General features: G+C 49.2%; 2 protein-coding genes and 4 long non-coding RNA genes across 10 annotated transcripts in view; all 6 read right to left on the bottom strand.

The window, feature by feature from the left end:
- Nucleotides 1-57,380: 57,380 nt before the first annotated feature.
- LOC140629661 (melanoma antigen preferentially expressed in tumors-like) lies at nt 57,381-69,663 on the bottom strand. 3 transcript variants are annotated; one of them, XR_012027488.1, is made up of 4 exons: nt 69,608-69,663; nt 69,127-69,247; nt 64,663-64,962; nt 57,381-64,245 (listed from the first exon to the last, which is right to left on the bottom strand). XR_012027488.1 is itself a non-coding variant. In XM_072819183.1 (3 exons), exons 1-3 carry the CDS (start codon nt 68,136-68,138, stop codon nt 64,089-64,091), a joined length of 489 nt encoding a protein of 162 aa, XP_072675284.1. In that variant the 5' UTR covers nt 68,139-68,164; the 3' UTR covers nt 57,381-64,088. The 3 variants fall into 3 exon arrangements, 1 of the variants encoding a protein (XP_072675284.1); XR_012027487.1 differs by lacking the exons at nt 69,127-69,247; nt 69,608-69,663 and adding an exon at nt 68,107-68,164 and having other exon boundaries at nt 57,381-60,588; nt 60,883-64,245; XM_072819183.1 differs by lacking the exons at nt 69,127-69,247; nt 69,608-69,663 and adding an exon at nt 68,107-68,164.
- A 12,360-nt stretch (nt 69,664-82,023) lies between these two features.
- On the bottom strand, nt 82,024-88,169 carry LOC140629657 (uncharacterized). Its single transcript, XR_012027484.1, has 3 exons — nt 88,062-88,169; nt 82,523-82,628; nt 82,024-82,128 (listed from the first exon to the last, which is right to left on the bottom strand). It is a non-coding gene; the product is annotated as an uncharacterized lncRNA (long non-coding RNA).
- Nucleotides 88,170-88,775: 606 nt separating this feature from the next.
- Nucleotides 88,776-99,038, bottom strand: LOC140629663 (uncharacterized). 2 transcript variants are annotated; one of them, XR_012027489.1, is made up of 4 exons: nt 98,641-99,038; nt 97,820-97,924; nt 96,790-96,897; nt 88,776-88,879 (listed from the first exon to the last, which is right to left on the bottom strand). It is a non-coding gene; the product is annotated as an uncharacterized lncRNA (long non-coding RNA). The 2 variants fall into 2 exon arrangements; XR_012027490.1 differs by lacking the exon at nt 88,776-88,879 and adding an exon at nt 89,700-89,968.
- Nucleotides 99,039-101,533: 2,495 nt separating this feature from the next.
- On the bottom strand, nt 101,534-118,605 carry LOC140629662 (nebulin-like). 2 transcript variants are annotated; one of them, XM_072819186.1, is made up of 10 exons: nt 117,938-118,605; nt 116,276-116,380; nt 115,379-115,713; nt 112,269-112,466; nt 109,867-109,974; nt 107,034-107,138; nt 106,838-106,946; nt 105,052-105,363; nt 104,742-104,948; nt 101,534-101,706 (listed from the first exon to the last, which is right to left on the bottom strand). In XM_072819186.1, the coding sequence occupies exons 4-7, from the start codon at nt 112,407-112,409 to the stop codon at nt 106,899-106,901; spliced, it is 402 nt and encodes a 133-aa protein (XP_072675287.1). In that variant the 5' UTR covers nt 112,410-112,466; nt 115,379-115,713; nt 116,276-116,380; nt 117,938-118,605; the 3' UTR covers nt 101,534-101,706; nt 104,742-104,948; nt 105,052-105,363; nt 106,838-106,898. The 2 variants fall into 2 exon arrangements, with proteins under 2 accessions (XP_072675287.1, XP_072675285.1); XM_072819184.1 differs by having other exon boundaries at nt 107,034-107,134.
- Nucleotides 118,606-119,231: 626 nt separating this feature from the next.
- On the bottom strand, nt 119,232-123,919 carry LOC140629658 (uncharacterized). The gene is made up of 5 exons (XR_012027485.1): nt 123,870-123,919; nt 123,377-123,475; nt 122,196-122,307; nt 119,441-119,545; nt 119,232-119,340 (listed from the first exon to the last, which is right to left on the bottom strand). It is a non-coding gene; the product is annotated as an uncharacterized lncRNA (long non-coding RNA).
- Nucleotides 123,920-139,877: 15,958 nt separating this feature from the next.
- Nucleotides 139,878-143,481, bottom strand: part of LOC140629660 (uncharacterized) — a 21,058-nt gene continuing 17,454 nt past the window's right edge. Inside the window, exons 6-7 of the long non-coding RNA XR_012027486.1 lie at nt 142,750-142,962; nt 139,878-141,255 (exon numbers count right to left, since the gene is read on the bottom strand). This is a non-coding gene — a long non-coding RNA (uncharacterized lncRNA). The remainder of the gene's footprint in view (nt 141,256-142,749; nt 142,963-143,481) is intronic.

Below are 143,481 nucleotides of genomic sequence, written 5' to 3'. Positions count from 1 at the left end.
AATACTGCTATGGCTCCATCCTCCTCCTCCTGGTCCTACCTCCTGGTCACCCGACCACTGACCCTGGGTTTAGGTGGACGTTTACATGACAGAAACCTGGCACCGGGGAATGTCCACCACTGATTGTCAACCACTGGGTTGCCAGGCCCTCATCAATTTCTCCATCCCCAATTGCCAGTCAATTCCTGTATCCACATCTGATCCTAGAATCTCTTCCACCTATGATCAAGACCCATCCTACCTGCCAAAACTACCCGGTTGAAATCCACGGATGCTGCCCTTATCGCTACTGGAATATTCATCGCCTTGGCCACTTGTGCCGGGACCCTTTCGCCGGCACCTTTGCAACCAGTGACCCATGAGGCCCTTCTACACAACACACAGTAACTATGGCCTAACTATTCTGGACCCTTGGGATTCCCACTGGGCGACGGGGGTAACCGCAAAATTGTACCGCTGCCCCTTTTCCTCCTACCCTACCGTCTTCTCTCCCCGCATCTACACGACATACACACGTGCGGCTCTCACTTCCACCAATCCAACCCGACCGAAGGAACCAGACTCCCACCATACGTGCACAGGAGCAACTTCTCCAAACCCACCTACAGGCTACCCCAGCTCAGGCCCGGGGCGGGGCCCCTTCTCCTAGATGAAACTTAGCCAACAAGGCACTTACTTCCCTCTCCAGCCTTTCAGGCATGGGCAATCTGTCCCACTGTTTTATCTGTGCCGCCTGGGGCAAAGCCCCCCTCTTCCCTGGTGGCCGTTCCCCTCCCGAACGCATTGAACTGCGCCAACCTCACACCCGCACCTCCAGGGCATTGCATTCTCCCTCTCTCCTGGACAATGCCTTATTCACGGACCCTCTCAACCACCACTTCCCTTTGTCTTACTCCACCCTTAGGTCTTCCCTGCGTGTAGTCACCCTGTCAAATGTTACCTCTCATCACGCCCCGATCCGTGGTCTCTCTTGGCGCAACGGGCAGCCTTTCTGAATCTCTAGGTACCTCTGCCTCTCTCCTCTGTCTGCCTGTCTCCCTGGTTCCGCGACGAACTCTCTCTAGTCGGGCAGAAGTAGCCCTCCTGGCCAGCGTCCCGGAGAAGCACAAACGAGTGATCTTTCTCCCACTACTTATCGGGGTCTCCCCGGCTTCAACCCTGGTGGCCGCCCAAGGACACGTCACTGGCGAGACAGGACCCAGGTAGGAAACCTGAACCATACCTTACTTACCCAGACCCCATAGAAAGGCAGAAGCGCTTATCGCCCCGTACCGCTTCCTCCAGTCACATGCCCCAATGCCTATCAGCCCGTACAGACACGAGCCCTTAGCACTCCCCCTTCAAAAGCCGGCTTCCCCGGCTCTGCTCCCTCTCGGGGCCTGGGAACCTCGCCCCAGATGCGCCCACTGAAAGCCTCTTTTGACCCACCTTTGCCTGGCCTCTCTAGTTCATTTGCCTACCAGTCGCATGAAACCTGAGATTTGGTGCCGAAACCCGGGAGGAGTTCGAGGCCCCGCTCTGGAGGGAGCCCCTCTCCTCTCACCACCAGGACCTGAACTGAACCCCACGCCTCGAGTCGCCGGGTAGGCGCCCCCTGATTCCGTGCCCCTGTCCCGCTGGTCCTGCCGGAAGCCGCGGCCGCGCCAGGGCAACTCCACAGAGCCAGCGGGTGGCTCTCCGGTGCTCCCTGGGGATCAGGAGACGTCCTCATCCTTAGGGCCACCTCTGTTTCTCTGGTGACCCTGGGCTGCAAACGGGGACGCCTGTCTTCAGTCTCCGGGTTACCCGGTGCGAATCATGGAACTGCCCAATCCCAATGTGACCCCGAAACTCCGACGGGTTGTCTACTGTCCAATTTCAAAACCCGGGGCCGGGATCCCTGGGTGGCGCAGCGGTCTGGCGCCTGCCTTTGACCCAGGGTCCGATCCTGGAGACCCGGCACCGAATCCCACGTCAGGCTCCCGGTGCATGTGCTTGTGTCTCTGCCCCCCACCCCCTCTCTCTCTGTGTGTGACTATCATAAATAAATAAAAACTTAAAAAAAAAGAAAAGAAAGAAAACCCGGGGCCTTTCCCAGGACCTGAAAAGGCGCCGCCTCAGCCTCATTCATTTCTCTACGGTGGCCCGGCCCCAATATTACCTGGACAATCAGTCTCCACGGCCCCTGAGGGTACTTCTGACTACCAAATTCTCACGGCCCAGGACAATCTCTAGACCTCAGGGCAAGCGGACCAAGGTCCCAGACATGCAGGCTTTCTGGGACCTCCGCTCTCGCCCCTCTCTCTGCTCCCAATGTTCCACCACCCAGGTCCTTTCGGCGCGGGAGCCGCTCCCTCCGCCCCCTCCACCCATTCCCTCAGCTCCAAGAGCCCCCGAATCCTTTCCCCCTTCCCCTGTCTCAGGGTCCCCTGACACCCTGGCCCGAACACCTACTAGGGGAACGCCAGCCCTGCCCCCTGCCCCCTTCTCCTCCTCCTGCCTCCCAACCACACACCTCCTTACCCGTTTCTGACCCCCAACCTTCACCCCCCTACCTCCCCTCCGATCCAGGTGCACAAGATCCCACAAGGTCTCGCCTCCCCTGACCTGGCCGGCCCCCTGCGACAGGTGGTGGGAGCTGAAGGGATTGTTCGGGTCCACGCTTTCTCCCTTCAGGACCTTTCCCACATGGAAAAGGGGGCTGGGCTCTTACTCTGCTAACCCGGGACTGCAGCCAAGAATTCAGTATTTGGCCCAGGCAGAGGGCTTGCTTGACTTGGCAGGATTTGCATGTGCTGCAGACCACCCCCCTTCCACCAGAGGACAGGGAGCGAATGCAGGCTGCCGCCCGACAACACGCCGGCCGGGTCCGTTTCACCGACGGGGCTGTGCCAATCGGTGCTCGGGCGGTTCCCGCCGAGGATCCCGCACGCCCTTAGCAGACGGGCCGGGAGGGGGGGGGCCGCCGCCGCCGCCGCCGCCGCCGCCGCCGCCGCCCCACGTCCACTGTCTCCACGCTGGCACGCGGGCGGTCTCTAACAGGGCTGTCTGTCAACTACGCTAGGGTCCGGCAAGTCGCTCAGAACCCAGATGAGAAGCCTGCTCTTTGCCTTCAGAGGCTCGCTGAGGCTGTAACCCAGTACCCTCGCCTGGACCCTGCCTCCCCGGCCCCGTCCAGGGCTACTGTGGTGGCGACGCATTTTCTCTCTCAGTCCTCCCCGATACCTGGAAAAAAAAATTCAAGAAGGCCGAAGAGGGTCCCCAAACTCCCATTCCCGACCTGCCGACCATGGCATTGAACGTCTTGAACACCCGAGTCGAAGAGCGGCTGAACCGCAGGGGCAGGCCAGACTGCAGCTGCAGGTGCAGGTGCAACTCCACACCCCAGCCTCGCTGGCAGCCCTGCGGCCGGCGGGCTCCGGGAGGCACACAGAGGGGCACCCCACCGCATCCCGCCTGGGGCTTGCGTCAGACGCGGCACCGAGGGACACCGGGCCCGTCAATGTCCCAGGATCACGGAGCCGACGCGGCCAGGCCCGCGATGTCGAGTGACGGGCCACTGGAAATCCGCCTGCCCTGGTCTCGGGGCATCCTCGGCGCCTCCACACGGAGGCAACCCTGAGCCGCAAAGTCCAACCTTCCGACTACTCGGACTGGACCACGACTCGCGGGGCCCAGACTCGGACACCCCCTAACCCAGGCCGAGCCTGGGGTGTGGGACCCAGGGAATTTCACAAAAATCCCCTGCCCCTGGACAAGCGGAGCAGGACTAACTCCATTTTCTGCTGCACCCGCCACCTCCTGCTATGACCCCCACAGGACCTGCTTATTGCTTAAGGCGCTGCCCCACCCTAGTCAAGCCACTGAGCACACCCTTACCCGAAATCAGATCATAAAAATGTAACCCCCGCTTGTGCCCCCCAACACTGCGCGCCAATTCTGACCAGAGTGATAGGCCAGTTCAAACGGTCACCATAGGTAGGGTAAACTGGGAGTCAACTGGCCCCCAGTTGCGGGCGGACTCACATGACTGTGCAACCTTCTGTGTGTGTTACAATCCCGTGGGCCACTGGCCCCCGGAAAGCTGCTACGCCTCTGAGCCCCGGGGTCCAAGTCCCTGCTCCGCCGTGTCGGGTATACTTGGACCCAAGCTCAAGCTTGTAAAGAAACCCTCGTGTGTTTGCATCGGTGTCGGCTCCTGGGGGCTTTCTCGGATTTGCTACCTGGGGCACAACGTGGGGTCCTGCTCCCGGGAGCGGGGAAGTCCGTCTCTTTCCTGCTGGACACGGGGCGACTGGCTCCATTCTGCCTTCCACTCGGGTGCCGGGTTCCCCTCTCCAGTGGTGGTGGTGGGGGGAACTGATGGCACCTCCATCTACTCCACGGACGGGCTCCCCTCTCACCCTCCTTCCTTAGAACTCCTTCCTGCCCGGCTCCTCTCCTCGGCCGGGAGATCCTACACAAACTCAAGGCCACCGTTCGTCTTTCTCCCTCACCCACTGCCTCTGCTCACCTCGTCTTACCCTTCATTTCTCCTGATCCCTCCACTCCACGCCCCCCGTCTCCCTCTACCCCTTAACCCCCAAGTCTGGGACACCTCTAAACCAATGGTGGCCACTCACCACCCCCCAGTCAAAACCCACTTAAAAGATCAAACCCCCCCGCCTCCTCTCCTTCTCAGCCCCAATTCTCCATTTCGGAAACTCACCGACGGGGACTTAAACCTAGTACAGACCGACTTGGCCAGCACGGCCTCCTTATCCCCAACAGCTCCCCGAGCATCACCCCCATTCTCCCTGCCAGGAAACCTTCTGGAGCCTATCGCCTAGTACAAGGTTGAAGACTCATCAACGAGGCTGCTAGCCCTCTCCACCCGCTGGTGCCCAACCCATACGCCCCACTTCCTACTGTTCCCTCCACCGCTACTCACTTCTCACGCTTAGGCCTCAAAGACGCCTTCTTGATTCACTGCTCCTCCACACCCACATTCATACGTTCTCTTGGCCTTCCCATGGGAAGACCCCGACACACATACCTCAGGACAACTGGCCTGGACGGTCCTGCCTCAGGGACTCCAAGGATAGTCCCCATCTCTTTGGCCAGGCCCTTTCTAGACATCTCCAACAAGGCTCTTTCACACAGAGCACACTCCTCCAAGAAGTCGATGACCTTCCCCTTTGTAGGCCCTCCCGACCTTCCTCACAGGAAGACACTGCTCTCCTCCTCAGCTTCCTTGGTTCTAAAGGGTACCCGGTCACTCCCTCCAAAGCGCAACTTTGCACCCCCACGGTTACCTAGCTGGGTATATCCTTAACCCCTACACCTCGAAAACACTCACTGGAGACCGCCTCCGCCTACCACAACGCCAGCATCTCCGGCCTCCCCTCTCCCCGCCAGAACGCCGACAACCTTCTCTCTTTCTTGGCTCTCGTGGGTTTCCTCTGGTACTGGATTCCTGACTTCGCTCTCCTGGCACGACCCCTCCACAGGGCAGCCAAACCAACCCCACGGGGGCCACGGACAGACCCCTCCCCTGTCAAACACCTTCTCTGCAAACGGGAAGACTGCCTTACTCTGGGACCCGTTTCAGCTCTTCCAGATCCCCCAAAACCTCCCTACTTATTGACTGATGAACGTTCCCGCTCGGCCCCTCGCCTCCTGGTACAGCCAACAGGACCAACGGAGCGGACACGGGCGTACCTCTCACAACAGCTAGATGTCGCCGCTCAGGGCTGGCAACCATGTCTCAGAGCCCTGGCTGGGGCCGCCTCCCTGACAAAGGAGGCCCTTACACTCACTCTACAAGGCCCCTCACCGTTTTCTCCTCTCACCGCCTGGGACACAGATCTACTGAGCCAGAAATCTGTTTCTCATCTGGACCCCGCTAGACTCCAACTTGATCTTCTCCTCTTCATCGAAAACCCGGACATCTACCACCCACCAACCTCTCGTCTAAATCCTGCTCCCCTCCTGCGGGTGGGTACTCCCCCCGCGACTCACTCAGAACCCTCCCATTCCTGCCCTCAACTCCTGCACGAGCTGACTCCTCCACGTCGGGACTTTCCTATCAAGCCCTCCCGAAGCCTGACCGAATGAATCCTCTTTGTGGATGGTAGTTCTCTCATCGCCCCGGACGGCCAGAGAGAGACACGCGGCCTACGCCGTACTTGCTTACCCTCGATGCCGTCCTGGAGGCGGCTGCCCTCCCCCTCGGGACACCACATACACTGCCTCCAAATACACCTCCCTCATCACACACACACATTCTGTCCTCTGGCAAGAGCGAGGGTGTCTTACCACCAAGGGTACCACCCAGAATCAATGGGCACCTCATTTCACAACTACTGGAGACCCTCAGCCCAGACCCTCAGACCCCCCAACCTCACTCAAGTAGCCACTGTCCACTGTCGTGGACCGACCCTCCGAGGACCTGGTGTCCCGAGGCAACAACAAAGCCGACTCTCCACTGCCCGACCCACTGCCTTAGACCCCCACCAGCTCCCCTCCTCTTCCTCCACACACCACAGTCCCCCTCTTACACACACCAGGAAACTCAGACAGACACCCAAAAGGATGGGAGGAATCGCCAGGGACAAAGGCCGCATCTTCATTCCAAAGAAACTCGCTCTTCCAGACCCTTCAGCCCCCATGATCGTTTCAGACATACGGCAGTCCCTACACGTCGGGCCCAAGGCCTTACACCAGTTCCTACAACCCCTTTTCCACCCTCCACATGTGCCACAGGTTACCGGAGAGGCGCCGAAGTCTTGCAAACCCTGCTCCACGGTCAACGCTCGAGGGGGAATTCGCAGGCCCGGCGGGGCCCAATCCCCAGCTCTGCGCACACCAACCTGGCGAGGACTGGCAGCCTGACTTTTCCCACGTGCCACGCCATAAATCCTTTCCCTACCTGTTAGCCTCAGTGGACACCTTTACACGGTGGATAGGGGCTTTCTCCATACCTCGGGACACTGCGGAGGCGGCGGCCACCATAGCCCTCCAACACATCATTCCGAGGTTCGGCCTCCCGCGGACCCTACCATCTGACAACGGCCCGGCCTCATCTCCAGCATCACCCAGCAAGTCTCCGAGAGCCTAAATATTACCTGGAAACCCCATATCCCATACCAACCCCAGTCTTCGGGTAAGGGAGAGCGGGCCGACGGCCTTCTCGAGGGACGTCTCACCAAACTGCCCTTGAAGCCCGCCCGTCCTGGCCACCCTCCTCCCGCTGGCTTTAACAAGGCTCAGAGCTTCCCCTAGAGGGCCGTGAGCTCCAAGTCCCTTTCAGCTTCTCGTGGGCGGCCCTTCCTGCTCACTCAAAATCTTCCCGTCACCGCCTCCTCTGCTCCTATCTTGCCTACCTTACCTAACTCTTCTAAGAGCCCTCCTGCGGGCCCATGCGACTCAGTCAGCCCGACTCCAGGGGAACCCACAGCAGATACTCCCCAAGCCCTGGCCCCAGGGGATAGCGTCCTGCTACAAGAACTATACCCAAAAACCTTACAGCCTAAGTGCACCGGTCCCGATACGGTGGCCCTTACGACCCCCACGGCCGCCAAACTCCTAGCACACCACCCGCGGGGTACACAGCTCTAAGTGAAAGCGAGGCCCCTCACGACACGGATGCGCAGGACCACCTTTGGGACCTACTCCAATACTGCTATGGCTCCATCCTCCTCCTCCTGGTCCTACCTCCTGGTCACCCGACCACTGACCCTGGGTTTAGGTGGACGTTTACATGACAGAAACCTGGCACCGGGGAATGTCCACCACTGATTGTCAACCACTGGGTTGCCAGGCCCTCATCAATTTCTCCATCCCCAATTGCCAGTCAATTCCTGTATCCACATCTGATCCTAGAATCTCTTCCACCTATGATCAAGACCCATCCTACCTGCCAAAACTACCCGGTTGAAATCCACGGATGCTGCCCTTATCGCTACTGGAATATTCATCGCCTTGGCCACTTGTGCCGGGACCCTTTCGCCGGCACCTTTGCAACCAGTGACCCATGAGGCCCTTCTACACAACACACAGTAACTATGGCCTAACTATTCTGGACCCTTGGGATTCCCACTGGGCGACGGGGGTAACCGCAAAATTGTACCGCTGCCCCTTTTCCTCCTACCCTACCGTCTTCTCTCCCCGCATCTACACGACATACACACGTGCGGCTCTCACTTCCACCAATCCAACCCGACCGAAGGAACCAGACTCCCACCATACGTGCACAGGAGCAACTTCTCCAAACCCACCTACAGGCTACCCCAGCTCAGGCCCGGGGCGGGGCCCCTTCTCCTAGATGAAACTTAGCCAACAAGGCACTTACTTCCCTCTCCAGCCTTTCAGGCATGGGCAATCTGTCCCACTGTTTTATCTGTGCCGCCTGGGGCAAAGCCCCCCTCTTCCCTGGTGGCCGTTCCCCTCCCGAACGCATTGAACTGCGCCAACCTCACACCCGCACCTCCAGGGCATTGCATTCTCCCTCTCTCCTGGACAATGCCTTATTCACGGACCCTCTCAACCACCACTTCCCTTTGTCTTACTCCACCCTTAGGTCTTCCCTGCGTGTAGTCACCCTGTCAAATGTTACCTCTCATCACGCCCCGATCCGTGGTCTCTCTTGGCGCAACGGGCAGCCTTTCTGAATCTCTAGGTACCTCTGCCTCTCTCCTCTGTCTGCCTGTCTCCCTGGTTCCGCGACGAACTCTCTCTAGTCGGGCAGAAGTAGCCCTCCTGGCCAGCGTCCCGGAGAAGCACAAACGAGTGATCTTTCTCCCACTACTTATCGGGGTCTCCCCGGCTTCAACCCTGGTGGCCGCCCAAGGACACGTCACTGGCGAGACAGGACCCAGGTAGGAAACCTGAACCATACCTTACTTACCCAGACCCCATAGAAAGGCAGAAGCGCTTATCGCCCCGTACCGCTTCCTCCAGTCACATGCCCCAATGCCTATCAGCCCGTACAGACACGAGCCCTTAGCACTCCCCCTTCAAAAGCCGGCTTCCCCGGCTCTGCTCCCTCTCGGGGCCTGGGAACCTCGCCCCAGATGCGCCCACTGAAAGCCTCTTTTGACCCACCTTTGCCTGGCCTCTCTAGTTCATTTGCCTACCAGTCGCATGAAACCTGAGATTTGGTGCCGAAACCCGGGAGGAGTTCGAGGCCCCGCTCTGGAGGGAGCCCCTCTCCTCTCACCACCAGGACCTGAACTGAACCCCACGCCTCGAGTCGCCGGGTAGGCGCCCCCTGATTCCGTGCCCCTGTCCCGCTGGTCCTGCCGGAAGCCGCGGCCGCGCCAGGGCAACTCCACAGAGCCAGCGGGTGGCTCTCCGGTGCTCCCTGGGGATCAGGAGACGTCCTCATCCTTAGGGCCACCTCTGTTTCTCTGGTGACCCTGGGCTGCAAACGGGGACGCCTGTCTTCAGTCTCCGGGTTACCCGGTGCGAATCATGGAACTGCCCAATCCCAATGTGACCCCGAAACTCCGACGGGTTGTCTACTGTCCAATTTCAAAACCCGGGGCCGGGATCCCTGGGTGGCGCAGCGGTCTGGCGCCTGCCTTTGACCCAGGGTCCGATCCTGGAGACCCGGCACCGAATCCCACGTCAGGCTCCCGGTGCATGTGCTTGTGTCTCTGCCCCCCACCCCCTCTCTCTCTGTGTGTGACTATCATAAATAAATAAAAACTTAAAAAAAAAGAAAAGAAAGAAAACCCGGGGCCTTTCCCAGGACCTGAAAAGGCGCCGCCTCAGCCTCATTCATTTCTCTACGGTGGCCCGGCCCCAATATTACCTGGACAATCAGTCTCCACGGCCCCTGAGGGTACTTCTGACTACCAAATTCTCACGGCCCAGGACAATCTCTAGACCTCAGGGCAAGCGGACCAAGGTCCCAGACATGCAGGCTTTCTGGGACCTCCGCTCTCGCCCCTCTCTCTGCTCCCAATGTTCCACCACCCAGGTCCTTTCGGCGCGGGAGCCGCTCCCTCCGCCCCCTCCACCCATTCCCTCAGCTCCAAGAGCCCCCGAATCCTTTCCCCCTTCCCCTGTCTCAGGGTCCCCTGACACCCTGGCCCGAACACCTACTAGGGGAACGCCAGCCCTGCCCCCTGCCCCCTTCTCCTCCTCCTGCCTCCCAACCACACACCTCCTTACCCGTTTCTGACCCCCAACCTTCACCCCCCTACCTCCCCTCCGATCCAGGTGCACAAGATCCCACAAGGTCTCGCCTCCCCTGACCTGGCCGGCCCCCTGCGACAGGTGGTGGGAGCTGAAGGGATTGTTCGGGTCCACGCTTTCTCCCTTCAGGACCTTTCCCACATGGAAAAGGGGGCTGGGCTCTTACTCTGCTAACCCGGGACTGCAGCCAAGAATTCAGTATTTGGCCCAGGCAGAGGGCTTGCTTGACTTGGCAGGATTTGCATGTGCTGCAGACCACCCCCCTTCCACCAGAGGACAGGGAGCGAATGCAGGCTGCCGCCCGACAACACGCCGGCCGGGTCCGTTTCACCGACGGGGCTGTGCCAATCGGTGCTCGGGCGGTTCCCGCCGAGGATCCCGCACGCCCTTAGCAGACGGGCCGGGAGGGGGGGGGCCGCCGCCGCCGCCGCCGCCGCCGCCGCCGCCGCCGCCCCACGTCCACTGTCTCCACGCTGGCACGCGGGCGGTCTCTAACAGGGCTGTCTGTCAACTACGCTAGGGTCCGGCAAGTCGCTCAGAACCCAGATGAGAAGCCTGCTCTTTGCCTTCAGAGGCTCGCTGAGGCTGTAACCCAGTACCCTCGCCTGGACCCTGCCTCCCCGGCCCCGTCCAGGGCTACTGTGGTGGCGACGCATTTTCTCTCTCAGTCCTCCCCGATACCTGGAAAAAAAAATTCAAGAAGGCCGAAGAGGGTCCCCAAACTCCCATTCCCGACCTGCCGACCATGGCATTGAACGTCTTGAACACCCGAGTCGAAGAGCGGCTGAACCGCAGGGGCAGGCCAGACTGCAGCTGCAGGTGCAGGTGCAACTCCACACCCCAGCCTCGCTGGCAGCCCTGCGGCCGGCGGGCTCCGGGAGGCACACAGAGGGGCACCCCACCGCATCCCGCCTGGGGCTTGCGTCAGACGCGGCACCGAGGGACACCGGGCCCGTCAATGTCCCAGGATCACGGAGCCGACGCGGCCAGGCCCGCGATGTCGAGTGACGGGCCACTGGAAATCCGCCTGCCCTGGTCTCGGGGCATCCTCGGCGCCTCCACACGGAGGCAACCCTGAGCCGCAAAGTCCAACCTTCCGACTACTCGGACTGGACCACGACTCGCGGGGCCCAGACTCGGACACCCCCTAACCCAGGCCGAGCCTGGGGTGTGGGACCCAGGGAATTTCACAAAAATCCCCTGCCCCTGGACAAGCGGAGCAGGACTAACTCCATTTTCTGCTGCACCCGCCACCTCCTGCTATGACCCCCACAGGACCTGCTTATTGCTTAAGGCGCTGCCCCACCCTAGTCAAGCCACTGAGCACACCCTTACCCGAAATCAGATCATAAAAATGTAACCCCCGCTTGTGCCCCCCAACACTGCGCGCCAATTCTGACCAGAGTGATAGGCCAGTTCAAACGGTCACCATAGGTAGGGTAAACTGGGAGTCAACTGGCCCCCAGTTGCGGGCGGACTCACATGACTGTGCAACCTTCTGTGTGTGTTACAATCCCGTGGGCCACTGGCCCCCGGAAAGCTGCTACGCCTCTGAGCCCCGGGGTCCAAGTCCCTGCTCCGCCGTGTCGGGTATACTTGGACCCAAGCTCAAGCTTGTAAAGAAACCCTCGTGTGTTTGCATCGGTGTCGGCTCCTGGGGGCTTTCTCGGATTTGCTACCTGGGGCACAACGTGGGGTCCTGCTCCCGGGAGCGGGGAAGTCCGTCTCTTTCCTGCTGGACACGGGGCGACTGGCTCCATTCTGCCTTCCACTCGGGTGCCGGGTTCCCCTCTCCAGTGGTGGTGGTGGGGGGAACTGATGGCACCTCCATCTACTCCACGGACGGGCTCCCCTCTCACCCTCCTTCCTTAGAACTCCTTCCTGCCCGGCTCCTCTCCTCGGCCGGGAGATCCTACACAAACTCAAGGCCACCGTTCGTCTTTCTCCCTCACCCACTGCCTCTGCTCACCTCGTCTTACCCTTCATTTCTCCTGATCCCTCCACTCCACGCCCCCCGTCTCCCTCTACCCCTTAACCCCCAAGTCTGGGACACCTCTAAACCAATGGTGGCCACTCACCACCCCCCAGTCAAAACCCACTTAAAAGATCAAACCCCCCCGCCTCCTCTCCTTCTCAGCCCCAATTCTCCATTTCGGAAACTCACCGACGGGGACTTAAACCTAGTACAGACCGACTTGGCCAGCACGGCCTCCTTATCCCCAACAGCTCCCCGAGCATCACCCCCATTCTCCCTGCCAGGAAACCTTCTGGAGCCTATCGCCTAGTACAAGGTTGAAGACTCATCAACGAGGCTGCTAGCCCTCTCCACCCGCTGGTGCCCAACCCATACGCCCCACTTCCTACTGTTCCCTCCACCGCTACTCACTTCTCACGCTTAGGCCTCAAAGACGCCTTCTTGATTCACTGCTCCTCCACACCCACATTCATACGTTCTCTTGGCCTTCCCATGGGAAGACCCCGACACACATACCTCAGGACAACTGGCCTGGACGGTCCTGCCTCAGGGACTCCAAGGATAGTCCCCATCTCTTTGGCCAGGCCCTTTCTAGACATCTCCAACAAGGCTCTTTCACACAGAGCACACTCCTCCAAGAAGTCGATGACCTTCCCCTTTGTAGGCCCTCCCGACCTTCCTCACAGGAAGACACTGCTCTCCTCCTCAGCTTCCTTGGTTCTAAAGGGTACCCGGTCACTCCCTCCAAAGCGCAACTTTGCACCCCCACGGTTACCTAGCTGGGTATATCCTTAACCCCTACACCTCGAAAACACTCACTGGAGACCGCCTCCGCCTACCACAACGCCAGCATCTCCGGCCTCCCCTCTCCCCGCCAGAACGCCGACAACCTTCTCTCTTTCTTGGCTCTCGTGGGTTTCCTCTGGTACTGGATTCCTGACTTCGCTCTCCTGGCACGACCCCTCCACAGGGCAGCCAAACCAACCCCACGGGGGCCACGGACAGACCCCTCCCCTGTCAAACACCTTCTCTGCAAACGGGAAGACTGCCTTACTCTGGGACCCGTTTCAGCTCTTCCAGATCCCCCAAAACCTCCCTACTTATTGACTGATGAACGTTCCCGCTCGGCCCCTCGCCTCCTGGTACAGCCAACAGGACCAACGGAGCGGACACGGGCGTACCTCTCACAACAGCTAGATGTCGCCGCTCAGGGCTGGCAACCATGTCTCAGAGCCCTGGCTGGGGCCGCCTCCCTGACAAAGGAGGCCCTTACACTCACTCTACAAGGCCCCTCACCGTTTTCTCCTCTCACCGCCTGGGACACAGATCTACTGAGCCAGAAATCTGTTTCTCATCTGGACCCCGCTAGACTCCAACTTGATCTTCTCCTCTTCATCGAAAACCCGGACATCTACCACCCACCAACCTCTCGTCTAAATCCTGCTCCCCTCCTGCGGGTGGGTACTCCCCCCGCGACTCACTCAGAACCCTCCCATTCCTGCCCTCAACTCCTGCACGAGCTGACTCCTCCACGTCGGGACTTTCCTATCAAGCCCTCCCGAAGCCTGACCGAATGAATCCTCTTTGTGGATGGTAGTTCTCTCATCGCCCCGGACGGCCAGAGAGAGACACGCGGCCTACGCCGTACTTGCTTACCCTCGATGCCGTCCTGGAGGCGGCTGCCCTCCCCCTCGGGACACCACATACACTGCCTCCAAATACACCTCCCTCATCACACACACACATTCTGTCCTCTGGCAAGAGCGAGGGTGTCTTACCACCAAGGGTACCACCCAGAATCAATGGGCACCTCATTTCACAACTACTGGAGACCCTCAGCCCAGACCCTCAGACCCCCCAACCTCACTCAAGTAGCCACTGTCCACTGTCGTGGACCGACCCTCCGAGGACCTGGTGTCCCGAGGCAACAACAAAGCCGACTCTCCACTGCCCGACCCACTGCCTTAGACCCCCACCAGCTCCCCTCCTCTTCCTCCACACACCACAGTCCCCCTCTTACACACACCAGGAAACTCAGACAGACACCCAAAAGGATGGGAGGAATCGCCAGGGACAAAGGCCGCATCTTCATTCCAAAGAAACTCGCTCTTCCAGACCCTTCAGCCCCCATGATCGTTTCAGACATACGGCAGTCCCTACACGTCGGGCCCAAGGCCTTACACCAGTTCCTACAACCCCTTTTCCACCCTCCACATGTGCCACAGGTTACCGGAGAGGCGCCGAAGTCTTGCAAACCCTGCTCCACGGTCAACGCTCGAGGGGGAATTCGCAGGCCCGGCGGGGCCCAATCCCCAGCTCTGCGCACACCAACCTGGCGAGGACTGGCAGCCTGACTTTTCCCACGTGCCACGCCATAAATCCTTTCCCTACCTGTTAGCCTCAGTGGACACCTTTACACGGTGGATAGGGGCTTTCTCCATACCTCGGGACACTGCGGAGGCGGCGGCCACCATAGCCCTCCAACACATCATTCCGAGGTTCGGCCTCCCGCGGACCCTACCATCTGACAACGGCCCGGCCTCATCTCCAGCATCACCCAGCAAGTCTCCGAGAGCCTAAATATTACCTGGAAACCCCATATCCCATACCAACCCCAGTCTTCGGGTAAGGGAGAGCGGGCCGACGGCCTTCTCGAGGGACGTCTCACCAAACTGCCCTTGAAGCCCGCCCGTCCTGGCCACCCTCCTCCCGCTGGCTTTAACAAGGCTCAGAGCTTCCCCTAGAGGGCCGTGAGCTCCAAGTCCCTTTCAGCTTCTCGTTGGCGGCCCTTCCTGCTCACTCAAAATCTTCCCGTCACCGCCTCCTCTGCTCCTATCTTGCCTACCTTACCTAACTCTTCTAAGAGCCCTCCTGCGGGCCCATGCGACTCAGTCAGCCCGACTCCAGGGGAACCCACAGCAGATACTCCCCAAGCCCTGGCCCCAGGGGATAGCGTCCTGCTACAAGAACTATACCCAAAAACCTTACAGCCTAAGTGCACCGGTCCCGATACGGTGGCCCTTACGACCCCCACGGCCGCCAAACTCCTAGCACACCACCCGCGGGGTACACAGCTCTAAGTGAAAGCGAGGCCCCTCACGACACGGATGCGCAGGACCACCTTTGGGACCTACTCCAATACTGCTATGGCTCCATCCTCCTCCTCCTGGTCCTACCTCCTGGTCACCCGACCACTGACCCTGGGTTTAGGTGGACGTTTACATGACAGAAACCTGGCACCGGGGAATGTCCACCACTGATTGTCAACCACTGGGTTGCCAGGCCCTCATCAATTTCTCCATCCCCAATTGCCAGTCAATTCCTGTATCCACATCTGATCCTAGAATCTCTTCCACCTATGATCAAGACCCATCCTACCTGCCAAAACTACCCGGTTGAAATCCACGGATGCTGCCCTTATCGCTACTGGAATATTCATCGCCTTGGCCACTTGTGCCGGGACCCTTTCGCCGGCACCTTTGCAACCAGTGACCCATGAGGCCCTTCTACACAACACACAGTAACTATGGCCTAACTATTCTGGACCCTTGGGATTCCCACTGGGCGACGGGGGTAACCGCAAAATTGTACCGCTGCCCCTTTTCCTCCTACCCTACCGTCTTCTCTCCCCGCATCTACACGACATACACACGTGCGGCTCTCACTTCCACCAATCCAACCCGACCGAAGGAACCAGACTCCCACCATACGTGCACAGGAGCAACTTCTCCAAACCCACCTACAGGCTACCCCAGCTCAGGCCCGGGGCGGGGCCCCTTCTCCTAGATGAAACTTAGCCAACAAGGCACTTACTTCCCTCTCCAGCCTTTCAGGCATGGGCAATCTGTCCCACTGTTTTATCTGTGCCGCCTGGGGCAAAGCCCCCCTCTTCCCTGGTGGCCGTTCCCCTCCCGAACGCATTGAACTGCGCCAACCTCACACCCGCACCTCCAGGGCATTGCATTCTCCCTCTCTCCTGGACAATGCCTTATTCACGGACCCTCTCAACCACCACTTCCCTTTGTCTTACTCCACCCTTAGGTCTTCCCTGCGTGTAGTCACCCTGTCAAATGTTACCTCTCATCACGCCCCGATCCGTGGTCTCTCTTGGCGCAACGGGCAGCCTTTCTGAATCTCTAGGTACCTCTGCCTCTCTCCTCTGTCTGCCTGTCTCCCTGGTTCCGCGACGAACTCTCTCTAGTCGGGCAGAAGTAGCCCTCCTGGCCAGCCTCGCGGAGAAGCACAAACGAGTGATCTTTCTCCCACTACTTATCGGGGTCTCCCCGGCTTCAACCCTGGTGGCCGCCCAAGGACACGTCACTGGCGAGACAGGACCCAGGTAGGAAACCTGAACCATACCTTACTTACCCAGACCCCATAGAAAGGCAGAAGCGCTTATCGCCCCGTACCGCTTCCTCCAGTCACATGCCCCAATGCCTATCAGCCCGTACAGACACGAGCCCTTAGCACTCCCCCTTCAAAAGCCGGCTTCCCCGGCTCTGCTCCCTCTCGGGGCCTGGGAACCTCGCCCCAGATGCGCCCACTGAAAGCCTCTTTTGACCCACCTTTGCCTGGCCTCTCTAGTTCATTTGCCTACCAGTCGCATGAAACCTGAGATTTGGTGCCGAAACCCGGGAGGAGTTCGAGGCCCCGCTCTGGAGGGAGCCCCTCTCCTCTCACCACCAGGACCTGAACTGAACCCCACGCCTCGAGTCGCCGGGTAGGCGCCCCCTGATTCCGTGCCCCTGTCCCGCTGGTCCTGCCGGAAGCCGCGGCCGCGCCAGGGCAACTCCACAGAGCCAGCGGGTGGCTCTCCGGTGCTCCCTGGGGATCAGGAGACGTCCTCATCCTTAGGGCCACCTCTGTTTCTCTGGTGACCCTGGGCTGCAAACGGGGACGCCTGTCTTCAGTCTCCGGGTTACCCGGTGCGAATCATGGAACTGCCCAATCCCAATGTGACCCCGAAACTCCGACGGGTTGTCTACTGTCCAATTTCAAAACCCGGGGCCGGGATCCCTGGGTGGCGCAGCGGTCTGGCGCCTGCCTTTGACCCAGGGTCCGATCCTGGAGACCCGGCACCGAATCCCACGTCAGGCTCCCGGTGCATGTGCTTGTGTCTCTGCCCCCCACCCCCTCTCTCTCTGTGTGTGACTATCATAAATAAATAAAAACTTAAAAAAAAAGAAAAGAAAGAAAACCCGGGGCCTTTCCCAGGACCTGAAAAGGCGCCGCCTCAGCCTCATTCATTTCTCTACGGTGGCCCGGCCCCAATATTACCTGGACAATCAGTCTCCACGGCCCCTGAGGGTACTTCTGACTACCAAATTCTCACGGCCCAGGACAATCTCTAGACCTCAGGGCAAGCGGACCAAGGTCCCAGACATGCAGGCTTTCTGGGACCTCCGCTCTCGCCCCTCTCTCTGCTCCCAATGTTCCACCACCCAGGTCCTTTCGGCGCGGGAGCCGCTCCCTCCGCCCCCTCCACCCATTCCCTCAGCTCCAAGAGCCCCCGAATCCTTTCCCCCTTCCCCTGTCTCAGGGTCCCCTGACACCCTGGCCCGAACACCTACTAGGGGAACGCCAGCCCTGCCCCCTGCCCCCTTCTCCTCCTCCTGCCTCCCAACCACACACCTCCTTACCCGTTTCTGACCCCCAACCTTCACCCCCCTACCTCCCCTCCGATCCAGGTGCACAAGATCCCACAAGGTCTCGCCTCCCCTGACCTGGCCGGCCCCCTGCGACAGGTGGTGGGAGCTGAAGGGATTGTTCGGGTCCACGCTTTCTCCCTTCAGGACCTTTCCCACATGGAAAAGGGGGCTGGGCTCTTACTCTGCTAACCCGGGACTGCAGCCAAGAATTCAGTATTTGGCCCAGGCAGAGGGCTTGCTTGACTTGGCAGGATTTGCATGTGCTGCAGACCACCCCCCTTCCACCAGAGGACAGGGAGCGAATGCAGGCTGCCGCCCGACAACACGCCGGCCGGGTCCGTTTCACCGACGGGGCTGTGCCAATCGGTGCTCGGGCGGTTCCCGCCGAGGATCCCGCACGCCCTTAGCAGACGGGCCGGGAGGGGGGGGGCCGCCGCCGCCGCCGCCGCCGCCGCCGCCGCCGCCGCCCCACGTCCACTGTCTCCACGCTGGCACGCGGGCGGTCTCTAACAGGGCTGTCTGTCAACTACGCTAGGGTCCGGCAAGTCGCTCAGAACCCAGATGAGAAGCCTGCTCTTTGCCTTCAGAGGCTCGCTGAGGCTGTAACCCAGTACCCTCGCCTGGACCCTGCCTCCCCGGCCCCGTCCAGGGCTACTGTGGTGGCGACGCATTTTCTCTCTCAGTCCTCCCCGATACCCGGAAAAAAAAATTCAAGAAGGCCGAAGAGGGTCCCCAAACTCCCATTCCCGACCTGCCGACCATGGCATTGAACGTCTTGAACACCCGAGACGAAGAGCGGCTGAACCGCAGGGGCAGGCCAGACTGCAGCTGCAGGTGCAGGTGCAACTCCATACCCCAGCCTCGCTGGCAGCCCTGCGGCCGGCGGGCTCCGGGAGGCACACAGAGGGGCACCCCACCGCATCCCGCCTGGGGCTTGCGTCAGACGCGGCACCGAGGGACACCGGGCCCGTCAATGTCCCAGGATCACGGAGCCGACGCGGCCAGGCCCGCGATGTCGAGTGACGGGCCACTGGAAATCCGCCTGCCCTGGTCTCGGGGCATCCTCGGCGCCTCCACACGGAGGCAACCCTGAGCCGCAAAGTCCAACCTTCCGACTACTCGGACTGGACCACGACTCGCGGGGCCCAGACTCGGACACCCCCTAACCCAGGCCGAGCCTGGGGTGTGGGACCCAGGGAATTTCACAAAAATCCCCTGCCCCTGGACAAGCGGAGCAGGACTAACTCCATTTTCTGCTGCACCCGCCACCTCCTGCTATGACCCCCACAGGACCTGCTTATTGCTTAAGGCGCTGCCCCACCCTAGTCAAGCCACTGAGCACACCCTTACCCGAAATCAGATCATAAAAATGTAACCCCCGCTTGTGCCCCCCAACACTGCGCGCCAATTCTGACCAGAGTGATAGGCCAGTTCAAACGGTCACCATAGGTAGGGTAAACTGGGAGTCAACTGGCCCCCAGTTGCGGGCGGACTCACATGACTGTGCAACCTTCTGTGTGTGTTACAATCCCGTGGGCCACTGGCCCCCGGAAAGCTGCTACGCCTCTGAGCCCCGGGGTCCAAGTCCCTGCTCCGCCGTGTCGGGTATACTTGGACCCAAGCTCGAGCTTGTAAAGAAACCCTCGTGTGTTTGCATCGGTGTCGGCTCCTGGGGGCTTTCTCGGATTTGCTACCTGGGGCACAACGTGGGGTCCTGCTCCCGGGAGCGGGGAAGTCCATCTCTTTCCTGCTGGACACGGGGCGACTGGCTCCATTCTGCCTTCCACTCGGGTGCCGGGTTCCCCTCTCCAGTGGTGGTGGTGGTGGGAACTGATGGCACCTCCATCTACTCCACGGACGGGCTCCCCTCTCACCCTCCTTCCTTAGAACTCCTTCCTGCCCGGCTCCTCTCCTCGGCCGGGAGATCCTACACAAACTCAAGGCCACCGTTCGTCTTTCTCCCTCACCCACTGCCTCTGCTCACCTCGTCTTACCCTTCATTTCTCCTGATCCCTCCACTCCACGCCCCCCGTCTCCCTCTACCCCTTAACCCCCAAGTCTGGGACACCTCTAAACCAATGGTGGCCACTCACCACCCCCCAGTCAAAACCCACTTAAAAGATCAAACCCCCCCGCCTCCTCTCCTTCTCAGCCCCAATTCTCCATTTCGGAAACTCACCGACGGGGACTTAAACCTAGTACAGACCGACTTGGCCAGCACGGCCTCCTTATCCCCAACAGCTCCCCGAGCATCACCCCCATTCTCCCTGCCAGGAAACCTTCTGGAGCCTATCGCCTAGTACAAGGTTGAAGACTCATCAACGAGGCTGCTAGCCCTCTCCACCCGCTGGTGCCCAACCCATACGCCCCACTTCCTACTGTTCCCTCCACCGCTACTCACTTCTCACGCTTAGGCCTCAAAGATGCCTTCTTGATTCACTGCTCCTCCACACCCACATTCATACGTTCTCTTGGCCTTCCCATGGGAAGACCCCGACACACATACCTCAGGACAACTGGCCTGGACGGTCCTGCCTCAGGGACTCCAAGGATAGTCCCCATCTCTTTGGCCAGGCCCTTTCTAGACATCTCCAACAAGGCTCTTTCACACAGAGCACACTCCTCCAAGAAGTCGATGACCTTCCCCTTTGTAGGCCCTCCCGACCTTCCTCACAGGAAGACACTGCTCTCCTCCTCAGCTTCCTTGGTTCTAAAGGGTACCCGGTCACTCCCTCCAAAGCGCAACTTTGCACCCCCACGGTTACCTAGCTGGGTATATCCTTAACCCCTACACCTCGAAAACACTCACTGGAGACCGCCTCCGCCTACCACAACGCCAGCATCTCCGGCCTCCCCTCTCCCCGCCAGAACGCCGACAACCTTCTCTCTTTCTTGGCTCTCGTGGGTTTCCTCTGGTACTGGATTCCTGACTTCGCTCTCCTGGCACGACCCCTCCACAGGGCAGCCAAACCAACCCCACGGGGGCCACGGACAGACCCCTCCCCTGTCAAACACCTTTTCTCCAAACGGGAAGACTGCCTTACTCTGGGACCCGTTTCAGCTCTTCCAGATCCCCCAAAACCTCCCTACTTATTGACTGATGAACGTTCCCGCTCGGCCCCTCGCCTCCTGGTACAGCCAACAGGACCAACGGAGCGGACACGGGCGTACCTCTCACAACAGCTAGATGTCGCCGCTCAGGGCTGGCAACCATGTCTCAGAGCCCTGGCTGGGGCCGCCTCCCTGACAAAGGAGGCCCTTACACTCACTCTACAAGGCCCCTCACCGTTTTCTCCTCTCACCGCCTGGGACACAGATCTACTGAGCCAGAAATCTGTTTCTCATCTGGACCCCGCTAGACTCCAACTTGATCTTCTCCTCTTCATCGAAAACCCGGACATCTACCACCCACCAACTTCTCGTCTAAATCCTGCTCCCCTCCTGCGGGTGGGTACTCCCCCCGCGACTCACTCAGAACCCTCCCATTCCTGCCCTCAACTCCTGCACGAGCTGACTCCTCCACGTCGGGACTTTCCTATCAAGCCCTCCCGAAGCCTGACCGAATGAATCCTCTTTGTGGATGGTAGTTCTCTCATCGCCCCGGACGGCCAGAGAGAGACACGCGGCCTACGCCGTACTTGCTTACCCTCGATGCCGTCCTGGAGGCGGCTGCCCTCCCCCTCGGGACACCACATACACTGCCTCCAAATACGCCTCCCTCATCACACACACACATTCTGTCCTCTGGCAAGAGCGAGGGTGTCTTACCACCAAGGGTACCACCCAGAATCAATGGGCACCTCATTTCACAACTACTGGAGACCCTCAGCCCAGACCCTCAGACCCCCCAACCTCACTCAAGTAGCCACTGTCCACTGTCGTGGACCGACCCTCCGAGGACCTGGTGTCCCGAGGCAACAACAAAGCCGACTCTCCACTGCCCGACCCACTGCCTTAGACCCCCACCAGCTCCCCTCCTCTTCCTCCACACACCACAGTCCCCCTCTTACACACACCAGGAAACTCAGACAGACACCCAAAAGGATGGGAGGAATCGCCAGGGACAAAGGCCGCATCTTCATTCCAAAGAAACTCGCTCTTCCAGACCCTTCAGCCCCCATGATCGTTTCAGACATACGGCAGTCCCTACACGTCGGGCCCAAGGCCTTACACCAGTTCCTACAACCCCTTTTCCACCCTCCACATGTGCCACAGGTTACCGGAGAGGCGCCGAAGTCTTGCAAACCCTGCTCCACGGTCAACGCTCGAGGGGGAATTCGCAGGCCCGGCGGGGCCCAATCCCCAGCTCTGCGCACACCAACCTGGCGAGGACTGGCAGCCTGACTTTTCCCACGTGCCACGCCATAAATCCTTTCCCTACCTGTTAGCCTCAGTGGACACCTTTACACGGTGGATAGGGGCTTTCTCCATACCTCGGGACACTGCGGAGGCGGCGGCCACCATAGCCCTCCAACACATCATTCCGAGGTTCGGCCTCCCGCGGACCCTACCATCTGACAACGGCCCGGCCTCATCTCCAGCATCACCCAGCAAGTCTCCGAGAGCCTAAATATTACCTGGAAACCCCATATCCCATACCAACCCCAGTCTTCGGGTAAGGGAGAGCGGGCCGACGGCCTTCTCGAGGGACGTCTCACCAAACTGCCCTTGAAGCCCGCCCGTCCTGGCCACCCTCCTCCCGCTGGCTTTAACAAGGCTCAGAGCTTCCCCTAGAGGGCCGTGGGGTCTAAGTCCCTTTCAGCTTCTCGTTGGCGGCCCTTCCTGCTCACTCAAAATCTTCCCGTCACCGCCTCCTCTGCTCCTATCTTGCCTACCTTACCTAACTCTTCTAAGAGCCCTCCTGCGGGCCCATGCGACTCAGTCAGCCCGACTCCAGGGGAACCCACAGCAGATACTCCCCAAGCCCTGGCCCCAGGGGATAGCGTCCTGCTACAAGAACTATACCCAAAAACCTTACAGCCTAAGTGCACCGGTCCCGATACGGTGGCCCTTACGACCCCCACGGCCGCCAAACTCCTAGCACACCACCCGCGGGGTACACAGCTCTAAGTGAAAGCGAGGCCCCTCACGACACGGATGCGCAGGACCACCTTTGGGACCTACTCCAATACTGCTATGGCTCCATCCTCCTCCTCCTGGTCCTACCTCCTGGTCACCCGACCACTGACCCTGGGTTTAGGTGGACGTTTACATGACAGAAACCTGGCACCGGGGAATGTCCACCACTGATTGTCAACCACTGGGTTGCCAGGCCCTCATCAATTTCTCCATCCCCAATTGCCAGTCAATTCCTGTATCCACATCTGATCCTAGAATCTCTTCCACCTATGATCAAGACCCATCCTACCTGCCAAAACTACCCGGTTGAAATCCACGGATGCTGCCCTTATCGCTACTGGAATATTCATCGCCTTGGCCACTTGTGCCGGGACCCTTTCGCCGGCACCTTTGCAACCAGTGACCCATGAGGCCCTTCTACACAACACACAGTAACTATGGCCTAACTATTCTGGACCCTTGGGATTCCCACTGGGCGACGGGGGTAACCGCAAAATTGTACCGCTGCCCCTTTTCCTCCTACCCTACCGTCTTCTCTCCCCGCATCTACACGACATACACACGTGCGGCTCTCACTTCCACCAATCCAACCCGACCGAAGGAACCAGACTCCCACCATACGTGCACAGGAGCAACTTCTCCAAACCCACCTACAGGCTACCCCAGCTCAGGCCCGGGGCGGGGCCCCTTCTCCTAGATGAAACTTAGCCAACAAGGCACTTACTTCCCTCTCCAGCCTTTCAGGCATGGGCAATCTGTCCCACTGTTTTATCTGTGCCGCCTGGGGCAAAGCCCCCCTCTTCCCTGGTGGCCGTTCCCCTCCCGAACGCATTGAACTGCGCCAACCTCACACCCGCACCTCCAGGGCATTGCATTCTCCCTCTCTCCTGGACAATGCCTTATTCACGGACCCTCTCAACCACCACTTCCCTTTGTCTTACTCCACCCTTAGGTCTTCCCTGCGTGTAGTCACCCTGTCAAATGTTACCTCTCATCACGCCCCGATCCGTGGTCTCTCTTGGCGCAACGGGCAGCCTTTCTGAATCTCTAGGTACCTCTGCCTCTCTCCTCTGTCTGCCTGTCTCCCTGGTTCCGCGACGAACTCTCTCTAGTCGGGCAGAAGTAGCCCTCCTGGCCAGCGTCCCGGAGAAGCACAAACGAGTGATCTTTCTCCCACTACTTATCGGGGTCTCCCCGGCTTCAACCCTGGTGGCCGCCCAAGGACACGTCACTGGCGAGACAGGACCCAGGTAGGAAACCTGAACCATACCTTACTTACCCAGACCCCATAGAAAGGCAGAAGCGCTTATCGCCCCGTACCGCTTCCTCCAGTCACATGCCCCAATGCCTATCAGCCCGTACAGACACGAGCCCTTAGCACTCCCCCTTCAAAAGCCGGCTTCCCCGGCTCTGCTCCCTCTCGGGGCCTGGGAACCTCGCCCCAGATGCGCCCACTGAAAGCCTCTTTTGACCCACCTTTGCCTGGCCTCTCTAGTTCATTTGCCTACCAGTCGCATGAAACCTGAGATTTGGTGCCGAAACCCGGGAGGAGTTCGAGGCCCCGCTCTGGAGGGAGCCCCTCTCCTCTCACCACCAGGACCTGAACTGAACCCCACGCCTCGAGTCGCCGGGTAGGCGCCCCCTGATTCCGTGCCCCTGTCCCGCTGGTCCTGCCGGAAGCCGCGGCCGCGCCAGGGCAACTCCACAGAGCCAGCGGGTGGCTCTCCGGTGCTCCCTGGGGATCAGGAGACGTCCTCATCCTTAGGGCCACCTCTGTTTCTCTGGTGACCCTGGGCTGCAAACGGGGACGCCTGTCTTCAGTCTCCGGGTTACCCGGTGCGAATCATGGAACTGCCCAATCCCAATGTGACCCCGAAACTCCGACGGGTTGTCTACTGTCCAATTTCAAAACCCGGGGCCGGGATCCCTGGGTGGCGCAGCGGTCTGGCGCCTGCCTTTGACCCAGGGTCCGATCCTGGAGACCCGGCACCGAATCCCACGTCAGGCTCCCGGTGCATGTGCTTGTGTCTCTGCCCCCCACCCCCTCTCTCTCTGTGTGTGACTATCATAAATAAATAAAAACTTAAAAAAAAAGAAAAGAAAGAAAACCCGGGGCCTTTCCCAGGACCTGAAAAGGCGCCGCCTCAGCCTCATTCATTTCTCTACGGTGGCCCGGCCCCAATATTACCTGGACAATCAGTCTCCACGGCCCCTGAGGGTACTTCTGACTACCAAATTCTCACGGCCCAGGACAATCTCTAGACCTCAGGGCAAGCGGACCAAGGTCCCAGGCATGCAGGCTTTCTGGGACCTCCGCTCTCGCCCCTCTCTCTGCTCCCAATGTTCCACCACCCAGGTCCTTTCGGCGCGGGAGCCGCTCCCTCCGCCCCCTCCACCCATTCCCTCAGCTCCAAGAGCCCCCGAATCCTTTCCCCCTTCCCCTGTCTCAGGGTCCCCTGACACCCTGGCCCGAACACCTACTAGGGGAACGCCAGCCCTGCCCCCTGCCCCCTTCTCCTCCTCCTGCCTCCCAACCACACACCTCCTTACCCGTTTCTGACCCCCAACCTTCACCCCCCTACCTCCCCTCCGATCCAGGTGCACAAGATCCCACAAGGTCTCGCCTCCCCTGACCTGGCCGGCCCCCTGCGACAGGTGGTGGGAGCTGAAGGGATTGTTCGGGTCCACGCTTTCTCCCTTCAGGACCTTTCCCACATGGAAAAGGGGGCTGGGCTCTTACTCTGCTAACCCGGGACTGCAGCCAAGAATTCAGTATTTGGCCCAGGCAGAGGGCTTGCTTGACTTGGCAGGATTTGCATGTGCTGCAGACCACCCCCCTTCCACCAGAGGACAGGGAGCGAATGCAGGCTGCCGCCCGACAACACGCCGGCCGGGTCCGTTTCACCGACGGGGCTGTGCCAATCGGTGCTCGGGCGGTTCCCGCCGAGGATCCCGCACGCCCTTAGCAGACGGGCCGGGAGGGGGGGGGCCGCCGCCGCCGCCGCCGCCGCCGCCGCCGCCGCCCCACGTCCACTGTCTCCACGCTGGCACGCGGGCGGTCTCTAACAGGGCTGTCTGTCAACTACGCTAGGGTCCGGCAAGTCGCTCAGAACCCAGATGAGAAGCCTGCTCTTTGCCTTCAGAGGCTCGCTGAGGCTGTAACCCAGTACCCTCGCCTGGACCCTGCCTCCCCGGCCCCGTCCAGGGCTACTGTGGTGGCGACGCATTTTCTCTCTCAGTCCTCCCCGATACCTGGAAAAAAAAATTCAAGAAGGCCGAAGAGGGTCCCCAAACTCCCATTCCCGACCTGCCGACCATGGCATTGAACGTCTTGAACACCCGAGTCGAAGAGCGGCTGAACCGCAGGGGCAGGCCAGACTGCAGCTGCAGGTGCAGGTGCAACTCCACACCCCAGCCTCGCTGGCAGCCCTGCGGCCGGCGGGCTCCGGGAGGCACACAGAGGGGCACCCCACCGCATCCCGCCTGGGGCTTGCGTCAGACGCGGCACCGAGGGACACCGGGCCCGTCAATGTCCCAGGATCACGGAGCCGACGCGGCCAGGCCCGCGATGTCGAGTGACGGGCCACTGGAAATCCGCCTGCCCTGGTCTCGGGGCATCCTCGGCGCCTCCACACGGAGGCAACCCTGAGCCGCAAAGTCCAACCTTCCGACTACTCGGACTGGACCACGACTCGCGGGGCCCAGACTCGGACACCCCCTAACCCAGGCCGAGCCTGGGGTGTGGGACCCAGGGAATTTCACAAAAATCCCCTGCCCCTGGACAAGCGGAGCAGGACTAACTCCATTTTCTGCTGCACCCGCCACCTCCTGCTATGACCCCCACAGGACCTGCTTATTGCTTAAGGCGCTGCCCCACCCTAGTCAAGCCACTGAGCACACCCTTACCCGAAATCAGATCATAAAAATGTAACCCCCGCTTGTGCCCCCCAACACTGCGCGCCAATTCTGACCAGAGTGATAGGCCAGTTCAAACGGTCACCATAGGTAGGGTAAACTGGGAGTCAACTGGCCCCCAGTTGCGGGCGGACTCACATGACTGTGCAACCTTCTGTGTGTGTTACAATCCCGTGGGCCACTGGCCCCCGGAAAGCTGCTACGCCTCTGAGCCCCGGGGTCCAAGTCCCTGCTCCGCCGTGTCGGGTATACTTGGACCCAAGCTCAAGCTTGTAAAGAAACCCTCGTGTGTTTGCATCGGTGTCGGCTCCTGGGGGCTTTCTCGGATTTGCTACCTGGGGCACAACGTGGGGTCCTGCTCCCGGGAGCGGGGAAGTCCGTCTCTTTCCTGCTGGACACGGGGCGACTGGCTCCATTCTGCCTTCCACTCGGGTGCCGGGTTCCCCTCTCCAGTGGTGGTGGTGGGGGGAACTGATGGCACCTCCATCTACTCCACGGACGGGCTCCCCTCTCACCCTCCTTCCTTAGAACTCCTTCCTGCCCGGCTCCTCTCCTCGGCCGGGAGATCCTACACAAACTCAAGGCCACCGTTCGTCTTTCTCCCTCACCCACTGCCTCTGCTCACCTCGTCTTACCCTTCATTTCTCCTGATCCCTCCACTCCACGCCCCCCGTCTCCCTCTACCCCTTAACCCCCAAGTCTGGGACACCTCTAAACCAATGGTGGCCACTCACCACCCCCCAGTCAAAACCCACTTAAAAGATCAAACCCCCCCGCCTCCTCTCCTTCTCAGCCCCAATTCTCCATTTCGGAAACTCACCGACGGGGACTTAAACCTAGTACAGACCGACTTGGCCAGCACGGCCTCCTTATCCCCAACAGCTCCCCGAGCATCACCCCCATTCTCCCTGCCAGGAAACCTTCTGGAGCCTATCGCCTAGTACAAGGTTGAAGACTCATCAACGAGGCTGCTAGCCCTCTCCACCCGCTGGTGCCCAACCCATACGCCCCACTTCCTACTGTTCCCTCCACCGCTACTCACTTCTCACGCTTAGGCCTCAAAGACGCCTTCTTGATTCACTGCTCCTCCACACCCACATTCATACGTTCTCTTGGCCTTCCCATGGGAAGACCCCGACACACATACCTCAGGACAACTGGCCTGGACGGTCCTGCCTCAGGGACTCCAAGGATAGTCCCCATCTCTTTGGCCAGGCCCTTTCTAGACATCTCCAACAAGGCTCTTTCACACAGAGCACACTCCTCCAAGAAGTCGATGACCTTCCCCTTTGTAGGCCCTCCCGACCTTCCTCACAGGAAGACACTGCTCTCCTCCTCAGCTTCCTTGGTTCTAAAGGGTACCCGGTCACTCCCTCCAAAGCGCAACTTTGCACCCCCACGGTTACCTAGCTGGGTATATCCTTAACCCCTACACCTCGAAAACACTCACTGGAGACCGCCTCCGCCTACCACAACGCCAGCATCTCCGGCCTCCCCTCTCCCCGCCAGAACGCCGACAACCTTCTCTCTTTCTTGGCTCTCGTGGGTTTCCTCTGGTACTGGATTCCTGACTTCGCTCTCCTGGCACGACCCCTCCACAGGGCAGCCAAACCAACCCCACGGGGGCCACGGACAGACCCCTCCCCTGTCAAACACCTTTTCTCCAAACGGGAAGACTGCCTTACTCTGGGACCCGTTTCAGCTCTTCCAGATCCCCCAAAACCTCCCTACTTATTGACTGATGAACGTTCCCGCTCGGCCCCTCGCCTCCTGGTACAGCCAACAGGACCAACGGAGCGGACACGGGCGTACCTCTCACAACAGCTAGATGTCGCCGCTCAGGGCTGGCAACCATGTCTCAGAGCCCTGGCTGGGGCCGCCTCCCTGACAAAGGAGGCCCTTACACTCACTCTACAAGGCCCCTCACCGTTTTCTCCTCTCACCGCCTGGGACACAGATCTACTGAGCCAGAAATCTGTTTCTCATCTGGACCCCGCTAGACTCCAACTTGATCTTCTCCTCTTCATCGAAAACCCGGACATCTACCACCCACCAACCTCTCGTCTAAATCCTGCTCCCCTCCTGCGGGTGGGTACTCCCCCCGCGACTCACTCAGAACCCTCCCATTCCTGCCCTCAACTCCTGCACGAGCTGACTCCTCCACGTCGGGACTTTCCTATCAAGCCCTCCCGAAGCCTGACCGAATGAATCCTCTTTGTGGATGGTAGTTCTCTCATCGCCCCGGACGGCCAGAGAGAGACACGCGGCCTACGCCGTACTTGCTTACCCTCGATGCCGTCCTGGAGGCGGCTGCCCTCCCCCTCGGGACACCACATACACTGCCTCCAAATACACCTCCCTCATCACACACACACATTCTGTCCTCTGGCAAGAGCGAGGGTGTCTTACCACCAAGGGTACCACCCAGAATCAATGGGCACCTCATTTCACAACTACTGGAGACCCTCAGCCCAGACCCTCAGACCCCCCAACCTCACTCAAGTAGCCACTGTCCACTGTCGTGGACCGACCCTCCGAGGACCTGGTGTCCCGAGGCAACAACAAAGCCGACTCTCCACTGCCCGACCCACTGCCTTAGACCCCCACCAGCTCCCCTCCTCTTCCTCCACACACCACAGTCCCCCTCTTACACACACCAGGAAACTCAGACAGACACCCAAAAGGATGGGAGGAATCGCCAGGGACAAAGGCCGCATCTTCATTCCAAAGAAACTCGCTCTTCCAGACCCTTCAGCCCCCATGATCGTTTCAGACATACGGCAGTCCCTACACGTCGGGCCCAAGGCCTTACACCAGTTCCTACAACCCCTTTTCCACCCTCCACATGTGCCACAGGTTACCGGAGAGGCGCCGAAGTCTTGCAAACCCTGCTCCACGGTCAACGCTCGAGGGGGAATTCGCAGGCCCGGCGGGGCCCAATCCCCAGCTCTGCGCACACCAACCTGGCGAGGACTGGCAGCCTGACTTTTCCCACGTGCCACGCCATAAATCCTTTCCCTACCTGTTAGCCTCAGTGGACACCTTTACACGGTGGATAGGGGCTTTCTCCATACCTCGGGACACTGCGGAGGCGGCGGCCACCATAGCCCTCCAACACATCATTCCGAGGTTCGGCCTCCCGCGGACCCTACCATCTGACAACGGCCCGGCCTCATCTCCAGCATCACCCAGCAAGTCTCCGAGAGCCTAAATATTACCTGGAAACCCCATATCCCATACCAACCCCAGTCTTCGGGTAAGGGAGAGCGGGCCGACGGCCTTCTCGAGGGACGTCTCACCAAACTGCCCTTGAAGCCCGCCCGTCCTGGCCACCCTCCTCCCGCTGGCTTTAACAAGGCTCAGAGCTTCCCCTAGAGGGCCGTGAGCTCCAAGTCCCTTTCAGCTTCTCGTGGGCGGCCCTTCCTGCTCACTCAAAATCTTCCCGTCACCGCCTCCTCTGCTCCTATCTTGCCTACCTTACCTAACTCTTCTAAGAGCCCTCCTGCGGGCCCATGCGACTCAGTCAGCCCGACTCCAGGGGAACCCACAGCAGATACTCCCCAAGCCCTGGCCCCAGGGGATAGCGTCCTGCTACAAGAACTATACCCAAAAACCTTACAGCCTAAGTGCACCGGTCCCGATACGGTGGCCCTTACGACCCCCACGGCCGCCAAACTCCTAGCACACCACCCGCGGGGTACACAGCTCTAAGTGAAAGCGAGGCCCCTCACGACACGGATGCGCAGGACCACCTTTGGGACCTACTCCAATACTGCTATGGCTCCATCCTCCTCCTCCTGGTCCTACCTCCTGGTCACCCGACCACTGACCCTGGGTTTAGGTGGACGTTTACATGACAGAAACCTGGCACCGGGGAATGTCCACCACTGATTGTCAACCACTGGGTTGCCAGGCCCTCATCAATTTCTCCATCCCCAATTGCCAGTCAATTCCTGTATCCACATCTGATCCTAGAATCTCTTCCACCTATGATCAAGACCCATCCTACCTGCCAAAACTACCCGGTTGAAATCCACGGATGCTGCCCTTATCGCTACTGGAATATTCATCGCCTTGGCCACTTGTGCCGGGACCCTTTCGCCGGCACCTTTGCAACCAGTGACCCATGAGGCCCTTCTACACAACACACAGTAACTATGGCCTAACTATTCTGGACCCTTGGGATTCCCACTGGGCGACGGGGGTAACCGCAAAATTGTACCGCTGCCCCTTTTCCTCCTACCCTACCGTCTTCTCTCCCCGCATCTACACGACATACACACGTGCGGCTCTCACTTCCACCAATCCAACCCGACCGAAGGAACCAGACTCCCACCATACGTGCACAGGAGCAACTTCTCCAAACCCACCTACAGGCTACCCCAGCTCAGGCCCGGGGCGGGGCCCCTTCTCCTAGATGAAACTTAGCCAACAAGGCACTTACTTCCCTCTCCAGCCTTTCAGGCATGGGCAATCTGTCCCACTGTTTTATCTGTGCCGCCTGGGGCAAAGCCCCCCTCTTCCCTGGTGGCCGTTCCCCTCCCGAACGCATTGAACTGCGCCAACCTCACACCCGCACCTCCAGGGCATTGCATTCTCCCTCTCTCCTGGACAATGCCTTATTCACGGACCCTCTCAACCACCACTTCCCTTTGTCTTACTCCACCCTTAGGTCTTCCCTGCGTGTAGTCACCCTGTCAAATGTTACCTCTCATCACGCCCCGATCCGTGGTCTCTCTTGGCGCAACGGGCAGCCTTTCTGAATCTCTAGGTACCTCTGCCTCTCTCCTCTGTCTGCCTGTCTCCCTGGTTCCGCGACGAACTCTCTCTAGTCGGGCAGAAGTAGCCCTCCTGGCCAGCGTCCCGGAGAAGCACAAACGAGTGATCTTTCTCCCACTACTTATCGGGGTCTCCCCGGCTTCAACCCTGGTGGCCGCCCAAGGACACGTCACTGGCGAGACAGGACCCAGGTAGGAAACCTGAACCATACCTTACTTACCCAGACCCCATAGAAAGGCAGAAGCGCTTATCGCCCCGTACCGCTTCCTCCAGTCACATGCCCCAATGCCTATCAGCCCGTACAGACACGAGCCCTTAGCACTCCCCCTTCAAAAGCCGGCTTCCCCGGCTCTGCTCCCTCTCGGGGCCTGGGAACCTCGCCCCAGATGCGCCCACTGAAAGCCTCTTTTGACCCACCTTTGCCTGGCCTCTCTAGTTCATTTGCCTACCAGTCGCATGAAACCTGAGATTTGGTGCCGAAACCCGGGAGGAGTTCGAGGCCCCGCTCTGGAGGGAGCCCCTCTCCTCTCACCACCAGGACCTGAACTGAACCCCACGCCTCGAGTCGCCGGGTAGGCGCCCCCTGATTCCGTGCCCCTGTCCCGCTGGTCCTGCCGGAAGCCGCGGCCGCGCCAGGGCAACTCCACAGAGCCAGCGGGTGGCTCTCCGGTGCTCCCTGGGGATCAGGAGACGTCCTCATCCTTAGGGCCACCTCTGTTTCTCTGGTGACCCTGGGCTGCAAACGGGGACGCCTGTCTTCAGTCTCCGGGTTACCCGGTGCGAATCATGGAACTGCCCAATCCCAATGTGACCCCGAAACTCCGACGGGTTGTCTACTGTCCAATTTCAAAACCCGGGGCCGGGATCCCTGGGTGGCGCAGCGGTCTGGCGCCTGCCTTTGACCCAGGGTCCGATCCTGGAGACCCGGCACCGAATCCCACGTCAGGCTCCCGGTGCATGTGCTTGTGTCTCTGCCCCCCACCCCCTCTCTCTCTGTGTGTGACTATCATAAATAAATAAAAACTTAAAAAAAAAGAAAAGAAAGAAAACCCGGGGCCTTTCCCAGGACCTGAAAAGGCGCCGCCTCAGCCTCATTCATTTCTCTACGGTGGCCCGGCCCCAATATTACCTGGACAATCAGTCTCCACGGCCCCTGAGGGTACTTCTGACTACCAAATTCTCACGGCCCAGGACAATCTCTAGACCTCAGGGCAAGCGGACCAAGGTCCCAGACATGCAGGCTTTCTGGGACCTCCGCTCTCGCCCCTCTCTCTGCTCCCAATGTTCCACCACCCAGGTCCTTTCGGCGCGGGAGCCGCTCCCTCCGCCCCCTCCACCCATTCCCTCAGCTCCAAGAGCCCCCGAATCCTTTCCCCCTTCCCCTGTCTCAGGGTCCCCTGACACCCTGGCCCGAACACCTACTAGGGGAACGCCAGCCCTGCCCCCTGCCCCCTTCTCCTCCTCCTGCCTCCCAACCACACACCTCCTTACCCGTTTCTGACCCCCAACCTTCACCCCCCTACCTCCCCTCCGATCCAGGTGCACAAGATCCCACAAGGTCTCGCCTCCCCTGACCTGGCCGGCCCCCTGCGACAGGTGGTGGGAGCTGAAGGGATTGTTCGGGTCCACGCTTTCTCCCTTCAGGACCTTTCCCACATGGAAAAGGGGGCTGGGCTCTTACTCTGCTAACCCGGGACTGCAGCCAAGAATTCAGTATTTGGCCCAGGCAGAGGGCTTGCTTGACTTGGCAGGATTTGCATGTGCTGCAGACCACCCCCCTTCCACCAGAGGACAGGGAGCGAATGCAGGCTGCCGCCCGACAACACGCCGGCCGGGTCCGTTTCACCGACGGGGCTGTGCCAATCGGTGCTCGGGCGGTTCCCGCCGAGGATCCCGCACGCCCTTAGCAGACGGGCCGGGAGGGGGGGGGCCGCCGCCGCCGCCGCCGCCGCCGCCGCCGCCGCCCCACGTCCACTGTCTCCACGCTGGCACGCGGGCGGTCTCTAACAGGGCTGTCTGTCAACTACGCTAGGGTCCGGCAAGTCGCTCAGAACCCAGATGAGAAGCCTGCTCTTTGCCTTCAGAGGCTCGCTGAGGCTGTAACCCAGTACCCTCGCCTGGACCCTGCCTCCCCGGCCCCGTCCAGGGCTACTGTGGTGGCGACGCATTTTCTCTCTCAGTCCTCCCCGATACCCGGAAAAAAAAATTCAAGAAGGCCGAAGAGGGTCCCCAAACTCCCATTCCCGACCTGCCGACCATGGCATTGAACGTCTTGAACACCCGAGACGAAGAGCGGCTGAACCGCAGGGGCAGGCCAGACTGCAGCTGCAGGTGCAGGTGCAACTCCACACCCCAGCCTCGCTGGCAGCCCTGCGGCCGGCGGGCTCCGGGAGGCACACAGAGGGGCACCCCACCGCATCCCGCCTGGGGCTTGCGTCAGACGCGGCACCGAGGGACACCGGGCCCGTCAATGTCCCAGGATCACGGAGCCGACGCGGCCAGGCCCGCGATGTCGAGTGACGGGCCACTGGAAATCCGCCTGCCCTGGTCTCGGGGCATCCTCGGCGCCTCCACACGGAGGCAACCCTGAGCCGCAAAGTCCAACCTTCCGACTACTCGGACTGGACCACGACTCGCGGGGCCCAGACTCGGACACCCCCTAACCCAGGCCGAGCCTGGGGTGTGGGACCCAGGGAATTTCACAAAAATCCCCTGCCCCTGGACAAGCGGAGCAGGACTAACTCCATTTTCTGCTGCACCCGCCACCTCCTGCTATGACCCCCACAGGACCTGCTTATTGCTTAAGGCGCTGCCCCACCCTAGTCAAGCCACTGAGCACACCCTTACCCGAAATCAGATCATAAAAATGTAACCCCCGCTTGTGCCCCCCAACACTGCGCGCCAATTCTGACCAGAGTGATAGGCCAGTTCAAACGGTCACCATAGGTAGGGTAAACTGGGAGTCAACTGGCCCCCAGTTGCGGGCGGACTCACATGACTGTGCAACCTTCTGTGTGTGTTACAATCCCGTGGGCCACTGGCCCCCGGAAAGCTGCTACGCCTCTGAGCCCCGGGGTCCAAGTCCCTGCTCCGCCGTGTCGGGTATACTTGGACCCAAGCTCGAGCTTGTAAAGAAACCCTCGTGTGTTTGCATCGGTGTCGGCTCCTGGGGGCTTTCTCGGATTTGCTACCTGGGGCACAACGTGGGGTCCTGCTCCCGGGAGCGGGGAAGTCCGTCTCTTTCCTGCTGGACACGGGGCGACTGGCTCCATTCTGCCTTCCACTCGGGTGCCGGGTTCCCCTCTCCAGTGGTGGTGGTGGGGGGAACTGATGGCACCTCCATCTACTCCACGGACGGGCTCCCCTCTCACCCTCCTTCCTTAGAACTCCTTCCTGCCCGGCTCCTCTCCTCGGCCGGGAGATCCTACACAAACTCAAGGCCACCGTTCGTCTTTCTCCCTCACCCACTGCCTCTGCTCACCTCGTCTTACCCTTCATTTCTCCTGATCCCTCCACTCCACGCCCCCCGTCTCCCTCTACCCCTTAACCCCCAAGTCTGGGACACCTCTAAACCAATGGTGGCCACTCACCACCCCCCAGTCAAAACCCACTTAAAAGATCAAACCCCCCCGCCTCCTCTCCTTCTCAGCCCCAATTCTCCATTTCGGAAACTCACCGACGGGGACTTAAACCTAGTACAGACCGACTTGGCCAGCACGGCCTCCTTATCCCCAACAGCTCCCCGAGCATCACCCCCATTCTCCCTGCCAGGAAACCTTCTGGAGCCTATCGCCTAGTACAAGGTTGAAGACTCATCAACGAGGCTGCTAGCCCTCTCCACCCGCTGGTGCCCAACCCATACGCCCCACTTCCTACTGTTCCCTCCACCGCTACTCACTTCTCACGCTTAGGCCTCAAAGACGCCTTCTTGATTCACTGCTCCTCCACACCCACATTCATACGTTCTCTTGGCCTTCCCATGGGAAGACCCCGACACACATACCTCAGGACAACTGGCCTGGACGGTCCTGCCTCAGGGACTCCAAGGATAGTCCCCATCTCTTTGGCCAGGCCCTTTCTAGACATCTCCAACAAGGCTCTTTCACACAGAGCACACTCCTCCAAGAAGTCGATGACCTTCCCCTTTGTAGGCCCTCCCGACCTTCCTCACAGGAAGACACTGCTCTCCTCCTCAGCTTCCTTGGTTCTAAAGGGTACCCGGTCACTCCCTCCAAAGCGCAACTTTGCACCCCCACGGTTACCTAGCTGGGTATATCCTTAACCCCTACACCTCGAAAACACTCACTGGAGACCGCCTCCGCCTACCACAACGCCAGCATCTCCGGCCTCCCCTCTCCCCGCCAGAACGCCGACAACCTTCTCTCTTTCTTGGCTCTCGTGGGTTTCCTCTGGTACTGGATTCCTGACTTCGCTCTCCTGGCACGACCCCTCCACAGGGCAGCCAAACCAACCCCACGGGGGCCACGGACAGACCCCTCCCCTGTCAAACACCTTTTCTCCAAACGGGAAGACTGCCTTACTCTGGGACCCGTTTCAGCTCTTCCAGATCCCCCAAAACCTCCCTACTTATTGACTGATGAACGTTCCCGCTCGGCCCCTCGCCTCCTGGTACAGCCAACAGGACCAACGGAGCGGACACGGGCGTACCTCTCACAACAGCTAGATGTCGCCGCTCAGGGCTGGCAACCATGTCTCAGAGCCCTGGCTGGGGCCGCCTCCCTGACAAAGGAGGCCCTTACACTCACTCTACAAGGCCCCTCACCGTTTTCTCCTCTCACCGCCTGGGACACAGATCTACTGAGCCAGAAATCTGTTTCTCATCTGGACCCCGCTAGACTCCAACTTGATCTTCTCCTCTTCATCGAAAACCCGGACATCTACCACCCACCAACCTCTCGTCTAAATCCTGCTCCCCTCCTGCGGGTGGGTACTCCCCCCGCGACTCACTCAGAACCCTCCCATTCCTGCCCTCAACTCCTGCACGAGCTGACTCCTCCACGTCGGGACTTTCCTATCAAGCCCTCCCGAAGCCTGACCGAATGAATCCTCTTTGTGGATGGTAGTTCTCTCATCGCCCCGGACGGCCAGAGAGAGACACGCGGCCTACGCCGTACTTGCTTACCCTCGATGCCGTCCTGGAGGCGGCTGCCCTCCCCCTCGGGACACCACATACACTGCCTCCAAATACGCCTCCCTCATCACACACACACATTCTGTCCTCTGGCAAGAGCGAGGGTGTCTTACCACCAAGGGTACCACCCAGAATCAATGGGCACCTCATTTCACAACTACTGGAGACCCTCAGCCCAGACCCTCAGACCCCCCAACCTCACTCAAGTAGCCACTGTCCACTGTCGTGGACCGACCCTCCGAGGACCTGGTGTCCCGAGGCAACAACAAAGCCGACTCTCCACTGCCCGACCCACTGCCTTAGACCCCCACCAGCTCCCCTCCTCTTCCTCCACACACCACAGTCCCCCTCTTACACACACCAGGAAACTCAGACAGACACCCAAAAGGATGGGAGGAATCGCCAGGGACAAAGGCCGCATCTTCATTCCAAAGAAACTCGCTCTTCCAGACCCTTCAGCCCCCATGATCGTTTCAGACATACGGCAGTCCCTACACGTCGGGCCCAAGGCCTTACACCAGTTCCTACAACCCCTTTTCCACCCTCCACATGTGCCACAGGTTACCGGAGAGGCGCCGAAGTCTTGCAAACCCTGCTCCACGGTCAACGCTCGAGGGGGAATTCGCAGGCCCGGCGGGGCCCAATCCCCAGCTCTGCGCACACCAACCTGGCGAGGACTGGCAGCCTGACTTTTCCCACGTGCCACGCCATAAATCCTTTCCCTACCTGTTAGCCTCAGTGGACACCTTTACACGGTGGATAGGGGCTTTCTCCATACCTCGGGACACTGCGGAGGCGGCGGCCACCATAGCCCTCCAACACATCATTCCGAGGTTCGGCCTCCCGCGGACCCTACCATCTGACAACGGCCCGGCCTCATCTCCAGCATCACCCAGCAAGTCTCCGAGAGCCTAAATATTACCTGGAAACCCCATATCCCATACCAACCCCAGTCTTCGGGTAAGGGAGAGCGGGCCGACGGCCTTCTCGAGGGACGTCTCACCAAACTGCCCTTGAAGCCCGCCCGTCCTGGCCACCCTCCTCCCGCTGGCTTTAACAAGGCTCAGAGCTTCCCCTAGAGGGCCGTGGGGTCTAAGTCCCTTTCAGCTTCTCGTTGGCGGCCCTTCCTGCTCACTCAAAATCTTCCCGTCACCGCCTCCTCTGCTCCTATCTTGCCTACCTTACCTAACTCTTCTAAGAGCCCTCCTGCGGGCCCATGCGACTCAGTCAGCCCGACTCCAGGGGAACCCACAGCAGATACTCCCCAAGCCCTGGCCCCAGGGGATAGCGTCCTGCTACAAGAACTATACCCAAAAACCTTACAGCCTAAGTGCACCGGTCCCGATACGGTGGCCCTTACGACCCCCACGGCCGCCAAACTCCTAGCACACCACCCGCGGGGTACACAGCTCTAAGTGAAAGCGAGGCCCCTCACGACACGGATGCGCAGGACCACCTTTGGGACCTACTCCAATACTGCTATGGCTCCATCCTCCTCCTCCTGGTCCTACCTCCTGGTCACCCGACCACTGATCCTGGGTTTAGGTGGACGTTTACATGACAGAAACCTGGCACCGGGGAATGTCCACCACTGATTGTCAACCACTGGGTTGCCAGGCCCTCATCAATTTCTCCATCCCCAATTGCCAGTCAATTCCTGTATCCACATCTGATCCTAGAATCTCTTCCACCTATGATCAAGACCCATCCTACCTGCCAAAACTACCCGGTTGAAATCCACGGATGCTGCCCTTATCGCTACTGGAATATTCATCGCCTTGGCCACTTGTGCCGGGACCCTTTCGCCGGCACCTTTGCAACCAGTGACCCATGAGGCCCTTCTACACAACACACAGTAACTATGGCCTAACTATTCTGGACCCTTGGGATTCCCACTGGGCGACGGGGGTAACCGCAAAATTGTACCGCTGCCCCTTTTCCTCCTACCCTACCGTCTTCTCTCCCCGCATCTACACGACATACACACGTGCGGCTCTCACTTCCACCAATCCAACCCGACCGAAGGAACCAGACTCCCACCATACGTGCACAGGAGCAACTTCTCCAAACCCACCTACAGGCTACCCCAGCTCAGGCCCGGGGCGGGGCCCCTTCTCCTAGATGAAACTTAGCCAACAAGGCACTTACTTCCCTCTCCAGCCTTTCAGGCATGGGCAATCTGTCCCACTGTTTTATCTGTGCCGCCTGGGGCAAAGCCCCCCTCTTCCCTGGTGGCCGTTCCCCTCCCGAACGCATTGAACTGCGCCAACCTCACACCCGCACCTCCAGGGCATTGCATTCTCCCTCTCTCCTGGACAATGCCTTATTCACGGACCCTCTCAACCACCACTTCCCTTTGTCTTACTCCACCCTTAGGTCTTCCCTGCGTGTAGTCACCCTGTCAAATGTTACCTCTCATCACGCCCCGATCCGTGGTCTCTCTTGGCGCAACGGGCAGCCTTTCTGAATCTCTAGGTACCTCTGCCTCTCTCCTCTGTCTGCCTGTCTCCCTGGTTCCGCGACGAACTCTCTCTAGTCGGGCAGAAGTAGCCCTCCTGGCCAGCCTCCCGGAGAAGCACAAACGAGTGATCTTTCTCCCACTACTTATCGGGGTCTCCCCGGCTTCAACCCTGGTGGCCGCCCAAGGACACGTCACTGGCGAGACAGGACCCAGGTAGGAAACCTGAACCATACCTTACTTACCCAGACCCCATAGAAAGGCAGAAGCGCTTATCGCCCCGTACCGCTTCCTCCAGTCACATGCCCCAATGCCTATCAGCCCGTACAGACACGAGCCCTTAGCACTCCCCCTTCAAAAGCCGGCTTCCCCGGCTCTGCTCCCTCTCGGGGCCTGGGAACCTCGCCCCAGATGCGCCCACTGAAAGCCTCTTTTGACCCACCTTTGCCTGGCCTCTCTAGTTCATTTGCCTACCAGTCGCATGAAACCTGAGATTTGGTGCCGAAACCCGGGAGGAGTTCGAGGCCCCGCTCTGGAGGGAGCCCCTCTCCTCTCACCACCAGGACCTGAACTGAACCCCACGCCTCGAGTCGCCGGGTAGGCGCCCCCTGATTCCGTGCCCCTGTCCCGCTGGTGCTGCCGGAAGCCGCGGCCGCGCCAGGGCAACTCCACAGAGCCAGCGGGTGGCTCTCCGGTGCTCCCTGGGGATCAGGAGACGTCCTCATCCTTAGGGCCACCTCTGTTTCTCTGGTGACCCTGGGCTGCAAACGGGGACGCCTGTCTTCAGTCTCCGGGTTACCCGGTGCGAATCATGGAACTGCCCAATCCCAATGTGACCCCGAAACTCCGACGGGTTGTCTACTGTCCAATTTCAAAACCCGGGGCCGGGATCCCTGGGTGGCGCAGCGGTCTGGCGCCTGCCTTTGACCCAGGGTCCGATCCTGGAGACCCGGCACCGAATCCCACGTCAGGCTCCCGGTGCATGTGCTTGTGTCTCTGCCCCCCACCCCCTCTCTCTCTCTGTGTGACTATCATAAATAAATAAAAACTTAAAAAAAAAGAAAAGAAAGAAAACCCGGGGCCTTTCCCAGGACCTGAAAAGGCGCCGCCTCAGCCTCATTCATTTCTCTACGGTGGCCCGGCCCCAATATTACCTGGACAATCAGTCTCCACGGCCCCTGAGGGTACTTCTGACTACCAAATTCTCACGGCCCAGGACAATCTCTAGACCTCAGGGCAAGCGGACCAAGGTCCCAGACATGCAGGCTTTCTGGGACCTCCGCTCTCGCCCCTCTCTCTGCTCCCAATGTTCCACCACCCAGGTCCTTTCGGCGCGGGAGCCGCTCCCTCCGCCCCCTCCACCCATTCCCTCAGCTCCAAGAGCCCCCGAATCCTTTCCCCCTTCCCCTGTCTCAGGGTCCCCTGACACCCTGGCCCGAACACCTACTAGGGGAACGCCAGCCCTGCCCCCTGCCCCCTTCTCCTCCTCCTGCCTCCCAACCACACACCTCCTTACCCGTTTCTGACCCCCAACCTTCACCCCCCTACCTCCCCTCCGATCCAGGTGCACAAGATCCCACAAGGTCTCGCCTCCCCTGACCTGGCCGGCCCCCTGCGACAGGTGGTGGGAGCTGAAGGGATTGTTCGGGTCCACGCTTTCTCCCTTCAGGACCTTTCCCACATGGAAAAGGGGGCTGGGCTCTTACTCTGCTAACCCGGGACTGCAGCCAAGAATTCAGTATTTGGCCCAGGCAGAGGGCTTGCTTGACTTGGCAGGATTTGCATGTGCTGCAGACCACCCCCCTTCCACCAGAGGACAGGGAGCGAATGCAGGCTGCCGCCCGACAACACGCCGGCCGGGTCCGTTTCACCGACGGGGCTGTGCCAATCGGTGCTCGGGCGGTTCCCGCCGAGGATCCCGCACGCCCTTAGCAGACGGGCCAGGATGGGGGGGCCGCCACCGCCGCCGCCGCCGCCGCCGCCCCACGTCCACTGTCTCCACGCTGGCACGCGGGCGGTCTCTAACAGGGCTGTCTGTCAACTACGCTAGGGTCCGGCAAGTCGCTCAGAACCCAGATGAGAAGCCTGCTCTTTGCCTTCAGAGGCTCGCTGAGGCTGTAACCCAGTACCCTCGCCTGGACCCTGCCTCCCCGGCCCCGTCCAGGGCTACTGTGGTGGCGACGCATTTTCTCTCTCAGTCCTCCCCGATACCTGGAAAAAAAAATTCAAGAAGGCCGAAGAGGGTCCCCAAACTCCCATTCCCGACCTGCCGACCATGGCATTGAACGTCTTGAACACCCGAGTCGAAGAGCGGCTGAACCGCAGGGGCAGGCCAGACTGCAGCTGCAGGTGCAGGTGCAACTCCACACCCCAGCCTCGCTGGCAGCCCTGCGGCCGGCGGGCTCCGGGAGGCACACAGAGGGGCACCCCACCGCATCCCGCCTGGGGCTTGCGTCAGACGCGGCACCGAGGGACACCGGGCCCGTCAATGTCCCAGGATCACGGAGCCGACGCGGCCAGGCCCGCGATGTCGAGTGACGGGCCACTGGAAATCCGCCTGCCCTGGTCTCGGGGCATCCTCGGCGCCTCCACACGGAGGCAACCCTGAGCCGCAAAGTCCAACCTTCCGACTACTCGGACTGGACCACGACTCGCGGGGCCCAGACTCGGACACCCCCTAACCCAGGCCGAGCCTGGGGTGTGGGACCCAGGGAATTTCACAAAAATCCCCTGCCCCTGGACAAGCGGAGCAGGACTAACTCCATTTTCTGCTGCACCCGCCACCTCCTGCTATGACCCCCACAGGACCTGCTTATTGCTTAAGGCGCTGCCCCACCCTAGTCAAGCCACTGAGCACACCCTTACCCGAAATCAGATCATAAAAATGTAACCCCCGCTTGTGCCCCCCAACACTGCGCGCCAATTCTGACCAGAGTGATAGGCCAGTTCAAACGGTCACCATAGGTAGGGTAAACTGGGAGTCAACTGGCCCCCAGTTGCGGGCGGACTCACATGACTGTGCAACCTTCTGTGTGTGTTACAATCCCGTGGGCCACTGGCCCCCGGAAAGCTGCTACGCCTCTGAGCCCCGGGGTCCAAGTCCCTGCTCCGCCGTGTCGGGTATACTTGGACCCAAGCTCGAGCTTGTAAAGAAACCCTCGTGTGTTTGCATCGGTGTCGGCTCCTGGGGGCTTTCTCGGATTTGCTACCTGGGGCACAACGTGGGGTCCTGCTCCCGGGAGCGGGGAAGTCCGTCTCTTTCCTGCTGGACACGGGGCGACTGGCTCCATTCTGCCTTCCACTCGGGTGCCGGGTTCCCCTCTCCAGTGGTGGTGGTGGGGGGAACTGATGGCACCTCCATCTACTCCACGGACGGGCTCCCCTCTCACCCTCCTTCCTTAGAACTCCTTCCTGCCCGGCTCCTCTCCTCGGCCGGGAGATCCTACACAAACTCAAGGCCACCGTTCGTCTTTCTCCCTCACCCACTGCCTCTGCTCACCTCGTCTTACCCTTCATTTCTCCTGATCCCTCCACTCCACGCCCCCCGTCTCCCTCTACCCCTTAACCCCCAAGTCTGGGACACCTCTAAACCAATGGTGGCCACTCACCACCCCCCAGTCAAAACCCACTTAAAAGATCAAACCCCCCCGCCTCCTCTCCTTCTCAGCCCCAATTCTCCATTTCGGAAACTCACCGACGGGGACTTAAACCTAGTACAGACCGACTTGGCCAGCACGGCCTCCTTATCCCCAACAGCTCCCCGAGCATCACCCCCATTCTCCCTGCCAGGAAACCTTCTGGAGCCTATCGCCTAGTACAAGGTTGAAGACTCATCAACGAGGCTGCTAGCCCTCTCCACCCGCTGGTGCCCAACCCATACGCCCCACTTCCTACTGTTCCCTCCACCGCTACTCACTTCTCACGCTTAGGCCTCAAAGATGCCTTCTTGATTCACTGCTCCTCCACACCCACATTCATACGTTCTCTTGGCCTTCCCATGGGAAGACCCCGACACACATACCTCAGGACAACTGGCCTGGACGGTCCTGCCTCAGGGACTCCAAGGATAGTCCCCATCTCTTTGGCCAGGCCCTTTCTAGACATCTCCAACAAGGCTCTTTCACACAGAGCACACTCCTCCAAGAAGTCGATGACCTTCCCCTTTGTAGGCCCTCCCGACCTTCCTCACAGGAAGACACTGCTCTCCTCCTCAGCTTCCTTGGTTCTAAAGGGTACCCGGTCACTCCCTCCAAAGCGCAACTTTGCACCCCCACGGTTACCTAGCTGGGTATATCCTTAACCCCTACACCTCGAAAACACTCACTGGAGACCGCCTCCGCCTACCACAACGCCAGCATCTCCGGCCTCCCCTCTCCCCGCCAGAACGCCGACAACCTTCTCTCTTTCTTGGCTCTCGTGGGTTTCCTCTGGTACTGGATTCCTGACTTCGCTCTCCTGGCACGACCCCTCCACAGGGCAGCCAAACCAACCCCACGGGGGCCACGGACAGACCCCTCCCCTGTCAAACACCTTCTCTGCAAACGGGAAGACTGCCTTACTCTGGGACCCGTTTCAGCTCTTCCAGATCCCCCAAAACCTCCCTACTTATTGACTGATGAACGTTCCCGCTCGGCCCCTCGCCTCCTGGTACAGCCAACAGGACCAACGGAGCGGACACGGGCGTACCTCTCACAACAGCTAGATGTCGCCGCTCAGGGCTGGCAACCATGTCTCAGAGCCCTGGCTGGGGCCGCCTCCCTGACAAAGGAGGCCCTTACACTCACTCTACAAGGCCCCTCACCGTTTTCTCCTCTCACCGCCTGGGACACAGATCTACTGAGCCAGAAATCTGTTTCTCATCTGGACCCCGCTAGACTCCAACTTGATCTTCTCCTCTTCATCGAAAACCCGGACATCTACCACCCACCAACCTCTCGTCTAAATCCTGCTCCCCTCCTGCGGGTGGGTACTCCCCCCGCGACTCACTCAGAACCCTCCCATTCCTGCCCTCAACTCCTGCACGAGCTGACTCCTCCACGTCGGGACTTTCCTATCAAGCCCTCCCGAAGCCTGACCGAATGAATCCTCTTTGTGGATGGTAGTTCTCTCATCGCCCCGGACGGCCAGAGAGAGACACGCGGCCTACGCCGTACTTGCTTACCCTCGATGCCGTCCTGGAGGCGGCTGCCCTCCCCCTCGGGACACCACATACACTGCCTCCAAATACACCTCCCTCATCACACACACACATTCTGTCCTCTGGCAAGAGCGAGGGTGTCTTACCACCAAGGGTACCACCCAGAATCAATGGGCACCTCATTTCACAACTACTGGAGACCCTCAGCCCAGACCCTCAGACCCCCCAACCTCACTCAAGTAGCCACTGTCCACTGTCGTGGACCGACCCTCCGAGGACCTGGTGTCCCGAGGCAACAACAAAGCCGACTCTCCACTGCCCGACCCACTGCCTTAGACCCCCACCAGCTCCCCTCCTCTTCCTCCACACACCACAGTCCCCCTCTTACACACACCAGGAAACTCAGACAGACACCCAAAAGGATGGGAGGAATCGCCAGGGACAAAGGCCGCATCTTCATTCCAAAGAAACTCGCTCTTCCAGACCCTTCAGCCCCCATGATCGTTTCAGACATACGGCAGTCCCTACACGTCGGGCCCAAGGCCTTACACCAGTTCCTACAACCCCTTTTCCACCCTCCACATGTGCCACAGGTTACCGGAGAGGCGCCGAAGTCTTGCAAACCCTGCTCCACGGTCAACGCTCGAGGGGGAATTCGCAGGCCCGGCGGGGCCCAATCCCCAGCTCTGCGCACACCAACCTGGCGAGGACTGGCAGCCTGACTTTTCCCACGTGCCACGCCATAAATCCTTTCCCTACCTGTTAGCCTCAGTGGACACCTTTACACGGTGGATAGGGGCTTTCTCCATACCTCGGGACACTGCGGAGGCGGCGGCCACCATAGCCCTCCAACACATCATTCCGAGGTTCGGCCTCCCGCGGACCCTACCATCTGACAACGGCCCGGCCTCATCTCCAGCATCACCCAGCAAGTCTCCGAGAGCCTAAATATTACCTGGAAACCCCATATCCCATACCAACCCCAGTCTTCGGGTAAGGGAGAGCGGGCCGACGGCCTTCTCGAGGGACGTCTCACCAAACTGCCCTTGAAGCCCGCCCGTCCTGGCCACCCTCCTCCCGCTGGCTTTAACAAGGCTCAGAGCTTCCCCTAGAGGGCCGTGAGCTCCAAGTCCCTTTCAGCTTCTCGTGGGCGGCCCTTCCTGCTCACTCAAAATCTTCCCGTCACCGCCTCCTCTGCTCCTATCTTGCCTACCTTACCTAACTCTTCTAAGAGCCCTCCTGCGGGCCCATGCGACTCAGTCAGCCCGACTCCAGGGGAACCCACAGCAGATACTCCCCAAGCCCTGGCCCCAGGGGATAGCGTCCTGCTACAAGAACTATACCCAAAAACCTTACAGCCTAAGTGCACCGGTCCCGATACGGTGGCCCTTACGACCCCCACGGCCGCCAAACTCCTAGCACACCACCCGCGGGGTACACAGCTCTAAGTGAAAGCGAGGCCCCTCACGACACGGATGCGCAGGACCACCTTTGGGACCTACTCCAATACTGCTATGGCTCCATCCTCCTCCTCCTGGTCCTACCTCCTGGTCACCCGACCACTGACCCTGGGTTTAGGTGGACGTTTACATGACAGAAACCTGGCACCGGGGAATGTCCACCACTGATTGTCAACCACTGGGTTGCCAGGCCCTCATCAATTTCTCCATCCCCAATTGCCAGTCAATTCCTGTATCCACATCTGATCCTAGAATCTCTTCCACCTATGATCAAGACCCATCCTACCTGCCAAAACTACCCGGTTGAAATCCACGGATGCTGCCCTTATCGCTACTGGAATATTCATCGCCTTGGCCACTTGTGCCGGGACCCTTTCGCCGGCACCTTTGCAACCAGTGACCCATGAGGCCCTTCTACACAACACACAGTAACTATGGCCTAACTATTCTGGACCCTTGGGATTCCCACTGGGCGACGGGGGTAACCGCAAAATTGTACCGCTGCCCCTTTTCCTCCTACCCTACCGTCTTCTCTCCCCGCATCTACACGACATACACACGTGCGGCTCTCACTTCCACCAATCCAACCCGACCGAAGGAACCAGACTCCCACCATACGTGCACAGGAGCAACTTCTCCAAACCCACCTACAGGCTACCCCAGCTCAGGCCCGGGGCGGGGCCCCTTCTCCTAGATGAAACTTAGCCAACAAGGCACTTACTTCCCTCTCCAGCCTTTCAGGCATGGGCAATCTGTCCCACTGTTTTATCTGTGCCGCCTGGGGCAAAGCCCCCCTCTTCCCTGGTGGCCGTTCCCCTCCCGAACGCATTGAACTGCGCCAACCTCACACCCGCACCTCCAGGGCATTGCATTCTCCCTCTCTCCTGGACAATGCCTTATTCACGGACCCTCTCAACCACCACTTCCCTTTGTCTTACTCCACCCTTAGGTCTTCCCTGCGTGTAGTCACCCTGTCAAATGTTACCTCTCATCACGCCCCGATCCGTGGTCTCTCTTGGCGCAACGGGCAGCCTTTCTGAATCTCTAGGTACCTCTGCCTCTCTCCTCTGTCTGCCTGTCTCCCTGGTTCCGCGACGAACTCTCTCTAGTCGGGCAGAAGTAGCCCTCCTGGCCAGCGTCCCGGAGAAGCACAAACGAGTGATCTTTCTCCCACTACTTATCGGGGTCTCCCCGGCTTCAACCCTGGTGGCCGCCCAAGGACACGTCACTGGCGAGACAGGACCCAGGTAGGAAACCTGAACCATACCTTACTTACCCAGACCCCATAGAAAGGCAGAAGCGCTTATCGCCCCGTACCGCTTCCTCCAGTCACATGCCCCAATGCCTATCAGCCCGTACAGACACGAGCCCTTAGCACTCCCCCTTCAAAAGCCGGCTTCCCCGGCTCTGCTCCCTCTCGGGGCCTGGGAACCTCGCCCCAGATGCGCCCACTGAAAGCCTCTTTTGACCCACCTTTGCCTGGCCTCTCTAGTTCATTTGCCTACCAGTCGCATGAAACCTGAGATTTGGTGCCGAAACCCGGGAGGAGTTCGAGGCCCCGCTCTGGAGGGAGCCCCTCTCCTCTCACCACCAGGACCTGAACTGAACCCCACGCCTCGAGTCGCCGGGTAGGCGCCCCCTGATTCCGTGCCCCTGTCCCGCTGGTCCTGCCGGAAGCCGCGGCCGCGCCAGGGCAACTCCACAGAGCCAGCGGGTGGCTCTCCGGTGCTCCCTGGGGATCAGGAGACGTCCTCATCCTTAGGGCCACCTCTGTTTCTCTGGTGACCCTGGGCTGCAAACGGGGACGCCTGTCTTCAGTCTCCGGGTTACCCGGTGCGAATCATGGAACTGCCCAATCCCAATGTGACCCCGAAACTCCGACGGGTTGTCTACTGTCCAATTTCAAAACCCGGGGCCGGGATCCCTGGGTGGCGCAGCGGTCTGGCGCCTGCCTTTGACCCAGGGTCCGATCCTGGAGACCCGGCACCGAATCCCACGTCAGGCTCCCGGTGCATGTGCTTGTGTCTCTGCCCCCCACCCCCTCTCTCTCTCTGTGTGACTATCATAAATAAATAAAAACTTAAAAAAAAAGAAAAGAAAGAAAACCCGGGGCCTTTCCCAGGACCTGAAAAGGCGCCGCCTCAGCCTCATTCATTTCTCTACGGTGGCCCGGCCCCAATATTACCTGGACAATCAGTCTCCACGGCCCCTGAGGGTACTTCTGACTACCAAATTCTCACGGCCCAGGACAATCTCTAGACCTCAGGGCAAGCGGACCAAGGTCCCAGACATGCAGGCTTTCTGGGACCTCCGCTCTCGCCCCTCTCTCTGCTCCCAATGTTCCACCACCCAGGTCCTTTCGGCGCGGGAGCCGCTCCCTCCGCCCCCTCCACCCATTCCCTCAGCTCCAAGAGCCCCCGAATCCTTTCCCCCTTCCCCTGTCTCAGGGTCCCCTGACACCCTGGCCCGAACACCTACTAGGGGAACGCCAGCCCTGCCCCCTGCCCCCTTCTCCTCCTCCTGCCTCCCAACCACACACCTCCTTACCCGTTTCTGACCCCCAACCTTCACCCCCCTACCTCCCCTCCGATCCAGGTGCACAAGATCCCACAAGGTCTCGCCTCCCCTGACCTGGCCGGCCCCCTGCGACAGGTGGTGGGAGCTGAAGGGATTGTTCGGGTCCACGCTTTCTCCCTTCAGGACCTTTCCCACATGGAAAAGGGGGCTGGGCTCTTACTCTGCTAACCCGGGACTGCAGCCAAGAATTCAGTATTTGGCCCAGGCAGAGGGCTTGCTTGACTTGGCAGGATTTGCATGTGCTGCAGACCACCCCCCTTCCACCAGAGGACAGGGAGCGAATGCAGGCTGCCGCCCGACAACACGCCGGCCGGGTCCGTTTCACCGACGGGGCTGTGCCAATCGGTGCTCGGGCGGTTCCCGCCGAGGATCCCGCACGCCCTTAGCAGACGGGCCGGGAGGGGGGGGGCCGCCGCCGCCGCCGCCGCCGCCGCCGCCGCCGCCCCACGTCCACTGTCTCCACGCTGGCACGCGGGCGGTCTCTAACAGGGCTGTCTGTCAACTACGCTAGGGTCCGGCAAGTCGCTCAGAACCCAGATGAGAAGCCTGCTCTTTGCCTTCAGAGGCTCGCTGAGGCTGTAACCCAGTACCCTCGCCTGGACCCTGCCTCCCCGGCCCCGTCCAGGGCTACTGTGGTGGCGACGCATTTTCTCTCTCAGTCCTCCCCGATACCCGGAAAAAAAAATTCAAGAAGGCCGAAGAGGGTCCCCAAACTCCCATTCCCGACCTGCCGACCATGGCATTGAACGTCTTGAACACCCGAGACGAAGAGCGGCTGAACCGCAGGGGCAGGCCAGACTGCAGCTGCAGGTGCAGGTGCAACTCCACACCCCAGCCTCGCTGGCAGCCCTGCGGCCGGCGGGCTCCGGGAGGCACACAGAGGGGCACCCCACCGCATCCCGCCTGGGGCTTGCGTCAGACGCGGCACCGAGGGACACCGGGCCCGTCAATGTCCCAGGATCACGGAGCCGACGCGGCCAGGCCCGCGATGTCCAGTGACGGGCCACTGGAAATCCGCCTGCCCTGGTCTCGGGGCATCCTCGGCGCCTCCACACGGAGGCAACCCTGAGCCGCAAAGTCCAACCTTCCGACTACTCGGACTGGACCACGACTCACGGGGCCCAGACTCGGACACCCCCTAACCCAGGCCGAGCCTGGGGTGTGGGACCCAGGGAATTTCACAAAAATCCCCTGCCCCTGGACAAGCGGAGCAGGACTAACTCCATTTTCTGCTGCACCCGCCACCTCCTGCTATGACCCCCACAGGACCTGCTTATTGCTTAAGGCGCTGCCCCACCCTAGTCAAGCCACTGAGCACACCCTTACCCGAAATCAGATCATAAAAATGTAACCCCCGCTTGTGCCCCCCAACACTGCGTGCCAATTCTGACCAGAGTGATAGGCCAGTTCAAACGGTCACCATAGGTAGGGTAAACTGGGAGTCAACTGGCCCCCAGTTGCGGGCGGACTCACATGACTGTGCAACCTTCTGTGTGTGTTACAATCCCGTGGGCCACTGGCCCCCGGAAAGCTGCTACGCCTCTGAGCCCCGGGGTCCAAGTCCCTGCTCCGCCGTGTCGGGTATACTTGGACCCAAGCTCGAGCTTGTAAAGAAACCCTCGTGTGTTTGCATCGGTGTCGGCTCCTGGGGGCTTTCTCGGATTTGCTACCTGGGGCACAACGTGGGGTCCTGCTCCCGGGAGCGGGGAAGTCCGTCTCTTTCCTGCTGGACACGGGGCGACTGGCTCCATTCTGCCTTCCACTCGGGTGCCGGGTTCCCCTCTCCAGTGGTGGTGGTGGGGGGAACTGATGGCACCTCCATCTACTCCACGGACGGGCTCCCCTCTCACCCTCCTTCCTTAGAACTCCTTCCTGCCCGGCTCCTCTCCTCGGCCGGGAGATCCTACACAAACTCAAGGCCACCGTTCGTCTTTCTCCCTCACCCACTGCCTCTGCTCACCTCGTCTTACCCTTCATTTCTCCTGATCCCTCCACTCCACGCCCCCCGTCTCCCTCTACCCCTTAACCCCCAAGTCTGGGACACCTCTAAACCAATGGTGGCCACTCACCACCCCCCAGTCAAAACCCACTTAAAAGATCAAACCCCCCCGCCTCCTCTCCTTCTCAGCCCCAATTCTCCATTTCGGAAACTCACCGACGGGGACTTAAACCTAGTACAGACCGACTTGGCCAGCACGGCCTCCTTATCCCCAACAGCTCCCCGAGCATCACCCCCATTCTCCCTGCCAGGAAACCTTCTGGAGCCTATCGCCTAGTACAAGGTTGAAGACTCATCAACGAGGCTGCTAGCCCTCTCCACCCGCTGGTGCCCAACCCATACGCCCCACTTCCTACTGTTCCCTCCACCGCTACTCACTTCTCACGCTTAGGCCTCAAAGACGCCTTCTTGATTCACTGCTCCTCCACACCCACATTCATACGTTCTCTTGGCCTTCCCATGGGAAGACCCCGACACACATACCTCAGGACAACTGGCCTGGACGGTCCTGCCTCAGGGACTCCAAGGATAGTCCCCATCTCTTTGGCCAGGCCCTTTCTAGACATCTCCAACAAGGCTCTTTCACACAGAGCACACTCCTCCAAGAAGTCGATGACCTTCCCCTTTGTAGGCCCTCCCGACCTTCCTCACAGGAAGACACTGCTCTCCTCCTCAGCTTCCTTGGTTCTAAAGGGTACCCGGTCACTCCCTCCAAAGCGCAACTTTGCACCCCCACGGTTACCTAGCTGGGTATATCCTTAACCCCTACACCTCGAAAACACTCACTGGAGACCGCCTCCGCCTACCACAACGCCAGCATCTCCGGCCTCCCCTCTCCCCGCCAGAACGCCGACAACCTTCTCTCTTTCTTGGCTCTCGTGGGTTTCCTCTGGTACTGGATTCCTGACTTCGCTCTCCTGGCACGACCCCTCCACAGGGCAGCCAAACCAACCCCACGGGGGCCACGGACAGACCCCTCCCCTGTCAAACACCTTCTCTGCAAACGGGAAGACTGCCTTACTCTGGGACCCGTTTCAGCTCTTCCAGATCCCCCAAAACCTCCCTACTTATTGACTGATGAACGTTCCCGCTCGGCCCCTCGCCTCCTGGTACAGCCAACAGGACCAACGGAGCGGACACGGGCGTACCTCTCACAACAGCTAGATGTCGCCGCTCAGGGCTGGCAACCATGTCTCAGAGCCCTGGCTGGGGCCGCCTCCCTGACAAAGGAGGCCCTTACACTCACTCTACAAGGCCCCTCACCGTTTTCTCCTCTCACCGCCTGGGACACAGATCTACTGAGCCAGAAATCTGTTTCTCATCTGGACCCCGCTAGACTCCAACTTGATCTTCTCCTCTTCATCGAAAACCCGGACATCTACCACCCACCAACCTCTCGTCTAAATCCTGCTCCCCTCCTGCGGGTGGGTACTCCCCCCGCGACTCACTCAGAACCCTCCCATTCCTGCCCTCAACTCCTGCACGAGCTGACTCCTCCACGTCGGGACTTTCCTATCAAGCCCTCCCGAAGCCTGACCGAATGAATCCTCTTTGTGGATGGTAGTTCTCTCATCGCCCCGGACGGCCAGAGAGAGACACGCGGCCTACGCCGTACTTGCTTACCCTCGATGCCGTCCTGGAGGCGGCTGCCCTCCCCCTCGGGACACCACATACACTGCCTCCAAATACGCCTCCCTCATCACACACACACATTCTGTCCTCTGGCAAGAGCGAGGGTGTCTTACCACCAAGGGTACCACCCAGAATCAATGGGCACCTCATTTCACAACTACTGGAGACCCTCAGCCCAGACCCTCAGACCCCCCAACCTCACTCAAGTAGCCACTGTCCACTGTCGTGGACCGACCCTCCGAGGACCTGGTGTCCCGAGGCAACAACAAAGCCGACTCTCCACTGCCCGACCCACTGCCTTAGACCCCCACCAGCTCCCCTCCTCTTCCTCCACACACCACAGTCCCCCTCTTACACACACCAGGAAACTCAGACAGACACCCAAAAGGATGGGAGGAATCGCCAGGGACAAAGGCCGCATCTTCATTCCAAAGAAACTCGCTCTTCCAGACCCTTCAGCCCCCATGATCGTTTCAGACATACGGCAGTCCCTACACGTCGGGCCCAAGGCCTTACACCAGTTCCTACAACCCCTTTTCCACCCTCCACATGTGCCACAGGTTACCGGAGAGGCGCCGAAGTCTTGCAAACCCTGCTCCACGGTCAACGCTCGAGGGGGAATTCGCAGGCCCGGCGGGGCCCAATCCCCAGCTCTGCGCACACCAACCTGGCGAGGACTGGCAGCCTGACTTTTCCCACGTGCCACGCCATAAATCCTTTCCCTACCTGTTAGCCTCAGTGGACACCTTTACACGGTGGATAGGGGCTTTCTCCATACCTCGGGACACTGCGGAGGCGGCGGCCACCATAGCCCTCCAACACATCATTCCGAGGTTCGGCCTCCCGCGGACCCTACCATCTGACAACGGCCCGGCCTCATCTCCAGCATCACCCAGCAAGTCTCCGAGAGCCTAAATATTACCTGGAAACCCCATATCCCATACCAACCCCAGTCTTCGGGTAAGGGAGAGCGGGCCGACGGCCTTCTCGAGGGACGTCTCACCAAACTGCCCTTGAAGCCCGCCCGTCCTGGCCACCCTCCTCCCGCTGGCTTTAACAAGGCTCAGAGCTTCCCCTAGAGGGCCGTGGGCTCCAAGTCCCTTTCAGCTTCTCGTGGGCGGCCCTTCCTGCTCACTCAAAATCTTCCCGTCACCGCCTCCTCTGCTCCTATCTTGCCTACCTTACCTAACTCTTCTAAGAGCCCTCCTGTGGGCCCATGCGACTCAGTCAGCCCGACTCCAGGGGAACCCACAGCAGATACTCCCCAAGCCCTGGCCCCAGGGGATAGCGTCCTGCTACAAGAACTATACCCAAAAACCTTACAGCCTAAGTGCACCGGTCCCGATACGGTGGCCCTTATGACCCCCACGGCCGCCAAACTCCTAGCACACCACCCGCGGGGTACACAGCTCTAAGTGAAAGCGAGGCCCCTCACGACACGGATGCGCAGGACCACCTTTGGGACCTACTCCAATACTGCTTTCAAAGCTCCATCCTCCTCCTCCTGGTCCTACCTCCTAGTTACTCCACCACTGACCCTGGTTTAGGTGGACGTTTACATGACAGAAACCTGGCACCGGGGAATTTTCAGCACTGATTGTCAACCACCGATTCTCAACCGCCCCTGGAATGGCCAGGCCCCTACAGACTGAGTTACTGCGGGAGATGACCTGGCCGCCGCTTCTGTTGTTCCTCCTAGTGTCACTTAGTACCTCGGACAGATAGGGGCCGCCAGTGAGCAGAGGCCTCACGGGATAAACAGCTCCCACGGAGCCTTGCACCTGCTAGGGGGCGAAGCATGTCCCACATGTGCACACACCTGAGAATCAGCATGGCCGGCCCCTCCCCCAGAAGACCAGCTGGAAGGACAGGGGAAGAGCAAGTTCCTGTCCAAGCAGCGCTAGAAGGTTCAAGGCTAAGTCTAGGCACTTACAGTATATAAAATCAGAGGATACCCCTTCTTGTTTTTTGTTTCCCGCCCCCTTTCTTCTTTTTCCTGTACTAGTTGTTTTTAGCTAATCTGCACTGAGCAAAATGACTAGGAGGAAGGATTCACCACAAAAGAAAGAATAAGAAACAGTCCTCTCTCCCACAGAGCTACAGAATTTGGATTTCAATTCAATGTCAGAAAGCCAATTCAGAAGCACAATTATGAAGCTACCGGTGGCTCTGGAAAAAAGCATAAAGGATTCAAGAGACTTCATGACTGTAGAATTTCGATCTAATCTGTCCAAAATTAAAAATCAATTAAATGAGATGCAATCCAAACTGGAGGTCCTATCCTGCTAAAAGATGAAAGGGTCAACCAAGAAATTAGAGAATTAAAAAATTCATGGAAGCTAATGAGAATGAAGATACAACCACTCAAAATCTTTGGGATACAGAAAAGCAGTTCTGAGGGGGAAATACATCACAATACAAGCATCCATCCAAAAACTGGAAAGAACTCAAATACAAAAGCTAACCTTGAACCTAAAGCAGCTGGAGATGAACAGCAAATGAACCTTCCACCAGCTGAAGAAGAGAGTTAGTAAAGATTTGAGCAGATCTTAACAAAATAGAGACCAGAAGAACTGTGGAACACATCAACAAAACCAGGAGCTGGTTTTTGAAAGAATAAGATAGATAAACCATTAACCAGCCTTATTAAAAAGAAGAGAGAAAAGACCCAAATTAATAAAATCAGGAATGAGAATGGAGCGGTCACCAACACCAAGGAAATACAAAGGATTATAATAACATATTATGAGCTGAGCAGCTATACACCAATAAATTATGCAATGGAGAAGAAATAGACGCATTTCTGGAAAACCACAAACTACCAAAACTGGAGCAGGAGGAAAGAGAAAACCTGAAGAGGTCGATAACCAGGGAGGAAATTGAAGCACTCATCAAAATCCTCCCAAGACACAAATACGAGGGCCACATGGCTTCCCTGGGGAATTCTATCAAATGTTTAAAGAAGAAACCATGCAGATTCTACTAAAGCTGTTTGAAAGATAGAAAGAGATGGGATACTTCCAAACTCGTTATATGAGGCCAGCATCACCTTAATTCTAAAACCAGACAAAGACCTGTCCAAAAAGGAAATTACAGACAAATATCCCTGACGAACACGGATGCAAAAATTCTCAACAAAATACTAGCCAATAGGATCCAATGATACATTAAGAAGAGTATTCACCATGACCAAGTGGGATTTCACCGCGGAACGCAAGGCTGGTTCAGCACTCCTAAAACAATCAATGTGATTGATCATATCAGCAAGAGAAAATCAAGAACCATAGGATCCTCTCAATAGATGCAGAGAAAGCTTTTGACAAAATACAGCATCCATGCCTGATCAAAACTCTTCACACTGTAGGCATAGAGGGAACATTCCTCAGCATCTTCAAAGCCATCTATGAAAAGCCCACCCCAAATATCATTCTCAGTAGGGAACCACTGGGAGCCTTTCCCCTAAGATCAGGAATACGACAGGGATCCTGAAGTGGGATTCAAATCCAGAACCCGAGGATCATGAACTGAGCCAAAGGCAGATGCTTAACCGCTGAGCCACCCAGGCGTCCCTCATCTCTCACTTTCAACCAAAAGCTAGAAACAATTAAACTTAATAGGCATGTTGAATCCCTAGAGAAGAGGTCAAAAGCTTGGTGTGTTGTGCCAGTGAGCCAAATTGTGAATGTAAAGGAAAAGTTCTTAAAGGAAATTGAAAGGGCTATTCCAGAGAACACATAAATCCTAAGAAAGCAAAAGAATCTTACCACTTATATGGGGAAAATTTTAGTGGTTTGGATGGAACATCAAACCAGCCACAATATCTCAACGCAAAACTTAATGCAGAGCAAGGCCCTATCGCTCTTCAATTCTGGGAAGGCTGAGAGATATAAGGAAGCTGTAGAATAAAAGACTGAAGCTAGCAGAGGTTGGTTCCTAAGATTGAAGGAAGGAAACCATCTCTATAACATAAAAGTGCAAAGTGAGGCAGCAAGTACTGATGCAGAAGCGGTAACAAATTACCCAGATCAAGCTAAGACAACTCATGAGGGTGCCTACACTAAACAAATTTTTTTTAAGATTTGAGAGAGACAGCACCCACCCGCACACTCGTGAGTGCACAGTGGGGAGGGGAAGAAGGAGAGCGAGAGAGAAACTACAAGCAGACTCCACGCCGAGCACAGAGACCAACACAAGGCCCAATCTCACAGCCCTGAGATCATGGCCTGAGCAGAAACCAAGAGTAGGATGCTTAACAGACTGAGCCACCCAGGAGCCCCACAATAAATTTTCAACAGAGACCAAACAGACATATGGGAAGAAGATGTCATTTGGGACTTCATGGCTACACAAGAGAAGTCATGGCAGGCTTCAAAGGAGGGGATGACTCCCTTATTAGGAGCTCATGCAGCTGATGACTTGAAGTAGAAATCTAAGCCCATTTACCATTCCAAAAATCCTAGTGCCTTTATGAATTATGCTAAGTGTACTCGACAAATGGAGCCTGGATGACAGCACACCTGTTCACAACATGGTTTACTGCATATTTGAAACCCACTGTTGAGACCTACTGCTCAAGGGGGAAAAAAAAGATTCCTTTCAAAATATCACCGCTGACGATACACTTGGAGACACATTCTGACGGGAGTTGTACAATGGCATTAATGTTTTCCTGACTGCTACACATCTGCTCTGTAGTGCATGGATCAAGGAATAAGTATGACTTTCAGGTCTTATTATTTAGGAAACAAATTTTGGAGGTGCCTGGCTGGCTCAATTGGAAGACATGTGACTTGATCTCAGGGTTGTGAGTTCAGGCCCCATGTTGGGTCTAGAGATTTCTTTAAAAAACCTAAAAATAATAATAAATAAATTTGTAAGGCTACAGCTGCCACAGTGATTCCTCTGATGGATATAGGCTAAGTAAACTGAAAACTTCTGGGAAGGGTTCACCATTCTAGATGCCATTGAGAACACTCTCATGGTACCAATGCAGAAAAAAAATCCAGAATAGAGACACAAAAGATGAAAGCAAATTACTATAAAAAAATGACTAAATAATAAAGACAGCAAAAGACAAAGAAAGGAACACAATAGCAAAAGAAAACAACCAAAATGGCAATACTAAGTCTTTATCCATCAATAATTATTGAAATGTTAAAAATTAAACTTTTTTATTTTATATTTTAAAGATTTTATTAATGTATTCGTGAGAGTTAGAGAGAAGGGGGCAGAGATACAGGCAGAGGGAGAAGCAGGCTCCATGCAGGGAGCCTGACATGGGACTCGACCCTGGGTCCCCAGGATCACGCCCTGGGCCGAAGGTGGTGCTAAACTGCTAAGTCACCGGGGCTGCCCATAAACTCATTAAAAAAAAAAAGAAAGAAAGAAAAAGATGTATTTTTCCAGAGAGAGTGCACATGCATGTGAGCAGGTCAAGGGCAGAGGGAGAAGAGAGAGAGAATCCCAGCAGACTCTCTCCTGAACGCGGAGCCAGACATGGGGCTTGATCTCCTGACCCTGAGGTCAAGATCTAAGCCAAAACCAAGAGTCAGATGCTCAACCGACTGAGCCACCCAGGTGCCCCAGCATTAAACTCTTTACTCAAAAGCCATGGAGTGGCTGAATGGATAAATAAAACAAGAACCAGTAACATGCTGTCATAAGAGACTTGTGGTATATTGAAGAATACACACAGACTGAAAGTGAAGGAATGGAAAATATTCCATGCAAATGGTAACTAAAAGAAAGGGTGGCTCTGCTTATGTCAGACAAAATGGACTTTAAGTTAAAAATGGTCTCACGAAACGAAGAATGCCATTATGGAATGATAAAAGGGTTAACCCAGAAGTAAAACATAAGACTTGTAAATATACATGCACCCCACATCATAGCATCACAGTGATAGACAGTAATCCCCCTCACCCACGGTTTTGCTTTCCATGGTTTCAATTACCTGTGATCAACTGTGATCTGGAAGCAGATGACCCTCCTCCTTCTGAGGTAAGATCAGAAGGTCAACAGTAGCCTAACACTACGTCACAAGGCCTACGTTATTCACCTACTTCATCTCATCACACAGGCATTGCGTCGCCTCACATCATCATAAGAAAAGGGGTGCGTATGGTACAATAAGGTATTTTGTGAGAGAGAGACATTCACATAACTTTTTTTAGGCCATGTTGTTACAATTTTTTGTATATTAGCTTTATCGTTAATATCTCACGGTACCTAATTCATAAAGTAACCTTTATCATAGAAATAGATGTTTAAGAAAAAAACAGGATATGCAGTTGATCTGTGAACACCACAGGGTTGAACTGCATGGGTTCACTTAAATGTAGCTTCTCAAAGAGCTGCCAACATTAAGCCACAAGGCATTTATTTACAACCGCATAGGACCAAACTGAAGGCCTTTAGCACAGACGTCCCATCTGTTGTTGCCTTCTGAGTACCTAGAGAGGCTCAGTGAGGCTGCCAGCATCCGCCCACCACAGGAGGTCCCAGGACTGGGCAGGTCACATCATGTACTAATGGGGTGATTGGGCTGAACTCCTGGGGCTGGCAGGTAGAAGGCTGGGCTAAAGTAGAAAGTGCCCAGAGGGCAGAGACAGTGCCGCAAAGAGAGCCCCACACCCCTGGTGCCCTCATCCCTCCCAAGTCCTCCATGCAGTAGGTGTGACTGCAGGCCTTGGGCCCCTCCTGGGCTGGGTGTGGACTCCTCCTCCTAGTGGTGCCCTGGCCCCATGGCCTCCTGGAGGCCAGCACACTCAAGTTTGGCTACAGTAGCTGTTGACCATGGCTTGTGGTACACCAGCAGGCAGATGGGGCAGCTATACTGAACCTCCAAGATACTGCTGCCACCTTTAGACCCACCCAGTGACCTACTGATGAGCCAAGGCTACCAGGCTGCAGGACATGGCCATCTCGGGGCCACCATTCCTGTCACGAGCCAGTACACTCACGTAAGTATGTATACAGTACCCTGACCCTATCTTCTCTTTTTTATTAGAGTGCAGGTGGGCAAGTTGCGGGAGGGAGTGGGAGAGAGGATCTTAAGCAGGCTCTATGCCCAGCATGGAGTCTACACTGGGGCTTGAATTCATGACCCTGAGATCATGTATGGTCTACGTTGAAATCAAGAGTCAGATGCTTAACTGAATCATCCAGGTGCCCCCACACCCTTGAAGGTAGACTCCATTGGGCGTGGAGCCCAATGCAGGGCCTGAACTCATGACCCTGAGATTGAGACCTGAGCCGACATCAAGAGTTGAACTCTTAACTGAAGGAGCCACCCAAGCACCCCTATTTTCTCTTCTTTGTGATTTTTTAAATATTTCCTTTTCTCTAGTTTACTTTACTATATAAATACAGTATATCATACATATAACATAAAATATGTGTTATTCCTGTCGGTAAGGCTTCTCACAATAGTATGCCATTAGTACTTACGTTTTGGGGGAAGACAAAAGTTATATACAGATTTCTCACTGTTGGCATCCGTATCCACCATGCTGTTCTCAAGGGTCAACTGTACTAACAAACTAAATTCAACAGCACATCAAGAGAGTCCTATACCCTGACCAAGTGGGATTTATCCTTGGGATTCAAAGTTGGCCTCACACATGCAAAATCAATGCAAATCAATGTGAGACACAATACAAACAATGAGACACAAATATTACATCATCATCATTTCAACAGACGCAGAACATGTGACAAACTTCAACACCAACTCATGTTCAGTAAAACTTCTAAAACCTCAACACAATAAAGCCCATCTATGAAAACTCTACAGCTAATATAACCAGTGCGTTAAACCTGAAAGAACAAGGCAACGATCTCCACTCTCACTACTGCTACTCAACACTGTTCTGGAAGTCCTAGCCTGAGCAATCAGGCAAGACACAGAAACACAAGGTATAGAAGTCATAAAGAAAAAAGTAAAATTATCTATTCACAGGTGGAAAGATCATATATGTAGGAAAGTGTAAAGACTTTCCACAAAAACCTACTAAAATTCAGTAAACTTGCACAATATAAAATCAACATATAAAAATTGGAGACATTTCGAAAGACTAACAATGAAATATCTAAAAAAGAAATTAAGAAAACAATTCCATCTACCATAACAACAGCAAGAATAAAATACTTAGGAATCAAAAGAGGTGCAAGACTCGTATGCTGAAAATTATAAACACTGATGAAGGAAATTTTCAAAGACCCAAATAAATGGAAAGACATTCCAAGTTCCTGGATTGGAAAAATACTGTTAACCTATCCATACTACTCAAAGTGAAGCCTCCATCTCCTTGACTCCTTCTCACCGTCTCTCTCATTTCTCCGCCTGGGAGGGGTGTCCCCAGCTCTCCTCATATCTGGGTGCTTCTCAACACTCACCTATGAGTCATCAGAAGGTTCACACAGAAGCCTCAATTCCCTGATCTTCCCCACCACAACCCCCCTCAAAAAGAATAGGGGCTATAAAGGAAAACCCCAGTTCTGTCTACCTCCTTCAAAGGGAAAAACCTGGGGCTTCCCTGCTGGGAGTCTCTCCTGTGTCTCCGTTACTCTTCACACAAGTGACTTCTGACACTTTAGGCGTGAGGCGATTTTTCCCTGCAATGAGAACTCAGTCACATCACATCTCTGATACCATCCACCTGGAGATAGTGGCGGATCCCAACTTACCCGCCCAGTCCCACAAGACCGCCCCCGCCCTACTTCAGATGCCAATAGTAGTTAAGTCCCCAGGTTATACAACTTGTCTGATCTGGATGCAAATCAGAGGCTCCCATGAGCACCCCCTCGGGTTGGAGTAATTTGCTACAGTGGCTCACAGATCTCAGGGAAACACATTTACCAGTTATAAAAGGACAAACAATACAGATGAAGAGCCGGATGAAGACTTACACAGGGTGAAGTCTTGGCGGGGGGAGGACGTGCAGGAGTTTCTGTCCTTGTGGTGTTGGGGTACATCTAGGTGGAAGCTCTCCAAATCCCCTATGACTGGGGTTTTAGGAAGGTTTCCTCACATAGGCATGATCAATCATTCCATTTCCAGCCCCTCTTCCCTGCTCTGGAAGATGAGGGATGGGGCCTAAAATTCCAAGCTCGTAATCATGGCCTCATCTTTCTGGGGACCAGTCCCATCTGGGAGTCATCTGAGAGCACAGCCTGAGCCACCTCATTAGAACAAAAGATGATCCTAGCACCCTTATCACTTGGGAATTTATAAAGCTTTCAAGAGCCCTCTGGGGACTCCTGGGTGGCTCAGTGGGTTACCCTGCCTTTGGCCCAGGGCGTGGTCCTAGTGTCCCAGGATCCAGTCCCACATCGGGCTCCCTGGGCGGAAGCCTACTTCTCTCTCTGCCTGTGTCTCTGCCCCTCTCTCTCTCTCTCTCTGTCTCTCTCATGAATAAATAAAATCTTAAAAGAACAAAAGCCCTCTGTCAGGGATGGGGGTCAAAGACCAAATGCTGGAACAGAGGATGTTCCTAGTGTTATTACTTAGGAAATGACAAGGTTTCAGGAGCTCTGTGCCAGCAACTGAGGGCAGAGACTGATGCATATTCTCAATCATCTCATAGTGCTCCTAACTCCAATAAGCCCTCATCAGACTGGTATTCCTTCTGTCATTCTTACAGCGCTCCTTTGAAACCAGCTTTCTTACGGGTCTGCTGACTTGGTTTAGTGGGCCCCATCCTCTTTCAAAGCTAAGTTCTTGGAGAGCAGACACCCCGAATGTTTACACCGTCTTCCCGGTGAGAGCAGTTTCTGAACAAAACAGGAAGTCAACAAATATTTGAATAAATAGTTGAATGAACGCTCCGTGTTGATCGTATCACGTTCACCTATTCCTTTGATGAACATTTCATTGACCTCACTTTATAAACTAATGTTTTGAGAATTAACTCACCCAACTGCGTGTTGTTCAAAGTGGGAATACTGAAGCATAATGAAAGGGAAACTGGGTAAACAGACTAGAAGTACCAGTGTCAGGCGAAGTTGTCCTTTTATACGCAGCATCAGAACACTTGCACAGTGTCCATGTTTGACCAGTGCTTGTCGATTTCATGAAGAATTGAGCCCCAGCTGGACCCAGAAACAGCAGTCCCCACTGGAGCGTTGGTTGTGTTTTCTTGTTTTGATAGTTTTCCTTGAAGCCACACCATCCGGGAAATCCACAACCACAGCTCCAGGACAGATGCTGCTCCTCTTCCCCATCAGGTCAGCTGTGCGTTTTCAGTGTCAGGCCACTGAGGTAGAATTAGTTGACTCCATGTCGGCCCGCTGGGGTGGTTGCAACATTTCCTGCAACTTGGCGTGCACCCGGGCAAGTTCCACTCTGTTGAGCTTCCCCCACCTGTATTCATCCAAGTATACAACACATTCAGCAGGAACAGGGGACTGCACACGCTTCAGCTCCTTCAACCCTCCTAACTGTTGAAGCACGTTCGTGATGCCCGATGTGGAGATGACATGGTCGTAGAACACGAGCGAGGGGAGGCTCGAGCAGCAGCACAGAGCAGGCAAGCAGGGTTCGGAGCTGGGCTTCCTTCAGCCGGCAGCTGCACAAGTTCAGGTGCTGTAGAGTGCCAGACACCTCCCCCAGCAGAACCTGGAGGGGCCCAGGAACCGTGTGGGACAGGTTATTGCCACAGAGAACCAACTCCTTCAGGCGGGTGGCATGAATGCTCTGGGACAAGTAGGTGATGTCATTCTCAATGAGCCTGCATCCATTGATCACCAGCGTCTCCAGTGGTTTTGCAGGCCATTGTGGACAGACAGACACAGTCACTTCTTGGAAACTCGAGTGTCCCACTAGATACATTTGGGAAAGATCCAGAAATCTGGCCTGAGAAATTGGCACAATGCCTACCCGAGTCTGGATGCACATGGTGGGAGCCAGGCTTCTGTAGTGGTTAAGACCACAGAGTGTGGAGTGAAACCCATCCCCGCTGGCCATGGGACCTCTCTGTTTGCAGACTATGGAGTCAGGCACCTCTCAGCCTTAGCTTCCTAATAAGCCCCATCAACACAATTATCGCACATGCTCCACAAAGTGTGGCTGAATTAATGAAATTTAGCTATAGCTCCTACACATGGTAAAGCATAGGTTTTACTGGCTGGAGAATTTGGGAAGATGGTTCCCCATGCTTCTATTTACTCAAAGACCAGGCCCCAGGAGAACAGCTCTGTATTCGGGGGGGTAGGGGGGGCAGGCTACAGAGAAGTCTGTGAGACACAAAAGAGAGGAAGGAGTTCATCAAATCAGCTGAGCTTAGACATTGGTGAGGGGGCAGTTCCCTCCCTCAAACACCACCCTGACAACCTACCATCCTGGTTCACTTTCTCTACATAAGCTCTAGGAAGACGAGACCCTGAGTTTGGTCAGAGTTTCATATCCATTCTTAGCTGTCTGCTTGGCACGGACTGAGTGCGTGAAAATGAATGAAAGAGTGAATGACAGGCCAATTTCAGACCTGCATCTTTCTCTTCTATAGCAATCGACAGCCACTGGCTGGTCCAAGACCTCAGCCTTGCAGTCTGTGTCCTCAGTGACTCTGCGGCCTCACAGGATTGGAAATCCAGGCTTGTCTCTGCTCCGACGCAGCGGGGTTCAGGGAAGACTCCAGGGATCCTGGCCCCTGGCCCTTCAGAGGGACTTGTCGCACACTCACTCAGCATCTTATGCAGCTGGCCCGAGAGACAGCCAAAGATGAGATGGAGCTTCTAGAGGCGGCCCAGTGGACTCAGCAAAAAGAAACAGTCTGCAGGGAAATCCCAGGGGATGTCGTTCATGATGAGGTTGCCCAGGTTGCTCATTTACCCTTGCGCAGGTAAAAAAACTGGATTAGGTCAGAACGGGAGCAGAACGTACTCCTGTAATGAAGCCTCAGCTCCCGGATGGTCTCCAGCTCCAGCATCCCCAGGATCTCGACAAGGCTGAGGAATGGCACTTGGACAATGACCAGTGTCTGACAGTGGAGGCGCAGACCGCCATGGTTCTTCTCGACTCTCTGGAGTATGTACGAGGGGAACCCAGACAGGTGGAAGAAGCCGAACAAACCACCTAGGAAAAGGTCTCTGTGTATTTCCTCGGGTTCTCGGTGATGCTAAGGCTGTTCTTTGTAACTGGGTGTCAGCTTGTCCGCCTCCGGCTCTTCTAGCATGTGAGTGATGACAAAGGGTGCAGGAGTAGCCTCCGAGCACTCCTCCCAGTTGGAGTGCTCAACGTCATGGGTAAAATCCAGCACCTTCAGCTTTGATCTCCTGTGGGGAATGAGGAGGAGAGCAGACATGAGGAATTTCAGGCCTGTAGAGCGGGGCCGGCAGGAGACCAGCAGCAGCGGCAGACCCTGGGGACCCACCACTGTGCCAACCAGCAGCCCTGCCCTCTGCCGTCCACTACGCCTTCTAGGTGCCCTCCTTGCTTCCCCACATTATACGTTGCCGGGATACCACCCAGGAACCCAGCCACACTCTTAACCACCTCAGTAGCATGATCAGCTCTGAACTATGCCAGGACTCTCTTCACGGAGGGACTCTGACAATGGCCTCAGGGCCTCATGATGACAGATGCTGCACCACCAGGAGAGGCTAGCACATGCTTGGACTCCACATCCCTGAATCCAGCTCCCACTTCTGCAATTCACTGTGCCCCTACCAGCACCCCAACTCTCCAGTTACCTGGGCCAAACTGCGTTAGGAGGAACCAATTCCAGCCCATCCAGGACGGCTTCCAAGAGGTCTTGAGTTCTTGACTGATCTCTTAACGGTCCCAGACGGAGGCAGGGAAAGGGCCAGGCCTGCACCATTGCTGTCACAGTCTTCGTGTGTCCCCCATCAAAGGCTGCTGTGGACAGAGTTGGGAAAAGGCCCACAGGGAGCTCTTCCAGGTCACGTACAGCTGAGGCCTTCTCATTCCGCAGGCTCTGTGCTGCAAGATCCAAGAGATTGAGAGGGTCTTGTCCACTCATCTCCACCAACCTGGCACAAGGTTAAGGGAAAAGCCTAAGTAGATTTTCACAGTGCTCAGCCTCCTCCTGTTGGCACAGGACACTCAGCCTCAACCACCCATCTTAGCAGGAAGTGAGACCCTAGGCGGTCCTCCACCTCTCCTGCCATCCTACAACTTCTAGTCCTAAATCTTCAGCTCTTTCTCTGCTAGGTTCACCCAGTGTCCCTTAATACCAGCTAAGTGAAGGAAAACAATTATGGCTTCATCTCCATCCTTTATTGGACTTCAGAGAGTATAAATTGTTCCAAACCTAATTTCCTGAACTTTCCCAAAGATCATCACCATCTCCAAGGTGATTTCAAGGAGCCGGACAGAATAACCCATCTCTTACCCCAGTCCAGTGGTAAGAGGTCGGGTCCTGAGGTTTTGTTTGCCTTCTCTGGCAAGCAGAGCTTCTAAAACAGTAACGGCAACTTTCCACAAGTTCAGATCTGTCCTCCTTCCTGCTCTATGGAATACGTCCCTATTCACATTCTACCAAGCTCAGATCAATTCAGAGACTAGAAAATTATTTTTAAAAAATCAAGAAGAAAAAAAAATAATAAAAAAATAAAAAATAAAAAATCAAGAAGACATAAAAAACCCCTCTTATGGGGCTAGTGAATTTTTGACATAAAATGTCAGAAAAAGACAAGAGAAGGGAACATTAAAGCACCATCGTGGGGTGCCTGGGTGGTTCAGCTCTGCGGCTGCCTTCAGCTCAGGTCATGATCCCAGGGTCTTGGGATTGAGCCCCGAATGGGGCTCCCTGCACTCAGCGAGGAGTCTGCTTCTCCCTCTGCCCTTCTTTCCCCGCTTGTCCTATCTCAAGTAAATAAATCTTCTTTAAAATGTACCATCTCAGGTATAAGTAGATACAAAGGTCGTTACTAAAACATTACTAAGAAGAACTAATTGGTGTTCTTTGAACAGAATCACAAAGCATTTCTTCTAGGAACAAGAGCAGACTGACACATTTGAGAATCTCTCAGTGAACTTCTGATGACACATGGACAACTGAGCCTGAGTGCTCTCAGCTGCCTCCTGAAACCCTAAATGAAGTAAAGGAATAGCTAAGACCAGAAAGTCAAGGAGAATGAATTAGCCCCACTCTTCAAGAAAAGCCAACTTTTAGAATCTGAAAAAGGTGGATTGGGAAACTAGTGTGCAGACTACAGAAGCCAACACCTAAGCCTATACAGGTGTGAAATCAGAAATCAATTGCAGAACCCACGAGGCCTCAGGAGCAACAGCCGCAGGCAGGGCCCCAGGCGAGGGCCAGAGCCACCCGCCAGCACTGTGGTACTCGAGGAGGCTCTACAACCACATGCGTTTACCTCCACCACCAGCACGGCCAGCAATCCACACCCGGGCCCGACCTTCCTCTACTTCCCACCCCGACTGCTCTGCTGCTCCCTGGAGCAGTGCTCAGCCCTCACATCCCATGGCAGGCTGCTCTTCTGTGGGGCACAAGGGGAATGCGCTGGGGCAGGTTTGGTACATGAGCATTTAGAACCACCAAAACACTGGACTATGACCCAACTGAGCATGCTCCACTTATGTATGAGCAGGAAGGGGCACCTGCTCAGAGCTGAGGCCCGGGAGGCAGCTTATGGAGCAGGCAGGACAGGAGGGCACACCAGGCCCCTGTCACAACCACCAACTGTTCTGATGGCAGAGCTCCTCGGAAGCAGGAGGGCCCTTGCTGCAGAAGTGGCTGTGTGTGAACCCTCCCCTGTGCTTCTGAAATGTCCCATTTCTCTGAAGGAACAGCCCAAGAAGAGCCACATGCCTGGAACCCAGAGGGGTGTCTCTGCCCTTGCCCCTCCCTCATGCCCCTCTCACTCAGCAAAAAAGTCAGTCCAACTACTTGACTCCTCATGAGGGATGTATATCCTACTGATGGCTGCAGAGGACACAGAAAAGAGGTTCTCCAAAGGTCAGCAGTGAGAACTCCCACACTCTGAGGCGACCTCCATTGCCCTCCCCCTCAGCCTGTCAGCCTTCCTCCCAAATGCCTTTCTGAGGAGGAGCCATTCCCACTACAGCTGCTCCCACCTGAAGCCACTAAGCATCTCCCCGCTGCGCATCTGCACCTGAACGATCCTCATCAACCTCCCTCTGTAGTTGAGGTGGCTGTTTAAGCACAGTCTACTTGTCACACTGACTTCTGCTTTATCCCTTTGTGGAGATTCTCAGCCCAAGGCCTTGGGCCTCTGCCCAGCAGGTAGGAGGAGATGAGGCCTCTGGCTTCTGAGTGCAGCCAACAATGGGTCACTCCTCTTCTCCTCCACAAAATCCAGGATCTATTGCTGGCCAACTGACCACGTGCACCGCCTGAATGCACTTCACCTATGTGGGAAGGGTCTCCCCTGAGATTCCAGTGGCCTCTAATCCTGGGGAAGACTCAGAAGAGGAAGACCAGTGAGTAAATGATGGCCTTGGCCACTGCAGCTGGTCTTGGGCTATGATGGATACTCATCTTGTCCTCCCTGCATTATTTGTTGCAGATTCCCCTCAAGGTCCCTACAAACTCTGCTGTCCTCCTCGCTAAGTTGCCAGGTGGCCTTCCTCACACCTTCATCTCTAAAATTTCTGAGCCCCAGCTCACCAGGCCTCTTTTGGCAAGGGTTGTGGCACTTGTCTTTTTACTGTCACAACGGGGCAAGGGAATACCAAGAGGGTCCTGGATGAATCTCCTGGGAGTCAAACTTATTGCTCTTTATGCCCTGGTTTTAATTTTTTTCCGATTTTATTTATTTATTCATGAGAGACACAGAAAGAGAGGCAGAGACAGAGGCAGAGGGAGATTTCCCTCGGGGAGCCCGATGTGGGACTTGATCCAAGAAGTGCAGGATCACGCCATGAGCTGAAGGCAGATGCTTAACTGCTGAGCCACCCAGGCGTCCTTCTATGTCCCGGTTTAAAAGCAGCCCTATCCTTTCCTAACCTGGGTCATTCACTCCAACCAAGAATGGGGGCTCCTTTGCTTGCCAACTCGGTGCTAGACACAAAGAGGATAAAGTCTTCAGGTGGCAGCCGTGGCTTCTAACTCTGTGGGACTCCTCCGCTCACCAGTGGATAGTTGTGGAACCTAACCAACGTTATCACTTGGTGGGTTTGACAGAACTTACCTCACAAGATGCAGTTCTGGGCATGCGGTCATGTCATGTCCAACGGTCTTCCACCAGGGCCCAGAAGCATTACAGGAACGGCTTTATGAAACATATCCGAGCCACCTCTGTGGACAGCATGGGTTTGCTCCAGACTCCTGGAAGGTATCGTTCCCTACCCATGATACACCCAATCTTCTGAGATCTGCTCAGTCTTATGCCCAAGTAACAAGGCTGCTTTCAACTGCAGCTTAGACTCTGCTGCTCTGCAGAGAACTTTCCTATTCTGGGATACACTCAAAAGTCGAAGTCTTTTTGGGTTCAGTCAGTTAAGAGTCTGACTTTGGTCAGGTCGTGATCTCAACGTCCTAGAATGGAGCCCTGCGTTGGGAACTTTGGCTCAGGTTGTGATCTCAATGTCCTGGGATCGTGCCCTGTGTTGGGATCCGTGCTCAGCAGGGAACCTGCTTCTCCCTCTCTCTCTGCTCCTGCCCTGTGCTCTCCTTCTTTAACAAATAAAACCTTTTTTTTTTTTTAAGTGGCAGTCTTTTGTGTCACCTGGTATACAAGGCAGAGAGTGTTCTGAGATGTGGAATATGTTGTCTCCAAAACCTGAAAAGTCCTCTCAGGCATTGTGCTTCCTTCTCTGCAGGAGATTCAAGTGGTATAACTCATGTTTTACTTTGGATGATAGGACCCAGCATGTCCCCAACTGTTGGGGCACTCAAAATTGTTCTCATGTGGCAGATAATTGAATCTTCACAGGCATCTTCTCCAACAATGGAATGCACGTTTCTTACCAAGGCTTCCAATGTGCCAGACATTTCCTGTAATCTAACTCCATTGACAAGCTATCAGAGGAGCAAATCGGCACAATGTTCTTCAGATACCCAGGTGGTACGTGAACTATGACAGACTGGAAAGGTACAACCCTGGAGCAATGGGAAATGCATACTGTTGTCTGCTCCATGTGAATCCAAACGGTATCTGATAGGGATAGAAAGAAACACATTTGCCAACTAATGTTTGTATACCATGTACCTGAGAAGTCATGAATCTGGCTTGAGCGAAGAGACTACATCTGGCATAGCAGCCTCAGTTGGGGCTACTATCTGGGTGAATTTATGGAAATTTCGGCCAACCTCCAGGATGAATCTGGTTTCTGCAGGGGTAGACAGGTGAATTAAATGGAAATATGACAAGGACCATCACTTGAATCCTTTATATCCTTAAGAGGAATAAAATTAGGGATGCCTGGGTGGCTCAGTAGTTGAGCATTTGTCTTAGGGTCAGGGAGTGATCCTGGGGTCCCAGGATCCAGTCCCACATTGGACTCCCTGCATGGAGCCTGCTTCTCCTCCCTCTGCCTATGTCTCTACCTCTCTCTCTCTGTCTCATGTGAATAAATAAAATCTTTTTTAAAAACAAAGGAATAAAAAAAACACCAAACAAAACAAAACAACAAAAGAGTAATAAAAATATCCGTCATTCCTCCTGGATTGTGATATTGTTTTATACTTACTATTTTGACCAGGGATGGAAACAGGTACAGAGGCCTCCACTTGGCCTCCACAATCAGGATAGTTCTGATCCTACAAATGAAAGACGCAATGTGTGTTCTGCATGGATTTTCAAACATTCTATTCCATTACACATCTGCAAACTGAGTAATGTCACACGGTTACCATTGTGAGCTGGATCCTGACCTGGGATTCTATTTATTTGGCTCCCCATAGGCCCCATCCTAACAGTGAGCCACGATTATGTTTTGTACATCCAGAAACTAATGTTAACTCTGACCCTACATCCAACAATATTAAAATTCTTGGTATATTCCCCCTTCCCCAGTCCACTCCTCAAATTACTCCTAGAGTCCAATCCCCCTTGTTTATTTACATTTACCCAAATGTGGTAGGCAGCCTCCCAAATGGCCACAATGATTCTAGCCTCCTGGTATTCAGTCATTCCCTTGTGAAGTCCCCTGCCTCACTGAGTAAGGCAGACCTGTGACAATCTGTGACAATTACAATGTGTGACTTCCAACGTTAGGTCATAAAAGGCATTGTGACTTCCGCTTTGCTTCCCCTGGATCACTTGCTTTCACGTCATGGAAACACCCAAGTAGCCTTATGGAAACATCCATGAGGCAAGGAATTGAGGCCTCTTGTCAAAAACTTACTGGCCGGACACCGGGGTGGCCCAAGTCATGATCCCAGGGTCTTGGGGTCAAGCCCCACATCAGGCTCTCTGTTCAGCAGGGAGCCTGCTGCTCCCCCTGCTTGTGCATGTGAGTAAGCTGCCTTGGAAGTGGACATCCCAGGCTCAGCTCAACCTTCAAATGACTACAGCCCCAACCCACATCTTGTGTGCATTCTCAGAGACACCATGAGCCAGCACTATCTGGCTAAGCTTTAACTAGATTTTTGACCCACAGAAACCACGTGAGATAACAAAAATAGTCAATTATGCTACTAAGTTTTGGGGTAACTTATTGCACAGCTACAGGTAAAAGATATGCTGAATAACTGTACGAAAATTCCTGGAAGAATATTTATCCCCTTGCCATACATACATGGTCCTTTGTTCTGGGGACCTGGCCTCCTCTTCAAAGACTAGACAGTCCCAGGCCTGAACACTGACTAGAACTTGGCAAGGGATCATGCCTTTGTATTGAGCCGTCTTCAGCCTCCCATCATCCAGCCTTGATTTCTTTTGATAATAAGAGTACTACTCCTGGTGGCTGACCTTCCATTTTGTACGAAAAACACTGGGCTCTTCAAACCATTTCTGGAACCCTTTGTGGGTTGGTGCCTTGGCTGCCACTCCAACCTCATGGCTCACAGTAAATGGTGTAAACCTGGCCTCTGATGGTTCAATGCCACCGCCTGACCTCAAGTGCTGCAGGGTCCTGTCATCCGTTTCTATGACAGCCACTCTTACTGTTTGTCAGCACTGGCCTATGCACGTACCCCACCACTGAACTGTTTAACGACGCTGCTGTCCCTCTCATCAGCATATTCCTAGAGCCTTGGTAAATGATGTGTTTGTCGGTGCTTCCTGTGGAATATATCCATTTGCTTGGGTTTTCTTACCTTAGAAAGTCATCATATGTATCCCAGCTTCACAATCCCTGAGCGGTTTAGCCTTCAGCTGCCATCTGTCAGGGGTCCAGCAATTTCAACCTCACTGAGCACGGCCGTAGCTTCCTTTCATGCTTCTAGAAGCCATCCTTGTAGCAAGTTCACACAAACTCCTGCGGTCCCTGACAGAATGTCAAACCTTGTATCTCAGAAGAATACTTCCAAAGCAGTAAATTCACCCTACCCAATCTGAATCCCCCTCTCCTTTATCAAGCACCTATACTCCAGTCCCAAACACAGTCCCCAAGCTGGTACTTGCTGGTTAGGTCGTTCAGCCTCCTTAGGGTGTAGTACCTTCATCTGCCTTCTCAGCCTGAGCGCATCTCCTGCTCTGTTATGCTGGAACATAGCCCCAGTTACACACAAGGGGAGAAACTGGAGAAGAGGGCAAGAAGAGCAAATCCTGTCTCAGTGAAGGATAGCTCTGCAAGTATTCAAATAAAAGACTTTGATGGGGTTTTTGTTTCTTAGGGGGATGGTTTTTTTTTTTTTTTTTTTTTTTTTGGTTTTGTGTTTTGGTTGTTTTCTTTTTAGGTAGGCCTCATGCCCAGTATGGGGACAGAACTCACCCCCCAAAGTCAAGAACTAAGCCAAGATCGAGTGCAATGCTTAACCAACAGAGCAACCCAAGTGCCCTAAAGATTTTAGCTTTGCTCGTTTTGTTTTTAAGATTTTATTTATTCTTGAGAGAGACAGAGAAAGAGGCAGAGACCTAGGCAGAGGGAGAAGCAGGCTCCGTGCCAGGAGCGCTATGCAGGACTTGATCCCAGGACCCCAGGATCAAGCCTTGAACAGAAGGCAGATAGATGCCCAACTACTGAGCCACCCAGGCGTCCCAAGATTTTAGTTTTTAAGAGAGTGGGAGGGCAGCCCGGGTGGCTCAGTGGTTTAGCGCGCCATCAGCCCAGGGCCTGATCCTGGAGACCCGGGATCGAGTCCCACGTCAGGCTCCCTGCAAGGGGCCCGCCTCTGCCTCTGACTGTGCCCCTCTCTCTGTCATAAATAAATAAAATTTAAAAGAAACTAGAGTGGCTTGGCCCACTCAGTCCCATGGGCTCAGAGGGTTCAGGACGATTTCAGATCACAGGGGCCTCAATGCAGGTAACTCCATCGACACGCCCAGGGGCCAGTCTTTCCCGAACGGGAGGACTTTAGCACAGCAAACCCGCCGTGGCTGGGAGTTGAGGCTTCTCGGGAACTCCGCTTCCCTGGTCAGTAGGTCCCAGGCGGACCCTTAGCTGCTCGGCCCGCATCCCCCACGCCCACCAGCCGAGAGGAAGGCGTCCTGGCCGCTCCCCAGCAGCTCCCGAGGCGGGCTCTCGATCGCCAGTCGGCTCCCTGCCTCCGTGCGCCCGGCCCAGCACAGCCGTCCAACGCCGGGGTCCCCCTCGCTAACCACTTACTCGTCAGGACGCTCCCCAGAGCGCGTGGTGTGCGCGGGCTCGTGCCCTCCGTCCGCGGGCCGCCCTCCCGAGTCAGCGATTCAGCGCCGCTGACGCCCTGACCCTGACCGTGGGGCCTGCGCATCCGCAGCCCGAGGCGAGGCCCCGCGGGGGGGGCGGGGCGGGGGCGGCTGCGACCGGGCCTAGCACGTGCCCTCGGGCCTCGGGTCAAGGCGACCAGGCCGCGCAGGTGGCGCAGGCGGCTCGAGCCCGAGAGAACGGCTCCGCCGGCCCGGCCCGTGGTGCCGCCGCCCGCACCCCCGGGGCCGACCGTCCGCCGTCCCGTCACACCCGGGGGCGCGGGGAGCCTGGGCCAGGCTGCGGCACACCCCGCCGTCCCGCGGCCTCGCAGGTGGGCTCGGGGCTCCTGCTCCACGTGGCGAGGCCCGGTGACCCCGGAGCCCCCCGCCGCTGACAATGGCGACGTGGGGACCCGAGTCGTCCCAAGAGCCCGGAACGGAAGGCTCAGAGCCTGACCGCGGCGCCGCGAAGCTTCCTCTGGCTCCCACGGCGGCGCCGGGAGGGGCGGCTTCTCCCTGAGTCACGTGGGGTGTGGGAGGGAAGAGCCTGCGCCCCTCCCCGGGTCACGCGGTCGGCAGCGGGCACAGACCCGCCCCTTCCGTGGGTCACCTGCGGGGAGGGCCTGCGCTTGTGGGTTGTTTGGTGGCCAATTAGCCATCATAGAGCGTAACGCCCAGTGCTCATCCCGTCAAGTGCCCCCTCAGGGCCCGTCGCCCAGTCACCCCCACCCCCGCCCTCCTCCCCTTCCACCTCCCCTAGCTCGTTTCCCGGAGTTAGGAGTCTTCATGTTCTGTCTCCCTTTCTGACGTTTCCCACACGTTTCTTCTCCCTTCCCTCATATTCCCTTTCACTATTATTTATATTCCCCAAATGAATGAGAACATACACTGTCTGTCCTCCTCCGATTGTCTTACTTCACTCAGCATAATACCCTCCAGGTCCATCCACCTTGAAGCAAACGGTGGGTATTTGTCGTTTCTAATGGATGAGGAATATTCCATTGTATACGTAGACCACAGCTTCTTGACCGGAGGCTCCTTCCACAGTTTGGCTATCGTGGCCATTGCTGCTATAAACATCGGGGTGCAGGTGTCCCGGCGTTTCCCTGCCTCTGTATCATTGGGGTAAATCCCCAGCAGTGCAATTGCTGGGTCGTAGGGCAGGTCTATTTTTAACTGTTTGAGGAACCTCCACACAGTTTTCCAGAGTGGCTGCACCAGTTCACATTCCCACCAACAGTGTATGAGGGTTCCCTTTTCTCCACATCCCCTCCAACATTTGTTGTTTCCTGCCTTGTTAATTTTCCCCATTCTCACTGGTGTGAGGTGGTATCTCATTGTGGTTTTGATTTGTATTTCCCTGATGGCAAGTGATGCGGAGCATTTTCTCATGTGCGTGTTGGCCATGTCTATGTCTTCCTCGGTGAGATTTCTCTTCATGTCTTTTGCCCATTTCATGATCACATTGTTTCTTTGTTGTTGAATTTATTTTTTTTAAAGATTTTATTTATTTATTCATAGAGACACAGAGAGAGGAAGAGAGAGGCAGAGACACAGGCAGAGGGAGAGGGAGAGAAGCAGACTCCATGCAGGGAGCCTGACATGGGTCTCGATCCTGGGTCTCTAGGATCACACCCTGGGCTGCAAGTGGTGCTAAACCGCTAAGCCTCCAGGGTTGCCCGCTGTTGAGTTTAATAAGTTCCTTATAAACCAAAAAAAAAAAAAAGTTCCTTATAGATATAGGATACTAGCCCTTTTTTTTTTTATTGGTGTTCAATTTACTAACATACAGAATAACCCCCAGTGCCCGTCACCCATTCACTCCCACCCCCCGCCCTCCTCCCCTTCCAACACCCCTAGTTCGTTTCCCAGAGTTAGCAGTCTTTACGTTCTGTCTCCCTTTCTGATATTTCCCACACATTTCTTCCCCCTTCCCTTATATTCCCTTTCACTATTATTTATATTCCCCAAATGAATGAGAACATATAATGTTTGTCCTTCTCCGACTGACTTACTTCATTCACTCAGCATAATACCCTCCAGTTCCATCCACGTTGAAGCAAATGGTGGGTATTTGTCATTTCTAATAGCTGAGTAATATTCCATTGTATACATAAACCACATCTTCTTTATCCATTCATCTTTCGATGGACACCGAGGCTCCTTCCACAGTTTGGCTATCGTGGCCATTGCTGCTATAAACATCGGGGTGCAGGTGTCCCGGCGTTTCACTGCATCTGTATCTTTGGGGTAAATCCCCAGCAGTGCAATTGCTGGGTCGTAGGGCAGGTCTATTTTTAACTGTTTGAGGAACCTCCACACAGTTTTCCAGAGTGGCTGCACCAGTTCACATTCCCACCAACAGTGTATGAGGGTTCCCTTTTCTCCGCATCCTCTCCAACATTTGTTGTTTCCTGCCTTGTTAATTTTCCCCATTCTCACTGGTGTGAGGTGGTATCTCATTGTGGTTTTGATTTGTATTTCCCTGATGGCAAGTGATGCAGAGCATTTTCTCATATGCCTGTTGGCCATGTCTATGTCTTCCTCTGTGAGATTTCTCTTCATGTCTTTTGCCCATTTCATGATTGGATTGTTTGTTTCTTTGGTGTTGAGTTTAATAAGTTCTTTATAGATCTTGGAAACTAGCCCTTTATCTGATATGTCATTTGCAAATATCTTCTCCCACTCCGCAGGTTGTCTTTTAGTTCTGTTGTTTCTTTTGCCTGCAGAAGCTTCTTATCTTGATGAAGTCCCGATAGTTCATTTTTGCTTTTGTTTCTTTTGCCTTCGTGGACGTATCTTGCAAGAAGTTACTATGGCCGAGTTCAAAAAGGGTGTTGCCTGTGTTCTCCTCTAGGATTTTGGTGGAATCTTATCTCACATTTAGATCTTTCATCCATTTTGAGTTTATCTTTGTGTATGGTGCAAGGGAGTGGTCTAGTTTCATTCTTCTGCATGTGGATGTCCAATTTTCCCAGCACCATTTATTGAAGAGACTGTCTTTTTTCCAGTGGATAGTCTTTCCTCCTTTGTCGAATATTAGTTGACCATTAAGTGCAGGGTCCACTTCTGGGTTCTCTATTCTGGTCCATTGATCTTTGTATCTGTTTTTGTGCCAGGACCACACTGTCTTGATGACCACAGGTTTGTAGTACAACCTGAAATCTGGCATTGTGTTGCCCCCAGCTCTTGTTTTCTTTTTTAATATTCCCCTGGCTATTCAGAGTCTTTTCTGATTCCACACAAATCTTAAAATAATTTGTTCCAACTCTGTGAAGAAAGTCCATGGTATTTTGAATGGGATTGCATTAAACGTGTGCTTCTTAGGTAGCCGGACCCGGAGCGTGGGAAGTGGACCAGGGCCTGCTCCCTGAAGTCCTCTCGGGCGGCCGGATGGGGCCTGATGGCATCACACTGGTCACCTGGGCAGGACTGTGGGCAGGGCCTGGGATCACTTGTCTGCTGACCCCCGTGTTGCGGGTGGCCAGCGTGCTGGGCAGGAGGGAGGAGCACCAGCATGGGCCTGGAAACCTTGAGGACTGAGATCGGGCCGTGGACTGGGCGCCCAGACTCTGGGACCGGCTCGTAGCCAGCCTGGTGTGATGAGGAGACGGAGGAGGGGGTGACCCTGGAGGACCCCAGAGGCAGCTAGACCCTGGGAGGGTCCCTCTGGGAATTGGGCAGAAAGAGCTTCTGAACCCGAGGGAGGGATCCTTGCACACAGAAGTCCCAGCACTTGGTGTAAGGATTAGGGGCTGCAAGGCAGCCCTGCCCCAGTGATCAGCTTGACGACCCCCCCCCACCCTTTACCTTGGGTTTTGGTGCACCAAAAGGGTCCCCAGAGGTCTGCAGAGGCATGCTCTGAACCGTGTTTTGTGGAGAGAGCAGGTTCTCAACCTTCTCTCCTAATGGCATCAGGTAGCTGATGAAGTAACTACTTCTTAATGGAAGTCTCTCCTGTGCCAGGCACCCTGACAAGGGCTTTATGTACTACCTTTTGTCCTCCTAAGAATCTTGCTGGAGGGTTCTGCACACACCCTTCATTTTCTGTCTGACCCATATAGTTTTCTCCTTCTGGAACATTCTTTTTAATTTAATAGTCTTCATAAGGATATCCTTGTATATTTTTCATTCCAAGACCCTGATCCCATTCCCAAGATCCCGTTCATGTATCTTCCTAGAATAAAAACATTTTGTACGTAGTGCCTCTGCTAGATTCACTGATGAATGTGCACAGAGTAAGACTGTGTGATAGTTGATTTCATGTGTCAGTTTGACTCCTCCAAAGGATGCTCAGATTCAATGTAACTTCTAGGTGTGTCTGTGAAGGTGTCTCTAAGTTAAATTAGCATTTGAACCAGTGCACTCATTAAAGGCCGTGGCCCTCGCCAAGGTGGGTGGGCATCTTCCTGTCCAGGAGGGCCTGAATAGAACAGACACGGGGAGGAAGGGGACTTTGTCCCTTTCTGCTTCCTGCCTGTCTCCTGAGCAAGGACATTTGCCTTCTCCTGTCCTTGGACTGGGTTTTACACTATGGGCTCTCCTGGTTCTTTGAACTCCCCTGAGCCTTTGGACTCAGACTGAATTACCCCACTGTGTTATACACACACACAAACACACACACACACGGTCTACGGCTCGAAGACACACATCCTGGGACTTCTCAATCTCCATACCTGATTGAGGTGATTTCTCATAATAGATCTCTTCCTTTGTATATGTCCCATTGGTTCTGTTTCTCTGAAGAACCTTGATTAATAGGGACGTAAGTCTCTATCTGAGCATCCGGACAGCCTCCAGCTGCACAACCTGCATAGTTTTGTGGGCAGCATGGACGCAGAGAGCAGGCCTCAGGCCTTCTAGAAGTGCTTGGTGATGGGGTCAAACTCAGGTGAGGCAGGGATGGGACACACAGAACTTCTGCAGGTGCAGGGACTGGCCAAGGAGAGGGCGCAGGACCCCGGGGATTATTGCTTTCCCTGGGGAGACTATTGTGAAGAGGAGAGAGATTAGGAAGGCTGAGGCCAAGCCCCGGGGGGGACCTGATGGGGGCAAAGGCTTCTCTACCTCTTCCCCCACCTGTCCTGGGCCCCACATGGGGGGGTCCCCAAGTCCCTATTGGTGTTTCTTTCTCAGAAGCTGTGAGTCACTGCTGCTCCAGTCTAGGAGGGAAGAGGACTGGGTTTGGTGGGAGGGAGTGGCAGGAGCATGGAAGGGGACAGAGTATCCTCCTTACCCCAGGGCCCCAGCATTTTCTCTGCACAAAGCAGGGGTTTTCACCACCCTGAGGATATATTGTCTCTACTGGTTCACCAGACATGTAAATCTGGACAAGAACCATGTTACGGTGCAGTTCGGCTCCCTTAGGAGGACGTTGAGGTTCCCCTACCTCAGGGACCCCACCTTGCAGGCCGGCCTCCTGGGCACTGGCCCGTGAGCTCGCAGCAGGTGCATCCTCCCCAGACACTTCCCTGGGGCCAAGGCAAGAGCCACAGAGGCTGCCATGGGACCGTTCCCCAACCGCCAACTCAAGAAAGTTCAGGATGGTGGCAGCCAGGAAGCAGGCATGCAACGGCCCCGCCCCTGGGAGGGCACAGGAAGGTGCTGGCCCAGCCCCGAGAAGGCCCCAGAACCAGCGCAAAGCTAACAGCCCAGCACGTCCACACCATGTCCTGGATCCCTGTCCTGCTGGCACTTCTGGCACACTGCATAGGTGAGAACACCCCGGAGTTCACTACCCCGGCCCCATCCCCGGCCTTCCTCTGCATGCCCCCCACCATGCCCATATGTTTCTGTGTCCCCAGGTGGTGGCTCCTAGCCGGTGCTGAACCAGCCACCATCCATGTCCTCATCCCTCGGAACCACAATCCACCTGCCTTGCACCTTGAGCAGGGACCACGATGTCAGCATTTACAACATCTTCTGGTACCAGCAGAAGCCCGGCCAGCCTCCCAGATTCTTGCTGAGATATTTCTCCCACTTGGACAACCACCAGGTTCTTTGAAAGAATTAACAAGATAGATAAACCATTAGCCAGCCTTATTAAAAAGAAGAGAGAGAAGACTCAAATTAATAAAATCATGAATGAGAAAGGAGAGATCACTACCAACACCAAGGAAATACAAACGATTTTAAAAACATATTATGAACAGCTATATGCCAATAAATTAGGCAATCTAGAAGAAATGGACGCATTCCTGGAAAGCCACAAACTACCAAAACTGGAACAGGAAGAAATAGAAAACCTGAACAGGCCAATAACCAGGGAGGAAATTGAAGCAGTCATCAGAAACCTCCCAAGACACAAGAGTCCAGGGCCAGATGGCTTCCCAGGGGAATTTTATCAAACGTTTAAAGAAGAAACCATACCTATTCTCCTAAAGCTGTTTGGAAAGATAGAAAGAGATGGAGTACTTCCAAATTCGTTCTATGAGGCCAGCATCACCTTAATTCCAAAACCAGACAAAGACCCCACCAAAAAGGAGAATTACAGACCAATATCCCTGATGAACATGGATGCAAAAATTCTCAACAAGATACTGGCCAATAGGATCCAACAGTACATTAAGAAAATTATTCACCATGACCAAGTAGGATTTTTCCCTGGGACACAAGGCTGGTTCAACACCCGTAAAACAATCAATGTGATTCATCATATCAGCAAGAGAAAAACCAAGAACCATATGATCCTCTCATTGGATGCAGAGAAAGCATTTGACAAAATACAGCATCCATTCCTGATCAAAACTCTTCAGAGTGTAGGGATAGAGGGAACATTCCTTGACATCTTAAAAGCCATCTAAGAAAAGCCCACAGCAAATATCATTCTCAATGGGGAAGCACTGGGAGCCTTTCCCCTCAGATCAGGAACAAGACAGGGATGTCCACTCTCACCACTGCTGTTCAACATAGTACTGGAAGTCCTAGCCTCAGCAATCAGACAACAAAAAGACATTAAAGGCATTCAAATTGGCAAAGAAGAAGTCAAACTCTCCCTCTTCGCCGATGACATGATACTCTACATAGAAAACCCAAAAGTCTCCACCCCAAGATTGCTAGAACTCATACAGCAATTCGGTAGCGTGGCAGGATACAAAATCAATGCCCAGAAATCAGTGGCATTTCTATACACTAACAATGAGACTGAAGAAAGAGAAATTAAGGAGTCAATCCCATTTACAATTGCACCCAAAAGCATAAGATACCTAGGAATAAACCTAACCAAAGATGTAAAGGATCTATACCCTCAAAACTATAGAACACTTCTGAAAGAAATTGAGGAAGACACAAAGAGATGGAAAAACATTCCATGCTCATGGATTGGCAGAATTAATATTGTGAAAATGTCAATGTTACCCAGGGCAATATACACGTTTAATGCAATCCCTATCAAAATACCATGGACTTTCTTCAGAGAGTTAGAACAAATTATTTTAAGATTTGTGTGGAATCAGAAAAGACCCCGAATAGCCAGGGGAATTTTCAAAAAGAAAACCATATCTGGGGGCATCACAATGCCGGATTTCAGGTTGTACTACAAAGCTGTGGTCATCAAGACAGTGTGGTACTGGCACAAAAACAGACACATAGATCAGTGGAACAGAATAGAGAATCCAGAAGTGGACCCTGAACTTTATGGGCAACTAATATTCGATACAGGAGGAACGACTATCCATTGGAAGAAAGACAGTCTCTTCAATAAATGGTGCTGGGAAAATTGGACATCCACATGCAGAAGAATGAAACTAGACCACTCTCTTTCACCATACACAAAGATAAACTCAAAATGGATGAAAGATCTAAATGTGAGACAAGATTCCATCAAAATCCTAGAGAAGAACACAGGCAACACCCTTTTTGAACTCGGCCATAGTAACTTCTTGCAAGATACATCCACGAAGGCAAAAGAAACAAAAGCAAAAATGAACTATTGGGACTTCATCAAGATAAGAAGCTTTTGCACAGCAAAGGATACAGTCAGCAAAACTAAAAGACAACCTACAGAATGGGAGAAAATATTTGCAAATGACATATCAGATAAAGGGCTAGTTTCCAAGATCTATAAAGAACTTATTAAACTCAACAGCACAGAAACAAACAATCCAATCATGAAATGGGCAAAAGACATGAAGAGAAATCTCACAGAGGAAGACATAGACATGGCCAACATGCATATGAGAAAATGCTCTGCATCACTTGCCATCAGGGAAATACAAATCAAAACCACAATGAGATACCACCTCACACCAGTGAGAATGGGGCAAATTAACAAGGCAGGAAACAACAAATGTTGGAGAGGATGCGGAGAAAAGGGAACCCTCATACACTGTTGGTGGGAATGTGAACTGGTGCAGCCACTCTGGAAAGCTGTGTGGAGGTTCCTCAAACAGTTAAAAATAGACCTGCCCTACGACCCAGCAATTGCACTGTTGGGGATTTATCCCAAAGATACAAATGCAATGAAACGCCGGGACACCTGCACCCCGATGTTTATAGCAGCAATGGCCACGATAGCCAAACTGTGGAAGGAGCCTCGGTGTCCAACGAAAGATGAATGGATAAAGAAGATGTGGTTTATGTATACAATGGAATATTACTCAGCTATTAGAAATGACAAATACCCACCATTTGCTTCAACGTGGATGGAACTGGAGGGTATTATGCTGAGTGAAGTAAGTCAGTCGGAGAAGGACAAACATTATATGTTCTCATTCATTTGGGGAATATAAATAATAGTGAAAGGGAATATAAGGGAAGGGAGAAGAAATGTGTGGGAAATATCAGAAAGGGAGACAGAACGTAAAGACTGCTAACTCTGGGAAACGAGCTAGGGGTGGTAGAAGGGGAGGAGGGCGGGGGGTGGGAGTGAATGGGTGACGGGCACTGGGGGTTATTCTGTATGTTAGTAAATTGAACACCAATAAAAAATAAATTAAAAAAAAAAGAAAATCCCCTACAGATCCAGGCTTTAAAGTTAATTTGTATAGAGTTTTGCAAAGAATTCCCATAATTATTTTGTGTTCGTCTGTCATTAATGCCCCTTCCTTGTTCACGTGTCTCTTCATTCATTCCTCTTTCAGCTTTCCTGTAACTTATTCTCTTCTCCATTTTGTCACGTTGACATTAGTTCACCGGGTCGGTCGCTGACCTTGCTGGGTGACTCAGAGCCTGGGATCTGCTCCTTTCCTCACCCCTGGTCAGAGGACTGATGATAAAGAGTTTTCCCCATCCCCAACCAGCCAATCTTTTCTCTCTTGCCTATAAGAGCTCCCCATGGATATCATAACACCAAATGGGTGACTTTCTAAACAAAAGGGAGTCTGTTGTGGTACTTACATTGCTCATATTAAAAGCATTGGCTCCAGCGAGATTAATTTCTGGAGTATCTGGCATGAGGTGGACTGAAGTTTTATCCTTGTCCCAAAATTCTCTGTGCTTTGGCTGTGGAAGAAAACACAATAACAACATTACTTTGCAATTTGTAATTCTTCTAGTTCAGTGCACTACTTTCAACTTTTCTGATCTTAAATTTTTTCATATTAAGGAAAAACATCTAAAAGTTTTCCACGTTACTCAAATTTAATATGAAATTAATATTAATATATTTTTGTTTAAAACTTATAAACAACAATAAAACAATCCTACTAACATTACATATTAAAACCTAAAATCATCAATGGTATCATTTTACAAATAGATTACTGGGTTAATTATCAGTCACTTACAAGCATGACTTAATTTTAACATAGATGGGGAAAAGTGACTTTCAATACTAATATTCTCAGCATTCAACTTAGCAAGGACATCTTTTGGTGTGTCAACAATACGTGTCTACCTGAGGCTCTCTATAGGTGTCCGATAGACACTGTCTAGTAGGATCTTCTGAGCATTTTTGACTCTCAACTCTTCAGGAGACCCTGCAAGTCAGCCTTATAGATGGCCTGGGAAAGAAAACAAAGTTAGATAGAAGCGTTTTTTTTCTTTAATTATGATAAGAAAGCAGTTTCATGGTATATTTTACCTCCCACAAACTAATTAAAATTGAGCATTGGCCCGACAAACACAATTCATCATGTGTAGAGCAGGATGCATTAGAGCCCAGCAACGTTCTAGTCTGCTTTTTCTGTGGCGGGGCACCTATGCACTCATAAAGAAGAATGATGCAGAAGGAGCTCTCTCTCTATGGGATGCATGGAAGGTTTTCAATAATATTTAAGTAACCTCATACTAGCTCGGGTGGACTTTTTTTTTTTATTTTTTTATTTTTTTCGGGTGGACTTTTAAAGCAATAATAACAGGCTTTCCAGTAAGTTTTCTATACAGCAGGCAGAACGATCTTTATAAAATTCACAATTCAAATCTGACACCACAACATTCCTCTCATCACATGGCTTCCCATTGGCCTTAGGAAAAAGATCAAATTCTTTACATGGACTAGAAGGTGAGGATAATCTAGCACCATCTTATATGCTTCCCTTTGACCTACGGATTCTGTCCACACTGGTTTTTTGGTTTGTGATTCGTACACAGCCCTCTCCTTTTGCATATATTGGTCATTCTGTAGGAATCCCTGTGTCTTCCTCACAGAACCAGCTCCTGTCCTCCCTTGCAATCCCTATTAATGTAGTATTTCCTTAGATAATCTTTCCCCACCTCACTTTTTCATAGCACCATTGATCATTATTTCTCATCCATCAGATTTTTTATTGATATTCTCTAGTTAATATCTGTTTATTTGCTAGCAATGTAAATTCCCTAAAGTCTGAAACTTTGTCTTGGTTCTTCCTCTTCCTTCACCATTGGATCTTCAGTGCTTAGCACAATACCTGGCACATGGTGTATTTTAAAGGGATAATTAAGAATCCAATCCTATTGTGGTAAACAGTAACAAGGTTGTTCAAAAAATTGAGTATAGAAATACTGTATGCTCCAGTAATTCCACTACTGGGTATTTACCCAAAGAAAATGAAAACTCTAATTCAAAATCATACATGCAACCTAAATGTTTACTGTAGCATTATTGACAATAGCCAAGGTATGGAAGCAATCAAGAGATGGATGGATAACGAAGATATGGTTTATGTATACACACACACGCACGCATGCATGAAATATTACTCAGGATACAAAAAAGGATGAGATCTTGCCATTTGTGACAACACAGATGGACCTAGAGGATATTCTGTTAAGTGAAATAAGTCAAACTGAGAAAGACAAATACCACATGATTTCACTTATATTTGGAATCTAAACAACAAAAACAAATGAATAAAAACAAGCAAACAAAAAAAAGAAGAAACAGATCAATAGATATAGAAAAACACTGACGATTATAAAGAGGGAAGGGGTAGCGGGTTGGGCAAAGTGGGTGAAAGGGAGTGGGGCATACAGGCTTCCAGTTATGGAATGAATAAGTCATTGCGAAGAAAGGTACAGCATGGGGAATATAGTCAACGGAGTTGAAATAGGATTGTATGGTCACAGATAGTAGCTACTCTTCTGGTTGAATCACTATGCTTTACTCGTGAAACTAATGTGCCATTAGGTGTAAACTGTAATTTTAAAACAAAGAATTCAATCCCTGGTTCCACAATTTCGATCACAGTTGGCTTTTCATTTTCCCTAGATATCTCTTCCTTTTGAATTAGGATTTACATTTTCTTGGTCATTTGTTTCTTTTTTTCACTTTCCTGTAATATTTTTTAAATAATAAATTTATTTTTTATTGGTGTTCAATTTGCCAACATACAGAATAACACCCAGTGCTCATCCCGTCAAGTGCCCACCTCAGTGCCCGTCACCCATTTACCCCCAGCCCCTGCCCTCATCCCCTTCCACCACCCCTAGTTCATTTCCTAAAGTTAGTAGTCTTCGTGTTCTGTCTCCCATTCTGATATTTCCTACCCATTTCTTCTCCCTTCCCTTCTATTCCCTTTCACTATAATTTATATTCCCCAAATGAATGAGACCACATAATGTTTGTCCTTCTCTGATTGACTTATTTCACTCAGCATAATACCCTCCAGTGCCATCCAATTGAAGCAAATGGTGGGTACTTGTCGTTTCTAATGCCTAAGTAATATTCCATTGTATACATAAACCACATCTTCTTTATCCATTCATCTTTCGATGGACACTGAGGCTCCTTCCACAGTTTGACTATTGTGGACATCGATGCTAGAAACATCAGGGTGTGGGTGTCCTGGCATTTCATTGCACCTGTATCTTTGGGGTCAATCCCCAGCAGTGCAACTGCTGGGTCGTAGGGCAGATCTATTTTTCACTCTTTGAGGAGCCTCCACACTTTCCAGAGTGGCTGCACCAGTTCACATTCCCACCAACAGTGAAGGAGGGTTCCCCTTTTTCCATATCATCTCCCACATTCATTGTTTCCTGCCTTGTTAATTTTCCCCTTACTCACGAGTGGGAGGTGGTATCTCATTATGGTTTCTATTTGTATTTCCCTGATGGCAAGTTATGTGGAGCATTTTCTCATGTACTGGTTGGCCATGTCTGTGTCTTCCTCTGTGAGATTTCTGTTCCTGTGTTTTGCCCATTTCATGATTGGATTGTTTGTTTCTTTGCTGTTGAGTTTAAGAAGTTCTTTATAGATCTTGGAAACTAGCCCTTTATCTGATACGTCATTTGCAAATATCTTCTCCCATTCTGTAGATCGTCTTTGAGTTTTGTGGACTGTATCCTTTGCTGTGCAAAAGCTTCTTATCTTGATGAAGTCCCAATAGTTCATTTTTGCTTTTGTTTCTTTTGCCTTCGTGGATGTATCTTGCTAGAAGTTACTGTAGCCGAGTTAAAAAAGGGTGTTGCTTCTGTTCTCCTCTAGGATTGTGATGGAATCTTGTCTCACATTTAGATCTTTCATCCGTTTTGAGTTTATCTTTGTGTATGGTGCAAGAGAGTGGTCTAGTTTCATTCTTCTGCATGTGGATGTCCAATTTTCCCAGCACCATTTATTGAAGAGACTGTCTTTCTTCCAATGGATAGTCTTTCCTCCTTTGTCGAATATTAGTTGACCATAAAGACATTAAAGGCATTCAAATTGGCAAAGAAGAAGTCATACTCTCCCTCTTTGCTGATGACATGATTTCATGCCGATGACATGATAAAAAATGATATTTTAGTAACTAGTTAATAGCATACAAATAACAAGCTAGAAAGATATATGAGGAGTGAATTGTGGAGTAAAATTTCTATCTTAGTGAAGAACATTTTATATTTTAGCGTGTAAAGTATGATGGATATCCAAAATTCAAAAGAAGGGATTCTCAAAAAGGATTACATACAGATTTTGAAGTTTCCCTTTCTCATTCTTTAGAAACTTGATTCATATGCATTCCTTTGTATACTAATGTTATTCAGGTTAATGCAGAGTTTACATTTCTCTAAAAACTGGCCTAAATCTACCACTTGGCAACTCATGTCAAGGATGGGTATGGGTACACTTTTCTATAACAAATGTATTCATTAGGAGAAAGCATTCCTTGAAGCTCTGGGAACCAAGTTTAAATAATTAAAAGAACCCGTGATTTCCAGTAGAATGGGCAAAAAATATGAATAAATCTAAAAATATTTCAGGTAAACTAATGAAACACCACAGTGTGGAGACTACTACATTAAGGGAAACTAGTGAGTTTGGAGCATGCTGCTAACCTTTGAAATTAATTTTAAGGAAGTATCCCTGTCATTCTTCAATTGAGAGGCCATGGCAATTTTCATGTTTAGGAAACACACAGCACACGTTCAAGAATCTACGAAAAATTCTGGTAGCACCACCAAGAGTAAAAAATAAAACTTTCTAAATAAGCCTAGCTGTAAGGTAGACATTCAGTAAACTTGGTAAAATGCTAAAGGGAAGTGCTTATTAGGGAGAGTTGCGTTTTCCCAAGGCCTAGGAGGAATGACCAGGCAAAGCTGTGGAAGGCTTTCTCCCCAGAGAACAGCTCACGACTCAGGCACCTCGGCTGGTCCTCTCTGCACAAGCAACAACTTACATCACTCTGCAGGTAGTGGGCTTTCCCGGCTTGGATCACATTGTTCTGGTCAGGAAAGCAAGACCAGTCAGTGGTGCAGATACTGGCGATAATCCACATCACTTGCTAAGGCCTGGCCTTCTTTGGCAGCTTTGATGGACACCATGTCCACTGGGATGGAGATCTTGGCCTTGTGGTTATTGTAGGCCTTTTTGTACAGCCTGCCATTCTGCATTTTTTTTAATTTTTTATTTATTTATGATAGTCACACACAGAGAGAGAGAGAGGCAGAGACACAGGCAGAGGGAGGAGCAGGCTCCATGCACTGGGAGCCTGATGTGGGATTCGATCCCAGGTCTCCAGGATCGCGCCCTGGGCCAAAGACAGGCACCAAACCGCTGCGCCACCCAGGGATCCCCCATTCTGCATTTTTAACACAGTTGCTGCCCAAGCCAGCTTAGGGTCTTCCTTGGTATTGCGACATCCAATATAATGGCCTTTCTGTTTCTCGTAAGCGGTTTTCCATAGATACTGGTATACGTGAACAAAAAAGAAGAGTCATGTTTCTCAATTCACTTTTTCTAAACAGTCTGCTCCAAGTATGTCCACCTCCCTTACATTAGCCTTTTTTGGGCACTGTTTTTCATGAAGTCCATACTCTAAGGTTTAGGATTCCTAACCCATTGGTTTGTCTTCTATGTCTACATGCATGAACACATTATGAGCATTTCTAAGGCAAGAAGTGTTCTTCTGGATTATCCCCAATACAGGCTTATCTAGTGTTTCCCAACCTTGAGTCACTGTCTACTACCTTCACCTTCTGCCACAATCAAGTAGCACCGTACTTCACACTTTAAATTTAATAAACAAAAAAATCTAGTCAATAAACTAAAGTATAAACTTTGAAATAGTTGTATTCTAAAATTTATAATCTCATTTAAATGGAAAAATATATTTCTAGCACATATTAACATATAACTTTTAAAAAAGGCTTGTCCATCCACTGGACAAGAACATCCTGTATGTTTAAAATTCTCACAGGGGAAACTTTATGTATGCTGCACTTCAAGAAACAACAGAACTTTTTGTATTCATTGAATTTTTATAAGTGCTTGTAAATTACATGATTTTGAGATGACAGTGAAAAGAAAATAAAAACCTGCGCTTAAACATAAGAACAACAGAACCAAGCCCGATGCAGAAGGGGCACCAAACTGTTGTACAAGTTATTCTTGGTTTTGCGATTTCAAAGCAAGACACTAATCACGATGATCTCCTTTCTACTTAAGTGTATTAATGGGGAATTAAGCTAAAGATCAGAAAAATATTCACTCCCATATGACATCTATTAGCATTGGTTAAGGCTGGGAAAAAAGGAGCTCTCACATCACTGGCGATCTCCCTGGAAGCCCTGGCGTGCTGAATTGGGATGGCATCTTCCCGCAGGTCATAACCCTTCATCTTGACATCTTCTCAAGCTTGGTTACAATGTTTCTGCAAATGGAGATTGCAATGCCACAGTTAATCTGAAGAGGGAGCCACTGAGTCAGCCTTACTGATGTGTAAGAAAACCTGTTAATAAATCACATGGAAAATTAGTCTCCTGTTAAGACTTATAAAAGAGGCTGGTTTCATACTGAAATTAAGTTCTAGTAGGTTTTTTAAATGAAATTTAGTAAAGTTCATTCTTTTCAAGAAAGAAATTAGGAGACAGTAAATCAAGTAAAAAATGAGAAAAATAGATAGCGTTTGGCTTTAAAAGGAAAACTCAGTGATGGGCCACTGAAAAGAGAACCAAGTAATACTATACTTGCATATATGTATGTTTTTCTGTGGTGTTTTTGGTGAAAGCAGTGCATGTTTCCTTCCAACAAAGATAAGGACACACATCTCTATTTATAAACACAACGTGCATATGCATATGCGTGCCCGTGTACGTGGGTGCTCACACGTGGCACTTCTCATTAGTTTAAATACTAGAAATCAAAGGAATGGTAGGGAAATGCCTTTTGCTAAATTTCCTCTGGAACATATCAACTTAAGTTTCAGTTAGGCAGAAAATATTGTGTAACGCAAGTGAGCGTGTAGCTCCTTACATTACTGATCTGTACGGCATTGATCTTGGACTGCAGCATCCCTGGGGTGTCCGCTGGCACATTCACATTCGCCTTCTCTCTCTCCCAGGCATCACGACACAATGGCTGCTAAAAACGAAAAACGAGAGATGGCTGATAAGTAAATAGGCCAATTACCGCACGAATAAAATTATAGGGACAGTTAACGGTTCTCTTTGGATGTTCTCAGATATGAATGATATAAATCTAGATCACATTTTGTTTTCATTGTGTGAATTTTCTGGGTTTTTTTTTTTTTTTTGGTTGTTGTTGTTGTTGTTAAGTACTCTCCACAGCCAGCATGGAGCCCAACATGGGGCTTGAACTCACGACCTTAAGATCAAGACCCGAGCTGAGATCAAAAATCGAATGCTCAACTGACTGAAACACCCAGGCACCCCTTCATTTCTGTTTTTATTTAAAAGGTGCCAATAATGACTCCAACAAGAAGAATACATTGATGTGTGATAGAATATAACTGGAAAATGAATCCGAAATACAGTAGTAAAATGATCCTTTTTCATCAAGTCACATGTAATCATCTGGCAGGAAAACCTACATTGCAGGTAACTATGATAATCCACATCACTAATCAAATCCTGGCTTTCTTAGCCCAAATAACTATCATGGTATCGAATATTGAGGCCATCCCTGGACTTTTCAATTTCCCTCATGATTGAAAAGCAATAAAAGGTGGCAGTTCTGTGATCATGGTATTACCTGGGAGACTTGCATTACAAGCAAGACCTCAAAATGTATTCAAGAATGGGTATCCGAGTCTGCAGGATATAAAGATGCCGACCGCATCTATGTCAAAGTGTCATCTAGGTAACTGAACTGTAGATACCATTAACTTATTGACTACAAAAGTGTATCTGGATACATGAATGTTCAAGGTTCTAATCCTGGTAGTAGCAACTTAAATGTCACACAATTCTTATGGAGACTTCTTCAACACGTCCGAACACATCATCAACCCCACTCACCTCACTGATCTGTATAGCACCGATCTTTGCCTGGATGACTTCAGGGGTATCAACAATGCTGGTGAATTTGAAGTCCTCCGGCTTTATACAACCTCTCATTCAAGAGGTTCTTGAATGGGCATTCTTCACTCTCATCACTTCCACAGAACCCTCTGGCCACCATCCTATACCCTTCAAACGTTCCAGGTCTGATCTGTACATGTTCCGTATGAAGGAAAGGACCACAGAGTTCAAAGGAGTCAAGTCTGCTCACTGTATCACCATGATGCCAGCAGGCCACACACTACCTCTATTTAAACTAGCTGGGTGGCCAGTCCCATGGAATGGAAGGATCAACAGTAAATATTAATATTTGGTGTTACATCTCTGACACACATCTCTGGGAGAAGTTCACATAATCCTACAGGAATTGGAGCAGGGCTGACAAGTGACCCATGTGGAATGACAGCAATGGCACATTGTTTTGTTTTTATACAAGGTTGACCATCTGCGCTCACCACTTGAAATCTGCCTTTTTTGCACTACTGAGAATCACATCTGTAAGAACTTGAGAGAATAAGGTCTTCAGAGGCATATATAACGAGGAAAAATATATACTTCTACCTGTATACACCACTCTATCTATAAATGTATGTACCAGATAAACTTAAAATCCAACATTTCCTTACGTTTATATTTGTTTCTGAAATTTAGATATTTCATCATGCAACCGTAATGGGTTAAAAACAAAACAGTTGGAAGGAATAGGTATCATGATGACACTAAACGCGTGTCTTTCAATAGTAACTCTGAACGTGAATGGGCTTAATGACCCCATCAAAAGGCACAGGGTTTCAGACTGGATGAAAAATCAGGACCCATCTATTTTCTGTCTACAAGAGACCCATTTTAGACAGAAGGACACCTACAGCCTGAAAATAAAAGGTTGGAGAACCATTTACCATTCGAATGGTCCTCAAAAGAAAGCAGGGGTAGCCATCCTTATGTCAGATAAACTGAAATTTATCCTGAAGACTGTAGTGAGAGATGAAGAGGGACACTATATCATACTTAATGGATCTATCCAAGAAGAGGACTTAACAATCATCAACATATATGCCCCGAATGTGGGAGCTGCCAAGTATATCAATCAATTAATAACCAAAGTTAAGACAAACTTAGATAATCATACACTTATACTTGGTGACTTCAGTATAGTGCTTTGTACACTCGATAGGTCTTCTAAAAACAACATCTTCAAAGAAACGAGAGCTTTAAATGATACACTGGACCAGATGGATTTCACAGATATCTACAGAACTTTATGTCCAAACGCAACTGAATACACATTCTTCTCAAGTGCACATGGAACTTTCTCCAGAATAGACCACATACTGGGTCACAAATCAGGTCTGAACCGATACCAAAAGATTGGGATCGTCCCCTGCGTATCTCAGACCATAATGCCTTGAAATTAGAACTAAATCACAACAAGAAGTTTGGAAGGATTTCAAACACGTGGAGGTTAAGGACCATCCTGCTACAAGATGAAAGGATCCACCAGGAAATTAAGGAAGAATTAAAAGAATTCATGGAAACTAATGAGAATGAAGATAAAACCATTCAAAATCTTTGGGATATAGCAAAAGCAATCCTGAGGGCGAGACACATCGCAATACAAGTAGCCCCAAAACTGGAAAGAGCTCAAATACAAAAGTTAACCTTACACCTAAGGACCTAGAGAAGAAAGAGCAAATAGATCCTACACCCAGCAGAAGACGAGAGTTAACAAAGATACGAACAGAACTCAAGGAAATCGAGACCAGAAGACCTGTGGAACAGATCAACAAAACCAGGAGTTGGTTCTTTGAAAGAATTAGTAAGATAGATAAACCATTAGCCAACCTTATAAAAAAGAAGAGAGAGAGGACTCAAATTAATAAAATCGTGAATGAGAAAAGAGAAATCACTACCAACACCAAGGAAATACAAACAATTTTAAAAACATATTATGAGCGCCATACGCCAATAAATTCGGCAATCTAGAAGAAACGGACGTGTTACTGGAAAGCCACAAACTACCAAAACTGGAAATGGAAGAAATAGGAAACCTGAACAGGCCAATAACCAGGGAGGAAATTGAAGCAGTCATCAAAAACCTCCCAAGACACAAAAGTCCAGGGCCAGATGGCTTCCCAGGGGAATTCTATCAAACGTTTAAAGAAGAAACCTTACCTATTCTACTAAACCTGTTTGGAAAGATAGAAAGAGATGGAGTACTTCCAAACTCGTTCGTTCTATGAGGCCAGCATCACCTTAATTCCAAAACCAGACAAAGAACCCACCAAACAGGAGAGTTGTAGACCAATATCCCTGATGAACATGGATGAAAAAATTCTCAACAAGATACTAGCCAATAGGATCCAACAGTACATTAAGAAGATTATTCAGCGTGACCAAGTGGGGTTTATCCCCGGGATGCAAGGCCGGTTCGACGCTCATAACACAATCAATGTGATTCATCATATCAGCAAGAGAAAAAACAAGAACCATATGATCTTTTCAATAAACGTAGAGAAAGCATTTGACAAAATACAGCATCCATTCTGATCAAAACTCTTCAGAGTGTAGGGAGAGAGGGAACTTTCCTCGACATCTTAAAAGCCATCTATGAAAAGCCCACAGCACATATCATTATCAATGGGGAAGCACTGGGAGCCTTTCCCCTAAGATCAGGAACAAGACAGGGATGTCCACTCTCACCACTGCTATTCAACATAGTACTGGAAGTCCTAGCCTCAGCAATCAGACAACAAAAAGACAGAAAAGGCATTCAAATTGGCAAAGAAGAAGTCAAACTCTCCCTCTTCGCCGATGACATGATACTCTACATAGAAAACCCAAAAGTCTCCACCCCAAGATTGCTAGAACTCATACAGCAATTTGGCAGTGTGGCAGGATACACAATCAATGCCCAGAAATCAGTGGTATTTCTAGACACTAACAATGAGACTGAAGAAAGAGAAATTAAGGAGTCAATCCCCTTTACAATTGCTCCCAAAAGCATAAGTTACCTAGGAATAAACCTAACCAAAGAGGTAAAGGATCTATACCCTAAAAACTACAGACCACTCCTGAAGGAAATTGAGAAAGACAAAGGAGATGGAAAATTATTCCATGCTCATGGATAGGAAGAATTAATATTGTGAAAATGTCAATGTTACCCAGGGCCATTACCACGTTTCATGCAATCCCTATCAAAATACCATGGACTTTCTTCAGAGAGTTGGAACAAATTATTTTAAGATTTGTGTGGAATCAGAAGAGACCCCGAATACCTAGGGGAATTTAAAAAAAAAAAAAAGAAAGCCAGGGCTGGGGCATCACAATGCCAGATTTCAGGTTGTACTACAAAGCTGTGGTCATGAAGACAGTGTGGTCCTGGCACAAAAACAGACACAGATCAATGGAACAGAATAGGGAATCCAGAAGTGGACCCTCAACTTTATGGTCAACTAATATTCGACAAAGGAGGAAAGACTATCCACTGGAAGTAAGATGGTCTCTTCAATAAATGGTGCTGGGAAAATTGGACATCCACATGCAGAAAAATGAAACTAGACCACTCTCTTGCACCATACACAAAGATAAACTCAAAACAGATGAAAGATCTAAATGTGAGACAAGATTCCATCACAATCCTACAGAACATGGGCAACACCCTTTTTTAACTCGACCACAGCGACTTCTTGCAAGATACATCCACGAAGGCAAGAGAAACAAAAGCAAAAGTGAACTATTGGGACTTCATCAAGGTAAGAAGCTTTTGCACAGCAAAGGATACAGTCCACAAAACTCAAAGACAACCTACAGAATGGGAGAAGATATTTGCAAATGACGTATCAGATAAAGGGCTAGTTTCCAAGATCTATAAAGAACTTCTTAAACTCAACAGCAAAGAAACAAACAATCCAATCATGAAATGGGCAAAACACAGGAACAGAAATCTCACAGAGGAAGACACAGACATGGCCAACCAGTACATGAGAAAATGCTCCACATAACTTGCCATCAGGGAAATACAAATCAAAACCACAATGAGATACCACCTCACATCAGTGAGAAAGGGGAAAATTGACAAGACAGGAAATCACGAATGTGGGAGAGTATATGGAGAAAGGGAACCCTCCTGCACTATTGGTTCGAATGAGAACTGGTGCAGCCACTCTGGAAAACTGGGTGGAGGTTCCTCAAAGAGTTAAAAACATATCTGCCCTATGACCCAGCAATTGCACTGCTGGGGATTTACCCCAAAGATACAGATGCAGTGAAATTCCGGGAACCCTGCACCCCGATGATTATAGCAGCAATGTCCACAATACCAAACTGTGGAAGGAGCCTCGGTGTCCATCAAAAGATGAATGGATAAAGAAGATGTGGTCTATGTATACAATGGAATATTTCTCAGCCATTAGAAACGGAAGTACCCAACATTTGCTTCGACGTGGATGGAACTGGATGGTGTTATGCTGAGTGAAGTAAGTCAGTCGGAGAAGGAGAAACATTATATGGTCTCATTCATTTGGGGAATATGAAAAATAGCGAAAGGGAATAAAGGGGAAAGGAGAAAAAAAAGTGGGAAATATCAGAAAGGGAGACAGAACATGAAAGACTCCTCACTCTGGGAAATGTGAACTAGGGGTTGTCGAAGAGGAGGATGGCGGGGGGTGGGTATGACTGGGTGACTGATGGGCACTGAGGTGGGCACTTGACGGGATGAGCACTGGGTGTTCCTCTGTATGTTGACAAATTGAACACCAATAAAAAATAAAATTATTATTAAACAAAAGGAAAAAAAACAATTGGGACTGAAATTTTCTACCTAATTACATAGAGTAAGAGAGATTTTCTTTGTCTTAAGAAAAAAGAATTGCCCCATAAGGAATCCTCCATAAAACAATGTTCCAAATGATTCTTTTACCATGAAATATACAGATTATGTAAGGTTCTATTAAAATCACCACTTAAATTATATCCCTAGGTAGTACACCGTGACACTATTCACAGAGACACACGTCTCCCCCAAGAGTCTGGTGACAAATACATGCACATCACTCTGCAGTTCGTAGGCCTTCTTAGCCTGCCAGATCACATCATTCTGTCCTGTCAAACATGTCCGCTGGTGCAGATAATTACAATGATCAATATCACTAACCAGGACCTAGCACTTCTTAGCCTGAACAAGTGACATCATGTCCAATGGTGTATTGGGAATTCTTTCAGACTTCTCATAAGCTTTCTTGTATTTTCTGTCACTCTGGATCTTGGCAGTGTGTATAGACCATACCAATTTGGGGTCATCTTGTAGGGTGCGGAAACCCACGTGGTGGCCCAGTTGCTTATGCTAACCTTCTTTGTACTTGTACTAAAGTGGTGAAAAATCAGATAAACAGATATATGAAAATAATGTAGTACGGTCTTTTGAACAAATGTTTTCCGAATATTGGCAGTCATTTTATATTTCAGTTCACTCTGAGCAAAATAGAGCTATTTTAGGTAGTTTGATAGAGAACGGGAATAAATCAGGAGGGCAATAGGATGGTGAATAAGAGTCATTACAAAAAATTATAGCTGATATTTACTGAGCAATGACTATATATGCCAGACACTATTATGAGTGCTTCATATGTATCAGGCTGATCCGTGTGAAACTGCTGTGTTTTTTAGCAAAAAATAGTTGAGTAGTAGCAACTACAATCCCATTTAATCTTCCCAACATCTCTGTGAAGTGCATGCTATTATTATTACATTTTTCAGATGTGGAAAATAAGACACAGTGGGTGTAATCATGGGTCTCCAAAGGCCGCCTGAATGGTGGAACATTAATAAATTATCTGGTCCCCCAAGAGGACTAACAATACCTCAGTAGGAAAAAGTTATTTGTGTGGTTTGGGAGACAGGTAAAAATGGCGCATATTTCACAGGAATGGAAAGCAAGGTGATTGGTTTGAATTAGATGACAACAAAAGCCCTGGAACAAGAGTTTCCATCTTGTTCAGACTTGTCCTAAAAGTGTCTTAGGACTAGACTAAGGTAATATCTTTTCTATATTTGGATAACATAGAAAAGTTTGGACAAAAGGGAGGGAGAGACACCTGGGAATAAGGCAGATCCTATAGACTGGCTACTGTATTTAGAGACAAAAATGAGAAATAAGAGGGAAGAAACAGGTGGATACACAAGATAAAAAATAGAGAAGAGCCCAGATAAAGGGAACAGGATTGCTTAAAGATTTGGAGCTGAGGGTGGGAGGTAGGGAGCTTGGTAGGATAATTATTTTGACTAAGTTTTTAAATTACTATTAAATGAACTTCAAAAGGTTGCTGAGAGCATTATACATAAGCCTCCAGTATAAAATCTTATGTATAGAATGTGATTTCGGTCTTGTCTGATATGAAACTTTCAACTGTGATCTAGATTTATGGAGAATGTCATAAATATTTGGGGGATAAAATGACACTGGTCAATAATCAAATAGATTGTTTCCTGAATTTTTCCCAAGAATTCTGCATAGATTCTTCATGTTTTTTTTTTTCACTTCTACTTGGAAACAACCAAGAAGTTATACATATACCTCATCTATGCTAACCTTAATGTGCTTCATTCGGTTTTAATGTTTTTATTGTTTTGAAGATGTATCTGACAGGGAGAGAGAATGAGAGAGAGCATGAACACAGGCAGGAGGAGCAGCAGGCAGAGGGAGAGGGAGAAGCAGGCTCCTCATTGAGCACAAAACCTGACATGGGGCTTGATCCCAAGACCCTGAGATCATGACCTGAGCTGAAGGGAGATGCTTAACTGACTGAGCCACCCAGGTGTCCCCATTCTAATGTTTTTAAATAGAGAAAGTCTTTAGTTAGTGCAAAACAAAATAAAATTGTTTACATAGATTTTTTAACCCCCCTCGTCGACTGTTAAAAACACTACTGTGTTCGTTACAAGAAAAGCTAAACCACAAGGAAATAGAGGCCATACCTCACTGGAAATATCTCTGGAGTCTTTGGCTTGCTTGATTTCAATGGCATCTGCTTTGAAGTCATAGCCTTTCTGCTTGGTCTCATTCCAGTCTTTTTGGTAAAATTTCTGTTGAGGGAAAACTCAGGTTTGTTTACAAACATTGAAAATAAGTGAATACTCCAAGTACTCAAAATATGAATATGACAAAATGTGAATGAAGACAGGATAAGGAAAAACAGGGATTTCTGAGTTCCTCTGGTTGTTGGCTATTTCCTTAATGGAGTGCAGGATACTTCTGACTAAGATTTTAAAGCTAAACATCTAGACCTAGTAAATGTTTGAATGCTTGTCTTCATCACAATATGGTACACATCTGAAAATACCGCAACACGCAAAACATGGAAACTAAGAATCAACTGTGAAGCTAGAAAAGCTTCATCAAGGTCTCATGTAAGGTCCGGTAAGATATTTTTTTTCCTAATGTTGCCTTTTGACTTTTCAGAGGTCCCTGCTCAAGGGACAGGACATAGATATGTTATCGTTTAGATATGATCTTAATAATTTAAAATCTTTTAACTTTCTGATGTGGAAAATAAGACACAAAGCTAATGGCTTTGTAATATCAAACAAGAATGCTCTGGATCAATCAAAAATTTATAAAGATAAAGGAGACTGTCACCTCATACTCCCTCAAGTAAGAGAAATTCAACTAGGTATTTCAATATTCTCTATTAATATATGATGAAACTGAGCTGTGAACATTGGATATCGAACAATGCTTTCAAGATTGAAAGGAAGACACCGATAGAATACAGATATCCCAACTCTTTGTAGTCCTGGGACCCAGCCATGTATTTAAACTAACATTTAAAAGGGAGAATTTCATTCATACTGCATTAGGAATAGAAAGCTAAAGAAAAAATGTTTAGCACCAAAAGCTGTACACATTTCTAAGATAGGTAATTTGTCCATTTCATTATACCACACTCCCAAAGCTGACATATATTATCCTATGAAGGTATTTTCAATTCGTATTTATGCCTCTTACATTGCTGATTTGCAGGGCATTTATAGGGGCCTGCAGCATGCCTGGCATGTCAGAAGGAATGGTGATGTTGGTTTTATCTTTATTCCATGCATCTTGATATAGTTTCTGTGGAGAGAAGGGAAATGTTATTTGAGTAGTGGATATAGACAATAAATTGGGCTTTCATTGTGATTTCACTGAAAACCCCACAACTTTGAATTTCATCCATGACAGTCCCCCTAGGCTATTCCTGGGGAGAGACATTTCGGCTGGGGAAAGACATCTTCATTGAGTGACAATAAATGGACGCCATATCTTTCCTTACAGAGGATGATTCTTACAGAAATCTGGTTCCTGCAGAAGGAAATGCCCTGAATATTAAATAGCCTCCACATGCAGCTCTCCATGAATCATGCTACAATCACAAAACCTCCCTGGTTCATTTAAGATGACTCACCACATAGATTAACATGCATGAGAATGTGAGTTTTAGTTAAAAAAAGAAAAAAACTTTCCTGAATTCAGAAAGAGTAGAGAATACTATTTATCATTCTACATGTCACCAATGAAATGGGTCTGCCAAGAGTGACCATGCCCTCTTGCTGGGAATCAAGGTGGTTTATATACTTAGTGGAATATGGTTTTACCTTTGGCCTGTGAGTTAATAAAGACACTGTCAGTGACTGTAACAGGAGAACACAAAGCCAGCAAAAACCCTGATCATCTACCATGCTTTTTGGTAAAGGTGCATTTCTCAAATATCTTCCTGTATTGTGAAGCCTACTAAGACAGGAAGAGAATCACCCCTGAAGTGCCAACATTCCTGGGCCTGTCACACTCACATCGCTCTGAATTTGATTCACATTCCTGGTGTGCTTGCTTGAGACTCATGGCATCGGGTAGGTACATGTAATGGTGTACGGGCTGTTTGTAGTTGATATCGCTGACAACATCCCGGGACAACTTCACAGCTGTAATGCTAAGCATGTCCCCAGGGGTATGGTAGCTCATTTTGACGTTCTCATAGTTCCTCTTGTGTTCATGATCCGACTACAGTTTTGCCACATTCATGTAATGGACCAGCGTGGGATCATCCTGAAGGCTTCTAAAACCCACATGCTTTCCCTCTGACTTCTCATAAGCTTCCTTGTATTTATACTGCGAAGGTAAAATTTGGTTAGCAAAGTCCTCGGCGTTGATAACATTAGGTATAGCAAGAATAGCCACACACAAAGGCACTTTGACACTGTGACTTTCTGGAAGACTACAAGAAATCCAAACCATACCTGCCCACTCCTATGTGCCCCAGAATATTCAGAGTGAAAACAATTATTTCCAACACTGCTGGGATAGAAATAGGTAGGTATCATGATAAATTCAGGACCAGTTTTTTTCTTTGCTATAAATCCTACAAATGCTTTTGTATGTCGGACTTCACTTAAACAACCCATCTGAATGTTCATCCTTAATGCAACAAGACATTCCAAACATAAGGCCAGTACCTCTTGGTTTCCTAGGGATGTGAATTTTCCCAATCTAATATGGCACCACCACCACAGAATGTTATCATACATCACAGGACGTTAGAAATTAGTGTGAAAACCTTCCATTTACTGCTCCCATTGACTGAGTGATACGTATGCAACTGACGCAGAAGAAAATCCAAAGAACTCTGTGAGTTCACACACAGTTTTTCTTGGGAGTAGGGGGTGGAAAACTTTACTATGTTGTCTCAGGCTGCTGGAGTAAGGTTAGAACAAACCCCTCTTCTTTCTAGGGGGCATCAATTTAGATACTGCATAAGCAGGCAGCCAGGCCTTTCCCCCCCCCATTTCTCGGCAGCCACTTTCCAAGCCCCCTGCTGAAGCAGCTGCCGATGAGTTCAGGAACAGGAAGGGCAGGAATGGCTGGGAGCTTCCCCTGGCAGTAAAAACCTCAGCACAATGCTCCACAGCCCAAGCTCTCTCACTGCTGGACCCAGCAATGGTGTATAGATAGAGTTGTACGGTAGGTAACAGGTCAAAACCTCAATTTTTATAGAAGAGAACTCAAATCCACTTAAATTCTGCAGAAACTCTGCTCGTGCCATTTATGCACTGATTTATAAACAAGAGCTTAGCATGCACTGATTTATAAACAAGAGCTCAGCAGACAAAAGGGTCACTGAGACATTTCTAGGTATGTTAGAAAGAGCCCTGCACAAGGCCTTAAAGAATGATAAAGTCACATTTAGACTTTCATTTTGTCCTTAACCGAGAAATGTACTTCCTCGTGGTGTGCACATCTTTGAGGGACGCATTTTCAGGGACCTCTAAGGAAAGCTGTAGAATTCTTCCATCCTGAGCTCCCCTGTGGACTGCACACATGGGCATCTTATTTCTTCTCCTTTCCCAAACCGTAACTGTAGCCCTCAGAATAGTAGGTGACAGTGAAGTCTACGGGGCATGTGTGCTGTTTGACATTTTTGATCTGCAATGATAAGAAGTGGAAGTGTATACTTTTCCTATTGCAGATGAAATGGCATTGATTTACATACATGAAAATTAAATTCAAGAAAAATGGACCACACCTTTACCCATTTGGTTTACAAAATCCTTACATTTTATACATCATCTTTTCAATCTTCTTAATACAATTATTATGCAGGCAGTCATTTGAATTTAATGTGTTACTGTCAGGGAGGGTGTTCTCACTGAAAATTAATGTAGGCTGTCAAGGAAATGTGTCACTAGGGGTAATCTGGCCTACGAATCAGGGGAGAAAGTGGTTGTCAGATTTACGATAGCTCTACCAAGTGGGGTCAATGGAAAAGAATCACGGAATTTTGAAAAAATGACAGCTCCTCAAAACAGTATCTTGTGGAGAATTTCAACGTCATTAACTCGACATATTGTTTTCAATGTGGCAACATTTAGACAAGCACACATTTGATTAGTTTTTTAAAAGGCAATGCACCCACATTTCACCAAAAATGTTTACTCACATCACTGGCAATGTTTCTGGATGCTTTGGCTGCAGTGATGTGCAGCCTCACCTAGCGCATTGTTGCCCTTGGCTATTAAATCATGCCAGTCCCGTTTGTAGCAGACCGGAGGTATGAGGGAAAGAAGGAGGTCAGCATGCTGTACATGGATCAGCTGAAGTGAGTCCCCAATTGCTGGGACTGTTTCGTTCGTTTCCAGATATAAGCTAAAGGAATCTTCTACAGTACATTTTATTTTGGGAAGTCACATTAGCAAAACATTACACCTTGTGTAGCATGACATTACAGGATGCTGCACCAATTATACACCCAAACCTGGTTTGAGTACAGAGCAAAGCAGGATACTGAGAAACTGGAGTGGATCTGGAAGAGAGGAATAAAGGTTCTTTCTGGAAACCTTGGCGTGTGAGGACCAACTAGAGAAAATGAAGTTGTCCACTCTTATGGAAGGAAGGTCAAGGGAAGACCTGGTGGTTAGCTTTAGAAATTTCAGGTCTGCTGTAATAAAAGGATTTCATTCATTCTTATTTTTCTGCAGGATAATAACTCTCTCCACTTGCAAAATGAGGAAAACCAACTCGAAGTTTGAGAGGAATAGATGTTGGGCTCCACGTAAGGGAGAATGTCACATCCTTTTGGAATTATCCTGCCCTGGAAGAGGCCGACTTAAGAGGCAGAGAGCCATCGTCATGAGATAGGCTCCATCCAGTGTGTGTGTGGGAAACCAACCTAAATAGTTATCAAGGCCCCATCCTACTCTGAGATTCTATTACTGTACCACCTTGTCTGGGTTTCACACCCCATTGAAAACCCTACTTACGTCACTCATATTGTAAGCATTGCACTTGGCCTAGAGAAACAGAGGAAGATCAGGACTCATAGTGTATTTATGTTTCACATCTTCTCCTTTAGCTTTGTAGAAGATCTGCAATACGCAATCACAAAAATAACATGTATCACAGAGAGTACAAAAAAGAAAATGCTTAAAGTGAACACCAATAAAAAATAAATTAAAAAATAAAAAATAAAAAAAGGAGTATTTGGAATAAATCATGAAAGGAACTACAATGGAAAGGATGGAAACTGAGTGTGTGTGGGGGAAGTTAGAGAAAAATACAAATCATGAGAGACTCCAAACTCTACGAAACAAATAAAGGGTTGCCGATGGGGAGGTGGGTGGGGGGATGGGGTAACTGGGTAACAAGCATTAAGTAGGGCAGTGGTGAGATGAGCTCTGTATGTTATACCCTATGCTAACATATTGGATTTAAATAAAGTATGTTTTAAAATAAAAGAAAAAATATTCCAAAGGAAAAAGTTCTAGGTATACTAGAAGATGTCTTCAAATGTCTTTTGAAGTCATTTATCAGAAATCCTTCCAATGTTATGAGCCACTAAAATACTCTCAATAGCTTGTGTTTTCACACCCCACACACTGACCTCTTCCCACAAAACTCCCCAAAATCCTCAAAAATCAGCAATTAAAATTGTCATCTTACATTTGCCAAAGGGCAAACATTACTTTGCTGTTATCTTCTAAAAATAAAGTTGTTAAAAGCAAAATAAAATGCTTCAATTGTACACTTAAAGGAGTTATTCCCAGCACAGTCCCTCTACTACTTCTATTGTTAAAAATCAAAGGTATTCTCCTATTTTTAAAAAAGTCAAGCATTTTTGTCATTTTCAGAAAGACCTAAAAACTCGGTGTATTAAAATAGACAGAAAAGTAGAAAACAGTGATCTTTGATGGCTAGAGATGAATGGAAATCATTTCAAATGCAAAACCCTAATTTGAATAAATGGAGTTTACCAAAGTCAGAAAAGTCCAATCTTTGCTAGTGGAGTAAACCGGTCTTGTTTTTGTTTTGGGTTTTTGATTCTTAGAAAATGGCATTTAGAATGAGACTTTCACTTCTGCTAAAAAAAAAAAAAAACTTTCCAATTACAATTGTAGCACTAAAACCATATAATAATTTCCTCATGCTATGAGGGCGCTTCTACATAAACCCAGTGTACTTAAGAGGTTTACCATTTCATACTTACCCTATCTTATCCTTTTACAGATGTCAGGAAGACAGCTAGGTCCAGGATGTAGAACTTAGATTGTATCCTCCTCTTGGTAATAGAAAAGAAATTGCTTGATTTCTAAAATCTAAAATACAACTGGAACCACTAGATTTCCAGTCTCTTGACTGTCATTTATCACATAAACCTTTAAGCAGATTATCACATGTAAACTGTTGTCTATGTATCACAAAGTCTAAAGAGGCTGATATCTATTTGAATTCTCAAATCCTAAATAATTTCTTCTAGGCATCCAAGAGCTAACGTTATTCCCTCACTGCCTTTAGAAACCATAGCTAGGCATTCACAGAGTCTCACCGATTCTACCCTCTACACATCTCCTCTGCCATTGCTAGTGCTTTAGTTGAAGTCCAAAGGAGTCTTCTGCTAGGTTTCTGTAAGCGCTTTTAATCCATCTTCTTACCTCCATCTCTTCCCTCATCAATGCCATCTCAGCACTCTTGGTCAGAAGTATCTTTTAGAACACAGATCTGATAATCCAACTCCATGGATTACGATCTTCAACACCTCCCATTACCTACCCCACAATCTCCAGAGTATAAGCACACAAGATCCTCAATGATCACATAATAATCCCGAACCCTTCACCGTCCTTCCAGTTCATTAGCTCTTGTTGGTCATCATGATTTTTTCTTTCACCAGGAATGCACCCTTCCCTTATTTGCCAGGGAAGCCTTGGTGGGGGGTTACCCTCTTCTCTTGTACTTGGCACATACCTCTCCTGTAGCATTCACCTCTTGGTGTGGCAATGCTCTGGTTCCATCCATGCCTTTGTCTTACACTCTTATATCCTTGTCATCTCCTATCTATCTCACCACTCATCATCTATGGCGTCTTTATAGCATCAGCATATAATACAATGCCCGGCTCAGGGAAGGAGTTCAAAAACGTTCATTCAATGGATTAATAAATAAATGCTTTCCATGTCCCTTTAGTTCTTCTACACACTAAGCTTCCCTTTAGGTCTGACCTTAGCCAGGTCATACACATCGCTCATGGACAGCCAGGCAAATAACATACTAATCTCCAAGACCTAAGTTTTCTTTTTTTTTAATTTTTAATTTATTTATGATAGTCACAGAGAGAGAGAGAGAGAGAGAGAGAGAGAGGCAGAGACACAGGCAGAGGGAGAAGCAGGGTCCATGCACCGGGAGCCTGATGTGGGACTCGATCCTGGGTCTCCAGGATCACGCCCTGGGCCAAAGGCAGGCGCCAAACCGCTGCGCCACCCGGGGATCCCCAAGACCTAAGTTTTCAAAAGCCTCTATAATATTTGTGTATGATGAATTCTGAGAAGTAAAACCATATACGCATGTGAGTTATTTCCCTGTACTAGTATTTTATATACGAACAGCAAATATATGCAACTTAATATGGATCTGAAGGTGATGAGTTTGTTAAAGTGTCTGGAATTCAAGTTTAAATTTTGTGTGTGTATATACAGGTGTAGTACAAGAGTAGAACTTTTTCATCACAACAAATTTATCCCATAACACAGTATTTCAAAGGCAGCTAAAAAGGAAGATGTTATAAAAAGGAAGATAAATAGTAATATAGAAGAAAAAGAAAATGTTAGTGCCCAAACTAAAAATAATTGTTGTGGTTGTTCTTGTTTGTATTCCTAATGGAGCCCAATGCAGGGCTTGAACTCATGACTCTGGGATTAAGACCTGATCTGAGATAGCAAGAGTCTGACACTTAACCAACTCAGCCACTCAGTCAGGTGACCCCCAAACTAAAAATAATTGTAATTGTAATTTTAAAATACATGAAGTAAAAGGAAAATTAATGGCTCAGAAGAATTAAACTTTTGAGCTGCTATTTATTTTGTTGAAGCCTCCTCCCTCCATTCTTGGCCCCCTCTTTTGTACTTACATCACTGACTTGCTTTGTGTTCTGTTTTGCCTGGACCATAACTGGGGAGTCCACGGTGCTGGTAAATTTGAGGGTGTCTGGATGCTGCCTGTACTTCTTTTCATTCAGGGCATCACCTGCTTTCTTAACGTTTTCTACATCTAGACTGCCAATAGGTATCCAGCCTATGCGTTTCATCCAGGTGTTGTAGTCTTCCTTGCAGGCATTCTATTGCAAAGGGAAAAAAAAGGAGTAAGTGCCCCAAGCAGTGGGTTCTCATGCACTTTCTGACTTTAGGAGAGGATTATCCTGTGAAATAAGTGTCACTTACATTGCTCTGTACGTGCATCATGTTTTTAGACTACTCCAGGTCCATGGCATCAGGCAGATAGGTGTAATGATGGAGTGTATGCTTATAGTTGACATTGCTGGCAACATCCTGAGCTTTCTTGGCTACCACAACATTGAACACATCATGGGGTGTGTTGTATTTTGTTTTTGTCTTCTCATAGTCTTTTTTATACTCCCGGTCGGATTGTATCTTGACTACATTCATATAGTGAACCAGTTTAGGATCATCTTGGAGACTTTGGAAGCCAACCATTTTCCCTTTGGTGTTTTCATAATCTTTTTTGTATTGAACCTATTGGAAACAAAGTGGGTATATTTTAAAATGTAGTTATGAAGATTTTACTGATCAATAAGACTATGATTTAAAGCAATTGAGCTTCCCAGGAATTACTTCAACAACCAGTTAGATGTATTCATTTGTATATAGTTTGAAATGTAGCCTGGTAAAATTAAAATGTTACTTAGAGCCCATTTAATTGTCTGTAGCTGCCTCAGCCACCTGAGAGAGATTGGGGTGGGGAACGTTTCCATAATTCATGTCAGAGACAAGGTAGTAAGTTCCTTTCTACTTATACACTGGTAGAGACAAATGAAAAGATAAACATTCTGCAATCATTACCAGTTATATTGTGCTGCTCCAGGAGACCCCTCCCCAAATAGCTGGCTATCTTAGTTGTAGTAGAATTTTAATGAGTATTTGGATATTCAAAGGAAGACCCAGAGCCAGTTGTGTGTAAACATGAATTGGATCTAAATTATAAAGTGAGAAGAACTGAACTTGCTTGGGGAGATCTGGGAAGAAGCATGGGAAACTGAGAAGCAGAGATGTGAAGGAAAGCTAATGTGTGTGTTGGGGTGGGGAGGAGCTGGAAGAGTGCACCCAGAGAAAAAGGGAATGGGTATCATCAGCGCTTTGATGATACCAGTATTTATTACTCAATTGTAACTTATTTACATCGGCGCAATGTCAACTTCATTTCAAACCATCGATGAGGTTGTGCTTGGGACTTGGGTTCGGGGGACTAAAAGATGGTTCTGGACTGCTGTGTTCCATCTCTGGACCATGCAGACCAGAAAAAAGTGAACCCAGGGCAGGAGAGTCCAGGTGAGCATGAGCAAAACCACTGTGTACAAAGTAGGAGCCAGAGGTAATGGAAAGACAAACCTCAGAATATCTGCATTGAGCAGGAGGAAGGGTATCCTACTTCCTAGAGGTTAGCTGGTAGGGGTTTGAGTCAATTTGATTTGAATCTCAAAGAGGAAAGTAACTAGTTCATAGTTACAAGTATGATAAGGAAAAGAAAAAAGACAAAATTTTTAACTTTCATGGAGCCTAATGACTGCTATGGACCTTGGAGCCAATTAATCCATCTCTGGAAGCAATTAATTAAAAAGAAATAAGGGAAAGAGGGAATCCATGTAAATTAAGAAAATTTTGAGACAAAAATCTTACCCCCAGGAGGTGATTAGGACTTAAATAGTGACTGATTTGTTTACTTCCATGAGGAGAATAATGTGAATTTGTACAAAAATGCAGAGGAGACCTTAAACTTAGAGTGTTGCACTAGAACAGGTTAGTAAAGGTTCTACAAATCCTTACTGCCAGGAAAATTCAGACCTTTTTAGGGAACTTTCTTTTCTAAATAGTTTTCAACAGGACTCACTTCGTGCTGGGGACAGCAGACACGGCAACTTCTGCATAACGAATCCACCCCACCCATACTTCCTAGTTACAACACACCAGTGACCCCACCACCGGCACTTACCTCACTTGCTGCCTGCCAGGCAGCTTTGGAGGCTCTGATGGGAATCGTGTCCGTTCTCAGGTCATAGCCCTTCTTGCTCAAATCTTTCAAGCCTGTTTTTGTACATATTCTGAAAGAAAAAAGTCCCTTGCATATAACTGAGGCCACATTTAGAAAGGCCTTCACACGCAATCAGCAGCTGAGCTCACGTGCATACCTCATTGATACTGTAGGCATTAACTTTAGCCTGGATGAACTGGGGCAGGTCGGCTGGCAGGTTGTACTTGTGAAGAAGTTCTTCTCCTCTGGCTTTGTATGCTACCTTGAGAGATGAAAAGAAATGCATGAACAAAACAAAGGGGATCCCTGGGTGGCGCAGCGGTTTAGTGCCTGCCTTTGGCCCAGGGCGCGATCCTGGAGACCCGGGATCGAATCCCACGTCGGGCTCCCGGTGCATGGAGCCTGCTTCTCCCTCTGCCTTTGTCTCTGCCTCTCTCTCTCTCTCTCTCTCTCTCTCTCTGATGTGACTATCATAAATAAATAAAAATTTAAAAAAAAGAAATGCATGAACAAAACAAAGGAGGGAAAAGGGTTTAATGACACAGGAAAATAATTTCAGAACAGATCACATTACACAGAGGTGCTTTTCTTGAAAGACGTTCTCTGGGTCACCTTCACATTCACCTGTGCAGATCTGTGGGCCTTCAAGGTCTCACATGCAATGCACAGAGTCCCATCCTAGTGCCCGTTCAGCCTTGGCAAAGGTCCCTTGGTATGTGCTAGGAACCTCTGAGCTTCGTGCGGTAGGGGCACCTCACAGAAGTTAGCCCCGGGAGAGGGCCTGATGAAAATGTTAACCTGCAGATACTTCCCTGAGCACCGAAAAGGCTAACTGGGTGGGATACACACACTATCTATCTTACACTTGGTGGGTGACTGATGGGACTTTGGGGTGGTTTTTACTCTACATGATTTTTGTCTTAGCTCTGACTTACAACGTAGCTCCTCCAGAAGGTGTGCCGCATACATTCATTTTCTTGGTCTTTCCTAAAAATAGGCTTATAGTGAGTCTTGTCATCAAGAGAAGCCCCTGACCTTCAGTGTTAAATGGCTGGAAGGACGGTCAGCATAGCATCCATAACACCCTGAAGACGTGACGTAGGTGTGCCTTATTAGTGAAAAGCTGGGAGAGTTACAGAATTGCTCATGGAACTGAGTCTCTTTGGTTTGCAGAATAACCACAGGTGATCAGCACGTTTAGAACCAAATGTATTTGTTTCCGTTATTAAACTACAGATAGAATTAGCACTCATATCACTTCTTTGGGCCTGGTTGATTTTGGACTGTACTATAATCGGAGCATCCTCAATCGAAGTAAAATTGAGAGCGTCTGGATGTTGGCTGCATTTTTTCTGTTTGGTGAATTGAAACAAGATAAACAGCAATAATACTTTCACTTAAGGCTAATACATAAAAATCCTTGAGATTTATTTTGGAGGGACAAGGGTTTTTTTTTCCTGATTTAAAAATTTTTAGATACTAGCTTCTTGGTTGGCTTGGGGGAAAAGATGAATACAGTACAAGAGATGATGTTCCAAAAATTGGCTCAATTTTGGATGGTCTGGGGCATTACAGACCAAGATAACTTTCAGGAACCAGGCTACCTCTTGCTTATGAAATGAAAAGAGGGTACTCTTAGCTAAACAGAACCCAGAAACACCACAAAGTTTTCTAAAGTATCAGAAAAGCATGCAAGGAAATTTGGAGTGTCTTTTGTGTGACACTAACAGGCTCTCAGATTCCTGTCAGTTGAACAGAGGTAACGCAGCTCTTTGGTTGAGGGAGGAGGAACTGGGGAATTAGGCAATGGCTAGGGGTTCCTATAAGAAAGGGAGAACTTCTGCTCTGCAGCCTCCATGTGACTAGTCCACAGCTTGTCACTAAAGTACTGAGGAGCTAGCTACAGGAGAGAAGAGAGTGGAAGGTGTTCCGACGGGACCTTCTAGCTACATTCCTAGATTTTCCTCCCTCTAGTCTCCCACTCTTCTTCCCTTGTGCATCTTCTACATCCCACTTCTGTGTATGAAGTGGCATCACTCAGCTTTAGACATCTAAAAACCACCAACTCAGAGGAACTTTTGTGAAAAATCGGAGGATATAAAATGTTGTTTCCTAAAAGCAAGCAAAAGCCCAGAACAACAGAAACAAGAACCTTCACTCAGTACCTCCGTCCCTCCTTTATGTAGGCTAACCTCCCTGATGTGTTCACCTGACAGCCATGGGAATGTGCCTCTGTCGGAGGGGAAGGGTCAGATCACCTGGCCATTTAGAGTGAAAGATCATCGCTGCTTTTTTCTTAGACTGAATAACAACTTATCTGGTACTTCAAAATGATCAAGAATAAGACACACGGTATAATAGTTAAAGGAAAATTTCTGTAGTATTCATTCTATGCATTATTCATAATTGCCAAAACTGGCAATTATGAATCCACATGTGTACCACTGGACAGCCAAAAATATAGCTATGCAAAGGAATACTACTCAATAATAATAAGGAATGAATTGTAGATATGTGCAGATATATAGATGAGCCTCTAAAGCATGGTGCTAAATGAAGGAAGTCTCCTACAAAAGAGATTTCTAGGAAAGTACAACTATAGGGACAAAAAGCAAGATCTCTGGTTGCCAGGCATTGCAGATGGGAGGGGGAGTTTTCAAGGAAACTTTCGCATACTAGCAGCATTTTAAAATTCAATTATAGTGATGACCATAAAAACTACATGAACTTATTAAAAATAGATGAATTTTGTGGCATGCAAATTATACTTTGATACAGTTGTCAAAAATATTTTTATCATGAATGGTTAATATAAAGGATTTTGATGATGTAAAACTTATCTGTCTGGATAATTCATGCATGTGGTAAGGGCTCTTTTCTCAGTAACAACCATGAGAGAATGAAGAGGGAAAAGAAGGTGATTCCACGGTTCTGGGGGCCTTAACACGGCACAATCCCAACCCCCTCTGTGGCACATGAGATGTCTTTACCTCATTTAGGGTGTCTGAAGCTCTCTTTGCCTTTCCCATTTCTAAGGATCCAAAAGGCACCCAGCCACAACCTTTCATCCAGCTGTTGTAGTCAGCCTTGTATTCAACCTAAAACACCAAGAGGAAGGTTACAGGTTTTTTGTTCAGCATCATCCTTATTCATGAAATCATTAACATTTTACCCAAAACAGTGTTAAGATTTCTGACCAGCTTCCTTACTTCATATATCCTAAGGTTTCTTTTTGTTTTTGTTTTTTAAGATTTTACTTATCTGAGAGAATGATGAGAGCACGCACATCAGTGGGGCAAAGGAAGAGAGAAAGAAACGCAAGCAGATCCCACATGGAGCACAGAGCCCAACACAGAGCTTAATCTCACACTCAGAGATCATGACCTGAGCCAAAATCAAGAGTCGGATCCTTAATTGACTGAGCCACCCAGATGCCCCACATTGAGATTATGTTAAGTATTTCCTTGGTGGGAGATTTTAACAGCCCTTAGGTTATCAGTGTTCTTCTAGCTGGCATGTAGTCCATCTCCTCCTTATTTCCAACTGAAAGGAAGTATGTGGAACTCTAATTCCAATATGGACAAATACTATATTTAAAGCTCTACTTCAAAGAATAAAAAAAAATTATATGTAGATAATCAAAGGTGAGGTGTTTGCTCCCTGGAACTCTAAGTATTATGTTTCTTTGGTCAAATTAGGACTGGTGGCCACATTGAAGGTAGGTAATTTTGCTCACCTTCTGAGAAGACTTGATAATGGTTATTCGTACTATAGGTTTGCACATGTTGCTCTTCATGTGTAATGGTTAACTTTGAGTGTCCCCATATCAGTTAACAATGCACTTTAAAATAGTTATGCTAGGGGCACCAGGGTGGCTCAGCTGGTTAAGCGTCTGCCTTTGGTTCAGGTTGTGATCCCCAGGTCCTGGGATTGAGCCCCATGTCGGGCTTCGCCCCACGTCGGGCTTCCTGCTCAGCAGGGAGTCTGCTTCTCTACCTCCCTCTGCCCCTCCTTGCTGCTCACTGTCTGCTTAAATAAATAGATAAATAAAGTATTTAAAAAATAAAATAGTTACAATCAATTTGCTTGTACAAGGCTCTTACTATTTGGAATTTTTCCTATTTTGGGGACACACTTGATGCCATTAAAGTAATAGGCCAGTCTTGGGGTGCTTGGGTGGCTCAGTTGCTTACACGTTCAACTCTTGATTTTGGTTCTGGTCATGATCTCACTGTTGTGGAATCAAGCCCCATGTCAGGCTCTGTGCTGGGTGTGCAGCCTGCTTGGGACTCTCTCTCACTCTCCCTTCTCCCCTCTTCCTCAGCCCTCCTCACACACACCCTATTCCCTCTCTCTAAAAGAATAAAATAAAACAGTAAAATAAAATAATAGACTACTCTTATTGTCTGGCTATATGTGGTATGTAAAACTTATATTTCTAGATACAAATTTCAAACCATTGTTCTTTAGTGTGGGCCTTTTAATTGGAATAAAAAATCAAGAAACTATTTGGTTCCTGCCTTTGAAAGGCTTACCATCTACTTGGGAGAAAGAAACATAGCAAAATTAAAAAAATAAATAACCACGCATGATACAGGATTGTTAGTGATGGAAATTTAAAATCGTTCAGGGGCTGTAGAAAAGAGTAGATTGGGTCCTCAAAAAGTTAAAAATAGAATTACCATGTGATCTAGCAAACCCATTTCTGAGTGTATACCCAGAAGAATGGAGAGCAGGCTCTCAAAGGAAATATTTGTCACCTACGTTTGTAGAAGCATTATTCAGAATAGCCAAAAAGATGGAAGAAACACAAACGTTCACTGATGGATAAAGGGACAAACAAAATGTGGTATACACATACAATGCGGTATTATTCAACCTCAAGAAGGAAGGAAATTATGATACATGCTACAACACGAATGAACTTTGAGGACATTTCATTAAGTGAAATAGGCCAGTAACAAGAAGACAAATACTGAATGACTCTACATATACATGGTCTACAGAGCAGCCCAGGTCAAGTACAAGGGTGGTTGCAGGAGCTAGGGAGAGGGGAAAAACAGGAAGATAACTGCTAGAGTTTCAGTTTTAGAAGATGAAAAGGTTTTGAAGATGAGTGCACAACAATGTGAATATAATTAGCTGCTACTCAACGGCACACTTGGTTGGTAGCTTTCCCGGAGGGATATAGTGATGAGTTCATGCTAGATCTAGGTCTAACTCTGAGGGGCATGCTCTCATCAAGCCACAAGGGTCATTTCCCCATTACATACTAGCTACATACAGAAGACAATGCCAACACCTCTGAGAATGGCCAAAAACACCATTCCACTTAAAGATTATTTCCTTTTCCACCTTAGAAAAACGGAAATGAGAAAATGTGATTACTCACATCACTCTGCAGTGCATAAGCCTCCTTGGCAAGATCCACGTTGATGCTATCGGGTGGGTAGCTGCAATTGTGTAAGATGTGCTTATAGTCCATAGCACTGGCAATTTCCTGAGATTTCTTAGCTCGAGTAACTTGGAGCATATCAAGAGGTGTCCTGTAGATAGTCTTTGACTTCTCATAGTCTTTACGATATTCACGCTGTGAATAGGAATTTTCCATTTATTACCATAAATCCTCAATGGAATTTCCGGACAAGCACAGAAATCTCTCATAAACAACAGACACGAGTTAGAGAAACACATTCAAACGTGCGAGTAGTTTTTTTTTTTTCCTAAAATTTGTTCATCTGTTACACATTATTGAACCCTTTCCCTCCAAAAACCTCAGACGTGGACATATGTTATCAAATCTACTTTTAGATCAAAGAGCAACTGTCAGACAACAGGAGGGGGCCACAGTTTCTACTTCAGGAAGGCATTTTATTTTAACACAGGGTTTTTTCAAGACCATTAAGAAGCATTATTTTTACCAAAGTAATCTAATCTTTTAATTGTGTTCCAATAAAGAAGTACTTTTTTAATTGATGAAGACTATAGAACAATCATTTCATGCTTCTAATTTCATAAAACGACCACTTCATGAATAAAGCTGTCCACTTGACTACTTGGCTTTTCTAACAGCATGTTTAAGTGGTCACTGAGTTTTTCAACCTGACTATTCTACTTTTGACAGTAGATAAGCTCCACTGAGAATCCCAAAGGTTCTTTTTTTACCAAGTTTAATTTTGGTAACAATTTAAAAGCAGCTTCAGATTGCAGCAGTAATAAGACCTCAAAGGAGAAAAGTTTGTGACACTGAACCATTCAAGTAACCTTGGCACTTATTACAGTGTTCTCATAAACCAAATGTCTTGACTGGGCCTCAGAAGGCACTTTCACTGGCTGGTTTTCCGGAATGTTAGACAGGGTGCTAATTAGGTCAAGGGGTCAAGGTCCCAGCTTCATCATGCCCACTCAACCAATTACCTTAACAGAGAGAAAAATTCTACCCCAGTGCCTGTAGGAAAATTCTAAACCCTTATATCTCCCCATAATCACATAAGCATTAAAGACGGTGACCCAAGCTAGCAAGTAGACATGTGCCTTATGAATCTTCTGTAGAAATTCCTGTTGCAAACAATCTGATCATTTAGCTCCCTTAGGGAATGTGATCTTCCTCCTAAATACTTTGTGGGCAATCACCCTCACTGAATAAACATCACTTAATTGTAAAATCTAGCCTTTGGTTTACGAAAATAAAATATGGAAACTTTCTGATCGTATGTAAGAACATTGAAAAAATAGTTTGTCTTTATTAGAAATAAGCTGATGGGGTGCCTATTGGTGCAGTTGGTTGAGAGTCTGACTATAGGTTCAGCTCAGGTCATGATTTTGGGGTTGTGGGACTGAGCCCCACGTTGGGCTCCACGCTGAATGTGGAGTCCACTTGAGTTTTTCTCTCCTTCTCCTTCTGCCCCTCCCGCTCATGCTCTCTCCTTCCTTCTCTAAAATAAATAAGTCAATCTTTAATGAATAAACAAACAAACTGATAAAGTAATGTTGCCACAGCATTGGTGTGTGGAAGTGTTTTTGACTAAACCATTTGATTCTTTTGTTCATGTTTATACCAGTTCATACATATCTGTACAATGTTGTCAAAGGTCCAAATGGCTTTAAAAGATTCTCTTAATTTTTTAAAATTATTTATTCATGAGAGACAGAGAGAGAGAGAGAGAGAGAGAGAGAGAGAAAGGGAGAGAGACAGGCAGGGACACAGGAGGAGGGAGAAGCAGGCCCCATGCCGGGAGCCCGACGCGGGACTCGATCCCGGGACTCCAGGATCACGCCCTGGGCCAAAGACAGGCGCCAAACCACCAAGCCACCCAGGCATCCCCTAAAAGATTCTCTTTAAAAGCCATGCATGTTCTATACCTGTAGCTTAGCTCTTAGCCTGGATGTATATGAAAATGATTCATCATTGACTAGCTCTTTTGGTTACCAGTATCAATCAATTAACAAGTATTTACCGAAGATACTACGTGCTTCGTGTTCTAATGGGTACTGTGATAGGATAAAGACATGTTCTGTCAACAGACAGATATGAAACCTTCTGAACTGAGAAAGGATAAGGAGCTACTAAAAAACATAATATGATGTATGTGATCACTATATACAGATATAAATCAGCGTGAAGTTATTAGAGAAAACTACTGACTACGGGATGCTTTAAACTGCCATAGGACTACACAGCACATGCAAAATGAATTAATGAAGATATAGATCATTATATGAATACATGGTTGAAATGAAAGTAAAGGATACAAACATCCTTCTATTTAATTTTGAAAAAATAATATTTGCAAGCTATGCTGAACACTCTTACCACTCTTTAAGGAATTCTCTAATCATTTTTTAAACACAGCATATACTGTGATTTGCAATAGATCTTTCCCCTCTCTAGTAAGAACTTTACCCAAAAGATGAGACTTGGCCCATAGACAAGCTGTAGGGAATTTATATTCTCTGAAATTCAGACAAAAGGCAGGAAGAAAAAGTTCAATTTTCTAGACGAGTGATCAAGTCTTTAATCAGAGGCTCAAAGGAGCCTATAATCAATGGAGTATTTTTCTTGAACCTATACCAGTACTAATTACTAAAGTCAATAAAAAACAATGATAATTAACAATAAGATTTTTATCTCTGACTCATGGTTTTCTTCCACTATAAAGACAGTTTCAAAATCATCATTTAAAGTTTATTTTTCAATCAGAAGAAAATATGAAACCATCTAGTGATGTTTTCAGGAAGTTTTGAGAATTAAAATCACTTCGTTACCGATTGCAATATTGAGAATTAAAATCAATATTCTATTACATATTGAAACAAACGGTTTTCAAACTGAAATAGAATCAAGTAATCAGAAATACCTCTCCCCAAAGGTACAAGAATCTGGGAAACCATTCTACTTCTAATGTTCATTCCCAGCAGTCTGTTGTGAACATGATAGAGCCCATGGATATGGAATCCTTTTACGTGCTACCAACCCCTTGGGCATATTAAGAGGGACGTCACCTTGAAAGCAAGATAGATCTACAAAGACATCACTCTGGTTTTTTGGCTCTCTTCAAAGAATGCAGCATCTTGGGATCATCATTAATGCTCAGGGCTCCAATCATCTTTCCTTTGCTTTTATCATAGTCTTTCTTGTACATCACCTATGAAAACATCACACATGCCAGATCCCACCCATCAGGCAGCGTCACTGGGGTCCCCTGCCCGGGTGCCCAGGCCATACTCTCATCCCTGGCGATCCTGCTGTTGGCTTCGGCTGCCAGCAGGGGGATGGCGTCCACTTTCATGTCAAACTGCTTTGCTTTGCTCTTCTCCCAGTCATGTTTATAGATATTCTGAACAGGAGGTTTCAGCAGAAAAATGGTTAGAACAACATCTAACTCAGAATCATTCAGTAACAATAAGAAACAGACTGAAAATTTCTACATGTAGACTCTTTTCACCTTCAAACACTATACTTCCCAAATGATAGTATAATTATTCATAAGCCTGTCATCTTGCTTCTCCCCTCCCACCACATAAGGATAATACGCTTTCTTAATATCCTATGAACTCTCTAAAGTTTCGGCTATGCCGATGTATAAAGGACGATGTAGAAAGACAACCACTTAGAGAAAGTGAAATGGGACATTCACAGGAGCTTGCCAATGCTACAGAGATTAGCTGAGGGTAATTAAGAGGATGTTTCTGATGGTAACAGAAAATGTGGAAAATGAATTAGAAGAGCAAAGTAAGAGCCTTCTGAGCAGTTCAGCCTTAAAAGCTCCACTTATACTCTGGAAACAATTGCCACCATTGTTTAATTGCATAACTCCTAATCTGGTCTTTTTAAATACCCATAACATTTCCCCTTCACGTGGGCACATAATGGTAGATTTCTGTAGCTTTGATACTTACATCACTTAAGTTATAGGCATTGACTCTGTGCTGGATAAACTGTGGAGCATCTGCTGGTACGCTGCACTTGAACTTCTCACTTTCACGTTTTGCTTTGTAATTCAGCTGGAAAACAGAAGATATCCAAACAGTTCAGGGTCAGGATTTCCTTGAGGGCATGTGGGAGAGTGTATATAAATGACTGAATTACTTCTATACTTCTACCCTTTTCTGAAACACGCCTCAAAGTGATGGTATATCCATCCAGTCAAAGTCTGTTACAAGGCCTAGACTCTGACTCCCTCTTTCAGGATTGTGGTGTAATCCAGTTTGGGTTGTCATTTTTATAAACGCTATCACAATGTATGTGTGGGAAACTCATTGATGGATCTAAACTTTTAGGCTGTGACTTCAGGACACGGACACTGAAAGTCTATTAAATTCTATGATCAGAGAAATAACAAAAATAGAAATAATCCTAAATAACTAAAATCCTAGTACAGTCAAAAAGATACATATATTCTGATTATTAAAAATGTAAAGTACAGCACTGTATTTAAAAAACTTAAAGCTGACATAGGTGGAAGGAAGGGGATAGAGACAGAATGAGGCTGTTGAATTCTGGAGCTAAAGGCAAATGCACGATTGAACGTCAGCAATAACCACCTCGAGAACAGTGCCCGTGGCCGGTCCAGGCCAATGAGCAGATCATGCTGTGAGAAGACACTGCCTACAACACTCTGTCCCTCGTCAGCTTACCGAGTTCAGCTGGGCCAGTGATGTTGGTAACTGGCCAGCGTTTAGCTGTTCCTTCTTGTGGCATAAAATATTAATATGCTAGAAATGCCGCATGATGAACTGACAGGACTCCTGGGGTATAGCGATGTCATTCACTTCATTACCAACTGCAAATGAGCTGTGATACTAAAACACATTTTATCGTAGGACAGGATGTATTTTCCTTCCTGAGAAGGTTGTGCCGCTCTTAGCTGCTGGCACCGTGCAGCCCAAAGTGTGGTCTAGCAGCAGCAGCATGGGCATCGCTGAGGAGCTTGAGAGAGAGTCAGCATCTCTCTCCAGACCAACTGAATCAGAATCTGTACTCTAACCAGGTCGCTGGGTGACCCACACGAGTGTGACCGAGAAGCACTGCTGCTCTTCCCCGATCTTCACCCGGCTGGACCGTTCTGCTTTAGATCACCCTTGACCACCCTCTCTCTCTCTCTCTCTCACCATTCTGTTTGAATTCTGTATCGGTATCCTGTATTCATTTTCTTATTACTACCTGATGTCTTTCTTGTTTCTGCACTCTTCGTATCTTTTTGTATTGCCTTTGTCAGCAAACTCACAATGGGAAATGCTTGCCTTGTTACCTACACAAATACATGCTTTTGTTGTTTTCAAATTCATGAAATTTAGTATGCATTATTTTGGGTGTGTGTCAGATCCCAATGGGCAAATTCCCCACTAAAAATTGGTGACTTATTGAAGAAATATTATTTTTAGTATCGTCTAATACCACTTTTCCCAAGGCTGCAATTCAGTCAAGCAGCTTCATTTGCATCTTATTAAATCTTGAAAAATGACAGTGTTGGGTAGATAGATGAGCCCGCGAAAATGCTTATGTTTCAAATAAACACAGCATTCCAGGTCATCCACACTTGCACAAATCAAGGCACTTACATCGCTAAGCTGTTTCGTGTTGAGTTGGGCTTGCAACAGTACAGGAGTGTCGGTGACGGCCGTGAATTTGGTCTTATCTGGATGAACTTTCCACGTATGCTAGAAAAGATGTTCTTTAATAAAATATCATAATAACGGATCTTTATATTCTTGTTTATATACATACTACATATAAAGAGTTTCCAGTTAAAAATAGAATTTATTTTCTGAAAACTTGGTTGATATGTTGTCACTTCTCTCTCTCAATCTCCATCCCCTGATGTTGCCTCTAAATTGGTCTCCCCGCCACAATTCAGCAACCAGATTAATCTTCCTCCGGCTGACACCTTACAACAGCCCTCCATATGACTTGACCTAAACTGTGCTGTGGCTGATGAGCCCTACCCTACAGAATCTGCCCACCCCCATCCCCTACCATTTCACTTCTTCCCACTGTCTCCGTCTCCAGAACGCTTCTGCTACTTCATCTTTGCAATTCCTTAAGTGCCCAGCTCTTCTCTCCTTAGACCGTTCTTCCAGTTAGTTGCTCTCACCTTGATCTTGGCAGGACTGCACATTCCTGCCTTAGAACTCTCTCAGAGCACCCAGCCTATGGAGCCCATCCAGTCTCACTCCCACTTCATCCTATTTCAATCCTATAGCATCATTCTTCATAGGTTGTATTATCATTGTCTAGTACCGTCCTTCTTTATACGTTTTTTGTTATCTATTTATCCCTCTCAAATGCATGCTCCCCCAGAGGCAGCCCACCTTGTTCCCTTTTCTTTCTCAGCATCAAGGACAGTGCCTGACATAAGCTAGCTCCTCGTGTAAATTTGTGAAATGAATGAACACCCCTCTCTCACAAATCTATCTTACCTTTCCCTCCACTAAGCCACGTGTACATAAACTACTGAAAGTAAAGCTTTATTAAGACCACAAACTATTCTGTAACAGATCGGTTTCTTCACAATAATTTTTGTGCTCCCCAGTTCCACCCCAAATTTAAAATTTAACATCTGCTAACCACTAGGCATTAGCATGTAAACTCCTGCTGAGTTCACCACTAGATGGCACAGGAATCCCAAACCCCATTTGGAGAACTCTGGGCAGCTGACTTCTGTCTTTACACTGGTCTAGCTTCGTGATTGCTTCATATTCTTGTGTGATTTTCTGAGGGAAAAAGCATTTCCCTTATTTTCTTCATACCTGGCTTTGTAATTTTTCTATAATGAGAAAGAACTAAAATAGATCATGACTGTTATTACCCCCAAAGAATGTCATCGAGAGACAGGAACAATGGTCTTCAACTTACTGTCACTGTTGGGAGTGGAGACTTTCATGCAGTGTATTTGATATGGGTCCTTGAAGCTGCCCACGTAATGGCCCAAGACGTTCTGTACATAGGAATGTTTGTATTTAGTCTGAAAGAGAAGCATATTGACAAATATGCCAATTAGGTACGTTATTTGTCACATCGTAGAAAAGCCCTCAAACCCCAGGAGCAACCATGGCCTTTCTAACCTCGCTGAAGTTCTTCAGCAGAGTGTCAAGTTGGTATTTAGGGGTCTCACAGTAGTTCCTGCTCTTTGCTTTTGTCTTCTCATAGCTTTCCCCTCTATAATCTCTCTGTCAAAGGAAGAAGAAAATTAAACAGAGAAGAAAAATCTATGTCATGGTGTAGAAGCCATTCCCATCATTGCTATACTTAACCACAAAGAAAAATTTTGTACTTTTTCAGAATTTATTTTCCATATGGCGAAAAAGGCAGTATTCCTATGGTAGAGGCTCACATCTTAGATAATCTAGTCTGCTAACAACCATATATGCGCTTGTGTTATTTATCCTAACATTGCTGAGCCAGGATATTCCATGACATAACAATGCTGCTTGAGCAACTTTTTTGTCTTAATGTAATTCTATCCACTTGAATGCATTTGAAGGAAAATGAATTTTTTAAATAGTACAAAATTAGGTAAAAGGTATAACGTGGACCTTAAATACTTAGGCACAGTCCCAGAAAAGTCTTCAGCTCATTACTTGATGGAAACGCATTTTATTTACAATAACTTTGGAAGCTGGATTTTCTCCTTGAGTTCTAATATTTTTCTTTATAGTAATATGCAAAAATAGTTTTTTTTCCATTTTATTATAGGTATCATGTATTCTTACACATTCTCCTTAATTTTACCGTGCAGAAATCCAAAAATATACGCAGGACAGACAAGCATACTTATAAATGATACAGGATAGGGAATATTTATTTAATGCCATGAGTTAGAGAAGCAATTTTTATAAGGAATTTTTAATATTTTAGTCTTTGAAATGAGATCAGTGTTTTATACAATTCTTAAAATACTTTGTTCTTGAGGTTATGCTTCATCATCTAGTTTTCCTACTTTATTGTCTTTAGCCTGATTTTCTCAGTTTTTGCCTTTTATTTTTCTATATATATTTTTGCAAAGTACCTGAAGTCAGATCATTACATGGAATGAATATGTGTTTATGACATACTGAGATATTAAATCTATTTCTAGGAAATGATAAAGAAAAGGCTATTGCTAGTATATTTTCCCCCTAATAAAACAGAGGGCATTAAAGAAATTAAGGAAACATTTACAATATACACTGATGTCTCGAAGTACAGAGTTGTTATAAGAATAAGGAACTTAATCATTTTTTACTCCTGGGCTTTTGTGTGTGACTTGTCATCCTGAATTGGAGGTTTCATATAGGCTAAACATCTCATCCAAAGTTATAGTAAACAGTAAATGTAGCCATATCTGAAAGTAAGCATGATTTTACAAAGACACTCACGTCACTCTGGTTCTTGGGATCATCATTAATGCTCAGGGCTCCAATCATCTTTCCTTTGCTTTTATCATAGTCTTTCTTGTACATCACCTGTGATAACATCACACGTGCCAGATCCCACCCATCAGGCAGCTTTACTGGCAGCCCCTTCCCAGGGTGCCCAGGCCATACTCCCATCCCTGGCGATCCTGCTGTTGGCTTTGGCTGCCAGCAGGGGGATGGCGTCCACTTTCATGTCTAACTTCTTTGCTTTGCTCTTCTACCAGTCTTGCTTATAGACATCCTAACCGGAAAATTTTAACAAAGGAATTGGCAAAGGTGATATGCATATTATCATACTGTTAAGACTAATGAGTATCTCAATACTCTGTCTTAATATGAAACAAATGAACCATTTTCACTATAGAAAATCATGCATAAAAAAAGAAAATCATGCATATTTTAGTTATTTTTCTTCAAACTGAAGCTTCTAATTTTCCAAGATCAAGGTGCTCTCCTCCTCATTAGAATCTTTCATTAAATTAACCTAATCCTAGTTACCATACTAATACCTAACTCCTGTTACTGAGCCTTTCACAGAGTGGCACCAAATATTCTACAGTTAATTTACTTTTTATGATCTAAAGATATCACTTTCATTTGATCTCAAGGTCCTTTGAAAGGTTATTTCCTGAATCATTACAATACTCATTGATGCTAGATAATCTAAGGACTTATTTATAGAATTGTTGAAGAAATGAGATCTCCCCTTCAAAGGGGTATTTGCACTTTCTATAAAATTAAGTTTTGAAAATGAAAGGTAGCAATGGATACCTACCTAGCCTTATGCCTTTTATGCAAGCTCTCTTACATGTAGAAATAAGCACCGTTTATGTGAAATAAGGGATATTATACGTCTGAGTAGTAAATAAAATGAAACTGTATCTGAAGAAACAGGTCCTGGGTGAAAATTAATCATTGTATGACATAAATGAATATATGGCTAAAATATATCACATTATGATTTGCAGTCAAACCTACATGAGTGGTGGCATTTTGGAGGTTGGTTAAAACATATCGAGATTGTCTAATTGTATGAAGCTACCTACAACATTGCTACACACATTTATAAGGTGAATTGAAAGATACATGGGTAGAGGCATAAGGGCATGGTGCAGATGCTAAATGTTCTTCCCATCTTTATTTAAGATTTTATCTATTATTGAGAGAGAGAGAGAGAGAGAGAGAGAGAGAGAGAAGGAGAGAGGGAGAGGGGCAGAGACACAGGCAGAGGGAGAAGCAGGCTTCATGCAGGAGCCTGATGTGGGACTCGATCCCAGGACTCAGGATCATGCCCTGGGCCAAAGGCAGGCGCTACACTGCTGAGCCACCCAGGGATCCCTGTTCTTCCCATTTTTAACACTGAAGTGTTTATGCAGTGAAACAACCCAGAAATAAAAGCACAGGTTGTCAGGATATCCCATACCATAGTATATAGGAGCTTCCATCACTCAGGTTATAAGCATTGACTTTGTGCTGGAGGAGGGCAGGAGTATCTGGAGGTATGTGGCACTTGAACTTTTCACTTTCATGCTTTCCTTTGTAGTTCAGCAGAGATAGAGAGTGAAAGAGACAAAGACAGATGGAGAGACAGACAAAAAAGGAGACCATTAGCTCGAAAGAAGAATTGTCCCAAAATACAAAATCTCGGGTGGTACATTTCATAGAATAAAACGTAAAATACATTATGTTAATTAACAACTGACAATGCTGTTGAGATCAATACAGAAGTCCAGAGCTAGGGTAGTCCACCCTGCACGACTGACAACCTGCATGAAAGCACGTCTGTCACCGTGGTAGGACTATCCTGGAAGGAGGTGGCTCTTTCATATATGCTCCCTCTCCAGGCACATCACAACCGGCCCCCAGAATCAGCAGATTCTTGAGACTCACAGCCCTTTCTCTCTTTCCATTGTCAACGCTCACTTTCCGGAGAAACACGTTCTAACAAACCTGGTTACGTCCCCTCACATACATTATGCTTTGTTAATACTCTTTATCTGAAGACTTTATTTCTGGCCATCAATTGACTGAGGTTACTTTTATTGCTTTGCTTACTTCAGCACAAGTTTGGAAGTTCATACTTAAAGTCATGTGATAAAAGTATCTCCAAAGCTCCATTTTCCGAAACTTATTGGAGACAGAGACATCCCGTGTATTAAACATCAACTCCGGGCCAGGGTATTTACTATGCTCAGATCTCCTTTCGTTTACTCTTCAAAACAACTGCAAATTACAAAAGGGTAACTAACACGAGGCATAACGAGGTTAAACAATTTGCCTAGGGTGCCGGGTTATAAACGACAGAGCTGGAATTTCACCCAGATTTGCCTGGCTAAAGACCTCATGTTCCTTCCAGCATGGTAAGCTATATTAGGCCCCCTTAGAGAACCATTCTGCTATCCTTGCTATACATCCCAGAAGATGCAAGGCAACTAAATAAGGAGATCTTTTAGGTGATTACAAATATAGACAAGTTAAATTTGATACACTCACTTAGCCTTTTTTTTTTTTTTGGTAAATGTGACAAGTCACTGGATTTTATATACAGAGTTATGATAGGTTATCCCTCAAAATTGGATTTCCTGCCTATTTAAAGGAACTTACATCACTCAGTTGCTTGGAATTGACTTGGGCTTGCACCAGCACAGGAGAGTCGGTGACTTGAGTGAAGTTTGTTTTATCTGGATGGACTTTGTAGGTGTGCTGTGGAGGAAAAAAGGAATAGTCTTAGCAATCAAATCCTATAGTCCAAGCAAGGAGAACCCATTCCCCAAAAGAAAAGAAACTTGTAGTTAATAAAACACAAGGCTCCTTTCTAATTAGACTGCAGTGTTTTAGAGATGCTTTCGCAGCTGTACAAGAAACTTTCTCATTCTTCAGATTTCTGATAACTCCTCTTTGGGGAAATGAACTAGAATTAGCTCTTGAAAAGTATGGATGACAGCTAGGGAAAACGGTTCATCACCTACAAGATAGATTTTGTTTCTTATAATTTCCTTGCTTGCATATATTTGAAAAGTGTTAAAATTTTAAATTTCTCTTGAACCGCTAGATGCTCTGGAGGCCAGGATGTTTGAAGGTCATACTACAGACTCACATCTTTACATGGATCCAGCTTCTCGATTGTTTCATTTTTTTGAGTTATACTCTGGAGGAAGAAGCCTTTGCCTCGGTCTTCTTCGAATTCTGCTTTGTAGTTGTTCTACGAGGAAGAAAAATCAGACACGAGGATGCAACCATTTTATCCATGCCCTAAAGATGTGTTAAGTGGAAAGCTAAACAACTGTCTTAGAACTTACATCGCTGTTTTGAGCTGCAACTTTCATGCAGTGTGTATGATATGGATCCTCAAAGCTGCCCACATAGTGTCCCAAAATATTCTTTAAGTAGGAATCTTTGTATTTGGTCTGAAAGACAAAACATATTTCATGTATTTATTGGGGGAGAATAATGGATCTTTTCTTAACAGAAGAAGTAACCACAGAATTGCTTACATCACTAGTGAAGTTGTGCAGAACTGTATCAAGTTGGAATTTGGGGGTTTCACAGTAATTTATGCTCTTTGCCTCGGTCTTTTCATAGTTTTCCTTGTATGGTTCCTGTCGAAGAAAAAAATCAAAGTAGATTCTTGTCACTCCCACACTGATTATAGTGCTTGTATTTCTCAACAACAATAAACAAGAAGGAGAAGATAAAAAGATATATCCTGTCAACGGTCTTAAAAACTGACAATCAATATTGGGGTGTAGTGAATGAAAAGTTTCTTCTATTAGCAATTACTGTAAAGTTTAGGTTTTTAACATTCACCAAAAAAAAGCCAAGAAACCAGTACTCTACCTCAGACCAAGCCCTTAGTTGTGGAGATTTGTGTGTACTTCAGGACTGCTACATCCGCTCTCCCTCAACTCAGACTCGTCTTTCACTGATGGTGCAACAGACAGGAATCTTCTGAGCAACAGTGAATTCTTTTTGAAACAAACCTTCACAAAAATGTTTAGTATAAGTTGAGAAATACACTCTCTCTTCCTCCTTCCACCAAGGAAAAAACCTCCTTACACAAACAGATAGTATATCCTGTATATAGGTATATACAGGAACTCAGATGATAAAGCTACTCACTCTTCCTCTCAGCTATGACCCAAATTTAGCTCTAATACTGACAATAAACAACCACTGGATTTTAAATGCACAACTGATAAAGTGAGAGTCTTGTCCCTTTCTCATGTTAGGTTTTGAGGTTGTACATGGTGCTTTTTGGTTTTTAAAAATTTATATTGTTCTCTTTATCAACAAAGTAGGTTTGAACCTGAGCTTTGCTATGTTTGATAAAGATGACCTTTATTTAGGAAACAGAAAACATGCTTTGCATTGATTTCCCAACAGGGCTATTTGGCCAGATCCACTCACGCTCTCTCACCTGCCACTCCAACTCCACTCGCCTCATTCCTCAATCACAGGTACACATTTCTATGGTGCTGACTTAATTTGAGGGACAAAGAAAAGATAACTAACCCACAGGGGGAACACCATGTATAATCCTCAAATATTGGGAAAGCTTAATACTGTGGGAATAACTTAATTGATCACATGTTCCCTCTTATTTATATAGTCAAAGTGGTCTTGGGCTGTTAGTCTCTTAATGCATCTCTCACTTATCCGATCTGTTTTATTTTAAATCTTATGGATTGGTCAGACTCTTAATTCTACAAGTAGAAACTCCTGTGAAGACTTAGGGAGCCACCTTTTATTTTTTGTTGTTGTTGCTTGTTTGTCTTTTGGGGGAGCCATCTTTTAAGTCGTGCTTTCTGCAAATGATGGTTTCTAGGGCCAAGATTTGCACAGAGAATGACAGAGGTGAGGGGAAGAACCTGTGGAACCCAGGACATTTGTCTTTGCCCTGCTTGAAGAACACAAGGGCAGGGTGCACACACAACTTCACCTCTCACTCTCTGCCCCTTGCAAAGCCTCTTTCTGTGTCAGGATCCCAAAGAAGCACAAGCACTAGAACCTATAAGCAAATGAGGTTTTCTCTGCCCCTTGAGCTAAATCCACAGGCACCCCCCCTCCCAAACTAACACACATCATACTCAGGGGGCATTCCTGTCTTCCTGTGGTTATATAGTTCCAGGGAAACTGCTACACTAGAATCCTAAATTATTTGCAAAATTATGTATGCATTTAGTCATTATAGAAAGAGAGATAGTTCATCTCTCTAGCAGCTAAAGTTAAAAAAAACACTTTCTGACAAGAACGTACTTATTACATCACTCAGGGCATTTCCTGCCGCCTTCAGCTGCTTGAGCAGTGGGTTCTCTGAGGCAGGAAGTACATTATAATCAGGCTTTCCTTTATTCTTTTCAGAGTCTTCTTTGTATTTTACCTGTAGGAGTGAAATGATAAAGTAACTGGGTTACTTTTGTTCTTGTCTCTATTATGGATATTATGACATAGTTCTACAAATCAATTTTCTCTCTAGAAAAGTGGCAGCTTGACATTTTATAAACAAAATACTCATAGTAACTCATAACAGCAGCAAAGAAACTGCATAAATCTCCAGGATAACTTTTCTTCCCATTCATTTATTCACTCAAAAACATCCATAGGGTATTCATTACATGCTGGCCTTGGGACAAATACATGAAAGAATAACACCTGGTCCTTGCCCTCAAAGAGAAAAAGACATACACAAATAATGGCAGTGTATCATGTCTCAGACACTTGCTACTCCACAACTCTCATTTAACTTAGCCACCAGTGACCTAACTGCCAACACATTTTTTCAAGAAAGCAAGCCAGAAGCATCATCAAAATCTATCCTCTGATGCCTCATTGACTGTGTGTGAGCATGTGTGCAGTTCACATGCGTGCAGAAGTGACTGTACGTTGGTAATTTCAATTCAGAAACATTTTAAATAGCGGATCGCTCCTTTCTCCCTTCACTCACTTCTCACTCTCTCCTCACTCTACTCCTACCTCATCTCGCTGATGTGTTCACATGGAGATACTCCAGAGTTCAGTCCTTAGAGTTTTCTGTCTATGCTTGCTCCCTTGATGGCCTCCAGTCTTCGGACATTAAATACTCTCCATATACTGATGACTCCCAAATTTATACAACCCTCCCATATATCTCCCCTGAAACTTCAGACTTGTACAATCAACTGCCCACTTAACATTTCCACTTCGATGTCTAAAACGCATTTCAAATCCTACATGTTGGAAGCTTAGCTCACGTTTTCCCTCCAAAAATAATTATGCCCTCCTTCCACACTCTTCTCTCTTAATAAAGAGAAATCCCATCCTCCAGTTGCTTAGACCCATTCTTCTCATATCCCACATCCAACCCAATAGCAAACCAGGTCAGCTCTATTCTCAAAGTCCATTTCATCCATCAGCCCTGCTCCCCTCCTGATCTAAAACATCACTATTTTGCACCTGGATACTAAATGGCTTCCTGGTGGTGTGATATCCTTGCTTTCACACCCTCAGCAGGGCCAAGGCTAGGGTTTCAACCACGTCTGATTGGCTTTGAAGTTTATTTCTAGTGCTTTAGAACGTCCAGGATTCTTCTTACCAAAGTCTACTCTACAGAGTATAGGAGCATATCCATGGATTTGTGTATCTTGTCTGTGTCTAGATGTTCAGCAATTGCTGAAGGAAAATAAGAAAAATCATGGTAATAGATTGTGTGGGAGTTTCCATATTCAGAGAAGGTTGACAGCTGTCCTTTCTTGAGGGGTCCTTCTGTCTGAGAGCACAACCTTTCTAATTGCAGGTATCAAAAGGTCCTTTAACAAATACTGAAGATGATACCTGACTATTGTTAAAGGTCAGACATAGGAAAATTTTTCAAAAATTTGGTAGCCTTATGATAACCCCAAATTGCACTTTTTGTTGAGCCCCAAGAACCCTCTTTTTTTTCATTACATACAAAAGCAAAATTTCTAAGAAACTCACCCACAATAAGACCATCATGACAAATAAGAGCATTTCTTCATACCTTGCTAGCTGCCACTCCAGCTTGTTTATTCACTTTGTACTCTGGTGTTTCGGTCTACGTGAAGTAGATCTGGTCTTTCATATTCTCAAAGTCTTCCTGGTATTTCCTCTGTAAGACATTACACACACTGGAGAATTGCCATGAGCACAGACTATGAAAGGGTTCACATGGGAGGACAGGGGCCGCTTCAAGAGCTCACGCACAGCCGTGCTCCTCTTGGCTTACACATGGGTCTGGTTACAATGAGAGATGGTAGTGCCATCATCAAAACAATTAGCAACTCAACAGAGATTTGGAGCACTTACAAGAGGCTGAAAACCAGCCTCTAAAGAGCTCTCAAAGACCAGGGGCAGAAAACTTCAGAGGAAAAAAAAAAAGAGCACTTTTACAGTGAAGAAACTCTGGGAAGAAACAAATCAGTTTCATAAAATGTACTGGTTGGGTTCTCCAGGCAAATAGTACTTTAACAAGGGCCCCTTTAACCTGTACTCACTTTGAAAACATATTGTTGATATGAAAATTGAGGCAAGCATAATGGAATTTAATCAAAACAGTATTTCTCAAAAAAAGAAAGATGGAGAGATTTCTTTGTCAGCAGGAACTCTACACAGGTCTTGTCCCCATGAAGAGGAACCTGGACTCCAATGTACTTGTAAACCTGCAGGTGCAGCTGAGGGCCAGAAGTCATAAAGGAAAGGGTCACTTTTTCAACCTAAGAATATCTGGCTCTCCCTTCGTACTGCTATTCCCACTAGCAGCCCCCTGTGCCATGTCCACAGTCACCCCTTCTTTTTCGACAGCTTCAACCGCTCGCTCTTCATTAGCTCCTTTCCTTTAACTTACTAAAGGCCTCTCTGTTGTTAAAGTATCATGTCCATTAAGCATGCAGCAGCCCCTTCACCCTTGCCCTCTTTTTCCTTCACTACTGACTACTCAGGGCTTTCCTTCCGTCAACCTTGAACCCTGCCTCCAAAAAAGCAGGACGATTTGTCAATCCCCAGATACATGAAGCCCTCTTACGCCTGTGGACCTTGTACCTGCTGTTCCCTTTCTTCAACATGCCCCAGCTCCAGACTCTCCCCATCTGCCTACAGGCTGCTGCTCATTCTCCATGGCCCTGGGTCAGCACAAGATCCCCTCCTGAGCCCTCCCTGACCTGAAGACCTTCTCCTGGGGTCTCACTCAATGTGACCGTTAGCTCCTTGGAAGGAACTGTCGGATGATGCCATGACTGGTTGTTTACCTATCTGCCCCTCCTTGGACTGTCAGATCTGATGACAGCAAACGTAACCTCTCATTTGGGAGCCCTCGTGGCTTGGGCAGACCCTGACCAGAGCAAAGGTTCAATGATGGATTTCTGAATCTATGTTTTATATACTGACGCCATGGAGGGAAATCTCATTAGGAGACTTACTGTGCCAACTCTGCTACTACTCACTTGTGAGACTTACACAAATTACTTCTCCTTCCAGGTGGCAGTATTCTTATTTACAACATACAGAGGCTGGATAGTTCCTGGGGCACCTGGGGGGCTCAGTGGTTGAGCATGTGTCTGGCTCAGGGTGTGACCCTGGGGACCCGGGATCGAGTCCCGCATCAGTCCTCCTGTGGGGAGCCTGCTTCTCCCTCTGCCTGGGTCTCTGCCTCTCTGTTTCTCATGAATAAATAAAAACCTTTTAAAAAAAGAAGCTGGATAGTTCCAAGGTCCCAGTCATCTTCATGCTTTAACCAAGTCTAACTATGTCCCATCCTAACAACGTCTACCTACTGCCTAAAACAAAAGCTTTTACGAATATCCAAGGGTCAATGGAGATACAAAAGACCAGTTTTAAGATGCAGTTATATTAGTTCCTCTACTCAGTCTTTAAGGAGCGAAGGCTTTATTTTAGGCATAGGGCGATTGGTATTTTCCATGGCTGGCCGAGTCCTCAGAGTGAGCAAAGTCCTATCAGAATGAATGCTTACTAAGTAGGGCATCCTGTCAGGAAGCTCCAGAGAAACCGGATCTAGAAGTCCTCATTTCTCAGGAACTTTCTTCAGAATTCTGTCTTGTTAGAATTCTGTACTCTGGATCCACTTAAAGTCTCTCTTGGTATTTGCCAAATATTTGTTTCGGCTCAGATAACAAGAGAAACCTAGTAAGTGGGTTTCAGAGAAACTGGAAGAAGGCACAGGTGAGGGGGACAGAAAGCCTCCAAACCCAAGCCCTCAGTTGAGATCTCCGTGCCTAGGCAGCGGAATGTTCTGTGAACAACAGCCCGCGGGGGGGGGGGCGGGGGGAGCCTCTGTGCCCAAGAACTGTAGGAGCTCATGGTGTGGACAACAGTATTAATAGGCAGGCTGGGAACCTGATGCTTGGTGCAGTTAGTCTGCAATAAAGTTACAACCCGTATCTTAAGTGCCACGTTTTTCTGAGGAAGGATGGGAAGATTTTACTTCATTATGCAGTCTCCATTATGTATTCTGTTGAGGTATCTCAAGACATGTGGTCAACTGTACCTGTTTGAAGTCCCTAGCACCAAAGTGGCATGGAGGTTTCCCTTCATCTGTCCATCTTATGGGTAAAGGGAGACGGGAAATTAAGTACCTTCTTGGACACTCTTCCTGAGCTCACGTGACACGGCATTTCCTGGTTCTCCTTCAACTTCTCTGACCATTTGTTCTCTCATTACTCTGCCGGCTGCTTTCCAGATGTCCTAAGTAGGGGTATCCTCCAAAACTCTGCCCTTGGCCATACACTACTCCACCCCCCCTTCATATATTTTCATGTCCTCAGCTATCACTTTTATTCCGATGACTCTCCAATATTAATCTTTTGTCCTGTTCTTATGCCTGTGCAATAGGACAAAGTTTCTAATGGAAGATCCAGATCAAGGCATCTTATGGATGAGGCATCTCAACTCCATTCCTCCGTTCACTAGTACAGTTGTACCCCTATACACCCAGACTACCAGTCTCTGTTGTAAGCTCCTTGATGGCTCCTTTCACTCTCTCATCTCCAATATCCAATGTCCTTAACACTTTTAAAATACCTATTGCCCTCAGATTCCTTTCTTCCTCTCCGTTGTGCTCCCTTTCATTCCATGATATTATTAAAATAGTCTTCTTCAATGTATCACAATTATTCCTAGTCCCAATCCACTATATTGTCCATCAAAGTTTTTCCATATCCTACTTTTACCATACTGTTTGTCCCCCAAAAAATCACAGGGTATCTCTTAAGGACTACCATATCATGTCAAAGCTATTTGGTCTGATTTTCAAGGTCCTGCCACCACTTCCTTAAAAGCACCCTCCTAATGAGGTGTCCACAGCATTCAGTTTCTTTCTCCTCACCAGACTCATTCCACCTCTGTCCCTCGTTTCAAGTGTACTCTCTACGTGGAATGCCTTTTCTGGTCATAATTGCCCTTTCCCTTGGGATTACCACTTCCACGAGGCCTTCTCTAATTACTTGCATGTGTCTTTTCAGCAAGTATTAGACTGTAGAATTTGCTCCCTAAGATTTTTGAAAACTGTTTTCTTATTGTTTCATGTATAACAATTTCATCTTACCAGCCTGATTATAAAATCTCAAGGGAAAGGATGAAAACTTCTTTTCTATCCTGCCAGCTGTCCATGCATAGACTTTCAACAAGTAACTACTGATCACTTGATAAAGGTCACACAGTAATACATATTCATAGATACAGAAGGTTACACAATATTATATATTCATAAGATACAGAACCAGAAAATGAACTTAGAAGCAAGAAGTCCCTACACATTAAAATTGGTACCGTGTACTAGAGAGCCTTAAGTTTTTGTTATGGCTTCTCTAGTTCCTATGTTACTCTATGGAAAGACTGGAGCATAATCTATGCTATATTTTAACGAATTATATGAAAACAGATAAAAATATATCCCCTAAATTTGCAAATGACATCGAGTGAGAGGCAATAAAAGATCAAGACCTCAAAAGTCGGAGACACCATCAAATGAGTCTGCATAATTCCAGTAGAAGGCAAGATAGGATCCTAAGACCCACTGGAAATAAATCCCAGTAATTTTCAAGACGCCAACTGACTTGTTAAGTCCATAGTGAATGTAAGAAGTTCTAGGGGTCTGATTGACAACTGAATCAAAAACAACTTGTTGTTTTATACAAGAGTGCTCTCCTGAAGACTAGAACAGTAGCCTTTGGATTTTCAATATAGCCTCTAGCAAATCCAGAGGTCAAGAAATAAAGCTCCTCAAAACAAGGGGAAGTGCTAGAATCAAGTGGAGTTCTCTGCTGCGGATATAGCTTTCAACCTAAGGAGTCTCTTAGGCCTTTTAAGTCCCTCTAAAACTGTTTTCAAGATAAAAGACACTAAAATTCTGGTCAGTGGAGACAGCTGATTTTTCTTTTTACTAACTTTGAAATATCCTCCATGTCTTTGAAATATCCTCTGTGTATACCTTACGGCAAGAGCTTTTGTGGGGTAACTACACAAGCCATGTTTGGACAAGTGTGTCAGTTCATGTAGACAAAGGGGGACACATCACAATTCACACTTTAAAATTAGGAAGCAAATCAAACTCCTTCAATAACATTTTTCACTTAATATATTTCGGGAAATGGCTACGATCCCAACAGGTTTTTTTTTTTAAGTGCCACTCTACTGTCACTGAAGAACTTCAACTCCAGCCAAGGGAACAGAGGGCACAGGCTACAGTGGAAAGAACACCGGTCTTGGGATCACAAGATCAGGTTTCTAATCTGGGTTTTGCCCACTAATGACCTAGGTCTTAGACTCAGGTTCTTCAACTAATAAAAAACAAGATTGGGTTTAATTATATCTAATATAAATTATACATCTAAGTACACATCATAAATTACAACGATTCTAGATGTATTCATCTGCTATTATGACATTTAGTCTTTTTGAAAGAGGAATTGCAAAGAACATTTGGCCAGAAGACCTAACTGGAAGCGTCCCGATTCCACACTCCCAAACAATGTTGACTGCACTTGACTTACATCACTGAGGGCTTTCTGGGCCTGGGCCACCCGTCTCAGCTCTGGGCTATCGTTGTACGCGTAAAACAAGCTTTTGTCAGCTTCCCAGTCCTCAGTGTACAGTTTCTAAATCAGAAAAGAGTGAGAAGTTATGAGATAGGAGCTCCCACTTATACGAAATACACAACTTTGAATTCATCCATCAATAGCAAGAAGAACCGAGGGCAGGGTAAGAGCAAAGGCAAATGGAATCTCCAGATAGCCTCCCCCATTCCACTCAGTCCAAGTCATCTTCATTAATAGCGTGTCCTGCTTCTCCTGACAAATCATGTTTTCAGGAGGGTAGATGTGTCGGATTTTGTTTCATCTCCTCTCTGGGGCCTTATCTGCTTCCCACAACAACTATGAATGCAAGCGGAAGGAGGCAGGAGGCACCTCGCATAGTTCCTTGTCACGAAATAAACATTTCGTAAGAGCGATAGTCAGAAATAACTCGAAGTGTAGCCCCGGTCTCTAAGAGCCAGGTCTCCGGCACATCTCCCTTCTCCCCACGTGTTCAGCTTCCCACCAGGACCCTCCCTCCCACTCAAGAGCTTTCCCCTCAGTTCCCCCTTGCCAGCCACAACCCCTGCAGCCCACATGGCTCAAGGACACTCGCAGAAAGGCTGGGCCACCACGCGCCAGGTCCGCACAAGCACCAGGGATTCCTCTGAATTAGGTGGAGGAGGACAGAGTTCATGACAGAGCAGAAGCCCTCACCTTCCCACACATGGCTGTGTTCTTAACTGCCTGGACAAGCTCAGGGGCATCAGGGGGACGCAGGTACTCATCGTTGGTGTCTTCCCAGTTCTGCTTGTATAAAACCTAGACAGACAGGGAAGAGGACCCGTGGTTGAGGCCACCCACGAGCTATGAGGGTTCAGAGAACAGAGTGCTGTTGAGTCTTTCACAGTCAAAGCGCTCTCATGGAGGGGCTGCCCTTGTGCCAGTTGTCACCAGCACTGACTGTGCGAGCGGTGACCATGTCAACATCCCACGATACTTCCCCTGCATTGTAAGCTTTTACTTGAAAAGTCTGATCTCTTAAACTAAGTCATGATCATGATTCTCCATAGATTCCTTTTAAGGGCTGCAACCTTTGAAAGTCATTGGCCGATTCTGGAGAGGGGGCATGTTCCTCTTGACCTATGTGGTATTTTTTCCATGTTTTTGATTAGTTATTTACATTTGAAATTTAAGGATTTCTTGTAAAAATTAAGCTCCCTGACTTCTCTAAAAAGAAGTAGGAGCCTCTGGCAACCCTGGGATTGCATTCGGCACGGCAACTGCCTGGACCGAGTTGCAGGGCAGAGGTTTGACAACCCACTTCAGTCATCCGTGCAGTCTCCCTGACAGGTGTGGGCACCGAGCTCATGATGCCCTGAGATTCAGGGAAGACTGGCGAGCAGGATCAGGCCTGTCGCGTTTTCTTAGGTCAGATAGAGGAAACCCACATGCATCCCAAACATCCACACTGTGACCTCACCTTAGTGACTTGCTGCGACACTTTCTTCGCATGTTCAATGTCCTTTGCTTTTTCGTCCACGTGACACACAGTTTTAGCAACATCGCCATCCATTCGATACTTAACCCGCAGAAATCAAGCACAGCATTCGTGACGGGCGTGCCAATGTGAGTAGATTAAAGGCTATCTTACAACCAAACAGCATTAACCCAATGACTCAACGTCTGTGCCGCAAAGTGAAGTTTCTGCACTCTTAGAAAGTAGAAAACTATCATAGTAGAAAACTATCATAGTAGAAAACTATGATCCCCAAAGATCTGTGGAGCACCTGCATTCGCTGTATATCTGCTTTCCTGGTGGAATTCCAGCCTCCCTGCACTCCTCTGTGGAGGACCACAGTGAATTCAAACTTCCCATCTCCTATCATCTCTTAAGCTAACCTACTTAGCCAAGCTTTTGGAAATCTCTGGGGGGTTCTCATTTAGAGCCACATAATCTATAGCCAAAGCTTCCTCTAGATTTCTCGACTGTCTCAGACTAATCTGACTCGTTTCCTCTACACCTGTTAAAGCCCTCAATTCCCAGTGGTGAGCATGTTTTCCACCTCTCCCTCCCCTTTATTTTAGCAATGCCACCCACCTCACTGAGTTGATCTTGTACTTTCTTTTTTCATATAAATTTGTATGTTATCGGTGTTCTATTTGCCAACATATAGAATAACACCCAGTGCTCATCCCATCAAGTGCCCCCTTCAGTGCCTGTCAATCAGTCACCCCCAGCCCCCACCCGCCTCCCTTTCTACCACTCCTAGTTTATTTCCTAGACTTAGCAGTCTCTCATGTTCTGTCTCCCTTTCTGATATTTCCCACTCATTTTTTCTCCATTCCCCTTTATTCCTGTCCACCATTTTTTATATTCCCCAAATGAGACCATATGTATGTCCTTCTCCGATTGACTCATTTCACTCAGCATAATATCATCCAGTTCCATCCATATTGAAGCAAATGGTGGGTAATGGCTAATTAATGGCTGAGTTATATTCCATTGTATACACAGACCACATCTTCTTTATCCATTCATCTTTCGATGCACACCGAGGCTCCTTCCACAGTTTGGCTACTGTGGACATTGCTGCTAGAAACATCAGGGTGTGGGTGTCCTGGCGTTTCATTGCACCTGTAGCTTTGGGGTCAATCCCCAGCAGTGCAATTGCTGGGTCGTAGGGCAGATCTAATTTTCACTCTTTGAGGAACCTCCACACAGTTTTCCAGAGTGGCTGCACCAGTTCACATTCCCACCAATAGTGCAGGAGGGTTCCCCTTTCTCGACATCCTCTCTAAGATTTGTAGTTTCCTGCCTTGTTAATTTCCCCCATTCTCACTGGTGTGAGGTGGTATCGCATTGTGGTTTTGATTTGTGTTTCCCTGATGGCAAGTGATGTGGAGCATTTTCTCATGTGCTTGTTGGCCATGTCTATGTCTTCCTCTGTGAGATTTCTGTTCCTGTCTCCTGCCCATTTCATGATTGGATTGTTTGTTTCTTTGCTCTTGAGTTTAAGAAGTTCTTTGTAGATCTTGGATACTAGCCCTTTATCTGATATGTCATTTGCAAATATCTTCTCCCATTCTGTAGGTTGTCTTTTAGTTTTGTTGACTGTTGGTTTTGTTGTGCAAAAGCTTATCTTGATGAAGTCCCAATAGTTCATTTTTGCTTTTGTTTCTCTTGCCTTCATGGATGAATCTTGCAAGAAGTTACTGTGACCAAGTTCAAAAAGGGTGTTGCCTGTGTTCTCCCCTAGGATTTTGAAGGAATCTTGTCTCAGATTTAGATCTTTCATCCATTTTGAGTTTGTGTCTGTGTATGGTGCAAGACAGTGGTCTAGTTTCATTCTTCTGCATGTGGATGTCCAATTTTCCCAGCACCATTTATTGAAGAGACCGTCTTTTTTCCAGTGGATACTCTTTCCTCCTTTGTCCAATATTCATTGACCATAAAGTTGAGGGTCCACTTCTGGATTCTCTATTCTGTTCCATTGATCTATGTGTCTGCTTTTCTGCCAAGACCACACTGTCTTGATGACCACAGCTTTGTAGTACAACCTGGAATCTGGCATTGTGATGCCCCCAGGCCTGGCTTTCTCTCTTAAAATTCCCCTGGATATTCAGGGACTTTTGTGATGCCACACAAATCTGAAAATAATTTGTTCCAACTCTCTGGAGAAAGTCCATGGTATTTTGATAGGGATTGCATTAAACGTGTTAATTGCCCTGGGTAACATTGACATTTTCACAATATTAATTCTGCCAATCCGTGAGCATGGAATATTTTTCCATCTCTTTGTGTCTTCCTCAATTTCTTTCAGAAGTGTTCTATAGTTTTTAGAGTATAGATCCTTTACCTCTTTGGTTAGGTTTATTCCTGGGTATCTTATGCTTTTGGGTGCAATTGTAAATGGGATTGACTCCTTGATTTCTCTTTCTTCAGTCTCATTGTTGGTGTATAGAAATGCCATTGATTTCTGGGCATTGATTGTGTATCCTGCCACACTGCCAAATTGCTGTAGTTCTAGCAATCTTGGGGTGGAGGCTTTTGGGTTTTCTATGTAGAGTATCATGTCATTGGCGAAGAGGGAGAGTTTGACTTCTTCTTTGCCAATTTGAATGCCTTTCCTGTCTTTTTGTTGTCTGATTGCTGAGGCTAGGACTTCTAGGACTATGTCGAATAGCAGTGGTGAGACTGGAAACATCCCTGTCTTGTTTCTGATCTGAGGGGAATGGCTCCCAGTATTTCCCCATTGAGGATGGTATCTGCTGTGGGCTTTCGTAGATGGCTTTTAAGATGTTGAGGATAGTTCCCTCCATCCCGACACTTTGAAGAGTTTTGATCAGGAATGGATGCTGTATTTTGTCAAATGCTTTCTCTGCATCTGAGAGGATCATATGGTTCTTGTTTTTTCTCTTGCTGATATGATGAATCACACTGATTGTCTTATGAGTGTTGAACCAGCCTTGCATCCAGGGATAAATCTCACTTGCTCATTGTAAATAATCTTCTTAATGTATTGTCGTATCCTACTGGCTAGTATCTTGTTGAGAGTTTTACATCCATGTTCATCAGGGATGTTGGTCTATAATTCTCCTTTTTGGTGGGGTCTTTGTCTGGTTTTGGAATTAAGGTGATGCTGGCCTCGCAGAACGAGTTTGGAAGTACTCCATCTCTTTCTATCTTTCTAAACAGGTTTAGTTAGAATAGGTATGGTTTCTTCTTTAACGTTTGATAGAATTCCCCAGGGAAGCCATCTGGTCCTGGACTTTTGTGTCTTGGGAGGTTTTTGATGACTGCTTCAATTTCCTCCCTGGTTATCACCTTGTTCAGGTTTTCTATTTCTTCCAGTTTTCATAATTTGTGGCTTTCCAAAAACGCGTCCATTTCTTCTAAGATTGCCGAATTTATTGGCGTATAGCTGCTCATGTTTTTAAAATCGTCTGTATTTCCTTGGTGTTGGTAGTGATCTCTCCGTTCTCATTCATGATTTTATTAGAGTCTTCTCTCTCTTCTTTTTAATAAGGCTGGCTAATGGTTTATCTATCTTATTAATTTTTCAAAGAACCAACTCCTGGTTTTGTTGATCTGTTCCACAGGTCTTCTGGTCTTGATTTCATGGACTTCTGCTGGATTCTTTATTAACTCTCTTCTTCTGCTGGGTGTAGGATCTATTTGCTGTTCTTTCTCTAGCTCCTTTAGGTGCAAGGTTAGCTTTTTTATTGGAGTTCCTTCCAGTTTTTGGATGGATGCTTGTATTGCGATGTATCTCCCCCTGAGGACTGCTTTTGGTGTATCCGAAAGATTCTGAATGGTTGTATCTTCATTCTCATTAGTTTCCATGAATCTTTTAAATTCTTCCTTAATTTCCTGGTGGACCCTTTCATCTTTTAGCAGGATGGTCCTTAACCTCCATGTGTTTGAAATCCTTCCAACCTTCTTCTTCTTGTAAAGCATTATGGTCTGAAAATATGCAGGGGATGATCCTAATCTTCTGGTATCAGTTAAGACCTGATTTGTGACCCAGTATGTGGTCTATTTTGGAGAAAGTTCCATGTGCACTTGAGAAGAATGTGTATTCAGTTGCGTTTGGATGTAAAGTTCTGTAGATATCGGTGAAATGCATCTGGTCCAGTGTATCATTTCAAGCTTTTGTTTCTTTGGAGATGTTGTGCTTAGAAGACCTATCGAATGTAGAAAGCGCTACATTGAACTCACCAAGTATAAGTGTATGATTATCTAAGTTTGTCTTAACTTTGGTTTTAATTGATTGATATATTTGGCAGCTCCCACATTCGGGGCATATATATTGAGGATTGTTAAGTCCTCTTGTTGGATAGATCCGTTAAGTATGATGTAGTGTCCTCTTCATCTCTCACTACAGTGTTCAGGATATATTTTGGTTTATCTAAGGATGGCTACCCCTGCTTTCTTTTGAGGACCATTTAAATGGTAAATGGTTCTCCAACCTTTTATTTTCAGGCTGTAGGTGTCCTTATGTCTAAAATGAGTCTCTTGTAGACAGCAAGCAGATGGGTCCTGCTTTTTCATCCAGTCTGAAACCCTGCGCCTTTTGATGGGGTCATTAAGCCCATTCACATTCAGAGTTACTATTGAAAGATAGGAGTTTAGTGTCATCATGACATGTATTCAGTCCCAGTTTTTGTGGATTGTTTCCTTGGACTTCCTTTTTCTTTTACAGGGTCCCCTTTAATATGCTTGCAGAACTGGTTTGGAGGTCACATATTCTTTCAGTTTCTGTCTATCTTGGAAGCTCTTTCTCTCTCCTATTCTTATTGGGAGACTTGCTGGATAAAGTATTTTGGCTGCAGGTTCTTCTCTTTTAGGACCCTGAATATATCCTGCCAGCCCTTTCTGGCCTGCCAGGTCTCTGTGGAGAGGTCTGCTGTTAATCTAATATTTCTCCCCATAAATTTAGAGATTTCTTGTCTCTTGCTGCTTTAAGGATCCTCTCTTTATCTTTGGAATTTGCAAGCTTCTCTATTAAATGTGCAGGTGTTGAGCGGTTTTTATTGATTTTAGGGGCGGATCTCTCTATTTCCTGGATCTGAATGCCTGTTACCGTTCTCAGATTAGGAAGTTTTCAGCTATGATTTGTTGAAATACATATTCTGGACCTCTGTCCCTTTCAGCGCCCTCTGGAACCCCAATTAAACATAAATTTGCCTTCCTCAGACTGTCATTTATTTCCCTTAATCTATCCTCATGATCTTTTGTTTTTCTTTTTCCTCAGTTTCTCTCTCTGCCACCAACTTTTCTTCTATGTAACTCACTTGTTCTTCCACCTCATTAACCCTCGTCGTTAGGACCTCTAGTAGGGGTTGCATCTCATGTAATTGATTTTTAATTTCAGCCTGATTACATCTAGATTAAGTCTCTTTAGTCCTTTATACTTTTTTCGAGAGCCACCCAGTAGCTTTATAATTGTGCTTCTGAATTGGCTCTCTGACACTGAATTGTAATCCAAATTTTGTAACTGTGGGAGAGAGGGCTGTTTCTTTTTTTTTTTTTTTTTTTTTTTTTGAGAGGGCTGTTTCTGATTCCTTCTTTGGATGTAAGTTTTTCCTTCTAGTCATTTTGCTCAGTGCAGAGCAGCCAAAAACAATTTGTATTGGGAAAAGGAGAAAAAGAGCGAAGAGAAAGAAGAATAGAAAAAGAAAAAAAGAAAAAAAAAAGAAGGAAAAAAGAGAAGAAAAAAGGGGGGAAGCAAAACAGAAAACAAGAAAACAAAAAACAAGAGGGAGTAACCTCTGATTCTGTATACTGTAAATCCCTCAACTTCCCCTGGAAATTTCCAGTGCTGCTTGGTCAATAATTTGTTTTTCCCCTGTCCGTCTAGCAGGTCTTCTGGCAGAGGGGCCTGCTGTGCTCATTCTCAGGTGTCAGCACTTGGGGGAGTTGCCCCCATGCTTGGTGCATGGCTCAGTGAAAGTTGTTTAACCTTTTTATCCTGTGAGGCCACTGTAAGGCTCAGTGGGGGTTGTTTATCCTGGGAGGCCCCAGGAGGAACAATACTGGTGGCGGCCAGCTCTCCAGCCCTGGAGTCAGCTTCCACAGTAACTACGGAGCTCTCAGTCTGCAGGGGCCTGGATGCTCCAGGGGCGGGAGTCACCGATCTGCACAGCTCGGGGCCGCCGGGTGGCAGGAGTATTCTTGCTGTCCTGTGCCCTCCTGGCTTCTGCCTATTCGGGGGTGAGCGCCGGATCTTGGGCTGTGTCCCCGGTGCCCTGTGCTCCCGGGCCTGCGCTCTTGGAATTGCACTCCCGGCCACACAGCTCCCTTCGTGTGGAGCCTCTGCCGGAGCTGCCTCTGAGCTGCTCCCGGGGTCGCACAGCCCCCTCCACGCGGAGCCTCTTCCCCAGCCGCCTCCGAGCTGCTCTGGGTCCAGCCGGGCGCGTGCTGCAGCCCTTTAGGGAGCTCGACCACGGGGTGTGGGGTGCTCTCCTGGGGTGCAGGTCCTCTGTTAGTGTCCCAGGGAGCCTGAGGGCATCCCGACTGCTCTGGGATCCTGCTCCAACTCCCTGCGACCTCCTTTCTGTCCGAGAAGATTGGTGCAGCTCCTGCTTCTCCAGGACAGGGCTTTCCCGCCCTGGGGGCTCTCGCTGGGGCCTTAGCCCGACTCCTGGTGGGGCTCCTCTCCCTTGGATTCCTCTTATTTCTTTCTTTTTTTCCCCCATCTTTCTACCTGAAGAATGAACTCTTCTCACTATAGCATTCCAGCTGTTCCCTCTTTAAATCTCAAGTCAAATTCATCGGTTTTCAGGATGATTTGAAAGTTATCTAGGTAATTTGGTGGGGACAGGTGACTTGGCCCTACTCTTCCACCATCTTGTCCCGCCTCGATCTTGAAGTTTCTTCATTTGGGGAAGTTCTGGTGTATCCGTCGTGATGGCATATGGCTGTCCTTTTGCTTTCTCACAGTTCTCCCTATATTTATTCTGAAAAGAATAGCAGAGATTAGCCTAAAACCTGACAAGACGGTAGCAGAAATTTCAGGCAATGCATTCATCCCCTTGTGATAAAAAAAAAAAAATCCAGCAAGTTCCAACAATTATCAGTTATAACAGCTTTCTTTTTGTCCCCTACTCGATTCACAGCAAAAATTATAATAGATTTGCTATTTGTTATTCCTAACATGATTGGATACTTAAGACAGTAGAAATTTTATTACAAGCTATGGTCTCGAAAATGCCCTAATATGATTCAAAGTTTTTATTGTCTGAATGCACACATAAAAAGCCTGAACCTCAACAGTTTTAGAAAATATATATATAGAAATTGAAAAGATTTGATTGATAACACAATGCAAAAATACTCAATGCTGACGTTGCAGCTGAATCTCGATGGCTTGGATAGCTGAGACACCAGCTGAATTAATGGCAAGTCTGAATTATGGAGTATTTTGAAAAGGAATGCAATTTTATTATTTCTGCTACATATACAATGAGTTCTAATAAATAAAACACTAAGAGCTGTCAGTCTAATCTGTAGGAGCAGAACCTCTGATTGACCAAAAGGCATGTGGATTTAGGTTCATCTTTGTGCATGTGTGTCAGACCTCTCTATACTGCCCATGGCAAGTTTTTGATGGTCAGTGGCTGAGGTTGCAAGTGGCAGAGAGCTTTGGGCCTGTTGTACTGCTGTCGGGGGCCTCTCCCTCTGCCAGTAGGGGCTGCAGATGCCTAGTAACCAGCAAAGACAGGGCCCTTTGGGGGCAAAAGGATTTTTTCTAGTGTGATGTTGCTTGGGAGGGCCCAAATGTTGCTTGGGAGTGTCCGTGTCTTCACTGTAATTTCTGGAAAACGTTACCTCAGACCTCCCTGAATGGAGAGGTCTAAGTTTGGAGGGAAATTTGACAAAGCCTTCATTTGAGGGAACGGAGGAGTGTGTGTCCATTTCTCTGGCCGCACCGTAACTGTACATGGAAAGTTAAGGACCGGGGACTTTCAGCAGCGGTGATTATGCACCTGACCCTGGTTTTCTAAACTACAGGTTCTTCTTCCCTATATGACTCTTAAAGACCTTTTTATATATTTTTAACTAGTCTACTTAAGGGGCATCCTGCTCAGACACAGTGTAAAGAGGTGTTCTTTAGCTTCTGTGAATGGATTTCAATTGAATCTGTATTTAGGACTTCAGGATTCTAGATTAGCCAGAAAACTGTGAATAAATATCAATAAATGCCTCATAATAGGCCTCCTGTTTATTTTGTGGGAATGATTTCAGTAAGGAGGTTTCTCTGAAACTGCAATGGTGCAAATGAATTACATGAAGGGAAGATTCAAGAGTCACAAGAGCTTATGTTTCTGCAGATAAGTTTTTGTCTCCTACAAGGTTGAAGAACAATCTAGCTGGCGCCCAAAACAGAGTCACTGGAGATCAGTAATTTCTCTATAATAAAACCAGATTGGCACAAGATGTTAGAAACTCACCGGGCCAAAGAGGTCCTGCATCTTCTGGCTGTGTACAATGTACACAGGTCATGAACTTCAAAGAATCCAATTTCTTCCAGATAACCTTCTTCCTCTCCGCTGGATTGGCTGGTACTGGCTGTGCAACACCAATGCTGGTTTGGAAGGTCCTGATGGTTCATAGTCCAATGTGGTCGTCCTTGTGGTAGTAGTTTCAAAGATTTCTGTTATTGTCTGAAAATGAGACATGCAGTTCCAATGGTTATGGAAATAAAAATGGTGATGGCATGATCTAGTTGCATACGCATTATCCTGACCTCAAGTCAGACTTGCACCCTAGGGGTGCTTCAACATGTCTGAAACAGACCAAGGCGGCAAGCCATGTACTGTATACATCACGTTACAGAAATCTGAATGCTGATTGCTCAGGAGGGTGTGGAATCAAGAGGTCACTCCCTCTTCATTTGCTACAGTGCCTTAAAATTCCATTGGTAGGAAGGAACCCAAACACTTTCAGGTTGGATAAAACTCAGAAACACAATCTTTTTTTTAATTTTTATTTATTTATGATAGGCACACAGTGAGAGAGAGAGAGAGGCAGAGACACAGGCAGAGGGAGAAGCAGGCTCCATGCACTGGGAGCCCGACATGGGATTTGATCCTGGGTCTCCAGGATTGCGCCCTGGGCCAAAGGCAGGCGCTAAACCGCTGCGCCACCCGGGGATCCTGAAACACAATCTTCTTAAACATTTA

Source organism: Canis lupus (assembly GCF_048164855.1).
Source record: "Canis lupus baileyi chromosome 27 unlocalized genomic scaffold, mCanLup2.hap1 SUPER_27_unloc_6, whole genome shotgun sequence".
In the NCBI taxonomy this organism is placed as follows: Eukaryota; Metazoa; Chordata; class Mammalia; order Carnivora; family Canidae; genus Canis; species Canis lupus.
The sequence above is the reverse complement of the archived record's forward strand: the minus strand, read 5'-3'. Positions and strand labels throughout refer to the sequence as shown.

Excerpts from the sequence above, each read along its gene's own strand:
- LOC140629661 (XM_072819183.1), bottom strand. The coding sequence starts at position 68,138 with ATGACCGCATGCCCAGAACTGCATCTTGTGAG. Across the intron at positions 64,963-68,106 it reads CCAGAACTGCATCTTGTGAG|GTTGGTGGAGATGAGTGGAC; the intron begins GTAAGTTCTGTC and ends ACCTTGTGCCAG. Across the intron at positions 64,246-64,662 it reads CCTAACGCAGTTTGGCCCAG|GAGATCAAAGCTGAAGGTGC; the intron begins GTAACTGGAGAG and ends CATTCCCCACAG.
- LOC140629662 (XM_072819184.1), bottom strand. The coding sequence starts at position 112,409 with ATGCTCCAAGTTACTCGAGCTAAGAAATCTCAGGAAATTGCCAGTGCT. Across the intron at positions 106,947-107,033 it reads ATGCCTACAGTATCAATGAG|AATATGTACAAAAACAGGCT; the intron begins GTATGCACGTGA and ends TTTTTCTTTCAG. Across the intron at positions 105,364-106,837 it reads CCTGGCAGGCAGCAAGTGAG|GTTCAATACAAAAAAGATTA; the intron begins GTAAGTGCCGGT and ends TGTTTCCAATAG.